The following is a 144,179-nucleotide window of genomic DNA, read 5'->3' on the forward strand; positions in this document are numbered from 1 at the left end:
GAAAGACTATCGGCAGGCTGAGATAATTCTACTCAGAAGGGCCCAACAACGTAGCTTCCCTGAAGAACTCCGTCTCCTTAAAGTACGGAAACCAGTCCAACGCAGCAGCCATCTTTATAACCTCTCGCCAGAACTCGATGCAACGGGAGAGCTCATCAGAGTCGGTGGTCGTCTCCGCCGATCCGAAGATTTGGATTACACCAGCCTGCACCCAGTGGCGCTAGACCCCTCCCACCCGGTGACCCGCCTGCTCATACAGGACTTTGACAGTCGCCTGAAACATCCTGGACCAGAGCGCGTCTTTGCAGAGATCCGGCGGTCATACTGGATCCTGCGAGGCCAGGAGGCAGTGCGCCGGTTCCAGAGAACTTGTACTGAATGCCGTCGCTGGAAAGCGGGGCCTGCAGTGCCTAAAATGTCTGACCTACCTGTAGCCCGTTTACGCCTCTTTAAACCTGCCTTCCACTCTGCCGGCGTGGATTGCTTCGGGCTATTTGAGATCAAGGTGGGAAGGCGCCTAGAAAAGAGGTGGGGGATTATATTCAAATGTCTCACAATCAGAGCTGTTCATCTGGATGTCCTCACCTCTATCGACGCTGACTCCTTCCTTATGGCTTTGCGGAGGTTTATCGCCCGTAGAGGGACCCCTGCCGAGCTCTACTCAGACCAAGGGACTAACTTCAAAGCAGGTGATAAGGAACTACAGGAGGCGTTCGCAACGATGTCTGCCGACCTTCAGACGCTCCTGGGCCCCCACAAGATCCACTTCCACTTCAATCCTCCGGCAGCCCCTCACTTCTGGGCTCGCTTCGTCAGACTCTACTTACCGGGGTTGCAGCTCAGACAGAAGTGGCAGTCCTCCTCAGCCGATGTCACGGAGGGCTCTGTGGCAATGATCGTGGACCCTCAGCTACCTAGGGCCATGTGGCCTACTGGGCGAATCGTTAAGGTCCACCCCAGCCCTGATGGTCGCATCCGGTCTGCAGATGTGAAGGTCAAGGACAGAACCTACACCCGACCTGTTGCCCGGCTGGTGATTCTGCCAGCCCTTCCAGATGGTGATGGCAGTCGTCCTCCTTAGACAACCGCGATATAGCCTTTTCTTGGGTGCAAATGTTCTATGCACATTTGGGGGCGGCTGTAGAAAAGACTATGGACATTTACCTTTCTGTTAATCTGTTATGTTATAGTTCCCCCTTTATTCTGCTGAGGCGCGTTTATTCTGAAACGGTTGTCGCGCGGTGATGACGTCATCGGCGCGACCGCTCGGCGCTACGGGAGCGAGTGGCATATTTTTCGCCTGCCATCTCACCACCAGAGAACGGTTGATGAGCCACTTGTGTTGGTCCGTGCCTGTGTGCATAAATGAGCAATGTAAGTTGATCTTCTAGCACTTTAAGTCATGTTAGGTTTGTACTAGAACTGTTCGTTCATAAATAACGGATCATTTAGTTGATGTGGAGTTGTAACTTCTGTTGTGCATAGCATGTAGCATTACTTATCGGGGCTCATGTTAGCTGATTAGCTCGTGTGCAGCGTGATTTGTATGTGTATTGTGTAATTTCAGTTTATTTGCATCACTGAATGGATTTGTATTCATTTCCTCTGCTGTAGGACCACACACTCACGCCTGTACAACCAATACAACCCAGTTATATATCATCATCTGGTCTCGTCACTGTCTTACTTCCTGCATGCACTCCGCTCCATCATCTTGGCCTCAAGTAGTGTTCTGGCCGACACTCCCGATTGTGTGTGGTGGTAAAATACGGACAGCCCTTACAGTCCTTCAGCCTATATTATCTACCCACCGCTATCTCACCCACAATACTATTGGGACCAATTGCAACAGTCAGTTGTACATAAATCTGGGATGCTAAATATTTACCTTACTATACTGAATCAAAACTTTTAAAGGAATACGCTAACCTGAAGCTAAAAACACTACCGTCAGACTAAGAAAACGGCTGGATGAACTTAAGAAAGGTAAAACTCAGCTGTTTAACTCTAGGGGAGGTGGAAAATGAGTAAGTTAGCCCAAAAGGTGGCATATTCCTTTAAGCCTATCAATTTTATTTTGTTCAATTAATTGAACGGTGAATTTTTTTTTTATTTTGTTCAACAGGAAGAAATTGTCCCGGGTTCAGGTGTTTACGTATCGCGAAATGTGTGGCACTCTGCTTACCAGGCATCTAGTGGGACTTCAACGGCAAGGATTTTGCTGCTTGGGGTGTTTGACATTGAAACACTTGTCAAAAGTAATTTGAGAGGTTAGTATTGTCTGTACAGTAGTGTTGAGTGTGGTTAAAAATCCTTATTCCATGCTCACATTCTCAATTTCTTTAAATATTCACATCCTGATTGTAGTCAATTTACATTTATATTTATGCATTTAGCAGATGTTTTTATTCAAAGCAACTTAGATTTGTCAACTATCAATTACTTCAGAGTCAGTCTCCCCTAGAGCAACCGGGATTTGAATCCATAATTTCAAGGCTATAAGAATGCTAGTCAGGTTCCTTAACCACTACGTTACCATTCCAGGAATCACAATGTGCCTTAATGCCCTCATGGAACTGACCAACCCTGGGTAAATTATCATTTTGCTATTTGACATCATCTGCCACAGGTTAAAGTGTTGTGAGCCTAGACTCAGTCAAATCAGCTACTGGGCTGACAAGTATACGATTAATTTTCAGCATAGCAGGATGACAGCCATTTTCCAACGCTGAGAAAAGTCAACTTTAAAAGTGGTTACCTATGACACTCAGCCTTCATTTACATTTACATACCTGCCAACCTGTATGCATTTTGCTTAGCAGCCACGCATTTTGACATTGAAATACGCTGATACGTATTGTCATTTAAAAGTACGCAAATCTAGTGAGTTTGCCTAATTTGAAATTAACCAGACATTGTAGACAGGTTCCAGTGCTGCTGCAGATTGCAAATCATAGTGCAGTATTCAATCATAGTATTCGAGCAATCATAGTGCAGTATTCAGTCTCCTTCGCCCTCGGGTACAAAAACAAATATGAAGCATCAAGTGAGAATCATAGATGCACAGAGGCAGCAGCAGCGCTGACCTCTCGAGTCCCTGACCCCTCCCCCACTCTGCTAGTCTTCCTCGCGTTAGGTTATGATCTGCCTTGCAAAGGTAGTCTTGGAGGGAAATTGGAAATTGAGATTCTAAATTAGATTTAATTCGTTTTAATGTTAGCCTTATGTTAATGTTGCAGTGTATTTGCAAGCTAGCTCATGTTTAGTCTTTTGGCAAATTTATTGTCTATGTGTTGCGTAAAACATTGCTTTTCATAACACACATAGTCTAATAAATGCATGAAGAGCACACCCGGAGAAAGTGTTTTTCAGCTGACACAAGTTAACGAAAGCAGGCTAAAACTAAATGTTTTTCCAGAAACCTGATTAGAGAAAAACTGCTCATGTTGCTGATGTAGTTACTGCGGCCAAATGCGCGTCACAAAACGGCCCAAAACCATGGCTATATCATGACTTCCCATGTACTTTGTAGCAGTAGCAGTGCTGATATTGACATTTGACATAAAACGCTAACATGTAATGTGACGTTGAAATTTCAGAGCAAAGTGTATAACTGTAAATTAAGAGGTGGCAACAAATGTCAATAGGTTACTTGCTATAGGATAACATGAAGTTCTCATGTTGTCATAGAGGAGATATTGTTCTCATTGATAAAGTCTGACAAGTTGAGAGGTTAGGACAATTATAATATTATAATAATGTTATTTAAAAAAAGTAAAAGTAGAAAAAAATAAAGGAAAAAAAACATAGGCAGCTCTTTTCAGACTGTAGACAAGACAGTTATGATCAAAGAACAGAATTGTCAGGCTAGGATTTTTATGTTTTTATATGATCCACTGTGAATGGTTTTGTTTATCTTTTCGTGAACAACTTTCTGATATTCAAAAATATTCTTCAAGGTTGGCAGGTATGCATTTTATGCATTTAGCAGACACCTTTATCCAAAGCAACTTACATTTGTCAGCTATCAATTAGTTCAGGGCCAGTCTTCTAGAGCAACTTAGGGTTAAGTGCCTTGCTTAAGGGCACAACAGTGGTGACCGAGATTGGAACTCCCAATTTCCAGGCTATCTGCGGACAAATGTACAATCATTCATGGGGCTGCAGGTAGTGCATCCCAGAATTTTCAATGTGTATGTTCAAATTTGGCTTTCAAAAAAATAAGTTCCATTGAGAGGTGTTTGGCACTATGACCCTATCTGGCCTGCAAATTAAATCGGTGCAAAACTGGCCACCATGCCCACACACTGATTGCAGTGTGAGTGTGGCCTTACTTGCGAACTCAAACACTTTCTCACTCAATTTTTCTGACTCATACTAGAAGAAATTGCAATAAAGATTTTTTTTAATCTAGGTGACAAGTTCATCCACCAGTGTTTTGTCTGCTTTATACCTGATGCTTTTTTCTTTAAAATCTACCTTCTCAGATGCAGTGATGTCAAAGCATTCTGTTTCTGCGGGACAGCCTTGAATGGCAAAATGGCGGAGCTGAGACTGGCCATGTCTAAAAAAAATGTTAATTAGTTTAATTATGGGGGGGGGGGAATGTAATACAAATAAAATAAAAGACTTGAAATTGTGTTTTCTGTGCAAGCCGTAAAAAAAACATAGTTGTGCCAACTAATGTAAGTGAAAGTACATGGTGTCATCATATTAGAAGCATATTTGTTTCCCTAATATAAGTTAAAGTCAGGGTTCTTGCAGGTTTCAGTAAGTAAAATTTGAGACCTTTTAAGACCATTATGAGTAAAATTTAAGACCAACACGATGCATTACTAGAAACATTCGAATGATACCAGAAATTCTCATATTTTATGTCACTCATATCCTTAGCCCAACATCCACATATCATATGTGTTTACAAAGTGTGTTTTAATAAGTTCACATGTGTTTAAAGCATGTGGGAGTGGTATTTTAAGGCTTAAACTATAAAAAAGTTTATGTATATGGTCTTTCTATATCGTGGATTTTCATCTATCGCTGATGGGTCTGGAACGTAACTTCCGCGATTGGCGGGGTATCCAGACCCATCAGCCATAGGTGAAAATCCGCGATATAGAAAGACCATATACATAAATGTTTTTATAGTTTAAGCCTTAAAATATATAGTGATCCCCCACCTATCGCGGAAGTTATGTTCCAGACCCATCAACGATAACGAAAACAACTGGAAACAGCTGATAAACACGGGGAATCCACACGGGGTTAACGAGGGGGCATGGTACACAGGAGGAGCGGACAAGCGGACGAGCGGGGCAGGACATACTGCACTTTTAATCAGATATTTTAGATTTTCTAACCAATTTTTATTCAAATAAGTTTTTTTTCATCTCTATTTTGCTTTTTTGTCTTGGTTTAACTTTTTATAAAGCACATTAAAGAGCCCCTGTGTATGATAATAAAAAACTTGCCTTGCCTTATCTTAAACACATGTGAACTTATTAAAACGCACTTTGTAAACAAATATGTGGATGTTGGGCTAAGGATATAAGTGACATAAAATATGAGAATTTCTGGTATCATTCGAATGTTTATAGTAATGCATCGTGTTGGTCTTAAATTTTACTCATAATGGTCTTAAAAAATTCTTAAATTTAACTTACTGAAACCTGCAAGAACCCTGTATTTAGCAGTCCAACATTTGTGCACTTAAGCACAGCTTAGAATATACACTATATTGCCAAAAGTATTGGGACACCTGCCTTTACACACACAATTAACTTTAATGACATTGCATTCTTAAGGAGACAGAGAAACATTCTCCTCAAGACCACATGAACAACTAAAAACTATATGCTGGAAACTAAGACATTCACAAGGTAACTCCATGAAAAGCTCTGTAAAAGTAGAAATGTGTTTATATAAGATAACGTGAGCGAACTGGCTAGTAGTTGCCTTTTAATTGAAAAAAATCAATCCAGTTGTCGTGTCCTCATGGCATTTGGAGGAGGGGAGGTTGTTATTTCGGGGGTTTTTCTTGTTGTGGGTGGTGTGTGTTTTTGTTTTACCCAGGCAGTGTTGTGGACAGCTATGCAGGACCTTGCAGCATGCCGCTGGTCATGATTGGTTGGGGCATGGTGATGGACAGGGGAAGGGGAGGGCCTTGGAGTATTTAAGATGGCCGCCAGTGTTTGGTAGGGAGGTGTCGACGGGAAAACTGGTGACATAGACTCTGTTTTTATGCACCATTGGTTGGCCGTTTTGCTCTGGATGGTGAGTACGCTGGACTGAAAGGCGAGTGGACCTGGCGCCAGGTTTCCAAGTCACAAAGAGCGGATATTGTCACTCCAGAGCGGCGGCCATTTGGTGCTTGTTTGTACGTGTGCGTTGGGATGCCACTGCCTCGCAGAGGAGCGAGGGACACGGTTGCCAGGAGGAAACGCAGCGCGGACAAGGAGGACTAGATCCGGATGCTCTGGGCTCACTCATCAGTTTGGACAGTGGTGAAAGAGGCTCAGGTGGTGGCTGGCTGGAAGGACGACGCTGGAGAAGAAGAGAGATGGTTGGAATGTTCAGCACCCCCCAAGTCAGCTCAAAGGGAAGTGGCTAAGCTTGATTCAGTGTGTGTATAGCTTGTCAGGCTGAGTTGCAGGGCTGGGGGAAATCGGAGTTGCCTTCTGCTCTCTCACAGCATTGAGGCCTAGGAGGATGAGCTGGAGGATGTGGAGCAGAGCAGAGCAACGGAGCTAACGACGTCGCGAGGGCATCCCTGAAAGCTGAGGCAACGTCATTGAGTCGGACGACACCACAGTGTAATCTGGGTCTGGATATATTGAGTGACTGAGGGGAGGCCCTGGGAGTTGCCAGGACCAGGTGGACACTGCCTTGGGTGAACATTGATGAGTGTATTGGGTTTATTTTGATTTATTATTTTTTGGGGGCCACGCTGGGTAGCCGTGGCCCGGTACTAATTTTCCTTTTTATTTAAGAATACCTAGTCTGTGGGTCCCAGTCTCATCTGATTACTCCCCCTTAATGGGAAATACCCGTCCACTAGCTCCTTGAGGTCACCTAGTGTGTAGTAGGTTTGCGGTACCGAGTGGGGTGTCTACTGGTTGTTGTAGAGGACTTGCGGTGGTGAAGTGTACTTGTGTGCTGGTTGACGTGAAGACACGTGTGCTTGCTTTTTTTATGCCTGGTGGGTGGGAAGTTGTCTCTGTGGGGGGGAGTGTTGGTGAGAGTTCAGGAATGAGCAGTAATTCCCCAAATAAAGTTGTGTATTTATTTAGTAAAATTGTGATGGGTCTCTTCTGTGTCGTGGCAACCGAGATCCTAAAGGATGTGGTATAAGTGGGTAAGGAAAATCTGTTGGCAAAAATAATAAAAGGTGGAGTTGCGGAGGGGTCTTTCACCCTAGGCCACCACACCGCATATTTTTGGCGTAGTCGGCAGGACCTCTCTTGTCACGGCATGGATGAGGAGCAAGGTAATGGGGGACCGACACCAAGGGGACTAACACCAGGCATGTATCCGTGGTTTTTTGGAGGAGCCTGGATTAGACACTTTGATGGGTCCGCAAGGGCAGAGTTTGGGGAGTGGAGGCGGACCATCGAGGTGGGTATTGGGGCCCAATCGCTTACACCCATACAGGAAGTAGATTTTGTGTTAAGTGCTTTAGCAGGGGAAGCTAAGAGGGAGGTGGAACTGTTAAAAGCTGAGCAAAAAGACACTGCCAGCAAACTCTTTGAATTTCTAGAGGGCCTCTATGGGGAGGATACCGGGCTGGCCAAGTTGAGGGCTGACTTCTTCACGTGCCATCAACAGCCGGGGGAAGGGGTGGGGTGGTTCATCCTCCGCCTCCGTGAATGTCATGTCATTCTAGATGGCGAAAGAAGGAGCCAGCCGGGGAAGAGGATGACGACGCCACCCTAAAGAGTCAACTGGTGGCGGGCCTCCTGGCTGGCCCAGCGAAGAAGGAGTTGCAGCGGCTGGTTCGACGAGCCAGCCGGCTGACCTTTGCTGAGGCCTGTAAGGAGGTTAAAGAAGTGGAGAAGGAAGACGGGGATCGTGAGCTGAATAGGCCAGTAGAGGCCCGAAGAGCATATGCACCAGCAACAGCTCCTGGGCCCCCTGCTGAACGACCTGTTGAACCCCCGATGGACGTGGAGGCGCTGCGACAGGCCCTGCAGGAAGAACTGAGGCAAGAGATGCGGGAGCAGATGCAAGGCCTCAAGGATGACCTGGTGGCAGCACGAGCAAGATGGAAGCCAGCGCAGGAGAGAGGCCACAGTATCTCTATCCTTGTCCCGCCAACGAGGCCGCACCTCTGTTGGACCTGGAGGCCCCAGGTGGGACGAGCAGGGGAGACCGATCTGCTTACGCTGTGGTGAGCCTGGGCACATGGCGAGGAGGTGCCCTGAAGAAGGTAAGGTGACAGCAAGCAGCCGGAGAGTGCAGCCGGAATTGCAGCCAGGAACTGCCACCACGGCCACCCTGAGAGAGGCCCTGGTTGGAGAGAGCCCCGTCCTTGAGGTAATGGCGGCGGGTAGGCCGGTCCCGTGTATTCTGGATACTGGGTCACAGGTCACTCTGTTTAGTCGAAGCTTGTTTGCTCAGTGTGTGAGGGGCACTGAAGTGAAGGGGGCAGCAGAAGTGCCTTGGTTGACCCTCCGGGCTGTGAATGGCCTGTCACTTCCATACGTGGGCTATGCAGTACTGGACTTCATGGTCGCTGGGGTAGAGGTCCCCCAGCGAGGAGTGGTGGTTCTGGAGGACCAGCACTTGCTGGCCCCGTATGGAATCTTAGGAATGAATGTAATCAGGCACTGTTGGGAGGTACTTCAGGCCCATGGGGGGGCCAAATTAAGCCTGTTAACCCTCCCAGAACAGCTGCAGGCATTAGCTGCAGGAGCTGAGGGTTTGCAGAACGAGGAAGAACAGCAACTGCAAACATTATTGGAACGGTGGCAACGAGTGTTTGCCCGGGACGAAGACAATCATGGGCGTACAGATGCCGTGTACCATGGGATCCCGACGGGGGAGGCAGCCCCAATTCGTGAGCGGTATCGGCCTGTACGACTAAGTCTCTACCCGGAGTTGAGGGAGCTACTGAAGTCCATGCTGGAGGGGGGGATCATCACGGAGAGTGCTAGTCCCTGGGCTGCTCCTGTAGTACTTGTGAAAAAGAAGGATGGTTCATGGCGTTTCTGTGTGGACTACAGGAAACTTAATGCCATCACTCATAAAGACGCATATCCACTCCCACGGATCGAGGAATCATTGACAAGCTTGAAGGGGGCAGCCTGGTATTCCACACTGGACTTAGCCAGCGGTTATTGGCAGGTGGAGGTGCATCCTGAGGATAGGGAAAAGACTGCCTTTACTACACCCGTGGGCCTCTTTCAGTTTGAAAGGATGCCATTTGGCCTCTGTAATGCCCCAGCTACGTTCCAGCGGTTGATGCAGCGGTGTCTGGGTGAGCAAGTCTATGATTACTTGTTAATCTATTTGGACGATGTAATTGTGTACTCTTCAGATTTCAGGAGCCATGTCCAGCATCTGGAGAGGGTGTTTAGGTGGCTAGAGACCCATGGGTTAAAGCTTCAACCTGAGAAGTGTCGGCTCTTCCAGAGGAGGGTGTGTTACCTGGGCCATATTGTCAGCCAGGAAGGGGTAACCACAGACCCTGAGAAGACAGAGGCTGTCTGTGGGTGGCCTCGGCCAGGAACGGTTCAGGAGGTGAGGTCATTCCTTGGGTTCGTGGGATATTATAGACGGTTCGTCCCGGAGTTTGCCAAGAAGGCAGCAGCGCTTCACGGACTGCTGAGAGGGACAGGGACAACCTCTCGGCAGAAGGTGGACTGGACGGATGAGTGTGAGCAGGCCTTCCAGGAACTGAAGCAGGCCCTTCTGGAGGCTCCGGTGCTTGCCTATGCTGATTATACCCTACCGTTCCGCCACTACACTGATGCCAGCTTCCAGGGGCTGGGGGCTGTGTTAACCCACGTGCAAGGTGGCCGGGAGAGGGTGATCGCATATGCAAGCCGAAGCCTTCATAACGCAGAGAGAAATGATCAAAATTACAGTGCCTTTAAGCTGGAGTTGTTAGTCCTAAAATGGGCTGTAGTAGACAAGTTTAAGGACTATCTGTGGGGATCGACCTTTGAGGTGGTTACTGATCATAGGCCACTCCTGCAGTTGAAGACAGCTAAGCTAGGGGCTGTGGAGCAGAGGTGGGCCGGCCAATTAGCATCTTTCAACTTCAGCTTGAGGCACAAGCCGGGGAAGGAGCACCAGAACGCAGATGCTCTATCACGCCGGTCCGAAGGGATGATGGTGGCTCAAGTGCGGCAAGGAGAGGACTGGGCGGAGCGGCAGGAGCAGGATCCAACACTAGCCCAGGTACGCAGCTGGGTGTCATCAGGGGTACAGCCAACGGCGGAAGCTAGGAGAGCCTTGGATGGGGCAGGCCGGTGGTTGATGGAGGAATGGCCCCTGTTGAAGATCGATCAGGGGGTGTTGCTTCGTCGAGCTCCATCGGGAGATGAAGATAGTGGAGCCATCGTAGTTCCCAAGGGAGAGCGCAGACAGGTATGGCAGGAGTACCATCAGGCCCTGGGTCACGCCCGAGGGAGGAGGATGGTTCTAGCATTAAGGGAACTGCGGCGAGATGTGGAGTGCTGGCAGCGAGGATGTGGGGAGTGCCTGATCGGGAGCCGGGGAGCAGGTGAGTCCCCACTGCTCGGGGCAGTGATGACCAGCTACCCGTGGGAAATGTTGGCTGTAGATTACCTGTCCCTGGGCCGTCCTGGGGACCCTTATCCCTATGTGTTGGTCGCAATAGACCTGTTCTCCAGGTTTGCGTTCGCAGTACCCACTAGGGATCAGACGGCAGTGACAGCAGCCCGGGTGATTTGGAAAGAGGTAATCCAGCGGTATGGCTGCCCCGAGCGGTTTCTGTCCGACCAGGGGCCAGCATTCAAATCCGAATTGGTCCAGAAGCTGTGTGAGAGCTACGGGTGCCGGAAAGTAAGGACGACGCCTTATCGGCCACAGGGGAATGGTGCCTGTGAGCGTTGGAACCAAACACTCTTGCGACTCCTGAATACCCTACCTGTCAGTGAGCATGGGCGATGGAGGGCCCACCTGCCAGAGTTGGTGCAGGCATATAACTGCACCCCTCACAGCAGCACTGGTCTGTCCCCCTTTTGGGTCCTTTTTGGTCGGCAACCGCGACTGCCAGTGGACCAGCGATGGGGGGGTGGAAGATCAGACAGCAGGTGGTGTAGGGTCGGAGTGGGTCCGACGACATCGGCAGCGGTTGTGGGCTGCCTGTGGGGAGGTGGAGAAGCAAACAGAACGGCGCCGGAAGGGGGATCGGCGGTACCAGGATCCGCGGAAGGCTGGGTGGATATTGGCACCAGGTGAGCGAGTCTTAGTGCGAAATTTCCGCCAATGTGCCGGAGGCAAGGTCAGTCCATTTTGGCAGGCCCTCCCATGGATCGTAGTGACAGCGAGGCCCGAAGACCCCTGTGTTCCAGGTACGGCCAGAAGGACAGGAAGGGCCACTCCGGACACTGCATCGAAGACATCTGCGACCTTGCCCCCCAGGATGGATAGTGGGGAGGCCGGAGGCGGAGGGTTGACGCAGTGGGGCTGCGGTTGGCCCTCAGCCAGAAACAGCTCGGCCCCGGGGTTGGCCGGGGCATTGGGGTGATGGCCCAATTGAGCGTGTGGGGGAGGCCGGCGAGGCACCGGTGGCAGTGGTGGAAGAGCTGCCCCCACAAGTAGAAGAACCACTCCAGGGGGAAGAGGAAGACCCCCCCAATAGAGGTGATACCCCCACGGAGATCACAGCGAGCCAATCTCGGGGTAAGGCCAGCCTGGTATAGGGAATAGGCACTCGGGACGAGCACCGATTTAGTGGGGAAGGGTGTCGTGTCCTCATGGCATTTGGAGGAGGGGAGGTTGTTGTTTCGGGGGTTTTTCTTGTTGTGGGTGGTGTGTGTTTTTGTTTTACCCAGGCAGTGTTGTGGACAGCTATGCAGGACCTTGCAGCATGCCGCTGGTCATGATTGGTTGGGGCATGGTGATGGACAGGGGAAGGGGAGGGCCTTGGAGTATTTAAAATGGCCGCCAGTGTTTGGTAGGGAGGTGTCGACGGGAAAACTGGTGACAGACTCTGTTTTTATGCACCATTGGTTGGCCGTTTTGCTCTGGATGGTGAGTACGCTGGACTGAAAGGCGAGTGGACCTGGCGCCAGGTTTCCAAGTCACAAAGAGCGGATATTGTCACTCCAGAGCGGCGACCATTTGGTGCTTGTTTGTACGTGTGCGTTGGGATGCCACTGCCTCGCAGAGGAGCGAGGGACACGGTTGCCAGGAGGAAACGCAGCGCGGACAAGGAGGACTAGATCCGGATGCTCTGGGCTCACTCATCAGTTTGGACAGTGGTGAAAGAGGCTCAGGTGGTGGCTGGCTGGAAGGACGACGCTGGAGAGGAAGAGAGATGGTTGGAATGTTCAGCACCCCCCAAGTCAGCTCAAAGGGAAGTGGCTAAGCTTGATTGAGTGTGTGTATAGCTTGTCAGGCTGAGTTGCAGGGCTGGGGAAATCGGAGTTGCCTTCTGCTCTCTCACAGCATTGAGGCCTAGGAGGATGAGCTGGAGGATGTGGAGCAGAGCAGAGCAACGGAGCTAACGACGTCGCGAGGGCATCCCTGAAAGCTGAGGCAACGTCATTGAGTCGGACGACACCACAGTGTAATCTGGGTCTGGATATATTGAGTGACTGAGGGGAGGCCCTGGGAGTTGCCAGGACCAGGTGGACACTGCCTTGGGTGAACATTGATGAGTGTATTGGGTTTATTTTGATTTATTATTTTTTGGGGGCCACGCTGGGTAGCCGTGGCCCGGTACTAATTTTCCTTTTTATTTAAGAATACCTAGTCTGTGGGTCCCAGTCTCATCTGATTACTCCCCCTTAAGGAGAAATACCCGTCCACTAGCTCCTTGAGGTTACCGAGTGGGGTGTCTACTGGTTGTTGTAGAGGACTTGCGGTGGTGAAGTGTACTTGTGTGCTGATTGACGTGAAGACACGTGTGCTTGCTTTTTTTATGCCTGGTGGGTGGGAAGTTGTCTCTGTGGGGGGGAGTGTTGGTGAGAGTTCAGGAATGAGCTGTAATTCCCCAAATAAAGTTGTGTATTTATTTAGTAAAATTGTGATGGGTCTCTTCTGTGTCGTGGCAACCGAGGTCCTAAAGGGTGTGGTATAAGTGGGTAAGGAAAATCTGTTGGCAAAAATAATAAAAGGTGGAGTTGCGGAGGGGTCTTTCACCCTAGGCCACCACACCGTCATCAGAGAAAAAAAGTTACTAACGCACTACATCAAAACATTTACATTGCAAAAATGTATGGCATGAAATAAATTTGTGACTATATCATTCAGTAATACAAATAATAAAACAACATACCGCTCACATTGGCCTCAAGAACGAAGCTAGCGCTTGATTCCCCTGCACTTCCTGTTGTGGCTGAGCGTGCACCTGAAGTCAGTGGCTGAAAGTGCACGTTCTGCAGCCAGACCCTTCTCAAACCCTTCTTGTTTGCCTAGCTGCAGTGATCACGCAATGGGATTGGTAGTTTTATTACCACGCAGACACTGGTGCTATGGAAGCCCGTTTCCGCCAGGTAGTAAAAAAAATATAAGCCACGGAATCTCGCAATTGCGACTTAGTAAGTCACAATTCCGACTTTACATCTCGCAATTGCGACTTTATATCTCGTAATTACGACTTAGTAAGTCAGAATTCTGACTTAAAGTCAGAGTACTCAAATCGTCATTGTGACTTCAATTGTCTCAATTGCTGCTTATTTTAAACAGTGGCCGTCATAATTATACACAATTTGCACAATGAATAGGATTGTAGAGGAGTACTTTCATCGTGGTTATACAAACTATGAAATATTACTGTCACTGGAGGAATCACACAATATAAAAATGAGTCTTCGGAGCCTGGAAAGAATGCTGCGTAAGAATCAGCTCTGGCGAAGACGAAACATGACAGACGAGGCAGAGGTTGCCTCATTTATACATGAACAGCTGCAGACTTTGGGTCGACATCATGGCTATCGCTGGATGCACCAGAAATGCTGGACGTCTGGGATAATAACGGACAGGGAAACCGTCCGTCAGTTACTGCGCCTTATGGATGGGCAAGGAGTAGATCTGCGTCCACAAAACCATCTGAGATGCCGGCAGTACTGTAGCCGCAGTCCAAACTATGTGTGGCATATTGATGGGTACGACAAGTTAAAACCTTACGGGATATGCATCAACGGATGCATTGACGGTTTCTCTAGAAAAATGATTTGGTTAGAAGCATACAAAACAAACAATGACCCACGAATAATTGCAGGTTATTTTATTGACGCTGTATATAATAATAACGGTGTTCCACAAAGAATACGACTAGATCATGGTACAGAAAACACTCATGTTGCTGTAATGCAAAGGTTTCTACACAATGCTCACGTGGATGATACGGAATATGTCACTTTTGGGCCGAGCACAGGAAATCAGAGAATTGAACGCTGGTGGGCTACACTAAGAGCACAGTGTGTTCAGTTTTGGATGGACCATTTTGAGCAGCTCAAAGAAGATGGACATTTTTTTGACACTTTCATTGACAAATCACTTATTCAGTTTTGCTTCCAGAACACCATACAGGTAAATAACCTACTACTTGTCGTTACAAATTTTGATAGGAACAATAAAATAAAATTATCACCTTTTGGCACCTTTGGTTTTATTTATTAATCAGTTTTTTAAATGATAAAGTGAATGTGCAAAAAATTTTTTAACAGCAATTTGTTTATGTTATGCAGGAAGAGCTCAGTGAAGTACTGGCTGCTTGGAATAACCACAGAATAAGGCCAACCCACAATCCTCGCTCTCCCAGTGGACGACCTTCAGTGATGCATGCTGTCCCCTGGCTGTATGACGCACAGAACTACTTGCAGGCAGTTGACCAAATCACGATTGATATCTGTTGAGAAGACTGCTGTGTAAAGGACTACCCCTGTGATGAAGATGTCTTTAATATCTGTGTTGAACTGATGGCTGAGCACAACCTTTCAATGCCAGTTGATGTGTATAAAATCACTGGCTTTTATCTAAGGCTGCGTGAAATGGTCCTCAGGGGCCTTGAGCAGGAATAGTGAAATAGAAGCCTCTGCACTCTTTGTCAATTAAACTGCTTATAAATGTGACATATGTGTATAATTATACTCATGAAATGCAAGATTAGATCTATCCATTTCTTACTCAAGTGTGAAGTAGGGTGAAGCAAGAAAATAATGAGTGTCAGAACAATCAAACAATTTTAATGAACTATAGACGATGATCACAAATCAAACAAACACAGCTTTGGTTACACAATTACATTATCTAACATTATGCAAAATTGTTGATATTAACATCTCTCGTTTACATATATATTTCACCAACTGCAATGAAAACACTGTACAAATAATAAACATACTAAACTCAAGGAAGTTGCCCTCTCTGAACTGGACATCATCTGTAATCTCGACATTTTACTAGAGTTTCTTAAAACATCCATACATTTCCAAATTACTCATACAAGTAAATCAAACATCCGTGAAATTTAGGGTCTGCAAAATTCAAAACTGTAGCTCCAACAACCTCTAACGAAGTTAATGAATTCTAATTTAAAACTGCTGACTTTAACTCAGGTGTTAAGAAAAATCAGGTGGTTCGTCCTCATGAACACTCAAGTGCAAATAAAATCTGGTCTGATATTGTAACGAAATAATACAAAACCCAAAACTTGTACCTTTATTAACTATTAGACAGCAGCAGTTTATTGTACAAAATCCTTGATAACCTAAGAGATGCACATAAAAAAAGGCAGAAAATGTAAATGAAATTGCGGTACCATACTCAAAATACAGTATAAAACAAATTTTTGTAAGAACATAAGAAATTTACAAACAAGAGGAGGTCATTCGGCCCATCAAGCTCGTTTGGGGAGAACTTAGCTAATAGCTCAGAGTTGTTAAAATCTTATCTAGCTCTGATTTAAAGGAACCCATGGTTTTAGCTTCCACTACAATAGCAGGAAGACTATTCCATACTCTGACTACACGCTGTGTAAAGAAGTGCTTCCTCAAATTTGTTTTAAAATGTTCTCCCGCTAATTTCCACTTATGGCCACGAGTTCTAGTATTTAGACTAATATTGAAATAGTCATTTGGCTGAACAGCATCCAGACCCGTTAGAATCTTATAGACCTGAATCATATCCCCCCTTAGTCTCCTTTGCTCAAGGCTGAACAGATTCAGTTCCGCTAACCTCTCCTCGTAAGACATTCCTCTAAGACCAGGAATCATTCTCGTAGCTCTTCGTTGCACCTTTTCTAAGGCAGCAATGTCCTTCTTGAGGTATGGTGACCAAACCTGCACACAGTATTCTAGGTGGGGTCTTACCAAGGAATTATATAAGTGTAACATCATCTCCCTTGACTTAAACTCCACACATCTAGAGATATAACCCAACATTCTGTTCGCCTTTTTTATTGCTTCCCCACATTGGCGAGAGTGGGACATGGAAGCATCAACATACATACCGAGATCTTTCTCGTAATCAGCTACCTTTATTTCAGTGGAACCCATAAAATATCTGTACTGTATATTTCTGCTCCCTGCATGGATTACCTTACATTTATCTGTGTTAAATTTCATCTGCCAAGTATCAGCCCATTCGCTAATTAAATCCAGATCCCGTTGAAGCCTCTCTGCTGCTAGATTAGTACCTGCTACCCCGCCCACCTTAGTGTCGTCTGCAAATTTAACCAGTTTACTGTATGTATTTGTGTCAATATCATTAATGTAAATTAGGAACAATAGTGGTCCTAAAATTGAACCCTGCGGTACCCCACTATAAACGGAGGCCCACTGTGACATAGTGCCTCTAATACTCGCTGCTTCCTATCAGTACCAGAATGTCAAAAATAAAAGTGCAACTCTGAACATTCTGCACAAAATGAAAATGTTGTATACCTTAAATATTGTAAGATAACAGCCTTAGATGGATTTTAAAAGCATACTGAATAAGAATATCGTAGTGAGCTTGAATGTATATTCTGGTGAAAGATGTACATAAAGCATATTTGGTAGTCTCAACTAAACTATGTCCATTACCCATACATTACTTTCTAAGACTTTGTTCATTTCGCACCTGAAGTCCAGATAGTTATCATAATGAACAGACACTCTCAAATAGCAGCCACATGTATGTGCCATTGGTCTCCTCTCAAACCCTTGCATATCTGTGAAGTCAACAGTTACAACCTTACCAAGAAAAAGATCTGATCCTGTGCAGAATCTGAGAAATAGACACTGTTCTTCCCATCACACTCTCGCAAATATGTTGAAATAAACTTTGAAATCTCCTTTTCCTGTGCATTCATTGTGGAAGGAAACTTCAGTGACCGTACAATTTTCCTTGTTGTTGGCTGCAGGTTTTCATACATGATTTCTATTTCCTCAAGGGTTTTGCTGAGGGGACCAAGCACTGTTCAATAACATAAGCAGGTTCTTGGATAAGGGTTTTGTGTGCCAATTCTTGTAAAATTTGTTCAAAGTTGTGTGAATTTGGCACTCTTCTGCAGCTGTAGTTGTCCAGGATTTCAAATAATTCATCTTGGTCAGAACTGTTGAAGTCTGTGCGACAAGATTCCAAAGTATTACGGTCCAATTCTGAGACATATTTTAGAAAATTGTCAACCAGATTGCTCTTCACATATCCAAGAGCTGCCTGTTCCAGTATTACTGGAGCAAGCTTGATGGGCAAGTATTTTTCTTTCTGCCAGCCAAAAGAAATAATTCTACCTATACTATGCCACTTTTTCTTGCCATAATCATGTCGGAGAAATGGCACCTTATAATTGCTGCCTGTTGTACATTGTTCATAGAATTCATGCCAGAATTCTGAGAGGCAATCCCTGAGAGCGCCTCCTTCATCATGTCCCATCTCATACTGGCCATTTGGTAGAAGAAGCTTTACTTTGATTTCTGACTCAATGCATAGCAGGCTTTCATCAGTGAAATGTTCAATAAGCTCAGATAGTATCTGGCTGCGATGGACAACAAGGATTCTGCCTGGATCTCTGTGTTCTTGTACTACAGGCAAGGTGTCCTCTAGATTTTGTTCTTCTATCCCAGAGAGTTCTCCATTGAATATTGTAACAATATTGCTATCCTCCATATTTTCACCAGCAACTATGGCAGAAATTTGCTGATTTAAATTGGAATCACCTGTGACACTTGTAGGATATAGGATTGCCCCATCATCACTTAAACTAAAATTATCCCTAGTGCTTCCAACGTAAATTATGTCTAATGTATCTAATTCCAGAGGTGGGTCAAAGTGTGGGCCTGTAGAGGGAATGTCTTGTGTATTTTCTTGTGAAGGACCTACAGGGTTTGTTCTGGATTCATTTCACCATTTAGACATGGTGCAGTTATTGTTATGTGTTTAGCAATGTTAATTACAGTAGTTTGCTGCCACCTGTTGACCAGTTCTGATATTGCCAACCTGTGTACCAGCTTAATACACTGAGAATAAGTCCAGCCCCCTGAGTTCATAGGGCACAGGAAACTCCTCCATTTTTAAGTTCAGTATTAGCAAGGCTCAAAAAGATAGCAGACCTTTCTCTTTAGGCCCTCTCTACAAAATAGCCTGTAAGTAGGATTGTTTGTTGCTTGTGTACAGCTTGCATTGTGTATGTTATTTAGTCCTGACGTATCGTTGTTTGGATTGTATTACAGTTTTACCATTTGCATCACGCTCATAAATCTGCGACAAGGATAAAGCGTTCAAGTTTATTAATTTCGTAGAGGATTGAATATTTCTTCGCTGACTTCCTTAAGATCTATTGGTTAAACTATCTGTGGAGCTTCTATACACGGGGTACATAGTTGTGGAAACAGAATAGTAAAAAGGCTATTGCAGAAGACACTGCATTCCAAACATGATAATGAGATCAGGAAAGAAGTATCCATCCATGGATGCACCCCCCAGGACACAGCATAGCAGTGAGAGTGCTAGCGTCCAGCAAGATGATGCGCAGTCGCAGTCGACCAAATCATCTAGATCTAGCAAGTTCTCAGCCAGCTCCTTGGCGCTCAAAGCGTGCGCAAAAGCAGACGCAGCACGTGTTCATCTAGCTTTTGCTGAGAAAGAAGCTAGTATGAAGAAAGAAATGGCTGAGAGAAAAGCGGAATTGCACCTTCTCCAGTGTCAGAGAGCAGCTGCAGCAGCAGAGGCGGAAGCGGCCGCTTACTTTGAAGCGAATCCATTAGAGAGCGATAGAACTTGTGAAGGTCCAGAGGTCCCAGAGAGACCTCTCTCTTCGGCAGAACGCACAAGCAAGTTCGTACACAGCCTGTGTAACATGCCAACCAGCAGGGATATCGATTAAAACTGAGCCATCGGCAACGGTCAAACCTGCACCAGCAGCAATGGTCAAAACTGAGCCAGCGGCAGCTGTGAGTACTCCTAGACACTTCTACAGTACCAGCAATGTCAAACCAGCTACAGAGCATCTGGCAGAAGCCCCCAAAGACAGGAATCCAAGATTCTCATTACCTCAGCATAGAGATTGTGCACCTGAACAACAATGCATTCAAGATATCACTAAATATCTGCTCCGCTAGGAAACAGTTAACTCAAGCTTTATAAAGTTCGATGACTGCCCTGAAAATTATTGGGCTTGGAAGTCCTCCTTCCAGAATGCAACCAAAGATCTGAATCTGTCAGCCTCAGAGATGCTAGACCTGATGATAAAATAATTAGGTGACGAATCAGCGGAACATGCAAAAAGTATGCGCAGAGTGCACTTGTTTAACCCCTTAGCAGGGCTCCACATGGCTTGGCAAAGACTAGAGAAACAATATGGTGCACCAGAAGTAATTGAGAAAGCATTAAGGAATAGGCTAGACGTCTTCCCCAAGCTGAGCAACAGAGACACTAAAAGACTACAAGATTTAGGAGATCTTCTTCTGGAAATAGAGTGTGCTAAAGAAGAGGGATACCTGTCAGGACTTTCATACTTGGACAACGCTATAGGCATCAATCCTATAGTAGAGAAATTACCACCACCCTTAATGACAAAGTGGGCATCAGTTGAAACCAAATATAAAGAAGAAACAGGAGTAGGTTTCCCCCCTTTCTTTGTGTTTTCTAGGTTCGTACAGCAGCAAGCACAGAATGATCCCAGCTTTGCTTTCAGCTACGGCAACAATCAGCCAACAAGACCTGAAAAGCCATCCAAGCATTATGGTAAGACCTCTGTGCACACACACAAGACATCTGTCCCTACAGAGACCTCACACTCTCAACACAGCAGGCAAGCGAGTGCTATAGAGAGTCCCGATAGACAGTGCCCAATACACCATAAGCCTCATCCCCTGAAAAAGTGTAAGGGATTCAGAAACAAACCTATTGGTGAGAGAATGTACTTCCTCAGACAGAATGGCATCTGTTTTAAGTGCTGTGAATCCAACAAACACATGGCTAGAGACTGTAAGATACTTATTGAGTGCTCAGAATGTGGCAGTGAGAGGCACATTGCAGCCTTACATCCTGACTCACCTTCACCACCAGCAGAGTCTGTAGAAGCTGCTACAGATCACAGCAGGGAGCACAGTGAGAGGACATCTTCTCCAGTGACAGCCAAGTGCACTGAAATCTGTGGCCACGATAAAAGTTCACGGTCATGTTCCAAGATATGTTTAGTGACTGTGTTTCCCAAAGGACAAAGAGAAAGGGCAGTGAGAATGTATGCTGCCATTGATGAACAAAGTAACAGATCTCTTGCAACCCTGGAGTTCTTAAATACCTTCACCATTAAAACTACCGCAGCCCCATACACTTTAAAGACTTGTGCAGGAGTTACAGAGATGGCAGGCAGAAGAGCCTCAAACTTCATTGTTGAATCCTTTGACAAAAAGAGACAACTTCCTCTACCTACATTAATAGAGTGTGATAAGATACCCATGACAAGGATGAAATTCCTTCCCCTGAAGTAGCTCATTATCATCCTCACCTACGCCCAATTGCAAATTGCATACCAGCCATCGACCCTGAGGCTTCTATACTGTTACTTCTGGGAAGAGACATTTTACAAGTGCACAAGGTGCATGAAACAATCAATGGACCCTTTAATGCCCCTTTCGCACAAAGACTGGAACTGGGATGGGTAATAGTAGGAGAAGTTTGCCTAGGATCTACACACCGGACTAACAGTGTCAGTGTCTTAAGAACATCTGTGTTACCAAATGGGCGCACAACCTCTCTGGAGCCATGCCAGAACAGGTTCATTGTCAAAGAAAGATTAGATAATCTAATGCATTTCCGTGACCCTTCTTCTTCATATAGCCAAGAAGACATCAGCTCCAGCCCAGAGACAGACACTCTGGGGGTTACAGTATTCCAAAGGTCAAAAGATGATGACAAGCAAGCCCTATCCATCGAGGATCAAGCCTTTCTCCAGATTATGGACAAAGACACTTATCAGGATGACAGTCACAGCTGGGTTGCCCCCTTGCCCTTTCGTACACCCAGATGTTTATTGCCTTCCAACAGAGAACAAGCCATGAATCGCCTCATCTCACTTCGCAGATCTCTGCAGAATAAACCAAAAATGAGGAAAGATTTCACAGAGTTCATTCAAAAGATGCTGGACAATGAACACGCTGAAATCGCAGGACCACTGGAACGAGGTAAAGAACACTGGTATCTGCCAATGTTTGGTGTCTACCACCCACACAAACCTGATCAAATAAGAGTAGTGTTTGATTCCAGCGCAGAGGGTGGAGGTGTCTCTTTAAATAATGTGCTATTGAGTGGCCCTGACTTGAACAATACATTGTTGGGTGTCCTCATGCGGTTCAGAAAGGAACCCATCGCATTTACAGCAGATGTGCAACAAATGTTTTATTGTTTCTTAATGAGAGAAGACCACAGAGACTACCTACGGTTCCTTTGGTACAAGGACCATGATGTAGACGGAGAAGTCATAGAGTACAGAATGAGAGTACATGTTTTTGGTAACAGCCCTTCGCCTGCTGTTGCTATATACTGCATGCGCAAGGCAGCCCTGACAAGTGCAGAACAATTTGGTCAAGATGCCAAACACTTTGTTTTGAGACATTTCTATGTGGATGATGGACTTGCATCTGCCAGCACTCCAAAGAAAGCAATTGACATTCTTAACAGAACACGACAGATGCTGGCAGAGTCTAATCTGAGACTTCATAAAATTGCGTCAAACAGCACAGAAGTCATGAATGCATTTCCTGCAGTTGACAGAGCTAAAGACCATAAGGACCTTTGCCTGGGTACAGACCCCCTGCCTCTTCAGAAAAGCTTGGGTCTGAACTGGGACTTAGAAAGAGACAGTTTTGTTTTTCAGGTATCTTCTGAAGAAAAACCTTTCACCAAAAGAGGGATCTTATCTACAGTGAACAGCCTTTACGATCCTCTTGGGTTCGCATCACCTATAACCATAAAAGGTAATGTTTTGTTACACGAACTGTCATCTAAGAAATGTGATTGGGATGAGCCAATTGCATGAGTGGGCTCAATGGAAAGAATCCTTGCAAGCTTTAGAACACTTAGAGATACCTAGGTGTTATGTGTCTGTTTCCCTATCAGCAATATACAAAAGAGAACTGTACATCTTTTCAGATGCATCCAATACAGCAATAGGTGCTGTAGCTTATTTGAAAACCACGGATGTATCCAATGAATGCTCTGTTGGGTTTGTCATGGGGAAGTCTAAGTTGAGCCCCAAACCAGCGCACACAATCCCACGTCTGGAGCTATGTGCTGCTGTGCTAGCTGTGGAACTGTATGAGCTCATCAGAGATGAGTTACATATCAACTTGGATGCTGTGAGATTCCTTACAGACAGCAAAACTGTGCTGGGTTACATCTGAAATACTGCCAGAAGATTTTACCTTTATGTTGCCAACAGGGTAAATAAAATCAGACGAGTAACACACCCTGATCAGTGGTTCTATGTGTCCACAGAACAGAATCCGGCAGATTATGCCACTAGACCCACACAGACAATTAATCTCCAGAACTCTATATGGTTCTCAGGCCCATCCTTCCTCTACCAAACAGACAAGGAGGATACAAGTGACACAACTGAACATCACCCTCTCATAGAGCCTGAAGCTGATCTTGAAATTAAACCAGCTATTGCCAGCTTCAGCACCAAAGCTTCTGACACCTTCATCCATCCACATGTCTTTGAGAGATTCTCTAGTTGGGTGTCACTATTTAAGACTATTGCCAGACTTATCCATGTTTCTAGAAGTTTTCAGAAAGAATCGAGCAATTCCCAATGTAGAGGCTGGAGAAGTTTTCTAGAGAAAGTCGACTCAGAGGAAATTTCACAGTCGATAGTTACAATCATCTCTTCTGTCCAGCATGAATATTTTAAACAGGAGTACACATGTTTAAAAGAGCATAAAGCACTTCCAAGACAAAGCCGGCTCAAGAAATTTAGTGTTGTTATAGATACAGATGGACTGTTGAGAGTGGGTGGCAGATTGTCACATGCTGCATTGTCTGACAAGGAGAAGCGGCCTATCATTATACCTCACGACCATCACATTGCCACATTGATTGTGAGACACTATCACAACAAAGTAGCACACCAAGGGCGTTACATAACTGAGGGTGCAATCAGAGCAGAGGGTTTCTGGATCCTCGGTGGCAAGCGTCTGATATCTGCAGTTATCCACAAGTGTGTTATCTGCCGCAAATTAAGAGGAAGGTTAGAAAGTCAAAAGATGGCAGACTTGCCTGAAGACAGTCATTCCTGAACCCCCATTCACTAGTGTGGGCATCGATGTATTTGGTCCATGGTCAGTGATGACCTGCCGCACTAGAGGAGGCAGTGCTGACAATAAACGCTGGGCAGTACTTTTCACATGTTTGTCTACTCGAGCTGTGCATATAGAACTGATTGAAACTATGTCAGCTTCCAGCTTCATTAATTCTTTAAGAAGGTTTTTTGCTATTCGTGGTCCAGCAAAGTTACTTCGCTCTGACAGAGGGACAAACTTTGTAGGAGCCTGTAAAGAACTAGACTTCAACATTGCTGATTCTGGAGTTCAAGATTATCTCCAAAGCAAAGGTTGTACCTGGATCTTCAACCCCCCACATTCATCACACATGGGAGGTGTCTGGGAAAGGCTGATAGGGGTAGCCAGATGTATTTTGGATGCAATGTTACTCCAGGATAAGCCTACTCGTCTGACCCATGAGATTTTGAGCACCTTCATGGCTGAAGTCACAGCCATTATGAATGCCAGACCTCTGGTACCTGTTTCTACGGACCCTGATAATCCTATGGTCCTTACTCCAGCAATGCTCTTGACCCAGAAAGTGAACTCTTTATCAGCCCCTACTGGCAATTTTGAAACTGCAGGACTGCATGTGAAACAATGGAAACAAGTTCAAAATCTGGCTGATACTTTCTGGAAGAGGTGGAAACAAGAGTACTTGTCAACTCTACAAAGCCGCAGAAAGTGGACCCAAAATCGTCCGAACGTTCAAACAGGAGATGTTGTGTTATTAAAGGACAGTCAAGAAAGCAGGAATGATTGGCCTGTGGGACTTGTCGTCAATGCACTGCCAAGCAGAGATAAGAACATAAGAACATAAGAAATTTACAAACGAGAGGAGGCCATTCGGCCCATCAAGCTCGTTTGGGGAGAACTTAGCTAATAGCTCAGAGTTGTTAAAATCTTATCTAGCTCTGATTTAAAGGAACCCATGGTTTTAGCTTCCACTACAATAGCAGGAAGACTATTCCATACTCTGACTACACGCTGTGTAAAGAAGTGCTTCCTCAAATTTGTTTTAAAATGTTCTCCCGCTAATTTCCACTTATGGCCACGAGTTCTAGTATTTAGACTAATATTGAAATAGTCATTTGGCTGAACAGCATCCAGACCCGTTAGAATCTTATAGACCTGAATCATATCCCCCCTTAGCCTCCTTTGCTCAAGGCTGAACAGATTCAGTTCCGCTAACCTCTCCTCGTAAGACATTCCTCTAAGACCAGGAATCATTCTCGTAGCTCTTCGTTGCACCTTTTCTAAGGCAGCAATGTCCTTCTTGAGGTATGGTGACCAAACCTGCACACAGTATTCTAGGTGGGGTCTTACCAAGGAATTATATAAGTGTAACATCACCTCCCTTGACTTAAACTCCACACATCTAGAGATATAACCCAACATTCTGTTCGCCTTTTTTATTGCTTCCCCACATTGGCGAGAGTGGGACATGGAAGCATCAACATACATACCGAGATCTTTCTCGTGATCAGCTACCTTTATTTCAGTGGAACCCATAAAATATCTGTACTGTATATTTCTGCTCCCTGCATGGATTACCTTACATTTATCTGTGTTAAATTTCATCTGCCAAGTATCAGCCCATTCGCTAATTAAATCCAGATCCCGTTGGAGCCTCTCTGCTGCTAGATTAGTATCTGCTACCCCGCCCACCTTAGTGTCGTCTGCAAATTTAACCAGTTTACTGTATGTATTCGTGTCAATATCATTAATGTAAATTAGGAACAATAGTGGTCCTAAAATTGAACCCTGCGGTACCCCACTATAAACGGAGGCCCACTGTGACATAGTGCCTCTAATAACTACTCGCTGCTTCCTATCAGTTAGCCAGTTTTTGATCCAAGCTGCCACAGTTCCTAAAATTCCTGCAGCTTTAAGCTTTAACAAGAGCCGTTTGTGGGGGACAACATCAAAGGCTTTCTGGAAATCTAAGTAAATCACATCATAGGCCTTTTTGTGATCAATTTCACTTGTAGCTTCCTCAAAGAACTCAAGCAGATTCGTTAAGCAGGATCTACCTCTCCTAAATCCATGTTGGCTATCCTTTATAATGTTATTTGTATCTAGGTAATCTACCATTTTCACTTGAATTATAGCTTCCATTATTTTTCCAGTAATGCTAGTTAAACTGATTGGCCTATAGTTTGCCGGATTACTTCTATCCCCTTTTTTGAATATGGGTGTTATATTAGCATGCTTCCAATCTGATGGTACCACACCCGCAGATAACGATTTCTGGAATATTAAAGTCAAAGGTTGGCTAATAATATCCCTCATCTCTTTCAAGACTAAAGGTAAGATGCCATCAGGCCCCTGTGATTTATTTATTTTGAGTTTAGCTAGGCTTAGTATCACATCAACCTCAGTTATACATATATTGGTCATAGACGATGCTGTATTCGTATTAATTGGTGGTAAGTTACTTGTGTTCTCTATTGTGAACACCCTTGAAAAATAATCATTAAACTCATTTACCATATCAATTTCGTTATCAATTATAAGGCCCTTACTATCCTGTAAATTAGTGATTTCAGCTTTTAGTGCTCTCTTGGAGTTAAAATATTGGAAGAAACCTTTACTGTCATGCTTAGCCTCCAATGCAATTTTTCTTTCTACATCCCTCTTTGATAGCCTAATGTCATTTTTTAACTCTGCCTGTAGACTTAGATACTCCTGCTTGATTTTGAAATCATTAGTTATTTTCCAGTTGTGGAACAGAGCCCTTTTCCTCCTGACTTTATTCTTAATTTCCTTAGTAAACCACCTTGGTTGTCGTTTCCTAGATTTAGTTTTGCTGGAAACAGGTATGAAGTCCTCTTGCACTTGCAACAATGTGCTTTTGAAAAATTCCCATGCCTCTTCTACTGTTTTGCTATTTAACTCTGTCCAGTTTACAGTTTCTAATTTCCGTCTCATACCATTAAAGTTAGCCTTCCTAACATTGTATACTTTTAATTTAGACTTTGCTCTTTGGACACTAAAATTAACCTCGAATTTAACCATGTTATGATCACTACCGTACAATGGGTCTAAAACCTCTAATTTTCCAATCCTATCCTGGTTATTACAAAAAACAAGATCAAGAAGGGCTTCTCCCCTGGTAGGAGTATTAACAAACTGAGTAAAAAAACAATCCTGTACTAATTCCACCATCTCAAGTTCATTTACAGAAGAGCCAGAGACTGTGTCCCACTGTATCCCAGGTAAATTAAAATCACCCATAACCACCACATCATTTTTATTACTCATAATCCTGATATCATCATATAATATTCTGCTTTCCTCTACAGCCACATTAGGTGCCCTATAACAAACCCCGACAATTAGGCCATTTGAATCTTTAGCATCAAGTTTGATCCATACAGCTTCTGAATTTTTATTTTTATCAGTGAGATCCCTTGCCTGCAAGTTTTCTTTTACGTATACTGCAACACCACCTCCCTTCTTGCCTATCCGGTCTCTACGGAACAACGTATAACCATCCATATTATATTCATCACCATCATTGTCACTCATCCATGTTTCAGTTATTCCTATAATGTCGTAATTGTCTGAAGAAATTAAAGCCTCTAAGTCGTTAATTTTGTTTCTAATACTCCTAGCATTCAAATACAGACCACTAATGGTAGGCCTTTTACAGTGTCTACTTTTAATTTTTATTTGGGCTTTCCGTCTCTCCCCACATAAATTCTTAACTGACCTCCCTGCCCCCCCAGTCCCTAGTTTAAACATTCCTCAACTATTCTGCACATACGCCTCCCCAATACACTGGTTCCCCTATGGTTCAGATGCAACCCGTCCGGCTTGAACAGGTCCCACCTGTTCCAGAAGGTCTTCCAGTGCCCCATAAACCTGAACCCCTCTTTCCTACACCACCATTTTAGCCACGCATTTAATCCCCTTATCTCAGCTAATTTTGCCTGACTTGCACGTGGCACGGGAAGTATTCCAGAGAATACCACCGTGGATGTTCTGCTTCTGAGCTTATCCGCGACTTCTATAAATTTATCTTGCAGAACAGCCCTTCTGCCCTTTCCTATGTCATTGGTGCCAACATGCACCACGACCACTGGATCCACCCCGGCTGGGGCCAAAAGCCTGTCCACTCGATCTGGAAGGTCCCCTACCTGGGCACCAGGCAGGCAAGACACCGTACGGGACCCTCTATCACGGGTGCACACATAACTATCTACACCTCTTATAATTGAATCCCCAACTACCACAACCTCCCTCCTACTAGGGTTAGGTGGCTCCTTGGTGCCCAAGGGCCCACCTGCCTCCCCAGTCTCTTCCGGCTCTAAAGCTGGAAGCACCTGAAAGCGGTTAGAAACCGTTACTTCAGGTGATGCCGCCTCTGTGAACTGTGTACGTCCTTTTCTACCTCTACGACCTACGTTCACCCAGCTCTCTCGACCTACCTGTTCATCATTCTCCCCCCTCCCCGCTTGTGACGTACACATAGTCTCCCTAGAAGGCGTATTAACTCTCTCCTTTAACTCATTGCTATGCTGGATGAGAGCCAGCCGCTCCTCTAGGTCACGAACCTGGACCATGAGTGAGTCAACTAACCCACATCGCTCGCAGACGAAGTCCGACTGGACGCAAGCATCCAGAAGGGCAAACATCTTGCAAACACAACACTGAGCTGGCCCCATAATTACCTAACTCACTATGTTCCCGTCCTTTACTCCCAGCCCAGTATATTAAGAGAATATATAAACTTTTAGTTGATCTAATTAACGTATAGTTAAAACAAAGTGCCGAGTACACTAAAACACTAAATTAACACTTGCGTTAAATCGGTACTTTATTATAAATTATCCGGCAGCGTCAGCGATAACAACCTTTAAATTTAACTTTTAAAATAACCAAATTTACAATTACTTACCCGAGATTAACTTCCTGCTGAACCACGTTTAGCTTAAACTAAAGCGAAGTTGCTCTAGGGAGGCCAAAAAACCACAAAAACCCTCTCAAAGCAGGCTACTGCCGGAGCGGGAAAAAAAGTGGAAAATGTCCTCCCGGCCCCGACCGGCGACCGAGCAAAGCTCCGGAGCAACTGACCTTTTAGAGTTAATGTTACCGATGTTCGATAATATTACCCGCGGGTGTTTGATGCGAAGGACGCAAACAGAAACGCCACTCGCGCCCGCGGCTGTCGGTAACACTCACAAGGACAGACAAGTACACACGTAAAAATAAGAGTAAAAAATAAAAACAACAACAACCACCCACGTAACCGTGCTGGCACACAAACGCTCAATATACTTTACAGATAATTCAAATCAAATCAACCGCTTCAACAGGCACACAACACAACCCGTCCGGCTTGAACAGTACAGCAATCCCAGCAGCCTCTACAGCTGGCAATACAGCAGCAGGATGGCAGAGTCAGAAAAGTTGAAGTGAAAGTGGCCAATCAAGGGACAACCAAGACTTACTTGAGACCAGTTTCTGACATTGTTGTTCTTGTTTCTGAAAATGACTGAATTGTTTATGTTCTGCATAGCAGTGATTTTATATGGTAATGTGTCACACATTAAGCAGGGAGTGTTCTGGATTCATTTCACCATTTAGACATGGTGCAGTTATTGTTATGTGTTTAGCAATGTTAATTACAGTAGTTTGCTGCCACCTGTTGACCAGTTCTGATATTGTCAACCTGTGTACCAGCTTAATACACTGAGAATAAGTCCAGCCCCCTGAGTTCATAGGGCACAGGAAACTCCTCCATTTTTAAGTTCAGTATTTGCAAGGCTCACGAAGATAGCAGACCTTTCTCTTTAGGCCCTGTCTACAAAATAGCCTGTAAGTAGGATTGTTTGTTGCTTGTGTACAGCTTGCATTGTGTATGTTATTTAGTCCTGACGTATCGTTGTTTGGATTGTATTACAGTTTTACCATTTGCATCGCGCACATAAATCTGCGACAAGGATAAAGCGTTCAAGTTTATTCATTTCGTAGAGGATTGAATATTTCTTCGCTGACTTCCTTAAGATTTATTGGTTAAACTATCTGTGGAGCTTCTATACACGGGGTACATAGTTGTGGAAACAGAATAGGGTTTGATTCCTGCTGTATCTCCACACTACCATCACTTTTCTTTTTGGTTGTCAAATAGAACCTCATAATGGTTAACTTTGAGGATTCATAGAGATCTCCTACTGTACTGTCCTCATCTAATGAAATTTCATGGAAATTTGTCATATCCACCTCAAACTCACTAAGCTTTCCATGTGCATTATGTCCACTTGGGAAAAACAGATGTGTTGCCTCTGCTATGAGGTCTTTCTTTTTCCAGTCCTTGGAAACACTTAGCCTTCGTGTTCCACCCCCTTTTTTTGTTCTCACCTGCACAAAACCTCCCTTCTCCTCATTATACGGCATCCAACCCAACTCCACTTTCCTTACTTTCTTCTGTATTTTTGACTCTTGTTGAACAAGAGTGGTATCTTCTGGATGCTTATGCTTTTGTCTTTTATTAAATTTTGACTTCAGCCGTTCAAAAAGCTTTGATTTCTTACAGTTGTGATCCTTTTCCTGTCTTCTACAATATCCCATCACTGCCAATCTGTCTCCATAAGAAGGCAAATAATTCTTCATCTGTTCATCTGTCATTAACATCAGGACACTGGCATCAATCTAAAAATGAAAAGTGTATTATTCATTTTCGGTTTGAAAATATTATACCTAAAGCATTGTTCTGCACTGGTTAAAGACAAAAAATCTGTTGAGGATTGGTGAGTGTAACAGTTGTGAAATGAAATGAAAGTATCAATGATATTTTGAAATATCAGTTTACAATTTGACAATTTGAAAAATTTTCCCTGCATTGTTGTCTGACATTTTATGAAAAAATAATGAATTGCACTTAATTGCCAGTCAAAATAGCTATTACTAAACAAAACAGCAGCCATCCCACCTTAGGGATGTTCAGGGAGGCAGATGAGAGGCATCCGGGAGGGTGGGGGTGCTGGTCAGTGCTTTGCTGGAAGTGCAGTACCGTGTGTGTGCGTGTATGTGTATGTGTACACACATACTGTACACACACATACACACACATTTTACAGAATATTGCTGACTGAGGTGGGAGCAGATGGGCAGGCAAAATTTATGGTGGTGAAATTTGAGGCAAGGCTGCAGCGGTAAAACTTATTGCCGGCTACTTTTACCACTGCTGATTAGCAGAACAGATTTCTGGAACATTGTCCATCATTTGCGGGTGTCAGGGAGCTGCTGTCCATTTTCAGGAGACTCCCGGAACCTCCTGGAGAGGTGGGGTGTCTGACTGTTCACAGTACCGTATGTTCTGTTAATATTTAAAGCAGGGTAATTTGAGCTATTGCACATATAGTTATAATAAACAAACACATTCATTCTGATAACTACCTTTTCTTCCTTCAGTCTTTCTATGGTGGCCTCTGGAATGTCTCTCTCCCTGAGGAAATCAATGAGGTCTTCCATTCTGCAACAGTGGTCTAGGATAGGACAGTGGTCTTGTACATATTAGTAAGCACTTACTGTAGGTTATTATTGTCCAGTCTCCATAAGCATGTATAAAAGTATAGAAGTAGTGCAGGATATACAACGATGGCCAACAGTGTCAAGAAATTTGTAGATTATGAGATGCACATAGATCTCAGCCCACTGACTTGAATTTGACAAATCTGGAGTAAAAAGAAGTCTTCTCAGTGTCCCAGAGAACGTCCTTAGGACGTCCGCAACACGTCCCCTTTTTCAGGACGTCCTAAGGACGACCATGTTAGTATGAAAAATGAAGAAATCCTTCAAAATCATGTTGTTATGACACCTTCCAAGAATAGCATTTTAAATGCATAATTTTACCTTAAGTATTTCTTTTTTATTAGTGTTCCAATCAGGATGCCCAGAACTCATCCTTTGAGGACAAATTCCGAACCAAAAGAGAACGTCTTTCTGTTTGCTGGGCATGTGCATTCAATGAGAATTAATTCCAATAAAAAATTTAAAAAACATTGGTGGGTGAATTCACTATAACTATAATTTAGTGTTGTCTATATAATTATTCACAAAGTCTTATATGATGGTATTTTTTAGAAGGAGATGAAAATGCATAAGTACTGGAATACACCTTGTGGTGCAACCTGGACACATCTTCAGTGATGTAACCGGGGTCACGGGGTGTTTCGGGTCTTACAATAAAAGTATTATATTATTATAAATACTGAAGCAAAGGGAGCTCCGCTCCGGCTCAATTTAAACTCTGTATAGCACCCCGCTCAATAAATCACAGTCTAGAAAACCCAATTAACTTGAATGCAAAGGCTTCATACACAAATATTACAAATAACAAAGCTTGTAGATGTGATACAGTCTGAATTCTGTAGAAATCAGCATTTGTCTCAACCCAGAGATGGTGGGTAGAGGCCATTTTAAAATGAATGTAATTATCCTAATTACAATTTTTCAAATTTCTCAAAAAGATGCAAAAACCCAAATAAAACCATACTTTGTACAGATAAAAATAATCTATGAACTGGAACTTTGATTAACCATTCACGAATTCTTCTTTATGACATCGGCTAAAAAGACCGGATGAAGGGCTTCTAAATTTTTCAGTTGTGTCCATTATCAAGATTTGTGCAGCATGTAGTCTAATAATGTTTAGCAAACATAAACATGCTTATGTTCACAGTATCTGGTAGACACGGAATCACAGAATTGTAAGTATCCACACAATTAAATGAAAAGTGTTTGTGGTTTAGTCGCATACAATTTGGATATAACATTAATAACCATATAGAATATCCGAGGTATAAAGTGGAAAGTAAAAAAGTCATTAATTTCAAGACGGTGTTCATCACATACAGTATTTTGGAGAGTATGTACATATTACTCGATTGATTAATTGTTTTGAAGAAAATGTACATTTTCATCATGAATAGGTGACACATTGGATGGCACAGAATCGTCCTGGCACCGCCCTTATTCACATAAGTACAATGTGTATGCTGAAATAGCTGAAGCTGCCTAGCATGAACGGACGACACTTCCAGGAAAGTACAGACCTACTGTTAGTTTTTTCTGATTAATTACAGGCAAATATGCAAATACATTGTATATCCAGCTCTTTCACATACATTTTTACTAGCACAATGTGAATTTCATGAATATACCGTATCAGCAGAGAGTTGCACTATACCTGTATGTAACTGTACCATGTACGGTGGGTGTCTTTTGCCGTAAGTGAATTATTGAGCTTTCAAATATACTGTGGTGCACGAGATGTACAGCCGCAGTAATAAGATTGTACGTCACAGACCTGACATGAGAAGTCAGAAGTCTTAACTTTTAAAGTCGCAATTGCGAGATATAAAGTCGCAATTGCGAGATATAAAGTCGGAATTGTGACTTACTAAGTCGCAATTGCGAGATATAAAGTCGGAATCGTGACTTACTAAGTCGCAATTGCGAGATATAAAGTCGGAATTCTGACTTACTAAGTCGCAATTGCGAGATATAAAGTCGGAATTCTGACTTACTAAGTCGCAATTGCGAGATATAAAGTCGGAATTGTGACTTACTAAGTCGCAATTGCGAGATATAAAGTCGGAATCGTGACTTACTAAGTCGCAATTGCGAGATATAAAGTCGGAATTCTGACTTACTAAGTCGCAATTGCGACATATAAAGTCGGAATTGTGACTTACTAAGTCGCAACTGCGAGATTCCGTGGCTTATATTTTTTTTACTACCTGGCGGAAATGGGCTTCCATAGGTGCAGACCAGAAAACACAACCAACGGATTAGTTTTACAGCGTTTTACTATTTTATTTTCTACGGACAACGCTTTTCGGGAATGAATGGAGGTAAGAATTTTAAGACTTGGGTAAATAAAATTTAAGACCTAGGATGAAAATTTGGGCATTTTTGAGATATTTTAAGGCCTTAAATTTAACTTTCTAAATTTTTTACTTTTTAAGACCCCGCGGGAACCCTGTAAAGTACATGATGTCATCATATTAGAAACATATTTGTTTCCCTAGTATAAGTTAAAGTACATGGGGGCTGTTCCACGAAGCGAGCTTATAAAATCGAGGATTATTTGTAATAGCCTCGCTTGAGTTAGCCTAACAGTTCACTTCAGGCTCATTGAGTTCCACGAACAAAATTCAGGTGTATTTAATCTCCGCTAATTCAAGCCAAGCTTGACAAGCGAGGCTCGTGCGCATCCGCGCGATATAAAAGGCAGCCTTGTTAATCGATGCTGGATAAGTAAGAATGGAAACTAAGGAAAGAGCTGCGTTTCCCCCCCAAGCGGAGCAAGAATTATTACTGCAAGCCTATGAGGACTACAAAGACTATATTTTTAAAGAATTAATTTAAAGCCCACATTGCATTGTATAATTTTGCCACCATAAAGAGAGCTGTGGCTGCTGCAACCGGTGGGGGCCCACCTCCAGCAGCCTGTACCCCAGCTGAGGTGATGGCCCTTGCACAGAACTGTACACGGCATATTATTGTGGGGATTGAGGGAGGAACATCCTCAGATGTTGTTCCTTCCAGTCATGTGCAATCATGTTAAAGGTTCCGTATTTTTCGGACCATAAGACGCACCTAGTTTTAGAGGAGGGAAATGAAGAAAAAAAAGATTCTGAACCAAATAGTGTCCTAAAATATTTTGTCAACCATCCTTACCTGGCCACATCCCTCCCACCTTTTATGGCGCTGATGGGGATGTATCTGTCTCGCGTTTCACCGCTGCGTTGTTCAGCAAATTTCCATGCGAATGGGATTTGAATACGCACTAATGCCGCTATTTAGAATGTGAATAGCGATCTTCGGGTGACAGCGGTACTACACGCCCCGATTCAGGTAAAACAAAGTAAGGTGACATGGTTTGATTTTTTGATTTAACCTAATTTTGAAAAGACAGATTACGGATTTAGCCAGCGTTTTTTCATGATTCTACATTAAGGTTTCAGCGAGATATAAACTGAAATAGAAAAGAAAAGTACGCTACGTCGCCGACAATGCACTCGACCCCAGAAGGGTAAAGCATGTGAGCAGAGCAATATTCGGACCATAAGACGCAGTGACTTTTTCTCCCCACTTTTGTATGAGGAAACAATTTCTGTTTGCTCAGAAATGCTAGCCGTATGAACTTGAAACTATTTTGCAGCGAATAACATTTGTCTCTTCCTTATAAACCCATCCAGTATTTGCTGTGTACAGGTAATGATTTATGTGTTGTAAATGACTAGATGTTAAAAGATTCAGCACCATTAATTCCAAAGAAAGCTTCCTTAATGCCAAGAATGCCTCTTGGAAAGGTAATTATATTTAAAAATTTAATGCAACCTAAACCTTCCTGATTTCACGGCACACTGTAGCTATGCTTAAATGTTCAGCATCCCCCACACTGTACAGAAATGAACCACTGGCAAAGTAACGCAAAGTGATACGCACAGATGTGCAACCGTAAGGGCTTTAGAGCGACGTGTGTTCTTAGAAATGTAAGGTTCCAATAACTGACACAAATATGTAATACTGCGTCAACTAAATCTATAGCGCTCGTACAAATAATCGTCCGGAAAATGCAACGGATCTATCCTGGGCTGAAGTACATGTGGAACCTGTTGCCTTAAAGCTCTATGAATAACCCACGCTCCCTCATCAACTTGATTATGAATAAACGGGCACGCCATGGTTATTCATGTAAAAGCCTTCAATGCACTCCTTGTCATTTTATACTTTCTGAGTAATTGGAATCGCCTGCATGTAATCTGTAATAATTTTATATTGGAGGGTCGATGTGTGCAAAAGAGGGAGAGAACAGCAGCAGAATAATCCCAGCCCCGCAGAATGTCATGCTGTGACATCACATGGCTTGTCCAATCATATTCATCAAGCTAAGCTAAGCTTTACAGCTAACCTGCCACGGAGCAGGCTTGTCCAAGAGCATATGTTGACATAGTAACTAAGTGGAGCTTCAGGTTAGCCTCGTTCGTGGAACCGAATTTGGAAAAATTAAGCCGGGATTGTCGAAATAAGCCTGGATTTTCAGGTTAGCTCGCTTCGTGGAACAGCCCCCTGGTGTCATCATATTCAAAGCATATTTGTATCCCTAATATAAGTTAAAGTATGTACTATGGAAATAAGTACATATATGTGTGTATACATATATGTGTCTTACATACATTTCACAATTATGTGCATATATGGGAAAATATATGGCACATGAAAACGGGTGAGGGTAAAATGCGGACTGTTTACAAACAATGGATTTTATGTTTATAAACAGACGTGTCGCAAAAGATGCAAGCCGCGTAGACAGATCACGTGGCATAGAAAGAAACCCATACGACGTTACCTAATCACGGGTTGCGTTCGAGGTGTGTCTGACGTGACGTGAAGCGCGATCTGCCATCGGCTGCAGAGGTGGAGTATACGCTGGACGTAAACAAAGAAGTTTTGAGGAGCTCAGCAAGTTGCAGCAACTGCGCGGTCAGCCAGTGCAATTTTGTCATCCATTCTACAGAGTACAATACGATTGTCCGAAATCCTTATTGTTGTTAATGTTTTTTTTTTTTATTTATTGAACATTTTTCAAACCAATAAATCCCGACATACAAAACAGCACGCATAATTACAAAGGTTGTAATTGTAACAGGTCAAGTTGCATGACAAGAACCCACCCAACTCCCTGAACACGAGGCCAGACATAGATACATAGACACACACATACACGTATCATTAGCAACGAACAGATAAAGAACTTAGGAATATAAAGAAAGAAATTAAAAAATAAATTATTAATAATAATAATAATAATAATAAGAAGAATAATACATACTAATAGTAATAATAATAATAATAACAATAATAACAAAATAAATAAGACAGGGCAGCAACACTTGTCAATCATTCTCCAAATCAACAGAGTCAGCATATTGCAAAAAAGAATCCCAGGTGTCATGAAATGACTTAACTGATCCATTTATTGAAAACCTCAGCTTCTCTAACTTCAAGTTATACAGCAGCTCTCGAATCCAGCGAGAGGGTGAAGGGGGCTGGGGAAGTTTCCAATTGAGCAGAATCAGCCTGCGGGCTAATAAAGTAGTAAAAGCTAGAGCTCGAGTAAATGATTTTGGCAAACCTACGGAAGGGGGAATACCAAAAATTTTGGTTTCTTTTAATGGCAAAAAGAGACGTTGAAGACGTTGACCAAATGGATTTGTACAAAACTGAAATGCAACCCTTTGCAACAGGGTCCACAGAGAGAAGAGTGTCTAGCAAGGTTTCTGGAGGACGGTTCGGAAAATGAGGAAACTGTTTCTTAACAAAGTCCCTAATTTGAAAAAAACAGAAGAGATGATGATTGGGGAGGTTATATGCAGTGGAAAGCTGTTCAAACGAAGAAAATATATTGTCTGTATACAAATCGCTAATCAATTTTATACCATTGTTATGCCAAACCCGAAACACTGGATCACTTCTAGATGGTTCAAAAGCACAATTTCGATAAACAGAGGTTAAAACCTAAGAGCCCTAATTGTTTCCTAAACTGGTTCCAAATTTTTAAGGAGGTCAAGACCACAGGACAGCCTGTCAAACGTGAAAGTGGAAAAGAAAGTTGTGAACACAGAGCAGAGCGTAACGCGAAAGGAGAATTTTCTTTTTCCAAATTAACCCACCCAGGCAATGATTCATTATCACACATCCAAAACAAAAGCTTCTGCACATTGGCTGCCCAATAATAATACCTAAATATTGGCAGAGCAAATCCCCCCTTATCCTTAGGCGATTGTAGAACAGATTTTCTGATTCTGGCTGGTTTGCCGGCCCATAAAAAGTTTAAGATAAGTTTATCCAGTGTAATAAAAAATGATTTGTTAAGAAAAACGGGAAGATGTTGAAACAAATAAAGGAACCTCGGGAGAATCCCCATCTTAACCAAACTTATCCGACCTACAAGCGAAAGTGGCAAAACTGCCCAGCGGGCAAAGTCGGCCTCAGTTTTGTCAATCAACGGCGTGAGGTTAGTGCGAAATAAATCAGACAGGTTTGTAGAAATTTGGATACCCAAATAACGAAAGCCACTCTTTGACCATTTGAATGGTACTATAGAGGTGGAGAGTACTCGAGCAAGGTCATTGATAGGTAATAACTCACTCTTTTGATAGTTTAGTTTATAGCCGGACACGCCACCATATTTGTTTAAAATATCAAAAATTACAGGGAAGGACCTGACGGGGTCTGAAACATAAAGGAGGAGATCATCTGCATACAAGGAAACCTTGTGAACAGTATCAAGGCGCGTTATGCCTTTAAAATTTACTTCCGAACGAACCGCTGTCTAGATTTTAGTAACAATGTTCTGATCTGCAAGGTGGAAGCTAGATCAAACTCCGTTTGAAGAGAAACGCGCTTTTTATAAAGACTCGGATCAGGATTGGTGGCATATTGTTGATCAGTATTCTTAATATCCCGAAGAAGACTGTTAATGTGGGAAATTTCGGCCCTTCTCTGATTAGAAATAAAGGAGATAAGTTGACCTCGGATATATGATTTAGATGCCTCCCAAAGAGTGCATCTGCTTGTCTCAGGCATGTCATTCAGTTCAAAAAATAAAGAAATTTGAGACTGTAGAAATTCTTTATAGAACATTTTCCGCCAAAAGAACAGAATTAAACCTCCAAACCCTCAATGGACTCGGCTGACTAGGTAAGTTTAAATCAAGAGAGACCGGAGCATGGTCTGATATTGCGATACTATGGTAGTCTACTGTCGCGACTTTCGAAAGTAATCTAACATCTAAAAGAAAAAAATCAATACAGGAATACGTGCGGTGAACATGCGAAAAAAAGGAATACGCTCTGGCATTGAGAAATTTATACCTCCAAGGGTCAGTTAGGCCATAATTTTGAGAGAGTGTAAGCAAAGTCTTTGCGGATCGATTAGATGGAACACTTCTATTGGATGAGCGATCCAGCACCGGGTCTTGGACAAAATTGAAATCACCTCCCATAATAACGTAATGATTTTGAATATCTGGAAAAGATTCAAAAAGTTTAGTAACAAAAGAACTATCGTCCCAATTAGGACCATAAACACAGACAAGTAAAAAGGGTGTGTTCTGAATTGTCCCAGAAACCATTGCATATCTGCCATTAGAATCTAAAATAGACTTGTCAAGTATGAAAGGAATACCTTTTCGAATTATTATAGCCGCTCCCCTCGCTTTACTATTGAACGTAGAGTGAAACACTTCCCCAACCCAATATTTTTTAAGACGCACGATTTCACGGTTAAGCAAATGTGTCTCCTGAACAAAACAAACATCGCCTCTGAGCCGATTCAAATGGGCCATCACTCGTCCCAATTTTGTGGTGCTCCCCATCCCCTTAACATTCCAAGATATAAATCTCAGAGAATTATGTGTAGAAGCCATACCTTAAGTGATGAGGGTCTATCAGTGCAAAATTGTAGGGACAACTGGGATTCTGGAGAAGCATGAGAAACATAACTGGCATCTGCATACAATGAATGGAAGAAAGAGAGGTAAAAAAAACGGAGAGAAAAAGAAAAAGAAAGAAGAAAAAAAAAAAAAACACACACACAAAACACAAAAACTGGCCTAAAAACAACCCACATCCCCGAGAAAAGGAAAAAAATTCGTGTCCATTGCACAGAGGTGCTAACGCTAACCATAGGACTTCCATTACGAATGGAAAATCTCAACTCCCGAGATAAAGGCACTAAAAGAAAAAAGAAAATTTACAGTCCTTCAACCATTTGAGGTATGAAAGCACTGGCTTATATACTTAAGGTGAAATTTAGTCAACAGTCACCCGTTTTGTGGATTCCACGAGGCGGCAAAGTCGGTAGCTTCTTTCACAGAAGGGAGAAACTTCCTTGTACCTCCGTCCAGCACGATGAATAGCTTAGCAGGGTACCGCAAGGAAGGCTTAAGGCCCATCTCGTATAGCCTTTTCATAACGCCACAATACGGGATGCGTTGGTCCAAGACCCCCGGACTATAGTCTTCAACAATGTGGATAGGGATATCCTTGTATTTAAGCTTTCCCCACAGCTTGCGAGCCTCGCGCACTACCAGTTCACGAGTTTGAAAGCTGTGGAAACAAATGATGACAGGCCTAGGTCTGTCCGACGGACCAGGCTTAGCAGCTAGCGAGCGGTGAGCCGTGTCCAGGTTTGGAGACGAAGAAAAAATATCGTTACCCAGCACATCCAAGAGCAGCTGGGAGAAAAAAGCAGTTGGTTTCGGGCCCTCGATATTTTCGGGGAGACCTATTATCCGGATATTGTTTCTGCGGCTGCGGCTTTCGAGCTCGGTCACCTTGGCTTTTAGCTTAGCGTTGTCAGCAGTTAAAGTAGTTAGCGTAGCTTGGATATCCATCATTTCAGTGTTAGTAGCATTCGCGGTGTGCTCCAGATTGGAGATGCGCTGTTTATGGTCATCAACATTCGTTTGAACAGTATCCAACTTAGCTTCATACCTCGCGTAAGTGTCTCTTATCTCTGCTAAAAGTTCAGTTTTGTGCTTGGCAAGCTTCGTTGTTAGCAACTCCGTGATGGTGCTGGTGAGGTTAGCGCTCGCCGGATCTTCCCGTTGCTCTGGCTCCTCTTTCTTCCCCTTTCTCGACATCGTTTTGACTAGGAAGGATAAAGTGCAGTGGAGCAACCAACGTGGAACAAAAAAGTAATGGTCAAGTAGGTGAAGGACTGAGTAGAAGTTATAAAAGTTAGGGAGCGCGCAAAAACGTGTCTACCCCGTAGAGCGCATCACCGGAAGTCCTTGTTAATGTTTAACAATCATTTTATTGTTGTTTTTTTTTTTTTAAATTTGAAAATGTTCTATATTTCATTTGTTGAGCATTCTCTAGTCCTGGATAATTTGCATTTGGACGTCCAGCTACCATGAACGTCACAGTTTGTGGGTGCCTGTTCTTGATGAATAAAATAAATCGTAATAAATAAATAAATAAAAATGTTTCACCAAAAAAGTGTATTCTTACGTATTTTTGTAGATCTCATATCGAAACACTATCGAACTATATCTTTGTATTGTCTGGTTTCATTTTCTCATACAAGTAAGGCTACTGTACACCTTACAAACACTCATGTGAAATATCTACACTATTATAGAAACGTCACATTGGTTGGCACTGTACAAGCCATTATATCAGAATTAATACAAGAAAGAAAAAGAAAATTGCAAAGCATCTGCTCCTCCTTGGATTGCCACCTTATCGTGGTGGAGGGGTTTGCGTACCTCAGTGACCCTGGGGGCTATGTTGTTGGGGGCAAAAGCCCTTGGTAGGGTCTCCCAAGGCAAAAAGGTCCCAGGGGAGGGGCCAGACAAAGAGCAATCCAAAAGAACCCTATGAAAATGGAATCAAACAAAGTCCTGTTTCCCTCGCCCAGACTAGGGTCACCGGGGCCCCACCCTGGAGCCAGGCCTGGGGGAGGGGCCCGTTGGCGAGCGCCTGGTGGCCGGGCTTTGGCCCGTGGGGCCCGACCGGGCACAGCCCGAAAGAGGCACGCGGGACTGTCTCCAAGTGGGCCCACCACCCGCAGGGGGAATGTCAGGGGTTCGGTGCTTTGTGGATCGGGTGGCGGCCAAGGAAGGCCCTGGTGGTCCAATCCCCGGCTGACAAAACTGGCTTTCGGGACATGGAATGTCACCTCTCTGGTGGGGAAGGAGCCTGAGCTTGTGCGTGAGGTTGAGAGGTATCGACTAGATATAGTCGGGCTCACCTCAACACATAGCTTGGGTTCTGAAACCAATCTCCTGGAGCGGGGCTGGACGCTCTTTTATTCTGGAGTTGCGGTGGGTTGGGGCTATTGGTGGCCCCACAGCTCGGTGCATTAACAACGGAGTTTACCCCGGTGAATGAGAGAGCTGTTTCCCTGCGCCTTGGTCTCTGACTGTCATCTGCGCTTATGCGCCGAATGTCAGTTCAGAGTACCCGGCCTTCTTGGATTCCCTTAGCGGTATGCTATTTGGCGTGCCGCGGGGGGGATTCCATCGTTTTGCTGGGGGACTTCAACGCTCACGTGGGCAATGACAGCGTGACCTGGAAGGGGGTGATTAGGAGGAACGGCCTCCCTGATCTGAATCCGAGTGGTGTTCTGTTATTGGACTTCTGTGCAATGCATGCTTTGTCCATAACGAACACCATGTTCGAGCATAACGGTGTCCATAAGTGGACATGGTACGAACATGCCCGGAGCTACAGGTCGATGATCGATTTCATAATTGTATCATCTGATCTGTGGCCTTCTGTCTTGGACACTCGAGTAAAGAGAGGGGCAGAGCTGTCAACTGATCACCACCTGGTGATGAGTTGAGTTGGCTCAGGTGGCTGCAGGGTGGTCGGTGCCAGTCGTGGCGGTAACCCCCGTACCCGATGGTGGACACCAGAGGTGAGGGGGGCTGTGAAGCTCAAGAAGGAGGCTTAGCGGGAATTATTAGCCCGGGGGTCTCCGGAGGCAGCTGACGGGTACCGGCGGGCCAGGCGGAATGCAGCTCGGGCAGTCGCAGAAGCAAAAACCCGGGCGTGGGAGGAGTTCGGTGAGGCCATGGAAAGTGACTTTCGGTCTGCCTCAAAAAGGTTCTGGCAAACCATCCGGAGTATCAGGAGGGGGAAGCAGCTCCTGGTACCTACTATTTATAGTGGGGGGGTGGGGTGCTGTTGACCTCACCTGGGGACATCACCCGGAGGTGGAAGGAATATTTTGAGGATCTCCTCAACATCTACGCACACTGCCTTTGAGACATCTGAGGGCACAGAGCACGAGGGTGCTGGGGGGGGGGGGGGGGGGCCGGGGCCGGGGCCGGGGCTTGCACATCACTGGGGCTGAGGTGGCCAGGGTGGTTAACCCCTGGGAGTCTGAAGGTGTTTTGGAGCCCTGAAGAGATTCTGACATGTCCTGACATTTGTGTATTTTTCAGTTACTTATAAACATATAAATGTCTAAAGTCTGATAACATTGTATTCAGCAGAAACTGGGCTACAATAATATATGAGCAGCATGTATGTACAAGTCTTTATATTGGAGAAAAAAACAGTTATGCGTGATTATTGAAAACAACAAAAAAATAAGTCACTGAAATTAGACCACAAAACACATTCATGACATTTATGTACAAGACTTTTGTGACTGGGATCTTGTAGTGTAGAGGTTTTACTTCAAAATTATGTGACAATCATCTCACTCACTCATTTACAGAAAACAATACATTCATTTAAATTTTCTAAGACACTTTTTGTTTAGAAAGGCCATATGCGAGGAGGTGGGAATGATCATGAATAATGCTGTACTTCACACCAGAGAAGACAAAGGCCTGCATAATGAGCTGTATAATTACCCCTTTCAGTCAGGTATGGGACAGAGGAAAGTGCTACAAGAAAATAATTTGAGGACAGAAACATATTTATTTGTTTGTGGTTTATTTAGCATGCGTGTCCCGATGTGAGGTGCTGGTGAAGGCAAGGGTGATGCAGACACATTCCTAAAAACAAATAAATAAAAAAAAATTTGCATCTCAAACATTTACACCCGAAATGTTTGTGCTAAATAACATTACCGATAGCAGTGTTATAGGCTAACCAAAACGGAGCCAAATATATATTAGCAACCATAATCTAAAACTATCCAAAACGAGGTGAAATACATTAGAACATTTACAAACATCTGTAAACTCCATAAGGCATTAGCTTAGCCGCCAGGAAATAACATGTTTCCTAAATAAGGCAGCATGTTAGCAGAGTTATCTACATGCTACACTAAACTGTGTAAATGGCATTGAAAGCCAATGTTTCACATAAGCTGACAAAAGCTAGCTGAAGTGAGGAAAATATTTACTAATATTAGTTTAATATTATCAGAATAAGAGTTATATAAGATTTAATAACTTACCCATTGTCATAGCAGCTTGCTGTGTGTGTGTTTTTAAGCCGGGGGGCGTGGCCTTGTACGTAGAGTGCCCGGACTGTTTTCCGTGTGAATAGCGTGCGGGTGTGCCCTGCCTCGGGTCATTAGCAGATAATGAAGTGCGACAGAAATTCTGTGCCTCTCCTTGGTTTCACATGGATTACATAAATTGAAAATATTTATTTTTCATTTAAATTGCTTTATTTAAAAGTAGACACTTTAAGCTTTCTATAGATATATTTCTCATGTCTGTCTGTGCAGTATTCGCGGAGTTTCAGTTAATTTTAGTGACGTGTTTCAAAAAGATTTTCATGGAGACTGAGATGGCTGAAAGCGCACCCCTGTTTATTTTCTTTATTTTACAAAAGCACAATGTTTCGTGGATATTGTGAGTATACATGAATAAAAGTAGACCATTTACAGATTAAAATGATGTACTATACTTACGTGTATGATCAAACATGACGACGCATTTTAAGTTCTTTTCACGGTTACCAGAAAAAAATGCAAGTGTCCCCGCCGGCGGGTCCGCCGACTCCCAAGGGTTAAAGAGCTCCGTGGTGGCCGGGCCCCGGGGGTGGACGAGATCCGCCCGGAGTACCTGAAGGCTCTGGATGTTGTGGGGCTGTCGTGGCTGACACGCCTTCTCAACAGTGCGTGGAGGTCAGGGACAGTGCCGCTGGATTGGTCCCTTTATTTAAGAGGGGGGACCGGAGGGTGTGTTCCCACTACAGGGGGATCATACTTCTCAGCCCTCCCGGGAAAGTCTATTCCGGGGTACTGGAGAGGAAGGTGAGATCGATAGTCGAATCTCGGATTCAGGAGGAACAATGCGGTTTTCGTCCTGGCCGTGGAACACTGGACCAGCTTTATACCCTTGCAAGGGTACTGGAGGGGGCCTGGGAGTTTGCCTATGCAGTCTACATGTGTTTTGTGGATTTGGAAAAGGCTTACGACCGGGTTCCCCGAGGTGCTCTGTGGGGGGTGCTTCGGGAGTATGGGGTCCAGGGTTCGCTGTTGTGGGCGATTCGGTCCCTGTATGAACGGAGCAGAAGCTTGGTCCGCATTGCCGGTAATAAGTCGGACGTGTTCCTAGTGCGGGTTGGGCTCCGCCAGGGCTGCCCTTTGTCATCGGTCCTGTTTATAATATTTATGGACAGGATTTCTAGGCATAGCCAGGGTGTTGAGGGTGTCCAGTTTGGTGGCCTCAGGATTGCCTCACTGCTTTTTGCAGACGATGTCGTCCTGTTGGCTTCATCTGCTGGGGATCTCCAGCATGCACTAGGGCGGTTCGCAGCCGAGTGCGAAGCGGCAGGGATGTGGATTAGCACCTCCAAATCCGAGACCATGGTTCTCAGCCGGAAACGGGTGGTTTGCCCTCTTCGGGTCGGGGAAGATGTACTGCCTCAAGTGGAGGAGTTTAAGTATCTCGGGGTCTTGTTCACGAGTGAGGGTAGGCGAGATCGGGAGCTGGATAGACGAATCGGAGAGGCGTCTACAGTTTTGCAGGCGCTTAACCCCCTGGGGCCTGAGGCCTTTTTTCCACTTTCGAGGTAGTCTGACATGCCTTGACATTTTAAAATATTTCACCTATCTAAAAAACATTTATCCCAAAGTGATACATTTGCTTTTATTCAGCACAAACTCAGCACCAATAATCTGAGACCTCTTAGAATGTTATTATTCTATTTTTTGTTAAAATCAACTTTAAACATATACTTTTCAAAAACATATTTTCAGACATGCTGAGAAATTGTAAAAAATCACATTATAGACATTTCTAGGTAAGACTTTTGAGCTCTGAAGCTTATAGACACAGGGGTTGGCTACACATAGGTGAAAGTGACATTCAGAAATTTTATATGGTTTGATTACTAAAGTGTTAGAACTTTGGAGTGACACTCTTTTTCTCAAAGTCAGTGGTCTTCACAATGAATATTGATGAGATAGGTGTCCTCACACCTGTAGTAGTTTGCATACTGTCAATGGCCCATCAGTCTGGAATGTCACTGCACCCCACACCCATCACTTTGGAAAGGCAGTTTGAAACGCAAGAAAAGTAGCAACAATAAAATCCCTTTCACAGTTTATTGATAGATGGAATGAAAAATGAAAAACTGTGACTATATAAATATAGAAAGCGATAAATATGATGCAGTGACTATTATTGACGCTCCGGGGACGAGGGCATCATCGACCGCATATCTTTCTTGTGTATTTCAGTTTATATCTCGCTGAAATCATTATGTAGAATCATGAAAAAAACACTGACTAAATCCGTTATCTGTCTTCTTTTCAAAACTTCCATTGTCAGAAGTATTAAAGTTTTTAAAATTAGGTTAAATAGGCAAAAAAGCAAATCGTGTCATCTTTCTTTGTTTTACTTGCGTCGGGAGCGTGTAGGACCGCTCTCAGCAGAAGATCGCTATTCACGTTCTAAATACGCTGCGTTTGAATCGGCGACCACGTGATTGCAGGCACACAGGCTTAGCCCACTGAGCTATGAACACAGGTATGAGCTTCGCTGCTGAAAGTGGCAACACTGGCGCAAAGCTTCAGCGGCAGAGACGTATCCATGTGCTATATTGTAGCCGATCAGTGTAAACACTACCCAGACATGTGCTCTTGTTTATTTCGGTCACAATGGGCGTATTCACATATTTCTTTACCCAATACTAACTGTCGGATTATCATGTTGTTATCATGCGAATAGCGCGATTTGCAAGTGGGTGGGCGATCAGAGCCGCTTCGAGACGCAGACGCTTAAGTCAGTCACTCTTGTTCTTTCAATTCGTATCACGAAGCTGTAAAAATATATTTAGTTTCTACCTATATATATTTGAAAAGTAGACCGTCCAAGGTTTCTGAGAGTATTTTTAAAATGTGTATATGACAAAAACTCGCGGAGTTATTTAAACGGTTTTGCGAAATTTCTGTCAGATCCCGCCGGCGGGATCGCCGGCCCCAAGGGGTTAACCGGTCCGTCGTGGCTAAGAAAGAACTGAGCCAAAAAGCAAAGCTCTCGATCTATTGGTCCATCTTCGTCCCTACCCTCACCTATGGTCATGAGCTATGGGTAATGACCGAAAGAATGAGATCGCGAATACAGGCGGCCGAAATGAGGTTTCTCCGCAGGGTGTCTGGGCTCTCCCTTAGGGATACGGTGAGAAGTTCAGATATCCGGGAGGGCCTCAGAGTAGAACCGTTGCTTCTTCACGTCGAAAGGAGCCAGTTGAGGTGGTTTGGACATCTGGTGCGGATGCCTCCTGGGCGGCTACACGGAGAGGTTTTCCGTGCATGTCCTATAGGGAGGAGCCCCCGGGGCAGACCCAGGACTCGCTGGAGGGATTATATCTCTCGGCTAGCCTGGGAACGCCTCGGTGTCCTCCCCGAGGAGCTGGTAGAGGTAGCTGGGGAGAGGGAGGTCTGGGTGTCTCTCCTGAAGCTGCTACCCCTGCAACCCGAACCCCGGATAAGCGGCAGGTAATGGATGGATGAATGGATGGCAAAGCATCTGTTACATTTAAACATGGAAGTAGTATGTAGAAATAAGTCCCCCAGGCTTGGCATGTAGTAGTGAAAAAGGCTAAATTTGTATTTTACGAAAACATTTAAAAGTGTTTGGGGCAGGATTTGTAATTATCCATTTTTCCCTATACACTGTAACAATAGGGAAGCTGCCCTACATAATCTAAAACTAAAAGTCCACGGAAGTGGCATGTAGAAATGAGGCCCCAGAACATGTGATATATTGCTAGAAAGGGAAGAATTCGTGCTTCATGAAAATGCATCAATGTGTCTGGGGCAAGATCTTAAAATACCCATTATACACTATAAGCTGTAACCATATCAAAACTGCGCTATATCATCTAAAACTAAAAGTCCATGTTAGTGACATGTAGAAGTGAGGCCGCAGCACATGTGATATATTGCCAGGAAGGTCGGAATTTGTACTTTACGAAAACTCAAGATTGAAGATTCGAAATTCAAAAGGTTTATTCATCACGTACACAATTGTACACATACAACATGTAGTGGAATGTAACCCTGGTCACTCCGAGCAGCTGTGCATGATAAGAGAGTAACAAAATATAGAAAAAATAAGAAAAATAATAAGATAACAAATATATGAAATGTTCAGCTGTACATAATCTATACACAAGTGATAGGTAAGAGGTATTTTGCTTCAATATATTCAATATATTTAACTATAATTTGCTAACACTGAACAGTTACCAGACTCTGAAAGATGCTGGGTATGATTTGTGACTGTTGATATTTACTATTTAACTCTTAGGGACCGCCAACTCTAGTGTTAAAATCAACTGATTGTATTTCAGTAGTATCATATTTTTTGAATAGCATTCTTTGCAGTGTGAGAGAAAAATCCAAATGTAATCCCCAAATGTAATACGAAAGTAGTGAATGTTATGTATATGTTGTCAGGGTCAGCCCCTGCTGTGGTCCTACCGTATCCCCTCCCCTGTTTGGCCAGCAGGCGTTGCTGGTCATCCCATCCTTCATGTTAGTCTTTGTTCTCCTCTGTGACCTATATGGTCATGTGGCTCTATGTGTTGAGCGTGTAGTTGTCTGTGTACCCTTCTGTCCTGTGTTTGAATCCTGCCTCCCCTGTTTTTGTATTTTGGCTCTCTAGTGTTTCATTTGAGTTTCTTTAGTTCTTGTGTCTGATATTGTAGTTGGTTTTGGATTTGTTCCTTGTGCCCCTGCTTGTGTCTTTCCCTGTTTAAATTCTCTAGTGTTGGTTTCTGTTTCCCTGTTTCCTTGGTTAGTTCTTAGTTTCCCTGTTTTGTTCCTTTAAGTTTATTAGTTTCACCTGTGCCCTGTTTTCCTGGTCTGTTAATTAGTCTCACCTGTCCTGTGTTAGTCTTATTACCCAGTTTTGGTTTCTGTATTTAAGTCCCTGCTTCTGTTCTGTGGCCTGTACTATGAAGGGGGTTTAACCAAATCAGACTTAACCCCGAGGTAATTTGCGAACGCGAGGTTGACAAAATCATGTTGACTCCATCGGGGCTAATCAGTACTACGACGCCAGTTAAGAAGTTGATTTGTTAAATCGGTGTTAACTGCATCGGAGTTTGTGCGCGTTCACATATATGGAGCACGTTCGGCAACGCAATTAAGGCACCGTTTAACGCATAGCGCGATCTCCATATGTTTCACGGAGGAAGACTGCATGCTAATTATGCAGGGTTATGAGGAGTTTAAATCAACACTATAAAGAAAGTCCAATACCACTGCAGCCAACAAAAGCAGGCAGGCTTATTAGCAATTAACGTATTGACGACGGAGAAAATGCATACGTACATTTTCACGGTCATAAAACGTAGTCTAAAATATCTCACGACCGAGTATTACACAATGAAGTGTTTTCTGAAAAGAATTGAAATACTGTTAATAATTACAGAGGCTAACAGATGCGACACAATTCAGAAGTTACATATTATATGCTGCTAAGTAATGTACGTAATGCTCCCTGAAGTTCCATTACTATATGTTACTCATAATGCAAACCTAATGTTAACAATAACTGATCCGATTTCAAATGCAATTGTAGTGGAAAGCGTACGTGGCAAGTCAAGATGAAATATAAAAACATCATGTCAAGTGGTAGGGCTATGTATTTATATTTCTACTCATTATGATAAGATAAGATTTGTTGTGTGTAGCCTCCACTAAATAGCGTGTTTCTATGTTTTACAGCTAATAATAAAATGGTGTCTGTTCATATGACACTTAATAGAATTAAGGTGAGCCTCTGTTTAACAAACAATTAAATGATTTACAACAGCACAAACCAGAAGCATATGTGTAGTGAGAAAACGACTAGGAACCTGTCACCGCGGTTAAGTTAGCCTCATATTCCATATTCAGTTTTCTGGCTTTAATATCTTTATGGAAGTAAGGTGGGCGTATTTAACGACAGAATTGTGATGTCGATTACGCAGACATCGATGCACACTGATTATTTTTCCGCTTCAAAACATTTTGTGATTTGTGCCAAATCATGTTAATAGCTAATAAAATAGGTCCTCTAAGCTGTAATGACATATGGTGGTTTAGTATTTTGGGCTCATGGCCACTGTTGCACACCCCGTTGTTTCCCAGATTGCTTTACATGCGAATTTTAATTAATTTTTGAATGTTCGAATGTATCCGTATACTATGCAGTCGACAATACATGAATGGGTTAATAACTTTAAAACTAGACAAGACAGGCACATCTAGTGAAGTGTGCTTTGATCAGTGGACAACAAGGAACAATGCACACCCCTTCGGTTTTCAGAATGACTTTCTCTGGAACAGTTATTAATTAATACATTGTATGCATATTATATGCCATTGCTCCATTTCATACATATTAACAGAGAGAGCCCCTCAAGATTTGCGCGCCAATGCTGTGCGGATCATCCAGGTACGCCGGCATTGTCTTCAGAGAAATTGTAATGGGAGGGGCGGTGCTCATAGGGCTGGCTTACGCGGAAACCTCGACTTAACCAAGAACAAAAACTGCTCGGAGCAGTTTTGAGACTTAGCGTAAATTGCCATAGCAACATGTCTCGACTAAAACATACCCACCTTTCGTAGTACGGGTTAATCGCGAAGTTACACCACATGTCATCAAGTTACTCGCAAAGTTACCCCGATAAGCCAGTTACCCTGCTTCGTAGTACAGGCCACTGTTCTCTAGTGGTTCGTTGTCTATGATGTGTCCCGGTGTGTTGTTGCTTGTCTAAGTTAGAGCTGTCGTATGTTTACCTGCCCAGTTTGGTTTAATTGTATTTGTAGTGTTAGTTTATTCCTTTTGGTTTTGTTGTGTTTTCTGTTTCATTTAATAAACCCCTTTCTGTTCCTTGAGCCACAAGTGGGTCGTCCGCCCTTTTTCGTGCACCATGCCTCGTTCCCGTGCCCGAGTCACCCGGATCCCTGACATATGTATAATCTCCTAGCAATAGAGGAATGCACTAGGCCAGTGGGAACCGTGTGATCAAGGTCGGATGATAGCATCAGGCCCTAGTCAAGAAATAGGGAGCACTGAAATACCGGAACAAACCATATATGGAAACACACAGTAGAACCCAAGGTAACTAAACAAAGGATAAAAAGAACTGTGAGAAGAGGCTCGGAGGAGAACTCAAAAGATCTCCTCAGGCTTGTGCTGTAAGATACCACAATAAACTGAAAGCTGAGAAGACTTTACGCTGTTTTGAGTCCTACATCGCGAAATTTCCACAACAGATTTGGGGGCTTGTCCGGGATCAGATGAACGGAGGCCGTTGACGCCACGACGGATACGAGTCCAAAAGGACAACGAGGGACCCGTTTGGAGTCCAGAACAACCAATTGTGTCTGACCCATCGTGATTCCTGAAGTGGACGGTTCCCCCGTCACTCCGACCGGACTCAGGTAGGACCAAAAGGTGTTTGGACAGCTATATGTGTGGATTGTGATATCTTACTACAAAGGAAATAGACTGACCGGAAGGGTCATTAAATAAGGTGTTAAAACTGCAGACCTGAGGGTTGCGACCCCAGGGGATGTCTAGCTCGACCAGGAAGGAGTCGAGGGTAATAAGTCGACCGGGGCGCAGGGCACAATTCGACCAAGGAGGGTCGAAGGAATAGATCGATGACTCGTGTTACAGTAATATAGGAGAAGCATCTTCCTGTTCACTATGTGATGTCTATAGTCTGGGTGAAACAACGTTTGGCGTGTCGCACTTTTAAGGATTGGAGAAAGCAGAGAAAAAAAGGAAAAAAAAATTTCCATTGCAGAGGCACAGAACTAAAGTTGAAACAAGAATAACAGGTGCATGTGTGTGGTATACGTGAATATTTGTGTGTAAGACATGAACTTGCAATGAAGTAAAAGCTTATAGCAGGTTTGTGTGTGAAAGGCTGGCTTGCAACGAAGTAAAGGCTTAAAGCGCACTAACAATTCAGCTGAAGCGTGCTGTGTGACGGGTGAACAGAGATGGGAAATAAGGCAAGTAAAAGTGAATGGGGACCGGATCCAGCTTATGATCCGGAGGGAGAAACAGCATTTGAGAGAGAGAGATGAAGTATGCGAGAAAAAAATGCAGGGGAAAACATGTAGAGAGGTGGTTGAAGGAAGAAGAGGAAAGGATTATGGCAAGTTGTGTACTGATTGGAATGTAAAGACAAATGGAGAGTGGCCACGGGATGGTTCCACCTGTGTCGGTACCATAGCCTTTCAGTGCTATGCGCTGTGAGGCATAGGCACAGAGCTCAGCCCCTGGTCACAGGACTTCAAATGATGATAGTAAATGTCTGTCTGCCCCTTTGAAAGGCCCTTTAGCTATGTTTTCCACACTTTGGGAGTCAGACTAGTCAACTTGTACAACATAACCCACACAACGGACTGAATGATTGTATGGCAGACACAACTGCTAACATGTAAAGAGAAGTAAAGACTTCATGTGTATTACAATGTCCTTATCAAAAAGTACAATTATAACTAGTAAAATAAAGGAGGAGAAAGAATCACTCATTTGTATGAGACAAAGTTAACTGGAAGGCTGTGTGAAGAATGCTTGGCAAAGTTAGGGACTATGATGAATATATGTCTGCTAATGATTTGGATTCATGCTTTTATTCACCTACAGTATCTCTTGAGGAGGCATGCCAATGGTGTGGACACTTTCAAGACACAGATCGGGATGGTGACTGGGTAAGAACTATCAATGCACTTATAGATGCATAGAAAAATACAGCGATTTGTTGTTGTATTGTATGTTGTCAATCTTACTATAGATACTTTGCAATGGATGCGAGAGATGGCAGCACCGTGTCTGTGTAGGCATGAAAAAGGAGCAATTTAAAAATATAGCACATGTGATGTGACATTGCACAGCCTGTGAAGAGGAGTCTTTGTCATAAAGCAGCAGCGTACTTCAGGGTCTGAAACCAAAATGTGAGTGTTGTCACATTTGACACATGTGAGTGGCTTGGCACATGACTGTGTATATGACTAATGGTCACACTTTGTGCACAATAATGCAGTTTAAATGGATTTCTCCCAGTGGACACCGTCAATATATTACCTTCCACTGTGTTCACTGTCTTGGAGGAAGACGCAGAGTCCTATTTCCCCTCAGAAAGTATTTAATCGACGGATGTTCCGAAGCTATCATCGCTGTGGACAAGCTGTATGTTAATGGGCAGTTGTATCAGGACCGGGATACCACCCCCTGGCTCTACTAATCCAAAATCAGGTGATCGCTATCCAAATTGACTTTGCATTTTTGATAATTTGCTATCAGACATGTTTTCATGGAAAAACATTATCTCCTTGTCTCAACAGCATAGTGTGAGGTAAAATGTGTCATAAATATATTATTGGTATTTGCACTATTACTGTCACGGTTCGCGGGTGAGCGAGTAGGGAAGCAGGCGAATGGAGCCGGACTGACGGGCAAACGGGGTTTATTAAAGGAAGACGGACGAGGAAACAGGACCAACGCATGACACTACAATGACAAGTCTGGGGAAGACTGACTCAGACGAGGACTAAATACACAAGACAAGCTAGACTTAATAGGACACAGGCGATCACATTTAGGGCTGAACACGAGGTAACGAGGTGGGCGTGGCACACATCGGGAGCGGACGGAGCGGGGCGTGACAATTACTATACTTTTGTCCTTTTTTACATTTGTCCTCATTTCTTTCTCTTTCTTTTCTCTCTCACCACAACAGCTAGCCGCCCATATGGTATTTAATGCAACAGTTTGCATAACTGCACCCCACACAGCATACACGCAGAAACAGCTTAGTGTCAGACCATTCACACAGACGCACAGACTGACGCAGACTCTTACACAAATAGACACAGATATACAGGATGTACATAACACACGCACATACATGCACACATACAGGCATTCATGTGCAACCATGCACGTACATACATATACGCACACACACACACACTTTAGCAAGCCCCTCGCATTCGGTTAAATTACTTCAAAGATGAGCACTAGGGGTGGAGCCGAACCCGAATACGGTATTCGGAAAGGCACAAATAATGTGTTTTTTACGAATACTTATTTCGAACAAATACTTAAAAAAATATTTGTATTCGGGAACAAGAAAAACTTTATATCAAAAAGCTGCGTTTCCTCTTGAGACCGCAGTGCATGCCCGGAAGAGTGAGTGAGTGAGTTCAGGAGTCGGGGGGGGAGTAAAAGAGGTGACTGACACAGGCTACTCCACACAGTAACAGAGAAGGCTCGGCTCAGCGAAAAAAGACTTAACTGTATCACTATTTTTGTTGAATAGATTTTTGTACCTTAACTGGGTTCCGGAGGCAGTTTATAACTTTCGGGAAGCAGAGTTTGATCGGGAGATTATTCCATTACGCTGCATTATTGACGTCTGCAATCAGGTGCTCTCATGTTCGCTCTGTTTACGTAGCTCTGTTAGCTCGGTAATTTAGACAATAGGCTGTTGACAGAGTAACGTTAACGTTTGGTTAAAAAGGTTAAAACAATGCTTGTGTAGTTGTGTCGAATTGTATGCACTTGTAGGAGTTATATGGTACGTTTAAGTTATTCTGTCTACTGCATATCCATAATTATTATAATGGATATAATTAAAGAATACTTACACTATAGCGTAAATTAGAAGTGCAACGCAAAAAAACTGGATTTTTACGCCTATTTTGAATTTTACTCGAATACGAATACAAATACAAATACTTTTCCCCCCTCAACAAATACAAATACAGATACAAATACCGGCTGCTTTGCACACCCCTAATGAGCACATTACAATTTGTCACTTGGAATGTGTGTGGCATGGGTTCCAGGGGAAAGAGAAATAAACTCTTTAATAGGCTGAAAGAACTATATGCAGACATTGTCCTCATACAGGAGACTCATTTATCAAAACCGACAGCTGACGTAATCACCTCACCACAGTTCCCTCATGTATATTCAGGCAGCTACAACTCTAAACAAAGGGGGAGTCGCCATACTCATAAATAGGAAAATACATTGTACTACCAATCATTCCATTAAATTTCCAGTTATTTTCTTGTGTGCACATGTTATTTTAAAAAATCACTCTATGGGACTTCAGGGGCTCTAATTATAGATTCAAAAGGCAGATTTATTATAGTTAATTTTTCTATTCAAAAAATATGAACATACTGTATGCCTCGCAAGTGTGTGTGGCGCTAAGGTTGACGACCCTTCCGCCTTTCACATACTTTTTACTTCACTCTCTGATCACTCGGACACCACACTTATAATAGGAGGGGACTTCAGTGTGGTGTTCAACCCTGAATTTGACACGCTTAGTACTGCAGGGAGTTATAGGAATTGGCACTATACAGGACAAAGGATGTTCAACATGGGTCTCACAAATTCTAACATCTGCTCTAACTGCACAAGTAGCACACCCCATGAGTATATGCATGCCATGTGGGAATGCATGCCTGTTCGGAGGTTTTGGCAGAGGGTATGCGAAGACTTATCAACATGTTTAGGGAATAATATTTCAGCTTCCCCGAAACTATGCATGTTAGGTGACTTAAGTGATATTGATCAGGAGAGGGATTTAGCACATATGGTTCTCAATGGCCTGTGCATTGCCAGAAAAACCTATATTTCTGAAGTGGAAATCAAAAAATAACTTGAGTATTATTCAGTACAGGAGTCTCTTGTTGGACCACATTAGGGTGGAGACAATGTCTGTCTCCTCCAAGAATCAATTGGATAATTTTAACTCTCTCTGGTCCCCAGTAATTGACTTCATCACTCAGTGAGGGAGGTCGGTCATAGCTTTGCTGTCCTCATTGCCCCTTGGGCAGCGGGGGGGCTTGGGGGGGCTGTGGGCCACTGGTGGGCTGCCTGGTGGCTGTGGGTGGGGCTCCTGGTGGCCCTTGGCGGGGGGTGGCGGCCCTGGCCGGACAGCAGGGGCCTTGCAGGTGCGGGCTGGGGTACGGGATCCACGCATGGGGGCCTGGGGGCAGCTCGCTCCTGGGCGGGGGCATCGTTTGCGTTTGGGGGACTACGTCTCGCCAAGGGTACGCCCCTCCGGGGAGGGTGGGTCAGCACCAGCTTGGCCCCCAGGGCTCCGGGGGTGGGGGGGTGTTGGGGAGGTTGGGTAGCCTCTCTTGGTGGGATTGGCTTGGGTACTGGTGGGGTACCTTGGTGTCAGGCCAGTGTGTCTGATGAGAGTGGATGTTTGTATGTGTGTGTGGCGTGTCGGCGGGACTCTGCTTGGATGGGGCATATGTATATTAGGGGTGTGGTGATGGCCTCGGCCCGCTTTTTTGCACACATGACTGTGTCCCCATGCAGACCAACAACAAGGTCATCAAGTTCACAGATCGACGGTGATCGGACTCTTCTCGAGCAAGGAGAGTGAGCTGGAATACAGGGACGAGGTGGAGCGGCTGTCAGAGTGGTGCAGAGTCGACAACCTGCTCCTCAACACCACAAAAACAAAGGAGCTGGTCATTGATTTCAGGAAAAATAAAATAGACATCCAGCCACTCATCATCGCCAGGGCATTTCTGGACAGGGTATGGAATATTATGTAGCACTATATAACACAGAATATAAGTATTATGATATTATTAATAAGCATGCCAAATACCCATGATGTAATCATTACAATGTAATCATTATAATGTAATCAACACAATGTAATCAACTGAGTATGTATTTGCACCTCATATTAGCAACAAGAGTTTTTGTTAGCTACTTTATCTTAGTCCAGATCTATGAATATCCACCTTTATTAGTGTTATACCTTATCACTGTCGATGGACAAATGTATTATCAACCCTCTAGTTAGACAATGTGCAACAGGCTGAAGCTGCCAAGGTTTGCAACTGAAGGAAGGGATACTCCTGAGTTCACGGCTGAGTATTTTTAAAAAAACAAGTAGAGATGGTCGCGCCACCATTATGTTCTTTTTTTTTAAAAAAAAAGAAATGATGGAGAAACTTATCACCCAGGGGTGTGGATTAAGGGAGAAAACAATGATTGTGAATGGTTGAAGAGATGATGATGTTCAAGTGACGAGATATTGTTACATGATAAGAACTGGTATAAAAATTGGTGTAAAACAATATTGGACACACTTCTACTTGTCCAGCCTTGGTTGTATTAACTTCATTATTGCAATAAAGACTGCATTTCGATTTACACGAGTGGTTCCAGACTTCTGATTTGGCTGGGGAGGAAAACACCACAACAGTTTTAGATTATCCTGCCCCGGGCACCTTCATGCATTTTTGTACAGTACAAATTGCGAGCTTCCTGGCAGTGTATCACATGTCCCGGGGCAGAATTTCTACATGCCACTTCCGTGGACTTTTAGTTTTAGATTATGGATGGCAGCTTCCCCATTGTTACAGTGTACTGGGCGAAATGCACATTTAGAAATCCTGCCCCGGGCACTTTCATGCATTTTCGTATAGCATAAATTGCGAGCTCCCTGGCAGTATATCAGATGTCCCGGGGCAGGATTTCTACGTGCCACTTCCATGTTCCAATGTAACAGATGCTTTGCAATATCCTTTTTATTTTATTTAATTTGTGTATTAATTCTGATAAAATGGCTAGCAGAGTGGCAACCACATTTCTACAATAGTGTAGATATTTCACAGGAGTGCTTGCAAGGTGTACGGTATAGCTTTACTTATATGAGAAAATTTAATCAGATAACACTTGTAGTTTATATGGTTTGCATGAGATATTGATTGTTTGCAGACATAAAATGTATGTTATGCAATGTCATGTGCTGTTAAGGATCACCAAAGTGTATTTGTTGGTTTAATACACTTATGCTTTATTTTCAAATGAGGGGGAAGTGATGTAATTTGCCGTAATGCATTTTCCCTTTTGTTCCCACCCCTCATGATGTAAGAGGAAATGCTTTTCAGTCAGTAAAGAACACGTTCTTCAGACGAACTTACTCGCGTGGTCATTATAAGTAGTTTCTACTATCGCCAACATTTTGGTGCCGAAACCCGGGACAAGGATCGAGTTGTGGGAGGTTTGAGGCTTGGACTTAAATTTAAACCTGAGGTTGGAGACTACCGAATTTACAGAAATGGCTGAAGCATTGGAGCGAATTAGGCGAAAGCGTGGTGTGATTCGTGCGGCGATAACACGACTACTGACGTAGATTGAGGAGGAGGTTAGTAAAGACCAGCCAGACTGTGATAAGCTAAGAGAGGCACTGTCGGTACTGTCGGTGAAAGAAGAGAGTTTGATTGATTTAGACATAGGCATTGAAGATGAGATTACTTTAAATCAGAGCTAGATAAGATTTTAACAACTCTGAGCTATTAGTTAAGTTCTCCCCAAGCGAGCTCGATGGGCCGAATGGCCTCCTCTCGTTTGTATAGTTCTTATGTTCTTATGAGACTCTCACGCAGGAATTAGAGGCGAAGATTGAAGGCGCGCTGGAGTATCGAGAACGCATTATTGTCTGGAAGACTCGTGCAAGCAGACATATTCAGAAAGGTCGGGAAGCTGAAAGTGTGCGGGTGAGCAATGCAAGCGTGATTTCGAACATGTCGCTGAATAAGCAGACTATTAAGCTGCCCAAGTTAGAGATAACGAAATTTGATGGAGAAATCAGTCAGTGGTAGGAATTCTGGAGTCAATATGACACAGCCATTCATAGTAATGAAACATTGTGTAAAAGAGAGAAATTTTCCTACCTTTAGTTCTATTTAACTGGTGCTGCAGCAAAGGCTGTAACTGGACTTAACATGACTGATGACAACTATGATTCAGCAATAAAGTTATTGCGTGAGCGGTTTGGAAGAAAGGACATTGTTGTCACTGCTCATATGTCAAAATTATTACACTTGACTCCTGTGAAAAGATCGGCAGATGATAAAGGCAACTTTATGATGAGTGTGAAATACAGATTCGCAGTTTAGAATCTTTAGGCGTGTCCAGTGACACATATGGCTGTCTGCTATGCTCAGTAATGTTACAGCTCATCCCAGATGACCTTGCCTTAGCTTACACCCGTAAGTCAGACAATGATGGTGAATGGAACGTGCTCGAACTTATTCGATTCCTGCAAAAGGAAGTTCAAAGCAGGGAGAGAGCACTCCAACTGACAAGGTCAGGCAATACACAAAAGGACAATGCACAATCTAATAAAACGCTCACCAGGCCAGCGTCCTTCAGTGAACGTAAAACCAAAATTTGGAGCACGCTATCAGCAGCTGCATTGCACACGAGCAGTAATGCTCCTCTGACCTGTGTTTATTGTGACAGTCCTGACCTCAAGCCAGAACATTGCCCAGACAGTTCTTTAACTGCCTGCAAAGAGAAATTGAGGAAACTTGGAAGATGTTTTGTGTGTTTAGGTCCAAAACACATAGCAAAGTTCTGCAGGGTTAAAGGCGTTTCATGTGCCCTGTGTAAATGCAGACATCATCAGTCTATTTGTGATCAAATCCAGCTGTAGCCGGACACTAGCAGCAGTGGTACAGATGCTGTGGTATCTTCTGTGTCCAGTATTGTAAAGTTGAAATCTGGTGGTCACAACACTATACTGCTTCAGACGGTCAAGGCATGGACAGAAGGCCCAGCAGGGACAAGAGTCATTCGCTGCCTGCTTGATGGGGGCAGTCAGAGAAGTTTTATTCATGAGAGCATATATAGTGAAGGCTCTTAAACTACCGGTGGTGAGGCAAGAGACATTACATCTCCATACCTTTGGGTTGGCCGCTGCAGTGACAACAAAACGCAATGTTGTAAGGGTGTTGCTCGAAAGTGTGTGGCATACATGACAAGGGATTCAAATTGAAGCAGTTGAAACCCCTCAAGTGTGTTATAAGGGTACCTGGGAACCACATTCAAGAACAATGCAAGAGAAAGGGTCTGCGCCTTGCCGATTTCCCCGTAGAAGGCAATAATGATCCTGAGTTGTCATCACTGATAGGGGCCGATTTTTACTGGCAAGTGGTGTCTGGTAAGGTCGAGAGAATCACAGACTCTCTTGTTGCCATTGAAAGCAGCTTTGGATGGACGGTGCAGGGGCCAGTTTCCTCATCCAGTGTGGCTGAGGCAGCTTGTATGCACATCAGCTTAGATGAGGATATGCAGATCTCAAAACAGCTGCATGCTTTCTGGGAGATAGAATCATTAGGGATTGTTGACAAGAAAACCCCAAGCCCAGATGATACAGTGGCACTCCAGAGTTTTGAAAGGTCAATAAAAGTAGAGAATGGACGTTATATGGTTGGGTTACCATGGCGACCTGACAAGCCAGATCTCACAGACAATTTCAGTATTGCTAAGAAAAGATTTGAGGGTTTAAAGAGAAGGTTCAAAACTGATCCAGGGCTGTTTGCAAGATATAATGATGTCATACAGGACTACCTGCCTCAAGCATGTGTGAGGACGTCCCAGAGAATAGTTTGGAAAAGGAACAGTAGGCGGAGGCGGTGAAATATTATCTACCACACCACGCTGTCCTTCGTGAGGATAAGGTAACAACCAAACTAAGAGTTGTATTTGATGCATCATCACATGTGGAGGGTTGTCCATCCCTTAATGACTGTCTGCTAACTGGGCCGAATCTAAATCCTAACCTGTTAGATGTGTTAATCAAATTCAGAGTGCACCAAATAGCTTTCACAGCAGACATTACTAAGGCCTTTCTTCAGATATCCTTAGCAGATAAGGACAGGGATGCTGTTAGGTTCCTGTGGGTACACGGACATCCAGCCAAGGCTGATGAAGAGCAGCTGCGCATTATGAGGATGAGTAGAGTAGTGTTTGGAGTTTTCTCAAGTCCGTTTCTATTAGCTGCAACGATACAAAATCACATTCGCCAGTACGAAGCAGAGCAACCGAAGACTGTGGAGGTGCTGAGAAACGCTCTCTGTGTCGATGACCTTATAGGAAGCTCCTGTCAGTTAAACGAGGCTCAATTCATCACATGAACCTTTGCAAATAGACAACAAATTCACAGAGAATCACCTATGGTGGAATGGACCTACTTTCCATTCGTCTGTTGAAGAGACACAAGAGATTGAGGAGAGCTGTGTTTCCGATGAGGCCAACATGGAGCTTAGAGCAAAATATCAGGTTACAGTATGTCTTACCAACACTGAGGAAATTGAACCGCTGGTGGACCTAAACAAGTATAGTAGGCTGAAAACTGTACTGAGAGTAACAGCGTGAGTGAAGCGCTTTATAGCCAATGCTCGCTCCAGTCAAAGGGTAACAGGGGAGCTCATTACAGAAGAGCTTACTTCAGCAGAATTATACTGGATAAAGGTGACACAAGAACATAGTTTCCATCAAGAAATTTGTCAGCTGAGATCAGGACAAGACATAAAGGGAGACTCAAAAATTAAGGATTTGAAACCGTTTCTAGATGAGAACGGCCTCGTCAGTGGAGGAGGAAGGTTACAGCAGTCTGAGTTACTTAGAGATACTTTAGTACAAGTGAGGGATAGGTATTGGATTTTGAAGGGCAGACAGCTGGTTAAGCGTATTATAGGACACTGCTACATCTGTAGAAGACTAAACGTAAAACCAGCTCAACAAGTTACGGCTCCATTGCCAAGAGACAGAATTACTGAGTCACCTCCCTTCGAAGTAACAGGACCCTTGCACGTCAAGTCTAGTGGTCACGCAAGGAAGGCATACATTGCAGTTTTCACTTGTGCTGTCACTAGGGCAGTGCATTTGGATCTTGTCTCAGATCAGACCACGGAGAACTTTCTGTTAGCCTTAAAAAGATGGGGACTTTGTAAGGTTATTTACTCGGACAATGCAAGGACATTCAAGAGAGCAGACTTGGATGTAAAAGAACTATGGAAATCATGTAGTTTATATGGTTTACGTGAGATATTGATTGTTTGCAGAAATAAGATGTATGTACTATGTTATGCAATGTCATGTGCTGTTAAGGATCACCAAAGTGTATTTGTTGGTTTAATACATTTATGCTTTATTTTCAAATGAGGGGGAAGTGATGTAATTTGCCATAGTGCATTTTCCCTTTTGTTCCCACCCCTCATGATGTAAGAAGAAATGCTTTTCAGTCAGTAAAGAACACGTTCTTCAGACGAACTTACTCGCGTGGTCATTATAAGTAGTTTCTACTATCGCAACAAACACAAAAACAGTTCAATAGTGCTTGGATACGAGATCTACAGAAATACAGAATTACAATAAAATACTGACATGTTTGGTGAAAGACACATATTTTTTTATTGATTTATTTTATTCGTCAGGAACAGGCATCCATAAACAGTGACGTTGGTAGCTGGACATTGAAGGGTTAAACATATAAGAATACAACTAATAATTTTATAACTGCATGGCCTCTAACCCAATGAAGAGAATAGACAGGGGAACTGAGACTGGGATGAGGTGATCTTGCCCGTAAATGGGAGAAAGCAGGAACTTACAGCAAGAGAACAGGTCAAGATGACCCTGTTCTAGACAGCAAGAGAACAGGAACCCATCATATTGCTGACACTCATATTTTACCCTTGTTTGGGAACATGCACACATACTAACTAGAGCAAAGTTAAAGTATGATGTAGTCACGTAGATGGAAAAGTACAGACGAGGGGGGCCACACCCCAAAAGGCCTATAAAGACCTAGAGCCGACCCCTAGAGTTCGAGCATCTTCTTGTACATGCTGAATGTATGTCGGATGTTTGCTCCCAGCTTGCATGCAAACTGTTAGAAATAAACTGGTGACTTGCAACCACTCCTCGACTGTGCAGTGTATCTCTTCTCATCAACGGACCCGGCGGAGTTCTGACTCCAACAATTTGGGGGCTCGTCCGGGATGAGCAGGAGATCTGCAAGATTCGGCTAAGTCTCGACGGAACCCACTTGGACACAGAGAACTGCGAGGCGCCGACTAGAAGAGGTAAGCAGAGCCTGTTATATCAAAATCTGCATATTGGTAATCTTAAATTGAGCAGTTTGAAGTGTCCAGTGGCCCGTCTGTAAATTAGCACAGAGAGGGGGTTGCCAGGTACCAGGTACATGTGGGGATGATGTACTGTGTCTTGTGTGGTTTATGCCTTGTGTATAAGGAGTGAGTATGGTAAGTCTGTGAGTGTAGAAAAACCGGAGTTTAAAAATAAATAAAAAATATAAGAGATTTAAAAAATAGAAAAAAAGTAATAAGAAGAGATATAAAAAATAAAAAAAAATAATAAGAGATAGCAAAAAAAAAAAAAAAAAAGAAGAAGGGAATAGAGGGCAAGGGACCCTGTCCGGCCGAAAAGTTGGTAAATAAAAGAGGTAAGGAAAAGACGGCCCGGACCAATTTTAAGGAATAGAGGGTGGAGGACCCCGCATAGTCTTGGGTGTGGCGACCTCCCTATTGGTTGACGAGCTGGTAGGCGAGCTGGGTATTGGGACCCGGGGAATTCAAGACCCCCAAAAGTAAGGTGGGGAGAGGAACTAAGGTCCCTCTCCAAAAGGGCTGGAAGTCCCGAGGCGAGGTGTCTCAAAAATGCTAGGAGGTGTATGAATGTGAGGATTTGACTGGGATTAAGAGTATGAGGTATGCCCTACTCCGGGGAATATGAATGAAGAATTATTGTTTGTAAGGCTGTTTTATGTATTGGTGGTGTTTAATAGTAGGACATTCCACTACACTGAAAAGGTGTAGGAAGTGTGGTTGGGTGAACCCACACCCAGAAGCAAAACTGCTGCTAGAAGAAAACACTAAAAGAAAAAATAATAAAAAATAGGAAAAAAAAAAAGAGAAACTTTAAAAAACTGAGTAATAGACGGTAATTCACACTTCTCAGAATAATAGTAAAATAATACTAACAAGCCAGGTCCACTAAAAAATGGATCACGAGTTTGATCGAGAATTAGATGACGGAGGATGGTCACCTCCTAAAACTACAGTGTGGAAGCCCCTGGTAAGGCAAATTCGGGTGGTGAAGGAAGCAGTGGCCGGGGCAAGCAGGGAGAAAAATAAGGAGAAAGAGGTCACGGAGGCATGGCAGCGCATGTGTGAGGCGATTCGGAGTGCTGGATGCCAAGCGGAGGACAGGTGCTCATTAGGAGTACTATTGTGGAAAAAGGAGAGAGAGCAGGCTAGTCTCAGGGACGAAGCGACGTGTAAAAGAGCGACCGCTAGTCTGCTGACAAAGGGGAAGTTAAGGAGAGAGGTAGAGATGTATGAGAGCGAAAGGAGAGAGTGGTCGAGGTTGGCGCTATTATGGCAGGGGACAGATCACCTCCATAGGGAGGAAACAGAGGAGTGTAAGTCACCCTCTCCTGCAGAAGGCACACAGACGGGCAGTGAGGATCCTCCTCCGGCATATACAGGCCGGAGATTGTTTCCAACAGCGCCCCCAGCCCACATGTGCCCAATGATTAATGTTACAGGGGGAACCCTCCATATTCGCACACAGGGGACGCGGGAGGTCTCAGCAGGTGCGCGGTCGGAGAAAATGGAGGAGGAACCAGACGGGGGCTCAGACGTCGAGGCTGAGTCCTCCTCTCAAGGGACAGGAGACAGGTTAGATTTACAGCACTGTGCACGGGCACCAGACCAGCCAGCGTTCCGTAACAGAATAGCGCGGGAGCAAGTAGAGGAGTTCGGGGAGAATGGCATATTTCATCCCGCCACCCCAGGAAGAAGGCTAAAGTTAAGTGGTAGGAAGCAAAGGCAAGTAGAGGTGGTGGGACAGTTAGTGGGGACTTGTGAGGAGACGGAGGAGGACGCACGGTTTGAGGACTGTGAGGAAGAGCCTTTAGGGGAAAACCAGACAGACGCACTTGGTGCACAATACATAGGGGGAGCGCAAGGGTCGTCCGGAAATGGATACGGCTTGCGCTCCAAAGGGACAAAGCTAGTCGCACCTCTATTGCGAGGAACAGGCGGCAGAGAAAGATATAAACCTTTCTCAATAGGGGATGTGCAGGCTCTGGCAGACAAGCTGCCTCCCCCGGCAGAGGGGGGAGGACAGTGGCTGGATAAGTTGGATCAGCTCACTCAGGGTCTGACGTTGGCCCTGGGGGATTTCCGGGCAGTGGCAGCCCGATGTATGACTAAGCATGCGTTACAGGATTTAGAGGACAGAGCAAGGGTTGCGACAGTGGCAAATAGTGTGATTCTGACAGCAGTGATAATGGACCTGGGTGACGCCATGCGGGAGATGTTCCCCGCCCCAAGCGGAGCAGTGATCCCAAAGTTTACATGGGATCCGAAGCTCCACCCCAGAGAATATTTGGATAAATGTAAAGAGGATTGGACCCGGTACACCGGGTGCCATCCAGGGCAGGATGGGGCGCAGCGGGAATGGTTCAGGCGGGCAGTAATGGAGGGAGTCCCAGCGGGAGTAAAGGGGGCTATATTAAACAACCCAGATCTCCAAGGAGCAGAATCTCAGATGTGGGACAGGCATGTCGTCCATCATTTGCAGAGGGCAAAAGAGGAAACACAGAAAGAGGAAGGCGACCTTAAGGAACTGCAGTCGCAGCTGCTGAAGCTGCAGGTGGGTGAAGCCAGAAAAAAGGCGATCCAAGACAAAAAGGCAGGGCAGGGGAGGCAGATGGTGGCGGGGGTTTCCCCAGAGGGACCACCGTCTCAACCACCGGGTCCCTGGAATGGGACACCCACCTACCAACCGGGAGGGTGGGGCCAACAGTGGGGAAGGGCCCGAGGCGGTTGGGGTCGGGGATACAGGGGCCGGGGCTGGAGAAGGGGCGGCCCGCAAGGGGGACCGCCGTCGGGTGTCTGTTACAGGTGTGGAGCAGAAGGCCACTGGGCAAGGGATTGTCCAGCACCCGCTCCTGGCAGTGCACGTGGCAGGGGAGGACCTCCTACAGGCCAGGTGCAGGCACCCAACCCACAGGTGATGGCACCACACCCACAGGCGGTTCCCCCAGCAGGGCTCTACCCGGTGATGGAGGGGGGGGAGTGGGACTGGTTTCCCCCTCCCCAGTGACGGTGCTCACGAGCGGCCCGGGAGGCAGGGGAGGCAGACCCCATGCTCTCCCTCCTGGTCATGGATAAGGTACTGCCGTTCTTGGTGGACACGGGAGCCACGTATTCCACTCTTAACGTGGTCCCAGAGAAACATCATTTGTCTGCCTCAACAGTGACCGTGGTGGGCTTCTCGGGAGAAGAACAGAGACTGCCAATAACGAAACCTGTGAAAGTTGCGGTGGGGAAACAGACCTTCCTCCACCCTTTTGTTGTGTCTTCTTCAGTTCCAGTGAATCTCCTGGGCAGGGACATGCTGGTGAAGTTGGGCGCCTCGATTTTGTGCAGTGCGGATGGACTGGTGGTTACCCTGCCGGAAGGCACTCGTCTGCGTTGTGACGCCCGGAACACGGGGGCGGGACAGTGGTTGGTCCAGCCCATCCAGAATCAGGCCCTGGCAGACATCTATTGGGGCCTACTGGAGCCCGGCCTGACTGGCATCCTGGCGGCCTACTCAGCGTGGCGGCCCTGGATCTCGCTCCTAGAGCCCTATGTGCCCCCCCCTGACCCACCTCATGTGACCCTTTTCTATGATAGGGAAAATACTGAATGGTATGAGGAACTGTTTACTGAGGGCCTGGAAGGCCGCCAATGGCAAGTTGCCTCTAGGAATATATACGTGGGTCCCGAAGGAGTAGCCTCAGCCACGGTGCTTACCCCAGAACAAGTGACCTGGTACATGATGGGACAGGAGGCTGTCCCACATGTCTCTCTAGCCCTCCATCCTAAACATCAGGCCAAAGATTTGGGCCCGATGGTTAAACGGGCCAAAGAGACCAAGGACTGGGTACAGACCCAGATCCCACAGATCTCCTTTTCACCCTCCTGCAGTACTTATTGCATACAGGTCGCAGCACAGGACACAGCCCTCTTGCAGCATGAGCAGATAGCTAGAGATCATGGGCGTGAAAAGATGGATCACCCGAAGGCAGTAGCCCTCTTGGCATCGTTACCAGATGCACTGTGGTCCACCAGCTCCACAGATGTGGGACTAATAGCTTGTACACCAGTGCAGTTTCAACTTCAGCCAGGGGAAGGTCCCCTCTGGCTCAGACAGTATCCCCATAAGCAGGCAGCAGAGGACGGGATAGCCGAGACAATAGACGGCCTTTTACAGGCTGGGGTGTTGGAGCCTTCCACGTCTCCGTGGAACACCCCTATTCTCCCGGTGGAAAAGGCCGGGACAGGGAAGTATCGAATGGCCCATGACCTGCGTGTCATAAACAACCTCCTGCTGACCCCCACGGTTCCGGTTCCAAACCCATATGTTGCCCTGACTAATTTGACCCCACAACAGAAGTGGTTCACTTGTATTGACTTGGCAAATGCTTTTTTCTGTCTCCCTCTAGCAGAGGAGTGCAGAGACATATTCTCCTTCACGTACAAGGGTTGTCAGCTAAGGTACACACGCCTGCCTCAAGGGTTCGCACTTTCTCCAGGCATTTTTAATCAGGCCTTAAAGCAGGCTTTGCAGGGATGTTCTCTCCCGGAGGGTGTCACCCTCGTCCAATACGTTGACGATCTCCTGATTGCTGCCCCAACATCGGAGGCGGCCTTAGAAGCCACCCAGTCCGTGCTGCTCAGACTGTCGGAGAAAGGGTTCAAGGTCAGTAAAGACAAATTGCAGATTGCGCGGACAGTTGTGTCCTTTTTAGGTCGCGTGTTGTCCAGCGCAGGGACAGGTCTCTCCCCGGCTCATCGTTCAGCTATCCTGCATCATCCAAAACCCACTACGGTAAAAGACATGTTGTCCTTTTTAGGTCTCACAGGCTACAGTCGCACGTACATTCCAGATTACACGGGGCTCACACAGCCCTTGAGGGCTTTGGTCCGGGAGCACGGCCTGCGTCGCCTCAGTGCAGCCCTCAATTGGGACCAGGCGTCGGAGGCGGCTTTTATCATCTTAAAGCAGAAATTAGCCCAGGCCGCAGACCTAGCCCTCCCAGATTACTCTCTCCCGTTCCACTTGGATGTTTCTGAAGCAGGTGACGTTGTTAACGCCATCCTGTTTCAGAAAAAAGGGGGAGAGCGGAGAGTGTTGATGTACGTGAGCGTAAAACTTGATACTACAGAAAAAAGACATCCGGCATGCACAAGACATGCAGCGGGAGTGGCTAAAATTATTCAGAAAACTGCACACATAGTGATGGGACACGTGTTGCATCTCCTGACCTCACACAGCGTGGTGGCCTATGTAAACTCACACACCTTTACCATGACGTCGCTCAGGCAGCAGAGACTTTGCAAAATACTAGAGGCACCCAATTTGAATTTTTCCCACGAAGGGATTAACATGGCCGATCGGATGAGCATGGGAGAACCACATATGTGTGAGTCCAGAGTTCAGAAAGAGGAGAAGGTTAGATTAGATCTAGAAGCCGAAAAAATAGAGGGAACAGAGGATTGGTTCACAGATGGTTGTTGTTTCAGGACGGACACAGGAGGTTTGCAGGCAGGATACGCAGTGGTTGCTAGACAAGAACAGGACTATGTGACCTTGATTGCAGAAAAGCTGGAAGGAGCCCAGTCGGCTCAAAGGGCCGAAGTGATAGCTGTAATTGAAGCGCTAAAACTAGCGGAAGGAAAAGAAGTCACCATATATTCAGATTCAGCCTACGCTGTAGGCGCAGTGCATGTGGAACTCAGCCAATGGCTCAGAGCAGGATTTTTGACTGCGGGAAACAAGCCAATAAAGCATGAAGCAGAGATGAAACAGCTGGCAGAAGCCCTAATGCTCCCCAAAAAAGTGGCCGTAGTAAAATGCAGGGGCCACGAAGGGTCAGGAACCATGGTAGCAAAGGGAAATCAGGTAGCAGACGAGGAAGCAAAAAGAGCAGCAGGATACCATGTGACCAAACAGATGGTCACGGTGGAAGAGGAACTTAGGCTGAGTGATAGGCTAACCCTGGAAAAGGTCCAGCAAGAACAGGACAAAGCCTCTCCAGAGGAGAAGACTATGTGGATGAGAAAAGGGGGATGCAAGGAGGGGGGCCTGTGGCAGAATAAGGAAGGAAAACCAGCCCTGCCTCCCGGTATTCGCCAGGCAGTTCTAGCAGAGGCTCACGGGGTTGGACATGCAGGGGTGAAACAGATGTTAGAAAACTTGACTATGTGGTGGCATCCGTTTATGAAAGACATGGTGCAGGGACACGTTCGAGATTGTGCGACCTGTACCGTTCATAACTCGCGACCCACAGTCAAGCCGGAAAAAGGACAGTTCCCAACATGTACAAGGTCAGGGGAGGAAATCATCATAGATTACACAGACATGATTATTCCAGTGAAGGGGTTCAGATATGTGTTGATGTGTGTGGATGCTTTTTCGGGGTGGCCGGAAGCATGGCCCACGAAAAAGGAGGATGGCGCGTCTGTAATAAAGTTTCTGATCAATCATTACATACCGAGACACGGGTTTCCTAATAGGATCCGGTCCGATAATGGGACTCACTTTAAGAACGAAGACCTCCAGAAAGTGGAAAAAGCGTTGGGGTTAAGACATGCGTTCGGGACTGTCTATCATCCGCAGTCCCAGGGAAAGGTGGAGCGAATGAACCAAACAATAAAACAAAAATTGGCAAAAATCTGTGCACAGACTAAAATGAATTGGGTTGATGCTTTACCGGTGGCACTGATGTCAGTACGGTGTTCTATAAATAGGGGGACTGGGTTCACTCCCTTTGAGCTCCAGACAGGCAGGCAGTTTCCAGGACCCCAGAGAGGGTTATCCTGGACCCCCGACAAAAAGGGGGAGCGAAATTCGAGGTCGTATTATGATGGTTTGCAAGTTCTCGTTGCAGATTTCTCCAAACAGATCCAGGAAACGAGACCTGGGAACCAGCCATCTGAGCCACACACGGCAGAGTGGGTCCTCCTAAAAGTCATCAAACGGAAGTGGTCAGAGCCCCGGTGGACCGGCCCCTTCCGAGTTACCGAGAGGACGTCTCACGCAGTTCGTCTAAAAGGCAAAGGTGACACGTGGTTCCATTGGAGCCAGTGTGCAGCTGCAGAGGAGCCAGGCAGGACCACCGCAGAGATACAGAGGGACCTCGGAGAAGACACACAGAGCGTCAGTTCGGCTGAACCAGACGCCACTCAGGTCTCAACAGAAGGGCAGAATAATCCCTTGACCTGAGCAGATCAGCAGGGCAGTCTACCCCTGACTGATTGAAGAAATCAACACATCATCCGTCGCAGATCATCAGGACCAAGATGCAGAGATTCAAGATAAAAAGGGGGCTTGTGGGGGAAACCAATGTATTGTGTGTAATGCTTAAATTGCTGATGATTATATTGCTTTCCATTGTCCAGACGGGAGAAGCCGCTTCGTTCGAGTGCGTGGGGTCAGGGGGAGAGGCCCCTCTGAAGCTTCAGTACCAGAGAGGCACCCCCACCACTTTCGTGTTCGACTTATGTGACGTGATAAATTGCCAGGAGCAGAATGCGTCGTACCGGAGTTATGCGGTGTGGCTTTGTTGGGATTATTATTATCATAATGGGTGCACCACTGGTCGACATTGGGTGAGGCATATGTATGTGGGGTGCGGTGCCTGGGACATGGTGGCGAAGTACACTGGGGATTGGGTGCCGTTTGGTCCAGTATATAACAGGAACTGGTGGGGTAACATCACCTTCTCCAGGGTAGCCCCTGGGGGAGGATCGGGCTTGAATCCACTGGCACTGTCTGTGGGGGAGCATCATCGTCCCCCGACGGCAGGGGATCAGCTGACCGTTCTGGTGGGTGTTGACCAATTCGGACAGGACCCCTGGGGCATACTGTGCATCCAGTTTGTCGACCCTCCCAGAGAAGCTAGCCAGACGCAGGGAGGGCCTGGCATACACTGGAATGACACACTGTCCCCGCAGGTGAATGGGTCAAGGGTGCTCCAAATAGATTATACCAGGCTGAATCCCTTAGACATCTTGGGATTGACCACAGGGTACAGGGATGGCAACCTTTGGTTGTCCTGGATTGCCCAGACGGCGAAGGAACAGCAGATGGAGGGCTGTGTGGCCTGCGCTTCGGCCAGACCCCAGCTCTATACAGAACCGGCCCCATTACATGTCGCAGACACTTGGGGCTATGGTTGTATGATAGCGTTGACCCGAGAAACCACCCCTGTAAACTGTACCACTTTGGCATCCCTCTTCCCACCTATTGATCCTAGGACCAAAGCAGGCCCATTTGTTCCCCGAATAGGAGAATATCTCTGTTTCAACTTCACGGGAACGGGCCCGTATATTGGGGACGTTCCTAGTGAGTGGTGCCACGGGACCGTACTTAATGGTTCCTGTGACACCCTGATTGGACATGTGGCCCGGTCGGGTCTCTATTGGTATTGTGGCCGGAGGAAGTTATATGTTAGGATGCCTTTTAGCGGCCAGGGAACGTGCGCCATGGTAAGGTTAGGGGCGCCTTTAGTTCTGATAGGGGAACGTTCAGGGATATTGGCAAGCACGGCCGCACCACTACTTACTGCAGTACAAAAAACGACCACATTCATTAGACACAGACGTGGGATCCCTACCTTTGACCCCACGGTAGACTCCCCAACCTATATTGACGCAATAGGAATACCGAGGGGAGTGCCAGATGAGTTTAAATTGGCCGACCAGGTAGCCGCGGGATTTGAGAACATTCCCATTGTCGCGGCTTTGTTTCCCATCACACCTAATAAAAATGTGGATCGGATTAATTATGTCCACTACAACGTTTTGCGCCTTTCCAACTTAACTAGAGATGCAGTGTCGGGTCTGGCAGAACAATTAGGCCCGACTTCCCTCATGGCGGTGCAGAATAGGATGGCACTCGATATGTTGTTAGCTGAAAAGGGGGGAGTGTGTGCTATGTTTGGGGAAGTATGTTGCACTTTCATCCCCAATAACACCGCACCAGACGGGTCAGTTACCAGGGCACTTGAGGGCCTTCGGACCCTCTCCAAAACGATGCATGATCACTCCGGGATTAATAACATCCTGGACGATTGGCTGACCTCCGTGTTCGGACAATGGAAAGGCTTGATAACTTCACTACTATTATCCATGGCTACGTTTACTGCTATTTTAGTGACTTGTGGATGCTGTTGTATTCCCTGTGCACGCGCACTGTCAGTTCGTCTTATTACCACGGTGATAGAGAAGCGGGATAACGCTTATGCGCAGATGCTACCTCTTCTGCCCGCCAGAAAAGAGGAGGCTCCTCCTCGGGAGGACGACATGTATCGCCCGCAGATGTCTTTCCTGCGTATAATAAAGGAGGGAGATGATGGCCCTCCGCAGGAAACCCGCCTGTAAGGTGATCTCCTTGCAGAGATCAAAAGGGGGAAGCAAAATTTCATACTATGATTGCCTATAATCAGGTTAATTTCTTTATTACTGTTTTTAATCACCTGCTACATATTAATCACCATAATCACGTATTATTGATTACATATTAATCACCATGATTACATATACTACTTATAATCAGAGTGATCTCCTAGCGGAGATCAAAAGGGGGAAATTGAAGGGTTAAACATATAAGAATACAACTAATAATTTTATAACTGCATGGCCTCTAACCCAATGAAGAGAATAGACAGGGGAACTGAGACTGGGATGAGGTGATCTTGCCCGTAAATGGGAGAAAGCAGGAACTTACAGCAAGAGAACAGGTCAAGATGACCCTGTTCTAGACAGCAAGAGAACAGGAACCCATCATATTGCTGACACTCATATTTTACCCTTGTTTGGGAACATGCACACATACTAACTAGAGCAAAGTTAAAGTATGATGTAGTCACGTAGATGGAAAAGTACAGACGAGGGGGGCCACACCCCAAAAGGCCTATAAAGACCTAGAGCCGACCCCTAGAGTTCGAGCATCTTCTTGTACATGCTGAATGTATGTCGGATGTTTGCTCCCAGCTTGCATGCAAACTGTTAGAAATAAACTGGTGACTTGCAACCACTCCTCGACTGTGCAGTGTATCTCTTCTCATCAACGGACCCGGCGGAGTTCTGACTCCAACAACATCCACATCTGTCTAATTCTGACGGGACAACAGAGAAGGGAAAAATGCAGATTATCCTCGACCAGAGAACGCCCAACAGATAATGTATAGAACATTTTCACATGTTTAACAAATCAACAATGAAATTTATCTTAACATTAAGAAAAATACGATTTCGGACAACTGTATTGTATTGACTGTGCAGTTGCACCGCATTGCTGAGCTCCTCGAAGGCCCTTTTGTTTAAGTTTGGCAGAATCCGCAATTTACCCTAACCCGTATAGAAAGTTGAATTTTGGACCGTATTTTAAACCACTGAAATTGCTGCAACGTATTTTGAAAAAGCAAAAATAACAGGACTTAATATTGTAAAGCAAAAATAAGAGGACAGAATATTACCACTTGAATAATAAGGATGCGAGTAAAACACATCGAACATTTTCAACTGAATTTGTTTTGTTTTTTTTTATTTTGAGGTCAAAATAAATTCACTGAATTCATGTGGCTGAATTATAAATATGCACTTTAAAAGCTGTATGTTTTGGAACTGAATTTTGGAAGCCGAATATTTTTATATTGGATATATAAGCAATGAAATTACAATTGAAATGTTTTCAGTTTAAATATTCAATGTTTAAATGTATACACATATTAAATTACATGCAGTCCCCAAAAATTCAAAGCATCATTAATGTAATGCGGTTTTATTCGATAAGTGTAATATTCAATGTATTTTTTTATCAATGACATTTGTCATTAATTTACTTCCATATTATTTTATTACTGTTGTGGGATTAACATTAATTCCACAAGATAAATCTTTTGGAAAATTAATAAGCACAAAAACATATGACATAAGCATGACTGTATTATGGGTTTTACGGCTTTTTTGGGGGGTCACTGACTCCGCTGCTGTGAGGATTAGTGACTGCCTCATTGTTGTTTTGATGGGATAGCAGTATGCTAATGCTATTGCCCATTAACAAAAACAAAAGGTATGATACGCTGAAGTATGTCACTGCTGGTGTTTAAAAGGAGGTCGCCGGTTCTATTGATGATAGGACCTTTCTGAAACTCGGACCATGAAATAGGAAGGCAATTCACTTGTAGCTCAGTAGCGGAATCAGTATTTTTTCCGCACAATTGTAGGGGAACCGTCCACTGGCCCAATGGCAGAATCCAATTGGACAGCCGAAGGCTTGAAATGCGTGTGGATCCTTCCGAGCGCTTCTGTAAAGTTACTTACCCGTTCTAGGTAAAGACCGAATTATATCTGACTCCAATTTAATTAAAGATCTTTATGGCAATTTTAGTCATGACATTTCTGTTATTTAGATTACTTCTGGGCTGTGCCTTCTATTGCTGAACTCCCACTAATCCCGGATGATGGGGAACATCAGTTTCGCCTCAGCCGATAAGGCGATCCGTGGATCTGCTATGTAGGTTTAGTTGGGAAATCACTACAATGTAATACAGTGCTAGCCTAGATACCCGTCAGGACCCGGCGGCCCAGAACGCCCCAGAAGCTCAGCTGACACTTGTCGAATCTGAGCTAGTGAGGGCCACAGATGTTAAGTCAATGTCTGCCGTAACTCAGCGTGTGCGCGCCTCAGAGGCTGGGCCGGACTTTGCTGTAACCCAGTGTGTGCACGCCTCAGTGGCTGGGCCGGATGTTACCGTAACCCAGCGTGTGCGTACCTGACTGAGCCAGACTTTGTGCCGTAACTCAGCATGTGCGTGCCTCAGAGGCTGGGCCGGACTTTGCCGTAACCCAGCGTATGTGCGCCTCAGAGGCTGAGCCGGTCTTTTACCGTAACCCAGCATGTGCGCACCTCAGAGGCTGAGCCGGTATTCACCGTAACTTGGGCAGCCGCATCGGGTCTCGGAGAAACGGAGTCGAGTCAGAGGCTGCAAGAGAGTGTTAGAATAACCCCAGTCTCTGAGGAACATGCAGAGGCTTAGCAAAGTCAGACAGCCAAGAAGTAATCAAAACACAGTTTATTCACAATTAATATACTGTATATCACATCAATTTAATCAAATATAACATAATAGTAATTCTAACATGTGGCCACAATTCCTAAACTATATAATCCAATTAAAAGTATACAACAATTCCATACCTCAGCTGAGTGGACACATAGTAACTGCAGAAAATATCTGATTACAGATGTAGATTCATGCAGCACTATGTGGGAGCTCTGATTACAGAGTGACTCCCCGTGCTACTCTGGAGCTCTTCCTTAAGTATTCCAAACCAAGTGACAGACTGTATAAAAGGTTGTGATTGATTATTTTAGGGCCTGCTCTGATCTTGTGTGTGTGTCTTGGAGAACTGTTGATCTTATCAATTCTCAGACCCTCAGCCAATCAAATTGCTTTAGGAGGAATGTGACAATTCCTTTGTTCTACCAGGTGATAAGATCCTCCACTTGGGTGGGTTTAGTCTTATTTTCTATATTTCTCTTATGTGAAAACATGCCGCTTTAAGGTTGAGAGTATTGTGCCCGTCGTACTGTGACCATTCAAACAAGACCAAACATGGGTGTATGAGTCCCTAATGTTAGTCTGGGGTAATACCTCCTGTATTGGTGTGAGTTAGCGAGTGTAGGATGCATCTGTGTCTTGACGCAGCCACGCCTTGTCGCTGGAATTTGGCTGTGGGGTTCTGGCCGCCCAGTGGGGGTGAGGTGTCCCTTTTGATGTGGTGATCAGGTGATTTGGGTCCAGTCTTGTCGGAGCCGGTGGACCTTTGCTTCAGGACACTGGGTGGAGCATTACAGGCTTGCTAGAGCTTATGCTGCATTCCATTTAATTCCAGAGTCGGATCTGTTCCATTTGCCACAGAAGTAGCAATACCATGGACCCATATGGAAAAAGCAAGATTTTTTGCTTAGCCGGACAACTTGTCGGATTTAAGGTACCTCAGTTTAAATGGCCTTTACCTTTGTTTACTTACAATTAGCGCGAACTACCTTAAATCCGACAAATAATCCAACTAATCATGAAATCCAATTCTAGACCGGTTAATTGGTAGCCATTGTTAGCAATATCACTTGATAACACATTACGCGCGGTGCTTCACGTATAAAACTCCGTAGCAACACGTCCACAGATAAGTTGGACGGTATAGTGTGTGCGACCGATTTAATGAGCCAGAAATGAGAAGTAGTGCTTAAACAGGATAAAACAACAACTTTCCCTTCTGTTGATAAAGGGCGCAGCCATCCTTTGCAGAGCCGTGAGCCTCTCCGTGATGTTATCAAATCTGCGGTCCATAGTCACGATGATGTTATTATCTGCGGTCATTAGACACAGTGATGTTATCCAGTTTGTGATCTATAGCCATAGTCTGGGCGCCAACAGCTCTGCCAAGTCCGTCAATCATCCCGGCCAACCTATTTGGGCTTTGAGCGGCTGTCATCGTTTTCTTCAATTTCCGATAAGTCAGGGCAATGCCTAATCCAATCAGCATCAGACCTGTAATCATGGTTCCGAATAGGTAAATGTCTTCGATGTCCTCCACGGAAAGAGCTGCCAGACATACGACCCTCCACTTCTCCCATCCGTCCATCGTGTAGCCAGCTGCGTATGTTCCTGCAGGACAGTCAGGTTCCCCTGAACCTGGGCTTCTCGTCGAGAAGATGGTGTCAATTGCGTTGAGAGACCAGTTGATCAAATCCATAATTTCCTTAGTTTTGAAGAGCAGGGCTGAGAGAGTCTCTCAAGTATAGACAGTAAGACAGTAGACTAGACGAAACGAGAGGAGCAAAGCAGGGAAGATAAGGGGAGGGAGAGGGAGAGAAGTGCGTCCGCCTCCGCTGAGAGCAAAGTTAGATTTGCTGTAGTAGCAGCGCTTGTTGGTGATAATGCTATTTTATTAAAAATACTGTATCAGGTAATACACTGCACTTTATATCATTTTGTTAACCATTGCTCACCAAAAAGTTACCTAACAGTTGTACAAATGTTACAACCTAAAAGTATTCACGAACAAATTAACGAATACAGAGCAATAATAAAAATAAACAATGGACCGGATTCAAAGTTTTTATTGTCATGTACAGACTACAATGCAATTCTTACTTGAATGCCTTCTTCAGAGACTGCACGATTAACTAAATAAAGCAGTGCAACATTACAGTAACTAACAATAAATAAACCACTAACTTACGTGTACTATTAGAGCATTTATGTCATTTATTTAAACTTTATTTTACCAGGTAAATTAACTGAAAACCAGTTCTCACTGCTTTACGTGATATTTGGTAGAAATAGCAGATTACGCATCGGAACTGCCTGGGATACAAACGTCATGCGGGTGACTAAACTCTTCAGCCAATAAGAGCAAAGGTGTGTCGTCACGGAGGCGGTTCCAGTTTGTGCAGCCGGGTGAGAGGTCGCAATGCATCTAACCGTAATGCATTGCGTCAGGATCAGAATGCGTTGCTTTAAGCAAGCGCTGTAAGCAAGTCGACTGGGGAAACAAACTGAAACGCGGATTTATGGTGCGTTAGATTATTTCTCTCCAAGTCGGAACTCGGATGAAAACGTCATGAAAAACGTCACTTCCCGTCGGAAACACGCCCCTTTTATGACGTTGAAGTCGGACCAGATTTTGTTGCCCGAGTTGCCCCTGTGACGTAATTTCAACATGGTGACTTGGTTTGTTTGTAGTTTGCTTACCGATCGAAAAAATAATGTCGCTATGAATGTACTAAAATATTTTATAAAGCTTTTAATGTGGTTTGACTGGTTCGTGTTTCTTGTTTGTCTCTCGGAAAAATCTCCATTCCTCCATTTTCTCCATTTGGAAAACTCCAAATCTGCTAAAATATAAAGCAACAACACACAGCAACGTGTTCATGGAGGCAGCCATGTTTGTTCCGAGATGTGGGTAGCTCGAACGGGAGATTGTCGGACGTGATGTCACTCAACTCGGAATTTCCGAGTTCCGAGAGAAAAACGAACGCACCATTAATACAGAGGACTAATGACAACAACCAGAAACAGCTGATCACATGGGGATCCCACACGAGGTTAAGGAGGGGGCGTGGCACCCGGAAGGAGCGGACGATCGGAGCAGGATAGGGGAAATGTTGGGATAAGATCTTTATCGTTTTGGAAGCCATTAAGAAAAAAATGCTCTTCTTGTTTTATCCTGTTCATTTTGTGTTTAAATGCTAAAAAAATAAAAAACATATTTAGGTGTAATTTTGGGGGGCCGGAAACCAATTAATTGTTTTTCCATTATTTCTTATGGGAAAAATTCGATCAGAACTCGAACTTTTTAGGATTCGATCCGGAGTCCGGAACGGATTAAGTTCGAGAACCGAGGTACCACTGTATGTGTTAGGACTTCTCTTTATTATTACTGTACTTGAGAAGTGGGGCATTTCTGTCACAGGCAGTTTTAATGAAACAGTCAAAGTCTTCTCTTTGGGCTTCAAGACAGTTGCAGAGTGATAATTCAGTGATAATTTAGATTGTAAGCAGCATTATAATTTCAGTGCGCATGTTCCTTCATCATCAGGACCAAGGATGCATAGGACCAGAAGGATGCAGAGTTTGACTGGAATGTTCATGGGATAGATTTTGTGTTTTGTTTTAGATCTCCCAAGTAGGTGCCATTTTAGAGAGAGAGGGGTGCTTGAACATCCTGCACCCCCACTAGTCAGTAGTGGTTGTGGTGGTAGTAGGGAGAAATTATTATTTAAATTGGTGACACCTGCGTAGGCGTGCCCAGTACATAGTGAGCTACCCACACCTTCCTCCCTGGCTCTAGATCATTCCCACACATCTTTACCCACACTCCACCATTTCCTCTTGTCCTGCCATCTCCTCTTACATTGCCAACATTGAAGCCATTTAACAAATTCTTCTATTTATTTATTTAAAACCCAAATTCCTGTTAGCCTCCCATTCTATGTTGCAGTGTCACCAGCTGGGCTCACCTTTAACCAAACTTGCCTATTTAATTTGAGTAGTTTTTGGTATTCATTGATTTTTATTTGTCTTATGTTGAATGCATGAAACACCTGCGTATAAAATATAAGAGATGTGTAGTGGAGCTAGGGGACAGCCCAATATAAAACTATAGCTGATTTGTAGTGGTGGAGGAAGTACTGAAGCTTAGTACTTAAGTAAAAGTACAAATATCCTGCAAAATATGTACTCAAGTAAAAGTAGAAGTGCTACATCAACAATCTTACTTAAGTGAAAGTACTAAGTACTTACATTTAAATTTACTTTAAAGTATTTTTTTAAGTAAAAGTACTCACAGAATGGCTTGTCTCAACATCTGGGGTGTGCCATTTTGTAAAAGAATAGTAGATATACTGACTTACGCCTCTACCGATGTCATTGCTCGTAATTATTACAAGCAACTATACAGTATATGTGTATTGGAAGGTTTGGTGTGCTTATTGTGTGTGCACTCTGCAATACTGTGTGTACCATAATTTAGAATTATGTGGATGACAAGTTATCTACTAGGTTTTACCCACTAATATACCATTAAGAATAAACCAATCAGGGCATGATATATCTTTAAATCATTTATGTATTTGCAAAACTATTCAACACATCTGTTAAGAGCAGTAAAAGAGAAACACAACAGTAACCAAACACTAGTGGAGGTGTGGCGCCAGGTTGAATGTCTCGTCTTCTTGTACTCAAGCCAGTCTACCAGCTCCTGCTGCTAATTGACGCACGCTCTGCCATCATTGGAGCTAATAAAGCCACAAATGGCAAACAACGCCAGAACGCAATAGGCTAACTATTTTTTCATGCAAGATTTTGAGGAAATTGTGTTTATAAAATGTAACGACTAACGGCATAAATTGTAGAAATGTAGTGGAGTAGAAAGTACAGATAATTGCCGCAAAATGTAATGGAGTAAAATAAAAAGCATGCATTATTATTTTTACTTAAGTAAAGTACAGATACGTAAAAATGTACTTAAGTACAGTAACGAAGTACAAATACTTTGTTACATTCCACCACTGCTGATTTGTTAAGTCACATAATATACTGCTTTTTGTATTCAATTGATCCAAGCACTGTGAGATCAGTGATCCTGAAAGTTAAACTGCTCCAGAGCAATTTTGCTCTGTAGCATGAGTTATGGTAGTGATGTATCCCGTTAGGAAAAGAACCAGCGTTGTGATATCGAAAAGTTACCACTATTAAACTCTTTCCTTCCACAAATATAACTGTTTAATTTGTCGCTCCACCAATTCGTATTCCAAACTGATATTAACATATATGTAGTAAATGTAAAGGCAGTTAAAAATACACACTAATGTTTAATATTTAAATATTTACCGTTTGGGCTATCTGCCCAAAAGAGACCACAGCAGCGCGGGGTTTGTTTGGAATTATTGAAGGCTATATGAACCACGTGATTGCGTGGCGGCGAGATCAATCAGTGTCGCATCTCTCTCAACGGCTCTCATTCTTGCTAGCTTCACGGTGCTCTTCGGAGCATAGTAGTTTCAGATTCACGTCCATAACATCCGTAGTAGCGTAATAGTGTAGAAGAGTGCAAGTGCAGTCATATTCTCGGGGCGTCGCAGTTGTTTTTCCTAGGTCCTTTTGACTTTCTTCATTCCTTACTTTCACCTCATGTCGACGTTTTCCACCGAGGTCAATGATAAGTGGTAAGGAAAAGAACATAGGACCTACCATTCGGCCGTGGGATACGCGCGGGCGGAGCGCATGCACGGTCCTATCCTCGTGACGGTACCGTTACTGTAATAGTTTTAAACCAGTGAAGTTACTCTCCACATATCTTGTCACGCGTTAAAATTTTACTAAACGTAAAATATAGCTTGTTGGGGTTAGTGTGAGCAAGTGTAAAGCTGCACGAAGAGTACATGTTAAATTTTCCCACGTGAGAACCTTTACTGTACATTTTTCTTAATGTATATTATCATACCAACGTCACGTACGTTTATTTCTCTTGATGAATGAACATGCCAGACGGTTTATTGTTCAGATATGATATCGCGTAATGAAGAAGGAATAAGCATTTAACGCCAGATTAAAGTCAATTAATCACGTCTCGTTAGGTAGCGGCTGAAATGGAGGAGCAAGATTCTTCAGACGCCGATGCTCTTTTATTACAGTTAGGTGAGTTGCATCCTGTTTATTCTTTTGTGAAACTGCAATATGTATGCTTGTGATAATCACTGAAGTTGTTTAAGATGCATTATCAAACATGTCGAAAAGTTTTCACTATTATATTTATGAAACACAAACCGTCTTTAATTACTGGGTTTCCCGAATTTAAGTTTTTCAGCAAGCGAATGTTTTCAGGTGTGCACAAGTTTTAGAGTTTTTTTTTGTGTTGAACAATTGCAGCATCAACAGCGATAAACTCGAAGGAAAAGGGACGGAGTCAGAGAACTCTTCTTTTTTTATTAGATCAGCACACAACAAAAAAGTCTCTCTCAGAGTAACGAAAAAAAAAACACCGAGGTGAAATCAGTTTTAGGTTGGATATTCGACGGATATTCAGATCCACACTCTCCAGACTTAGCGGCGGGGCATCACTCACACTAGCCGGTATAAGGCGGTCGAAAGACGGCCAGATCAATTTACAGCCTCTGTGGCGCTAGCGCGCCGCTGACTTAGGGACCGTCAACGAATTACTGTCAGAATAATAAAATACTGATTGCTTGCAATAACATCAATGCAATGGGACCCAGTAACTCCAAAATGAGTGCATATATATTCTGCAACTACCTGACATGCACAGGACACAGTGAACTTTACTCGTTTTTAACACTTTATTTCATTTTAAAGTATCATTCTAAAAGGGAAAAGTGGATAAATAGATTTCTTTCAATAGCTTCTAGGCCGTAGGAGCCTGCGACCCAAAAGCTAGTACCAATTGTAGTACTACCTTAGGCCTATGGGACACAGCAACTTTAATTCAAGTTTAACCCTTTGTGTACTTGAAATGATTTTTTTTTCTCTAAAATTAGGCCTTTTCTGTCAATAGCTTCTAGGCCGTTGGAGCCTGTGACCCAAAACCTAGTAACAATTGTAGTACTACCTAAGGCCTATAGGACACAGCAACTCTCATTCAAGTTTAACCCTTTGTGTACTTGATATGATATTTTTTTCTCAAAAATTAGGCCTTTTCTGTCAATAGCTTCTAGCCCGTAGGAGCCTGTGATGCAAAACCTAGTACCAATTGTAGTACTTCATGAGTCCTATGGGACACAGCAACTTTTGTATCACTTCAAGCGCTCTATATGTATTTTTAGTGTGAAATTGTCACCCCAATCATGTTCAATTTTAATAAAACCCAGTATATAGCACCTCTAAGAAATTTTCAGAAATTTACTGTCACATCCCATACCTACCCTAGTCAGACGACTAAGTGACTGCATCTGTCCCACTGCCTTTAATGCCTGGATTGCCCCCACATTGTATGTCAGGTATTTTTGTTTTCATGCGACCTACTGAGCTTTTATTCTGTGTTCTCAGCATCTCCTGTGCCTTACCTTCCTTTATAGATCCCGTCCTTCCAAATCCCCGCTTCCCTCAGACCTAGGTCATCAACACATTCTCATACCCAGTGCATGAAAAACCGACACATGGTCAGAGCCCTTTAGTGTCGTTAAATGAAGCACAAGGTCTCCTTCAGTGTCTAATTCAGATGCATGTGGTGTTTGGACGTTTGACTTGCAATGCATCATTAGACAAATATTTGGGGTCGGGACTTCATTCTTATATATTTGTACTTCTATACACATCAGAATGATAAGGAGCGTCTCCAACAACTCACCTGGATCTGAAGTAGGCAATTTGTGGGTGCTACAGTCCTGATTTCAATTTTTTTTCCCAGGACTAGTTGTGAGCAAAAAATTCAAACACCTTGTGTTTCACACTAAAAATACATATAGAGCGCTTGAAGTGATACAAAAGTTGCTGTGTCCCATAGGACTCATGAAGTACTACAATTGGTACTAGGCTTTGCGTCACAGGCTCCTACGGGCTAGAAGCTATTGACAGAAAAGGCCTAATTTTTGAAAAAAAAATATCATATCAAGTACACAAAGGGTTAAACTTGAATGAGAGTTGCTGTGTCCTATAGGCCTTAGGTAGTACTACAATTCTTACTAGGTTTTGGGTCGCAGGCTCCTACGGCCTAGAAGCTATTGAAAGAAATCTATTTACCCACTTTTCCCTTTTAGAATGATACTTTAAAATGCAATAAAGTGTTAAAAACGAGTAAAGTTCACTGTGTCCTGTGCATGTCAGGTAGTTGCAGAATATGCACTCATTTTGGAGCTACTGGGTCCCATTGCATTGGTGTTATTGCAAGCAATCAGTATTTTATTATTCTGACAGTAATTCGTTGACGGTCCCTAAGTCAGCGGCGCGCTAGCGCCACAGAGGCTGTAAATTGATCTGGCCGTCTTTCGACCGCCTTATGCCGGCTAGCGTGAGTGATGCCCCGCCGCTAAGTCTGGAGAGTGTGGATCTGAATATCCGTCGAATATCCAACCTAAAACTGATTTCACCTCGGTAAAAAACACTCTCTTGAATAGTTGCACCAGCGACCCTTAGTGGCGACAAATACAGTACTACATAGTTATAACAGCATAAGACAGCAAACATATATTGCAACTTTAGTATACAAGTTTTGCTTCTTAACATTTTGCTTTAAATTTACACCTATTGTGACATCGAGCACAATGTTCTTAGTTGGAGTGCACAGCACAATTATATCTCAGTTAAATCCAGTTCAAATGAAAATGTCTGTTGAAAGATTACTAACATGCCCATATACCACGTATAATACAGAAAAATATGAAGTGCTTGTATATACGATAGAGTTGTGTATTTGGTTTGATTAACTTTCTGTTTTCAGTTCTGCAGTTACAGAAACTCTGTCTGAAAAAGAATGAGATGCAACAGCAAATTCACAGTTAGTCATTAATTATATTACATCTTTCCTGTGTTTATATGGTTTATTGATCCTGAATTTATGAAACACCACTTTTATTTATTGATTTATTTTTCTACTGAAGTTTACCAGGAAAAAAATGCTGAAAAGAGGGAACAAATGGACAGAACCAAACAAAGTACTGAGAAGCTTGAGAAGGAATTGTGTCATGGGCAGAAATTAGTGATGCATTACAAAGACAGCATTAAAAGGTCAGAGATATGAATTGAAACAAATATTCAACTAACAGGTTGTGAATGGCAATATGGTGTCACTGTTATACAAGGTTATGTCTGATCCATCAGCATCCCTGTCTTGTCATCAAAATATACCTGATGTGACTTTTTATATATATAATCCTTAGCCTGAGGGGAACTAACAGCCTACTGCTCCAGTTTAGATGTGCTCTTCAGGAGGAACTACAAAACAGAGAGGAGAACTACACCCAAGACATGTGAGTGTAGCACACTGGTGACATCTCAGACAGAAGTCTATAAAACAACATTTTATTGAACCTTAACCAGATTACTTGAAATAATTGTTCTCCATTCAAGGAGGATGTATGACACAAGAACCGAAACCTACACAAAGGTGTTTGAGCAACACAAGACTCAGTACTGCCAGAGTCTGCCTGCACTGAAACTCCTGAAAATGCAAGAAGAAAAAGAACAGATTGAACTCAGAAAACCAGCTCTGGAGGAAAAGATTGCATCAAAAGAAAGAGAACTGCAAACCCTACATGGTGTGCTTCACGTGATTCACATGCCATATTTCTTACCAGTGAAGTGAGATTCATACCAAAGTACCAAAAATGTTTTGTTCTGTTGTTTCTTCAGGCTGTATCCCCTTCTCACCCCTAAGTAATACTGCATCAGAAAAGTATCCTTTTAAAAATAAATTGCTGTCTACCTTCTTATGGCCATCTATATTTCATCACAAAAACTTTACCTACATTTATGTTATTTTATGCATAACAACATATGTAACTACTTTTAACAGCTGATCAATGTCAACACTCGTATATTAATTTAACCTTTATTGTCCCTCATGGGGAAATTCTTTTTACACCTCCATCAACTTGCTCTTTGTAGAACAAGCTGTCTGTGAAGGGCAGCCACCTTTTGGGGCGCCCTTCGATCAGGCACACAGTAGTTTGCACAGAACAGTATTAGTGGAACTTAAGTTTTTAGTATATAGTAGTAATCAAGCACACAGGGTGTGCAGAGTGTAGGTTATGCACGATAGCTGGGAATATAAGGTTTGGAAGTTCCTTGTGGACGAGATATGTTCCGAACAGCCGTTTGTAACTTGAAATGTTCGTAAGTTGTTATTCAACATCATTTTAAGGGTATACGCAAGTACAAAGAACTACGATGCTGGGAGTATGCACGCTCTGCTGCTGGTGCGGCAGGAGTAGCGGCCAGAAGTTGTACTAGGCGGAATTGCTGTGCAGAAAAAAAAATGATGGAAGACAGGAAACGGGAGCCCAATGAACACAATTTGGACTTATAGTTCTCTTCGTTTGTATGTCTGAAAGTTCGTAAGTAGAGGAGTGTCTGTATAGTGTATGTATATAATGTATGTACAGAATAGGCAGCATTGTCACATTATGATATACTCGCTTGACCCACCACCCCAGTGGCAATGAGGAGCAGACTTCCCCTCAGAAGTCTGCAGAGCAAGCTGAAAAAACTCTGGAAAAGAATCAGCGGGAGGTAAGCAATTCAGCCATTCTAAGTTTCTTTGGTTGTTTTTGTGCATTTTGGGCATTGTATTGTTCACAATTATTTTAAATGTCATCCCATTCCTTGACAAAAAGACTTGTTAACAGGAACCTGTTTTCGGCAGGGGTCAGGAAATTGTTTTGTTTTAAAAGGAATTGAGATTGTAGGTAAGACTGGCAGGAGCAGTGAAGAAGATGATGTGAGGAAGATACGAAAGAATTACAAAGAGGAATTTACAGGGAATGAGGTTGTCGCCCCTCCATCTACCATGAGCCCAAACAGTAACCTCATGGAAACTGGTAGTAAGACAATGGTGCCATACATGGTGAAATTGACAATATTGGCATTATGGAACACGGTACTTCTGGTGACTGTAAAGAAATTAGGAGTATTTTTCGTACATTGCTTAAATCATCCGAGATCAGATGCCTCATCTTGGATGAGTTAATGCTGGTGAAACTCATCCGGGATAAGTTGGTTTTTCAAATGCAGCTGTGTAGTAGATCCTATCATCTGAGATGATTGCGCACGCCCGCGCTGCTTGAAAAGCCCATATATATAGAGTCCAGAAAACTTGATCGGCAAATCTCTCGCCTTTTATTAGAGGGGTATGATGAATTCAAAGATTTAATATGTACTAAAGGAAACACATCAAAAGCGGCCCAAACCAGAAAAGACGGTTGGAAAAAAGTGTCTGACAAATTAAATGTGTAAATAATTTTTAATTATTATATTTCAACCAAGGAGACCTCAATAGATAGTTGACACGAGTGTTTATTTGGTTAAACCATTTAAATGAGTATGAGAAGAGTGATTTGGTGAAGCCCGTCTGTTGGTCGTCGGTTCCATCGACTCTGAAGCCGACAGATCTGGCTGGGTGACCAGGCAGGAGGCAAAGGAGCCAACCCTGAACCAGGACGGGGAGGGGAGGAGGTGGGCGAACCGAATAGCTGTAACGACAAAGAAGTGGGTTAGACTTACTCTTTATATAAAACCTGGATCGATGTGATTGGACACACTTGCATTCATTAGGTCTCCTTGTTTGAACTTTCGTATTCACTTTCATTTATCACTTGAATGTAGTATTACGTTTCCAATGTTTCATTATTATTTTATTGTCATAATTACAGATCAAATACAAGCACAGGACATGGGAACAAGTTAAAGTGAAGTACAAAAATATACTTCAAACTGGTGAACATGACACAATTCATTCATATATATGTGTGTGTGTGTGTGTGTGTGTTTTAAATTTATGTATACGAAATGTAGGAAATCTTTAATATTTATAAAACATCCCTTTTGAAGCTAATAAGAAGGCAGACAAAACCTTTGAAAATTCTGGGTAATGAGAATATTAGTGTGATTTTTAAATTCTTTATAGAACTGATTTTATTGCGTATACATTACCTGCAATGGCATAAAACACCTCTTTAATTGTCTGCACTCGCAGGTGTCCGCGAAAAACAATTGCGAATTGCCTGGCAAATTGTACTCTTTGATATATTTTCCGCATCGCCTACAGTATACAAAAAAAGTGCCGCTTGCGAAATATTTCAAGGCAATGCACATTGTCTGTGTGGCTTTGAGAGCCCAACTTCGCGTAGTTGGACATCTACTATATACGGAGCTAATAAATCTTTAAGATACAATATTCAGTCTCAGGTGAAGCGGTATCTTTCGAAAAGAATTTCCTCCGGGAGCAATAAAGGATCTTGCCGATCGCACAATACCCTCTCTATATTAAATTCTCTTCATATAATTTGCGCACCGATATCAATTGGTCGCTCATTCATGAATGGCGAGGCCATGACATCAGATTTCCATGTACGGGCACTGATTAAGTGTGTGAGCTAATCCTTGTTTACATAGAACAAACCTGCTTCGAGCAGGTTTGAGGATTTGGATGTGCTGCTATGACAACACATCCAGCAAGAGTTTCGAAAAACCAACAGATCCAGGATCATGCCAAATCATCAACAATTACATCCGGCTAAACGAGTAATCCACGTACAAAAAATACCCCCACTGCCTTGTCATATATCTTAAGTTTATTTACAAAAAGATTTATATTGAAAAAAAGAATATATAGTCTATGTCAGGGATTACAGCTCGCTGTCTAATTAGCTAAGTGTCTAATTAGATCACTTTTGCCTGTATTCTTTATTAGACTTTACTTTTTTTCAGCAGGAGGGCTGCAGGGCTGTGAAGAAGTACAGATAGAGGATGTCAAGGTACAGTGATGGTAGTATAGTGATATTTTATTTATCCCCATGAGGAAACTTTATTTTCAACAACAACAGTAATTTTTATGTATGTAGTACCTTTCATAAACTCAAGGACGCTTCACACACAGGGTACCCGGGGTGCCAAAAGTTGTGAAAGCATTGAAATCTATACTATCAATGTAAGTTTCATGCCCCGATTGTCCGCTCCTCTCGTGTGCCACGCCCCCTCGTTAACCGCTAGTGGATTCCCCCTGTTTACCAGCTGTTCCTGATCGTTGTCAATTAGTCCATTGTATTTAGTCCGCGTTTCCGTTTTTTTCCCCAGTCCGGTCATTGTAATGTTATTCCGTGTTTGCATGCTTCTTTTGTCACTGTTCCTATTAAACCCCGTTTCTGCCCCGACTTTTTGCTTCCTGCACTTTTTCAACGCTCCGTGCGTCGTCCCAGCGTGACAGTAAGGCCTTAAAAGTATAGAATATATATATATATTTTTTTTTTTTTACAAAGTACTGAATTTTGTTTACAAAGGTCTTAATTTTTTCTGGTCCTTTTGTAGGATTAAATAAATACTGTGACGTCATAAGTAACTGCGTGCTATCACCTTCCTGTCGCATTGAGACAAAATCTTTTAAAAATTTGGACTGTAAATTAGGATTTTGTTATCTTGTTCATTTTACTTCCTCTCCTGATCCCTGGAGGATGAGCCCCCCCTTTGAATCTGGTTTCTCCTAAAGCTTCTTCCTTCTAGGGAGCTTTTCCTTGCCACTGTTGCTTCTGGCTTGCTCACTGGGAGCTTTGGTCAGGGATAATATAAAGCGCTTTGAGACAATGAAATGTTGTGAAAATGTGCTATAGAATTTTTTTTAACAGAATTGAATTGAAAATCTGCAATAGAGTGGTTTACATGGCAACAGCCATCCTCTTGATTGTCACTACTTGAGCTGTACTGTGCCTGATTTGTACCACTTCGTTTCACATTTTCACAACCCAACCTGATGTAAGTTATCAGCATAATTGCTTTGATCATTCAAACTGTGGTAGTTGGAAATACTTGCATTGCAACTGTGCTTTAGGGAAACATACCCCTGATCTTGTAAATATTTCTTTTCACAGTATCTGATTCATTTTAAGGATTCCTTGTAAACGATCTCCACTAACCCAGAATTGGATATTTAGTCAGATACTCTGATTTTGGATTCTTTGTGTTCTCTGCTTGAAAAACAGTTCTGGGAAACATTTACCAAAAGCATATTTGCTATAGCTAGAACCTTGCAACTGAATGGTTCCAACTATATAAGTGGTTAATGGGCGCTTTTGGGAAACGTACCCCTGCATAGCACCTGCACTTGTCTGATCTTGTATTCACGTTCACTTGGTGCCAAAAGGATAGAACAATGACATCAGTGTGTGAATGTCACTGTTGGAGGGGTACTGTTTTGGAAGTAACAACAAAGATGTTTTGTTCAATGTGATGAACGTAAGACTTTTAATTTACTGCAAATGCTTACATAATTTTTAGCTTGGTGAATCAGTTTAAATAATGTTCTGCTGCAGACTACATCCATGTTTGTGGCACAACATCAACATTCCATACAAGCCTCACATCGTCATTAGGTAGGCGCACGAGGACTAGCACTGTCTAACCTCATGTTAGCTGCTTTTTAAACAGTAGAGCAAGAAAAGAACAAAAGATTTTAGTAAACTTTTATTTGACAAATATACAGACAATCAAGTAATATATAAATCTTTCACGTGAATCAGTTTAAAAAGTGATGCTCCTGTCCACCTGCATTTTCTTCACCTATGTCAAAACAAGCACATGAAAGACAGGATTGGTAAATTTCACTTAAGTCACTGACTTTTCAAGCAAGATGTGAGTCTTATTGGCATTGCTGTAACAAAGCACATTGGTCTTAAAAGTTATACAGACATCAGCACTTATCAGTATTGCAGAAATGCTGTGTTTGATTGCATCCTTATTTCTGCTTAGTTCACGACTCAAAGCCCTAGTTACAACACAGGTCCAACACACAAAACACAACTGAGCATTTAATGATATGCTATTTTGTTTGATGGATCCTTGGAAGGCTTTCTACATGTACCAAATGTAATAAAAGTCTGTAGTAATATTACAAGTAAACAACAATAACAATTTACCCGATTCCTCCAAAGCGGTTGTGGAGTGCAGTGCTCCAGTCACCTGGTTAGCAGGTCTGTTTCCAAACACGGTCATGATTTTGAAAATGAGTCCATATTTGTTTTTAGGGCAGCGAGCACCATTTTTATTCAACTTTCTTTTTGACTTCCTGTATTCTTTTTTCAATTTTTAAATCTTGTTCAAGACTTATTTCATTGTTTTGATAACCCCTGCCTTCTCCAGCTCACTCTGCATTGCTTCATAAAGTTTTGCTTTCTGCTGTAATGACTCTAACCCAACTTATGTTCTTATGGATCTGTTAATCAGATGGGAGAGAGGCTCAGTAATAATGGATATCAGATTTTAGGAGGAGGGTGGAAGCAGGATCTAATTGACAGATGAATTTGAGCTTTAATCTCAGCAACGAATAGGGTAGTAGTAGGAGTGAAGGAAGATAGCAAGTGTACAGAGTGATCCACTAAAATTTCAGGACAAAAAGAAACTGAAAGAAAGAAATTTGATTAGAACTGTTTTTAGAATAGAGAAATGTAGAAAAGAATCACATAGTTCTGCAGAATCACTGTAAAAGATGGCTGAGTAAGTTTGTTAATAACAGAAAAGCGATCTGGGGGGGTGGGGAACATACTCTGGGCCGTCCACTGGGCAAGTCCAGGGCATCTGCGGCCGGACCTCAAAGACGAGCAGGTGTGACTGGGAGTGTGTGTCTGAGTGTGTGTATGAGTGCATGCATGGATCTGTGTGTCTGCATGTTGTCCTGGTACAGGGAGCACGTGGATGATGGGGCGGTGTGGGGGCGGCAGTGAGGGGACTTGGGAGAGGGAGGATGCGGGGGCTGGGGAGGGAGGGTTGGGATCTGGGCTTGGGGGAGGGGGGTCGGGGTAGCCAGGGGCGGGTGTGCTTGGTGGCTCTTGGGGCGTTCCCCTGGTCCCCCGGGTGGGGGTTCTTGGGGGGGGGCGGGTCTCCCCGGGGCTGGCGGGGCCCCCGCGTGGTGTGCGGGTGGTCCGGACTCCGGGCTCTGTCCATGCCTGCGTGGCCGGCCCCCGGGGCGCTGCCGCCTGTGGCCATGGGGTCCCTGGCTCGTGCTCGCCAGTGGGGGGCGCCCGGTGCCTCCACCCCTGCCTTCCTTGGGTGGGCGCGCAGCCATCCGGTGGCGGGGGGCCCGGGTACCTGGCCGCTGTGGGGCGGCTGGGTCCATGCCCCGTCAGGGCTCTCCCGGCCGTCTGGGGGCCCCGGGGCGGTGTTGTTGTGGCCTCGCTCACTCACTGGGAATCATTCCATGTTAACCTGCACACACGTATGCGTACACACACACACATACACGTACATATGCACACACATACACACTTTCATATTAACACACATACACTTAGAATGCACACACACATAGACATACACACACACACACACACTTCCCCTACTTTATCCCTCTTTCTCCTTGTCTGGGTGTGTGTGTGTGTGTGTGAGAGTATGTGTGAAAGTTGGTGTGTGGCTTGAACTCCCTCCTCTCAAATGCAGATACGGGTACGACGATATTTAGACAGTGTTCCTGGTGGTCTGCTTATGGATATATATTTATTTTCTTTCGTTGGTATTAACGTATTTAATTCCAGAAGCAGATACTGGCACAAGCATATTCCCATGTCATAATGGTACCACTGGTTTCTTTGTGTGTATACTGTTTGTGTGTGTCCCGGGATCTTATCTTTCAGATACAGCAGCTGGTGTGATGATACGGTGTAAAGCAGCAAGATGCAGAAGCTGTCCTTTTATTACTCTTTCCTTTTTGTTCTACTGTTTATGTATTATTTCTCTTTCCCTGTCTCTCTCTCTCTCTGACCCCCCTCCTTATTTTATTTTTATTATGTATTTATTTATTTTTCTACTTCCTCTGTCTCTCACCCCTTTCTCTCCTTTCTCACTTTCTCTCTATCTCTTTCCCACTAACCCCCCGTCAGCTCCAGCTTTGTGGCGCAATGACATAAAAATGATTAATAAAGAGTATACCTCAAGTAACAAGAGGAGCTTAAATCCAAAGCTCCACTTGGCAAAATAAAAGTGTTGGCACAATAAGGCACCCAGACTAACATCCTGCTTGCTAAACTGCCGGACACGACAAGGGGGGGGGGGGGAAATAAAAAATAACAGAAAAGCGCGATCTAGGTCTATACTAATATTAAAGGATAGGTAAAATGCATGTGCAGCATTCGAGGCAGTTTTCTATTCCTGGAAATGGTCAGTGTAGGCTTGTGTTTGCACAGCTAGACTAGTTTTTTTGTAAAGTATCTACAGACACCAACTTGCAGCTTTCAATCCTGTCTTGCTGTTCATGCGGCACACATATAGGTGAAAGCAAGTTTTGGTGTTACAGTACAGGGTTAGCATGTGTCTGGAGTTCAGCTCAAGGGCCTAATGGCAGCATGAGTCTGTCACCCTAAAATTTCTCAGACTCCTGCTATATTAACTGATTTTGATAACACCCTTTAACTTCTAAAGCTGGGCCAAACTCCATTAAGCGCAAGAGACAACATTTTAACAAAAGCAAAGATGTGTTGGCAATGGTGTGATATATAGAGATGTAATACTGTTCATGATGTTTGACTGTTGAATGACATGCAGTGACCTCTCAGATGGTCTTTGGTATCTCAATGCAGACAGGAGCAGGTGAAATGGGTAAGCAGGTTGCAAGGGAACAGGCAGCACACACTGCTGAAGAGGGTGAGCAAAGGGACAGTTACCTACGGACACCCAGAATGAAGGCTGTGTCAAGCACTCCAACCTTCTCACTCAGGTTTGCTTTACTAAACAAGCTAACATTATAACCTTAAGAAGAAAAAATGTGCTATGTGCAGGCTAGATTGCTGGCATGTTATTCAACAAACAGTGAACATTGTGGAATAATATATATTAAACATGGTCAAGGTCTGCAGCACTTTCATATGGTCAAATGCAGTATATATATGCAAGGTATATTCATACACAAGAATATCTATGGTTCTGTTTCCTTGTTACATAGTGGAAATCCAAGTCAATCTCCTCACGGCGAAGCTTCAGTGTCCCCTGGTTTCATGTTTGCTGCACATTCTGTCCCTGACACACCTTCATTCTCTGGCTTTGATTGCACATTTCATGTAGAGTCTACTGAAGAGGTGAGGCAGGTTAAATATTTATACAGAAACTGAATTGTGTGAAATGGTGTCGTCGCAATTAATATTTACCTTCTTGTAGGACATCCCCTTTTATTTTTCAAGCTCCTGTTTCACTGATAAGGTGGGTGATGACAATACTGTTTAGTGGCTTACTTGCCATACTATTTGTCTATCCTTCCTGATTTTTGCTTTCTTCCATAGAAACTTTCAGCTTGCAAATCCACAGGTGATTTATGTCTTTAGTATCATTTTACGTGCATAATTTGATTCATTGTGCAAGTTTTTAATACCAGTGATATTTGATATTCCAGGCTTCCTGTTTGAGCAGGTGGGCAGTCGATCAGAGGATGAGCATGACTTCCCCTTCTCCTCTGGGAGTCCCAGTCAGGGAGCTGCTAGCCCAGCTCTGGGTAGGATGGAAGACAATATCCCTTTTTCTTTTACCTTTGGAAAGTTTCAGTGAATCACACATTTCATAAAAATATTTCAGGGTACTTTATGGTCACATGTACATGTCATAAGACCTGTTTGGTAACAGTGGTTTTTGTGCTGAGAATGTTGTGAACTTATAAAGCTATTGATAAAGCTGTTATATACTACTGCAATTCATTTGTTTTTTACTTAAAAAAGATTTCAAAATGAGCTGCCTTAAAATCTTATATTGATAGATTTACTTGCCAGGTAGAAAAGGTATGGTTCTATTGTAGTTACATTTTCAGCACATTTAAACGATTCAAAGGAGAAAAGCCAAATATAAATATTTCTAATAAATATAAATTGTGGAAATCTTGATGATTTTCTGTAGATTGATCTTTTGCAACAGTCCATGTGGCATTCTATAAAAATATCAGCTCAGATGTGTCTTGGAATATGAAAGTTTTATGTGTATGTTCTACTTCACTCAAGAAAGTCACAAATGTGCGCATGATATTTCAAATGTAGTTTGGAAAATAAAAATGTAAACAATCAATAATGGGTCTATTGTATTACCGCAGGTAAGGTGTTTGTGCCTTTTGATGCTGTCACTATTAGCTTTGGGATTCAGCAAGCAATATTACATTCATGTTCCATAATTACAGTGACAGAGCCGCAGTTCTTTTAAGAAATATCCCTTTTCTAACATGTTTACTTCATGAATTCCTTAACTTAAAATTTTGTCATGCCTTTAGTATATACAAATCTCAGTTGCCAAGCTTTTAACTAGGACACTGGGACATTATCATATTACTCCTATCCTAGCCTCTCTTCACTGGATAACTATTAATATAGGATTGATTTCAAAATTTAGCTGATGTTGTTCAAAGCCCTGCATGGATTGGCTCTATTTTACTTTCTTTGTTTCTACTCATCATCGCACTTTCTTAGATCATCTGACCAGTTGCAACTAGTCAGAATACTAGTCAGAATTAGTCTAAATACTAGAACTCGTGGCCATAAGTGGAAATTAGCGGGAGAACATTTTAAAACGAATTTGAGGAAGCACTTCTTTACACAGCGTGTAGTTAGAGTATGGAATAGTCTTCCTGCTAGTGTAGTGGAAGCTAAAACCATGGGTTCCTTTAAATCAGAGCTAGATAAGATTTTAAAAACTCTGAGCTATTAGTTAAGTTCTCCCCAAACGAGCTTGATGGGCCGAATGGCCTCCTCTCGTTTGTAAATTTCTTATGTTCTTAACTAGTTTCCTAGTCTAGACTTAAAATTAAGGGGGAATCACACCTTTGCAGTAACTGTCCCATGGCTATGGAACAAGCTATGGTTGCATGGTAGGTCTGCCACCTCTCTTAGCCTCTTTAAGGTAAAAACATACTTGTTTTCTGTGGCTTTTTGATAAGAAGTCTTATATTGTTGTTTTTTTGTGGGTTTTCTTTTCTTTTTCTCCTGTAAAAAAGTTGGTGTGACATTTGTGTCTGGAAATATGCTCTATAAATAAAGTTTAAGTTGGGTGAAATATTTCTTGTGTTTAGAGAAGGATATTTGATCACTTTGCTTAAAATACCAAAGATACACTTAACTTCAAAATTATTGGCACCCTTCATGAAAAGTAGTTAATACATAACATGAATCAAACATGTGATGAGCAATATTGTAGGCTTCATGTGTGTAAGCCTTATAGTTTAACCCATTGAAAGCCTTTTTTGTAACAATTTTCAGTGACAAAAATATTGGCACCCTAATAATTAATATTGTAATATGCCTAAGATACCCAAAATGATGTAATCAACATTGCCATATCTTCAAGGATTCACTGGTAAATGCTGCCACCACGTATTTCTAATTTCTCAGGGGAGGTCCAGATACATGAGACAGTACTAGAGAAAGTGTTCTTTAATAATAAATATAGCTGAGGGCTACAGCCTTCTTTGGAGGGCAATACCAAAACAAAAGGAAGATAATACCACACACAAATATCACAGCAGTCAGTGCCATAACCAATAACCATACAATTCACACAGCAGACTTATCCAAGGAATAAACCTACATGCTTTGTGTTAAAAAGTCATCCCCACTACTCTTGTTCCCCGCCCTCTACACACTGCCACAGCTCTTAGTTGAGACTTCATCAGCTTGCATTCTCACTCACATTCATACAAAAGTCTAACTTTAAAATGACAGTTACTTCCCTGGAGTGAGGCAGTACCAGCCTCCCCATCCACCTCCAGAGAATGAAGAAGATTAGTCCTGTTGTGCCCCACCAACCTCAAACACGGCATTGGATCCAAACTTTCTCCACTGCCAGCCTTAACAAAACAAAACACTATCTACCCTACACATTTACCACCATCCTCTTGCCTCACTCTCTTCATCCATGGCTAACCTACTATCAGCAACAGGCACACCATGTTCCCTGCATCCAATCAGCAACAAGCAAGAAAGGAAAATAAGGTCTTTGTTTGGGCAAACACAATCCTGTCTCATTAGATTAGACCCAACACACACACACACACCCCTACGGCTGTCTTTTAAAAGTATCCTTTTGGGGCTGCGATCCTAAATGCCCGAATGCCCATGGTGGATCCTTTTAAAACAAAAACCCCACCCCTTTTCAGGTGCAGCTTATCAATTTCAGTTCCTAGGGAGCAATTACTCACTACAATATTTAGTGAAGCATGAATAATAAGTCTCTTTCCATAATGTTTAATTAGGCTGGAGAACACTTGTAGAGGGATTCTTCATGCAGAATATTTCTAATTTTTGGGTCAGCATTTGTAGGCGTTCCCTTCAGTTCATGAAACAGGTTTTCAATTGGGTTCCAATATGTAGTCTGAGATGGTCATTGCAGAACTTAGATTTTGTGTTATCTTGTTGAAAGGTCCATCCATTATGGAGTTTCAACATTCTGACAAATGCAGCCAGGTTTTGGGTAACAATTTCCTGCTATATTATGAAATTCGTTCTGCCATTAATCTTCACAAGAACAGCAAAGCAGCCCCAAAGGATCAACGATGTGCCATCATATTTCACATGGAGCAACAGGTACTTTTCATTGTATGTCATTATGCCAAACATGACAGTGTGCATGACAAGTTCAGTTTTAAACACATAATTGTAGTTGCTGCAAGCTTTTTGGTTTTACCCATATTGCTGGATGACAAAAGCATTTTACATGCACGTAGTGTCATATTTTTACCTCAGGGAAACAGGAAACGGTCACAGACACCAAAGGAGAAATAATAGAAACGAAATAAAAAAAAATTAATGCACTCAAGGCAAATCTGGTATTTGGCCAGCATCTTCAGCATCTGTTACAGCTTCATCCGCCATTGCTCTTTGGGCATCCTGTGCCTGAAAAAAATATATGAAAGCAGATGACATGGAACAAAAACAGCATCTTGTAACGCAGTGATTTCAAACTTTTTACACCAGCTCAGAAAAAATTGGAACCCGAAAAGGAAACAAGAAGGGGAAGTGTAACGCTTGTGTCACCGGAAAGCAGGGAACATAAGCTACTGGACCAATTCTAGGTTCGGAAGGAGTGGTTCGAATAGCTAACAATAGATAGGCAGACCAGAGACAAAACCTTGGGGTTATAGCCGGTAATTTTACTGAAATTACAAAAACAATAAACACACAATTATACATACACATACAACAGTAGCAAAATCAGTCTGACTCGACTTCCCTTTTTTCCCTTCTTTTAGATCCAGGATAGGTTTTGGTAATAATTATCCTAATTTTAGTTAGTTTTGTCAACTAGATGTTTCTCTTTTTTTAAAAAAAAAGACCGGTCTGTTTAATTGCTCTTGGGTTAATAGTTAAATTTACTAAACTATTTACTCCCTTTAGTTTTTAAATAACTCTTGATTTGAAAGAGACTGCAACTTTCACCATAGCACCTTTAAATCAGCGTTCTTTTAGAAAACAGATGTACTACTCAACGAACCATATGAGTAACATGACAAAAGAAATCAACAGTAAACAGTATGTCACAAAGGATATCCTTATTCTTTAGTTCAACGTTCAGTTCAGTCCTCATTCATTTAATTAATGAGGCAATTATATAGTCCTACTACAATAACAGTGAGATAGTCCTCCGGTAAAAGAAGAAAAGAAACTTCAAACCGTGTCCCTTCGAGCTGGTTCTGATGTTGTCTCAGTCTCATAAGGCGCGAAATTCTTGGAAAAAGCTCGCCATCCGATGTCCTCGTGCACGCACGTCTCCTCGCACATGCACACAAACTGAAGAAACTTCTGTCGCTATCCAATCGATGCCCGGGAAACTGCTCCGGGCGGAAAAAAAAAACCTAAACTTCCAAGCCAAAACTTCTCCGGTTAAGGTCACTACCACTTCTAAAATTTGCAATACCATTTTGATCAGAAAAGGTCCGAAATTCACTTTGAAAGGCAAAAAAAAAAATCACTTCAGCTTCGCATCTCCGCTGCCTCTTTTGCCCGTTACCGCTAGCCTACAGTATCTCTCTCTCTCTCCTATGCACCACACCACTGCGCACGTGCGAAGAGGGGGGAGGGGCACGCCGCAGGAAGGTTATACCAAAATCATATGGTGCGTTCCATTTGCCCTGGGAACTCGGATTCCGAGTTGGATTCCGAGTTTCAAAGCCGGAAGTGACGACATGCGCGCTCCCGTTTCTCGGAGATCCGAGAATGATCTCGGATAACGCAGAGGATCCCGAGTTCAGAATCGAAGATGGCTGCGCCCTTTATCAACAGAAGGGAAAGTTGTAGTTTTATCCTGTTTAAGCACTACTTCTCATTTCTGGCTCATTAAATCGGTCGCACACACTATACCGTCCAACTTATCTGTGGACGTGTTGCTACGGAGTTTTATACGTGAAGCACCGCGCGTAATGTGTTATCAAGTGATATTGCTAACAATGGCTACCAATTAACCGGTCTAGAATTGGATTTCATGATTAGTCGGATTATTTGGCGGATTTAAGGTAGTTCGGGCTAATTGTAAGTGAACGAAAATAAAGGCCATTTAAACTGAGGTACCTTAAATCCGACAAGTTGTCCGGCTAAGCAAAAAATCTTGCTTTTTCATATGGGTCGATGGTATTGCTACTTCTTTGGCAAATGGAACGTATCCAACTCGGTTTTTCCAAGTTTTTACCGGATGTGACGTAATCTCGGATTCCGAAAATCGGAATCCGAGGCAAATGGAATGCACGAATAGTTCTGTTTCACTCAAGAAAGGCTGCCAGACGGCTAGCCCAGAGGGCTGGAATATAATCCGCGCATGCGCGAGTTCTGAGGTAGACCTATAACAAAACATTACTTACATGTGAGTGTGCACGTCACTGGATATAACTGTGAGCGCGGCACACGATCGTCCTCTTTTAATCCCTCACGCGATCTGATAAGGTAAGACTTGATCTCTGCTAGCGAGGTGCCTATTGACAGTCTGCTGTCTGAGAGCCGGTGACTGTTGTTACTCCTCTCCAGGCTATAGTTTCTACTTTGATCGCACTACCTTATAAGTTAGCTATCGCCGCTTAGTAAGGTAAAGTTTATTCTCCCGTAACGGAGAATATTTTGCTCGGCTATTCGGTGCATACATGTCTCCCCGAACGGAGATCTAACGGTACTTTTATGCGTAAGTTGATTTATGTTTTTTATCGTTTTTGCATAGAAGGGAGAAAAGAGAAACCAGAAGCATTTTCTGGCTACGTCTCTTGAAATTGCTGCTGGCACCATATCTGGTGCCATTATGTGGCTTGCTGGTACCGCTGTGGAGCTAATTCTCCTGTAGAGTGGACTGCCGCGATTCTCACTCTGTCGAGTGAGTCATTCGCCTGGCTTGTTAGCCTATTTGACACAGAAGAGAACCTAGAGAAATCTCTCTGGCTGCATCTCTTGTCGCTCTTGTTGCTAGCACCACACCTGGTGCCATTTGGTGGTGTGCTGGTGCAGTCTCTGGTACCATTGCATTGTAGCTCTGTTGGTACCATATCTGGTACCATTCTAGCGGTGCTACTGGCTTAATATCTGGAATCATTCTGCATTCAGATATATATATGTTTACATTATATAAAGAAATTGTTGTTGGCCATTAGGCTATCATGCCTGGATTTCACAACTGCTCTAACTGCAAAAGCAGAATGCCAGTGGAAGATGGTCATACTCTTTGTGTGACATGTCTGGGCCCGGAGCACGCGATTGCTTCGAAGGCAGACCCTTCCAGCTGCCCAAACTGTCTTCCTTTCTCTGCACGTACTCTATTGAGTAGGGTAAATAAAGTTAGGGGGGACAAGGTGTCTACATCTTCCCGGGAGTCGTCCGAGATGAGTTCGCAGCCGCCGTCTCAGCCCGCTTCTCGGGAGTTGCGTGCCCACGAAGTGACGGACACTGATCCGCCAACTTCAGGCAAGAAACACAGAAAGAGGAAACATGACGCCTATGACGCTCTCGCCAATACAATGGCCTCTCTGGTGAAAGAGGTTTCATCTTTGGCATCTAGCCAGCAGTGGATGATGCAGCAACTCACTGAGCGACACACAGTCCCATCAGGGTACTCTGGTGAAGCATTTTCATCTCGGCAGCTGATTTCCCAGGCTGCTGATGATGACGCGGAGCTGCTATCAGTGATGGCATCTGGTAACCTGGATGGTGAATATATGGCCGACTTAGCAACATCTCCTCACCCTTCTGATCTGAGCTCAGGTCATGGCTCTTCCCTGCGGTCTGCTCCACCTGAGACATCTGGTGCTCTATCTGGGGACGAATTCCTTGCCCTGATGTGTAGGGCCACTAAACGTCTCCATGTAGATATGCCTACGGCAGCTGAAACCCAGCCTTCTCGGTTCGATAGGAAGAGAGAGGCAATGAATAAGCCATGTTCTCTCCCTGTTCTCCCAGACTTTGCTAGGGAAATGACATCTGTATGGGAGCACCCGGAGGTAGCTAACCCGCCTATGAGACAGTGGGCGCAGTTTGCCAACATCCAGGGAGCGGATGAGATAGGTTTTGGTGCTTATCCGGCCATGGATGACTCTATTGCTGCTCTCGTTCTCCCTCCCACAGCTCTTGTGGGGAAGGATCCTTCATGCCCGAATAAACAGTGTCGCGCCACTGATAAATGGTTAAAGAAAACGTTCTACAATACAGCCTTCGGAGCACGCCTCATGAACACAACATCCGTGCTCACGCTGTATCAAATGGAGCTCATTGATGACCTCTCTGCTGCTCCCGCTCAGGAAGTGGTAGAGGAGCTGAGAAAGGTATCTGAGATCCTGGTGCACCTCGCCAGGGGTGCGGCGCACTCCAGTGGAAGGTCTATTGCATCACTGTGGATGGCACGGAGACACCTGTGGCTGGCTCAGTCAAAGCTTCCTGAGCCGGACAGGAACACGCTCATGAGGCTGCCTCTTACCCCTGGTTCCACCTTTGGTCCTGGAGCGGTTGACATGCTTCGCCGGGCCAAAGAATCTAGGGAATCCAAGAGGGAATGGGAACAGTTGATGCCAAGGCCTCCGCCACTAAAACGCCAACGGCCAGGCTGGGGCTATGCACATAACCCCACAATGCCCTCTTCAAGAGGCCGTCCCAATATGCCGGTGAATGTGCAGAGACAACCTGTGCATGCCTCTGCTACGGTAAGCCGCCGCCCTGGGACTCTTGCTAGGCCTCGACAGCGTGGCAGCCACAGACCTCGCGCTGCTCATCCGACTGCTCCGCAGCCCTCTTCCTGACGTTCGAGGGGCTCATCCTCATGCCTTCTCCCACACTCAGATACTGGTGTGGGAAACGTGTTCTCCCAGCCCTTGGGTACTTTCAACAATAAAGTTTGGTTACCGGCTGCAGTTCAGGCGCCGTCCGCCCATGTTCAAGGGCACTTTGGTTTCTCAGCAGCCAGACCCAAAGCGGCAGCTGGCCCTCCGAGAGGAGATAAACACTCTGTTAATGAAAGGGGCAATAAGGGAGGTAAATCGCAGCGAACGGCTGAGTGGCTTTTATTCGAGCTATTTTCTGGTTCCGAAACGAGATGGTGGGTTTCGCCCAATACTGGACCTGAGGCCACTGAACCGTTACCTACGGCAACTGCGTTTCAAGATGTTATCACTGACGCAGATCCTTCAGTCAATCCAGGTAGGGGATTGGTTCACAAGCATAGACCTCAGAGATGCCTACTTTCACATCTCAGTCCACCCCGATCATCAACAATTTCTCCGGTTTGCGCTAAAGGACAGAGCCTTCGAGTTCAATGTTCTTCCCTTTGGCCTGTCTCTATCGCCACGCACTTTTACAAAGTGTATGGACGCAGCCTTGAGCCCGCTGCGCCAGCAGGGCATCAAGGTGCTCAATTATTTGGACGACTGGCTGATATGTTCGCCGTCGAGACAGCAAGCGGTGCTGGACACAGCGGTGGTGGTAGACCACTTACAGCAGTTGGGCCTGTCTCTCAATTTAGAGAAGGGCCAGCTGACTCCATCGCAACAAATCACCTTCCTTGGAGTAAAGCTGGACTCGGCTGCCATGTTAGCAGGTCTCTCAGACCAAAGAGTTGTCAGTCTACGGCATTACCTCTCACAGTTCCTGGGACAGAGCAGTGTTCGGGCCTACCAGTGTCAAAGGCTTTTGGGCCTAATGGCTGCTGCTTCCCAGGTGGTGCGCCTTGGCCTTCTACACATGAGGCCAGTGCAGAAATGGTATCTGTCCAGGATGCTCCACCCTGTGTGGGACAGGAACAAATATGTCGCTCTAACACCTGTGTGCTTAAGAGCTCTCCGATGGTGGAACATGTCCCGGAATCTGTACACGGGTGTGCGGTTAGGCAGAATCTACCGCCGCGAAGTTCTGACCACAGACGCTTCCCTGTCAGGTTGGGGGGCGGTCTGGAATGGTGTGGGGGCCCGGGGAGTCTGGCATCCACCATGGGACACAGCCCATATCGATGTCCTCGAGCTGAGAACAATATATCTCGCTCTCCGTCATTTCTTACCAGTGCTTCAGAACAAGCATGTGCTAATTCGGACGGACAATATGTCAGCGATAGCTTACATAAATCGCCAGGGAGGTCTGAGGTCTCAGGCCTTGCACAGCATAGCCCGGGAACTCCTCCTTTGGGCAGACACCCGTCTTTGCTCGGTCAGAGCAGTCCACTTGCCAGGCGCTCTGAATTCCGCAGCAGATCTGTTGTCAAGAGGCAAGCCACACCCAAGCGAATGGAGACTGCACCCAGCCACAGTGTGTCTGATTTGGGCTCATTTTGGGAAGGCACACGTCGATCTTTTCGCCTCAAGGGAGTCCACACACTGCCCGCTTTGGTTCTCCTTAAGCCAAGACGACGCACCTCTAGGGGTGGACGCTCTGGCACACGATTGGCCCAAGGGTCTTCTGTATGCCTTCCCCCCCCTTTCCCTGATTCCAGCGGTGCTGGAGAAGACAAGGAAGGAGAACCTGGATGTTCTGTTGGTGGCTCCACACCGCCCTCAGGCGACTTGGTTTGCGGAAGTTCAGATTCTCCTTTCAGGCAAACCGTGGCAAATCCCACTGAGGGAGGATCTGTTGTCTCAAGCAGGGGGGGAGCTGTGGCACCCAACACCATCCATTCTCAATCTGTGGGTTTGGCCGTTGAGAGGGACACTCTCCTCGCTCAAGGGTTATCCATCGCAGTAGTACAGACTTTGCAGTGCGCTAGGGCCCCGTCAACAAGGGCACTATATTCTTACAGATGGGAAGTTTTCAGGTCTTGGTGTGAACAGCGGCATGAGTGCCCCCGGTCCTGCCCCCTGAGTTCAGTTCTGGAGTTTTTGCAGGAACAGTTTGACCAGGGCAAGTCCCCTTCGACTTTGAAGGTCTTTCTCGCAGCGATATCAGCTTGCCATGGGAGGGTAGATGGAAAGGCACTCGGTGCTAACCCCTTGTCTATTCAGTTCATAAAAGGGGTTCAACGGCTTCGCCCCAGGAGGCTTCCCTCTGTGCCTGCATGGCAACTTCATGTTGTCCTTGATGCGCTGCTGAAGCCTCCATTTGAGCCCATTGCGGACATTGACCTCAAGTGGCTTTCTCAGAAGGTGGCTTTCTTGCTGGCCATCACCTCGGCCAAGCGCGTTGGGGAGCTTCATGCACTGTCTGTGCATGCTGATTGCTTCCATGTGAACCCGGATGGAGCTGGCGTTGTGCTACGTCCTAACCCGGCTTTCATGCCCAAGGTTCTTTCAGTGCGAAACCTGAATCAGGTGGTTGTTTTATACCCTTTTCACCCTCCTCCCTTTGCGTCAGAGGAGGATCGAACACTTCATACTCTGTGTCCTGTGTGGGCTCTCCTCTGTTATGTTGATCGGACAAAAGGTTTCCGTTTGACAGATCAGCTCTTTGTCTGCCATGGTGCTGGCCAGAGGGGTAAGGCCCTTTCTAAGCAGAGGCTGTCACGCTGGGTAGTTAATACTATAAAGCAGGCTTACCAGCTTTCTGGTCTCCCATCTCCAGTGGCCACGGTTGCACACTCTACCCGTGGCATTGCTGCTTCTTGGGTTCTCCTTAAGGGGGTCCCCTTGCAGGATATTTGCCAGGCAGCCTGTTGGTCCTCGCCTTTGACCTTTGCACGGTTTTACGACCTGAATGTGGTGTCTCCCTTGTCCTTCGGGAATGCTGTCTTGAGTTCCTGAGTTCAATCCTACGAAGTTTCCTCTGACTTCATGCAGTTAGCCAATTCAGTCTTGTTGGCATAATGTTTGTATTTCAATGAAAGTCTTGAAGGCACTTTGTGTATTGTGTCATTTGTACATCTGCTGCAATGATTGTCCTCCGCGACGTTGGGGTATACATATATTCCAGCCCTCTGGGCTAGCCGTCTGGCAGCCTTTCTTGAGTGAAACAGAACGTTGGGTTACGGATGTAACCTTGGTTCTGTGAAGGAAAGAAAGGCTGCCAGACTTTGTCGTCGCTCTGGACTTCGCGTTCAGGATTTTATGAGGACGATCGTGTGCCGCGCTCACAGTTATATCCAGTGACGTGCACACTCACATGTAAGTAATGTTTTGTTATAGGTCTACCTCAGAACTCGCGCATGCGCGGATTATATTCCAGCCCTCTGGGCTAGCCGTCTGGCAGCCTTTCTTTCCTTCACAGAACCAAGGTTACATCCGTAACCCAACGTTTTTATATGTAAACGTTTAACGAGTAAATTATTCTATATCACGAATCTTGTTTTGTATCTTAGTTAATTATTTAATTAGTTAATTATTTATTTATCTATGTATAATATTTGTAACCTGGGTTACAGAAGGGTGGGGGGAGGTAATAAAGAAGTTGTTATACCCTTGCTGTGTATCACCATTGTGATGAGAGGTCCACATCTAATATAGTATGAGAACCACTGTTGAAAAGGACATTAGCCTATTAAAGTTATTACATTATTCATTTAGACCCAAATGAGAGAACTGGATTCTTCAAATGACAGTAATCCTTGTTTTTAATGAGCCCAATGACAAGGATGTCATTGGGCTCATTAAAAACTAGAAATCAGGAGCTTTAATTTGATGTTTAACGTGCCCGGGGGTCCTGTTCCCAGGGCATAGGACAGGCCTGAATCTACTAGATGGAGATGAAGGGGCAGTATAGCTGGAACCAGCTAAATTTACCTAATGTTTTCTCATTTTTCTCCAAAACTTCTGGAGCAAATAGGATGTCATTGGGCTCATTAAAAACTAGACCTCATGAGCTTGAATTTGATGTATAATTTGCCTGGGGGTCCTGTTCCCAGGGCTTAGGACAGGCCTGAATCTACTAGATGGAGATGAAGGGGCAGTATAGGTGGAACCAGCAAAATTGACCTAATGTTTTCTCATTTTTCTCCAAAACTACTTTAGCAATAAGGATCTGCTTGGGCTCATTAAAAACTAGAACTCATGAGCTTTAATTTGATGTATAATGTGCCCGGGGGTCCTGTTCCCAGGGCATAGGACAGGCCTGAATCTACTAGATGGAGATGAAGGGGCAGTATAGGTGGAACCAGCAAAATTGACCTAATGTTTTCTCATTTTTCTCCAAAACTACTTTAGCAATAAGGATCTGCTTGGGCTCATTAAAAACTAGAACTCATGAGCTTTAATTTGATGTATAATGTGCCCGGGGGTCCTGTTCCCAGGGCATAGGACAGGCCTGAATCTACTAGATGGAGATGAAGGGGCAGTATAGCTGGAACCAGCAAAATTGACCTAATGTTTTCTCATTTTTCTGCAAAACTAATGGAGCAATCAGGGTATGCTTGGGCTCATTAAAAACTGATGTGTAGCCTGATCTCCAAGGTCAGGACAGGCCTGCAACTTATACATTTTTCAGACATGTCTCCAAAATGGGAGAGTGGCCCTTACAAAGTTTAGGTGCCTGCATCTATGCCGATGATTTTCTTAGATTTTGTAAGTAGCCTGGTTGGTCACATCATTATATTTATTACATTTACTTACAGTTAAGTCATGGAAAAGTTACCTAAGAATACATTCATGAATTTCAGTTGAACAAGGCCACATTCCAGTCATTACCGCCATTGATCATTCTTGCTAAACAATTTTGCATACTCATTGTCCTGCTGATGGCTCCCAGACTGGCAACACTAATTAATCGGGTCAAACTCATATACATAACGTTGGGTTACGGTTGTAACCTTGGTTCTGTGAAGGAAAGAAAGGCTGCCAGACGGCTAGCCCAGAGGGCTGGAATATAATCCGTGCATGCGCGAGTTCTGAGGTAGACCTATAACAAAACATTACTTACATGTGAGTGTGCACGTCACTGGATATAACTGTGAGCGTGGCACACGATCGTCCTCATAAAATCCTGAACGCGAAGACCAGAGCGACGACAAAGTCTGGCAGCCTTTCTTTCCTTCACAGAACCAAGGTTACAACCGTAACCCAATGTTCTGTTTCACTCAAGAAAGGCTGCCAGACGGCTAGCCCAGAGGGCTGGAATATATGTATACCCCAACGTCGCGGAGGACAATCATTTCAGCAGATGTACAAACGACACAATACACAAAGTGCCTTTAAGACCTTCATTGAAATACAAACATTATGCCAACAAGACTGAATTGGCTAACTGTATGAAGTCAGATGAAACTTCGTAGGATTGAACTCAGGAACTCAAGACAGCATTCCCGAAGGACAAAGGAGATACCACATTCAGGTTGTAAAACCGTGCAAAGGTCAAAGGTGAGGACCAACAGGCTGCCTGGCAAATATCCTGCAAGGGGACCCCTTTAAGGAGAGCCCAAGAAGTAGCAACGCCCTGGGTAGAGCGTGCAACCGTGGCCACTGGAGATGGGAGACCAGAAAGCTGGTAAGCCTGCTCTATAGTGTCAACTACCCAGTGTGACAGCCTCTGTTTAGAAAGGGCCTTACCCCTCTGCCCAGCACCATGGCAGACAAAGAGCTGATCTGTCAAACGAAAACTTTTTGTTCGATCAACATAACAGAGGAGAGCCCGCACAGGACACAGAGTATGAAGTGTCCGATCCTCCTCTGACTCAAAGGGAGGAGGGTGAAAAGGGTCCAAAACAATCACCTGATTCAGGTTCTGCACCGAAAGAACCTTAGGCATGAAAGCCGGGTTAGGACGTAGCACAACGCCAGCCTCTTCTGGGTTCACACGGAAGCAATCAGCATGCACAGACAGTGCATGAAGCTCCCCAACGTGCTTGGCCGAGGTGATGGCCAGCAAGAAAGCCACCTTCTGAGAAAGCCACTTGAGGTCAATGTTCGCAATGGGCTCAAATGGAGGCTTCAGCAGTGCATCAAGGACAACATTAAGTTGCCATGCAGGCACAGAGGTAAGCCTCCTGGGGCGAAGCCGTTGAACCCCTTTTATGAACTGAATAGACAAGGGGTTAGCACCAAGTGCCTTCCCATCCACTCTCTCATGGCAAGCTGATATCGCTGCAAGAAAGACCTTCAAAGTTGAAGGGGACTTGCCCTGGTCCAACCGTTCCTGTAAAAACTCCAGAACTGAACTCAGGGGGCAGGACCGGGGGCACTCATGCCGCTGTTCACACCAAGTCTTGAAAACTTCCCATCTGTAAGAATATAGTGCCCTTGTTGACGGGGCCCTAGCGCACTGCAAAGTCTTTACTACTGCAATGGATAACCCTTGAGCGAGGAGAGTGTCCCTCTCAACGGCCAAACCCACAGATTGAGAACGGATGGTGTCGGGTGCCACAGCTCCCCCCCTGCTTGAGACAATAGATCCTCCCTCAGCGGGATTTGCCACGGCTTGCCTGAAAGGAGGATCTGAACTTCCGCAAACCAAGTCGCCTGAGGGCGGTGTGGAGCCACCAACAGAACATTCAGGTTCTCCCTCCTTGTCTTCTCCAGCACCGCTGGAATCAGGGAAAGGGGGGGGAAGGCATACAGAAGACCCTTGGGCCATTCGTGTGCCAGAGCGTCCACCCCTAGGGGTGCGTCGTCTTGGCTTAAGGAGAACCAAAGCGGGCAGTGTGTGGACTCCCTTGAGGCGAAAAGATCGATGTGTGCCTTCCCAAAACGAGCCCAAATCAGACACACTGTGGCTGGGTGCAGTCGTCCAAATAATTGAGCACCCTGATGCCCTTCTGGCGCAGCGGGCTCAAGGCTGCGTCCATGCACTTTGTAAAAGTGCGTGGCGATAGAGACAGGCCAAAGGGAAGAACATTGAACTCGAAGGCTCTGTCCTTTAGCGCAAACCGGAGAAATTGTCAATGATCGGGGTGGACTGAGATGTGAAAGTAGGCATCTCTGAGGTCTATGCTTGTGAACCAATCCCCCGCCTGGATAGACTGAAGGATCTGCGTCAGTGATAACATCTTGAAACGCAGTGGTCTTAAGTAAAGGTTCAGTGGCCTCAGGTCCAGAATTGGGTGAAACCCACCATCCCGTTTTGGAACCAGAAAATAGCTCGAATAAAAGCCACTCAGCCGTTCGCTGTGATTTACCTCCCTTATTGCCCCTTTCATTAACAGAGTGTTTATCTCCTCTTGGAGGGCCAGCTGCCGCTTTGGGTCTGGCTGTTGAGAAACCAAAGTGCCCTTGAACAAGGGCGGACGGTGCCTGAACTGCAGCCGGTAACCAAACTTTATTGTTGAAAGTACCCAAGGACCAGGAGAACAAGTTTCCCACACCAGTATCTGAGTGTGGGAGAAGGCATGAGGATGAGCCCCTCGAATGTCAGGAAGAGGGCTGCGGAGCAGTCGGATGAGCAGCGCGAGGTCTGTGGCTGCCACGCTGTCGAGGCCTAGCAAGAGTCCCAGGGCGGCGGCTTACCGTAGCAGAGGCATGCACAGGTTGTCTCTGCACATTCACCGGCATATTGGGACGGCCTCTTGAAGAGGGCAATGTGGGGTTATGTGTATAGCCCCAGCCTGGTTGTTGGCGTTTTGGTGGCGGAGGTCTTGGCATCAACTGTTCCCATTCCCTCTTGGATTCCCTAGATTCCTTGGCCCGGCGAAGCATGTCAACCGCTCCAGGGCCAAAGGTGAAACCAGGGGTAAGAGGCAGCTTCATGAGCGTGTTCCTGTCCGGCTCAGGAAGCTTTGACTGAGCCAGCCACAGGTGTCTTCGTGCCATCCACAGTGATGCAATGGACCTTCCACTGGAGTGCGCCGCACCCCTGGCGAGGTGCACCAGGATCTCAGATACCTTTCTTAGCTCCTCTACCACTTCCTGAGCGGGAGCAGCAGAGAGGTCATCAATGAGCTCCATTTGATACAGCGTGAGCACGGATGTTGTGTTCATGAGGCGTGCTCCGAAGGCTGTATTGTAGAACGTTGTCTTTAACCATTTATCAGTGGCGCGACACTGTTTATTTGGGCATGAAGGATCCTTACCCACAAGAGCTGTGGGAGGGAGAACGAGAGCAGCAATAGAGTCATCCATCGCCGGATAAGCACCAAAACCTATCTCATCTGCTCCCTGGATGTTGGCAAACTGCGCCCACTGTCTCATAGGTGGGTTAGCTACCTCCGGGTGCTCCCATACAGATGTCATTTCCCTAGCAAAGTCTGGGAGAACAGGGAGAGAACATGGCTTATTCATTGCCTCTCCCTTCCTATCGAACCGAGAAGGCTGGGTTTCAGTTGCCGTAGGCATATCTACATGGAGATGTTTAGTGGCCCTACACATCAGGGCAAAGAATTCGTCCCCAGAGAGAGCACCAGATATCTCAGGTGGAGCCAGACCGCAGGGAAGAGCCATGACCTGAGCTCAGATCAGAAGGGTGAGGAGATGTTGCTAAGTCGCCCATATATTCACCATCCAGGTTACCAGATGCCATCACTGATAGCAGCTCCGCGTCATCATCAGCAGCCTGGGAAACCAGCTGCCGAGATGAAGATGCTTCACCAGAGTGCCCTGATGGGACTGTGTGTCGCTCAGTGAGTTGCTGTATCATCCACTGCTGGCTAGATGCCAAAGATGAAACCTCTTTCACCAGAGAGGCCATTGTATTGGCGAGAGTGTCATAGGCCTCATGTTTCCTCTTTCTGTGTTTTTTGCCTGAAGTTGGCGGATCAGTGCCCGTCACTTCGTGGGCACGCGACTCCTGAGAAGCGGGCTGAGACGGCGGCTGTGAACTCATCTCGGACGACTCCCGGGAAGATGTAGACACCTTGTCCCCCCTAACTTTATTTACCCTACTCAATAGAGTACGTGCAGAGAAAGGAAGACAGTTTGGGCAGCTGGAAGGGTCTGCCTTCGAAGCAATCGCATGCTCCGGGCCCAGACATGTCACACAAAGAGTATGACCATCTTCCACTGGCATTCTGCTTTTGCAGTTAGAGCAGTTGTGAAATCCAGGCATGATAGCCTAACGGCAAACAACAATTCTTCATATAATGTATATATATATATATATATATATATATATATATCTGAATGCAGAATGATTCCAGATATTAAGCCAGTAGAATGGTACCAGATATGGTACCAACAGAGCTACAATGCAATGGTACCAGAGACTGTACCGGCACGCCACACAATGGCACCAGGTGTGGTGCTAGCAACAAGAGTGACAAGAGATGCAGCCAGAGAGATTTCTCTAGGTTCTCTTCTTTGTCAAATGGGCTAACAAGCCAGGCGAATGACTCACTCGACAGAGTGAGAATCGCGGCAGTCCACTCTACGGGAGAATTAGCTCCACAGCGGTACCAGCAAGCCACATAATGGCACCAGACATGGTGCCAGCAGCAATTTCAAGAGACACAGCCAGAAAACGCTTCTGGGTTCTCTTTTCTCCCTTCTATGCAAAAACGTCCAAAAACATAAATCAACTTACGCAGAAACGTACCGTTAGATCTCCGTTCGGGGAGACATGTATGCACCGAATAGCCGAGCAAAATATCCTCCGTTACGGGAGAATAAACTTTACCTTACTAAGCGGCGATAGCTAACTTATAAGGTAGTGCGATCAAAGTAGCGAACTATAGCCTGGAGAGGAGTAACAACAGTTACCGGCTCTCAGACAGTAGACTGTCAATAGGCACCTCGCTAGCAGAGATCAAGTCTTACCTTATCAGATCGCGTGAGGGATTAAAAGAGGACGATCGTGTGCCACGCTCACAGTTATATCCAGTGACGTGCACACTCACATGTAAGTAATGTTTTGTTATAGGTCTACCTCAGAACTCGCGCATGCGCGGATTATATTCCAGCCCTCTGGGCTAGCCGTCTGGCAGCCTTTCTTGAGTGAAACAGAACAGCAACTGTAGAGATATTTTGACTACGTGTGAGACAACCCCTTACAAAGTTGAGGTCCCTGCATCTATGCAGATGATTTTCTTATAATTCGTAAGTAGCCTGGTTGGCACATCATTATTTTTTTATACATTTTTTTTCATATTTTGATACTGTACATTGCTCAAACAAAAGAGATAAATAAGATAAAATAGAAATAAAGATCTTTAATAGTGTGTAACAGTGGCCTGTTCTGTGGCCTGAAAAGGGGAGTACAGCTGAAAGTCTTGTATTTCATAAGAGGTTGCGGTCAATCAGGCCCTTATTGAGTTTGTGTCCCTGCATCTATGCGGATGATTTTCTTAGAATTCGTAAGAGTCCTGGTCGGTCACATGATTATATATTTTATTCTCCAAAAATAATGTAGGTGTTCAGTTTTATTTATCTCGGTAACTCTTATTTTTCCTGAGAGTTTCCTGCCAATCAGGCCTGTTTATTAAGGCTATATCCACTTATTGAATTGACATTTGCCTTAGACCTGTTTCATCCTGCTGTGGATTTTTTCTAATATCTAAGTACACTATGAAATGGAACCATGATTCCTTGAGGAGGAAAATATTCTGATTATGCCAAATGAATGAGAAGGGCATATGTGATCTATGGGGCGCCGTTTGTAAAGTTACGAAACATTTTTTTACTTGCCACTTTTTCAACATTTAGTGCAATTTTCTGACATTTAGCTAGAAGTCAATGGTGTTGTGGATCATCATATTTTTTGCTGTGTAGATTATTTGCACAATTGCTCATCATATGTAAATATAAATGGTATGTCTATATATAAATATTAAATGTAAATGTCAAATATAAATGTTAAATGTAAACGTAAATATAAAAGTTAAATGTAAATATTAAAGTTAAATGTAAATATAAATGTTAAATATAAATATTAAATGTTAACTTATATCTAAATGTTAAATGTAAAAGTTAAATGTAAATATAAATCTAAATGTTAAATGTAAAAGTTAAATGTAAATATAAATCTAAATGTTAAATGTAAATGTAAATGTTAAATGTAAATGTTAAATGTAGACTCTAAATGTTGAGAACATATGCAAATTCGCCACGGCTATCTGCATAGAAATGGGCGGTAACGACGAAATTAGCCCGCTATAAGTGGTTGCAGGTTAGGGGCGATTTGAGGACAATATGGCGAATTCGGCTCACTTAGATGCTATAGAACGCTGCATTACATGGCGTTGCTTCACAGCCGGGAGCAACATCATCTGCACTTTCCACTGTAACATCGATAAATTATGAATGTTTAATGGGCCGAGAAGGGGATCAGTAGTATCGTATAAATTGGCCTTAAATATTTCCCCCCATGCTTTAGCTGATGGCGGCAGTTCGTAAGATGCTGTTGCTGAATATTTTGTTCGGAAATGGCAAGAAATCGCTTGCAAAACGGCAGGTCCAATCGCGAGGACCGTAATCCGTTGAGATTATCGTCACTGCTACGCGTCGCTCGTTCGCATGTCGGTAAATACTGACGCGCGAACGTGCGATATGTTTCATGTGATGTGTTTAGTGATGTTCATCTGGCAAACAGAAAACGGAAGTAAGCAGCAAGGAAATATACTGTTTTTTGTTCTACCCGTTCAGTTAATAACCCAACAAGCTATAACGGGGCTGGTTTGGCACATTCTGCTGAGCTGCTCAGTGATTTTTAGCTCTTGCTAGCTGAGTTCTGGTTATATGCTGAAGACCTTGCAAGTGTTGCCTGTGATGATACACTGTGGGTTCATACAGACCATAAGAAATGTGTGAAAGACGTGTTACCCCATCTGGCCTGCTGTATGTGTAACCATGACCCCCTTCCTCTCTGAGCTGGACAAGAATTCAAATTCGTTTGTGAGGGTCAGATTTCTTTTAAGTATGATCCCTCATTTAGTGTGTCCAGCTGCATACCTGTCTGGACACCATATGTAATGAAGAAGCACCCCCCACCCTGGAAAAGTCATTCGAGGGGGGGGGACACACACCTTACAGTTTCACTTTCCTTAAAAGTGAAAACATCACATGAAACATATCGCGCGTCAGTATTTACCGACATGCGAACGGTCGACGCGTAGCAGTGACGATATTCTCAATGGATTACGGTCCTCGCGATTGGACCTGCCGTTTTGCAAGCGAACCACTTAGCGGGCTAATTTAGTCGTTACCGCCCATTTCTATGCAGATGGGCGTGGCGAATTTGCATACGTTCTCAACATTTAGAGTCTACATTTAACATTTACATTTAACATTTAGATTTATATTTACATTTAACTTTTACATTTAACATTTAGATTTATATTTACATTTAACTTTTACATTTAACATTTAGATATAAGTTAACATTTAACATTTATATTTAACATTTATATTTACATTTAACTTTAATATTTACATTTAACTTTTATATTTACGTTTACATTTAACATTTATATTTGACATTTACATTTAATATTTATATATAGACATACCATTTATATTTACATATGATGAACAATTGTGCAAATAATCTGCACAGCAAAAAATATGATGATCCACAACACCATTGACTTCTAGCTAAATGTCAGAAAATTGCACTAAATGTTGAAAAAGTGGCAAGTACAAAAATGTTTCGTAACTTTACAAACGGCGCCCCATAGTGATCTGCCTTTCCCAGTCTGCTGGGGACTGTTTCTGTGGCCCGCAGAGGTGTAAAACAGCCATCAATGAAACAAAAGCCCTGGCAGGAGCAGGCTGACTCTGTAATGTTCTTAATATTTTGATACATTGGTCTAAGTCAAGTCCAGCCTGGGACATGTGTTTAGGCTCCTGCGCTTTAATTTTATGTATAAATGTCCCGTGTGGCTTATTCTGGGGGACCAAAGGGGCCCGCGAATCTGCGTAGCTCCTTAGCCTTCCTAGTCCAATGCATATTAACCTGAGGCAATTAAATGCATGTGTGGCCTGTTCTCCAGGGTCAGGACAGGCTTGCAATTTATACATTTTTCAGACATGTCTCCAAAATGGGAGAGTGGCCCTTACAAAGTTGAGGTCCCTGCATCTATGCAGATGATTTTCTTATAATTCGTAAGTAGCCTGGTTGGACACATCATTATTTTTTTATACATTTTTTTTCATATTTTGATACATTGCTCAAACAAAAGAGATAAATAAGATAAAATAGAAATAAAGATCTTTAATAGTGTGTAACAGTGGTCAGTCTTCTTCAGTACAGCTGAAAGTATTTTAATTCATGACCACAAGTAAGCCTAAATTGTGTGTGGCCCCATGTCTCTAGGAATATTATTGCACGTTTATTACCGCCACAGGCCGCAAACCGTTGGAAAGGCAAAGTGATTCAAAGGATTCAAAGATATTACAAGGCATTAAACAATATCCAAAGATAATAGAAATATGTAATTTTATTTCAGATCTATTTAACATAAAAACTGAAAAATAAAATAGAAGACATGAGGCAAACTGGGGTGCGGGGTTTCACAGCCAGGAGAGCTCTAATCCCTCTCCCCTGAACGATTTTCTCTGCACCCTATAATTAAATGAAAGTTCCTCCCCAACATTTATTTTCTTCAGCACCAAAAATAATATGACGTCTTGTCCCCCGACGGCTGTGCTTTATAATCTTGGCCGGAGGTTGGCTTTCTTCCGGGAATGATTAATCAGCCGGCCAAAAGTCTCAGATGTTGATGTTAACCGCTTTAGTAAGTGACCTGTGGGTCGCACTTAAAATACTGTAATACTTGGGGCAAAGACAAGGTGTTAAACTTTATACATTGTCCAAAAAAAAACAATTATACCTGGATGTTACTAGAAAAGTCTCGCTTTATTTCACATTTAAACAGTTATTTCACATAAAAACTGCATACAAGAAAATAGTACAGTGGGGGCAGCGGGCGGTGAGGTGAGCGGTGAGTTCTCCAGCCTTACGGCATTACTGGTTGTAAAATAAATAAATAAATATATATATATATATATATATATATATATGGCCTGTTCCTTGTCCCTTTTTCCTGCTTATTAGTTACATTCAGTTTAATTCCAGTGACCATCTCCATTGTTCAGTGCTCACTGCCTTTGATAAATTACATTAGGTCACTGATAAATGTTAATTATGATATACACTCACCTAAAGGATTATTAGGAACACCTGTTCAATTTCTCATTAATGCAATTATCTAATCAACCAATCACATGGCAGTTGCTTCAATGCATTTAGGGGTGTGGTCCTGGTCAAGACAATCTCCTGAACTCCAAACTGAATGTGAGAATGGGAAAGAAAGGTGATTTAAGCAATTTTGAGCGTGGCATGGTTGTTGGTGCCAGACGGGCCGGACTGAGTATTTCACAATCTGCTCAGTTACTGGGATTTTCACGCACAACCATTTCTAGGGTTTACAAAGAATAGTGTGCAAAGGGAAAAACATCCAGTATGCGGCAGTCCTGTGGGCGAAAATGCCTTGTTGATGCTAGAGGTCAGAGGAGAATGGGCCGACTGATTCAAGCTGATGGAAGAGCAACTTTGACTGAAATAACCACTCGTTACAACCGAGGTATGCAGCAAAGCATTTGTGAAGCCACAACACGCACAACCTTGAGGCGGATGGGCTACAACAGCAGAAGACCCCACCGGGTACCACTCATCTCCACTACAAATAGGAAAAAGAGGCTACAATTTGCACAAGCTCACCAAAATTGGACAGTTGAAGACTGGAAAAATATTGCCTGGTCTGATGAGTCTCGATTTCTGTTGAGACATTCAAATGGTAGAGTCAGAATTTGGCGTAAACAGAATGAGAACATGGATCCATCATGCCTTGTTACCACTGTGCAGGCTGGTGGTGGTGGTGTAATGGTGTGGGGGATGTTTTCTTGGCACACTTTAGGCCCCTTAGTGCCAATTGGGCATCGTTTAAATGCCACGGCCTACCTGAGCATTGTTTCTGACCATGTCCATCCCTTTATGACCACCATGTACCCATCCTCTGATGGCTACTTCCAGCAGGATAATGCACCATGTCACAAAGCTCGAATCATTTCAAATTGGTTTCTTAAACATGACAATGAGTTCACTGTACTAAAATGGCCCCCACAGTCACCAGAGTATCTAAATCTACAGGCTGAATTAAAAAATGACATTAGACAAGCTAAAAGGAATGTCGAAAGGAAGATCGCATTGGAGGCTAAGGATGACGTTAAAAGTTTCTTCCAGTATTTTAACTCTAAAAGAGCTCTAAAAGCTGAAATTACTAATATGCAGGATAGTAAGGGTCTTATAATTGAAAATGACATTGACATAATAAATGAGTTCAATGATAGTTTTGCACGGGTATTCACTGTTGAGGACACTAGTAACTTACCAGTTCTTATTACTAATCCAACATCGTCTATAACTAATATATATATAACTGAAGCTGATGTTTTGCAAAGCCTAGCTAAGCTCAAAATAAATAAATCACAGGGCCCTGATGGCATCTTACCTATAGTGTTAAAAAAGATGAGGGATATTATTTGCTGACCCTTAACTTTACTGTTTAAAAAATCCTTATCTGAAGGTGTGGTACCTTCTGATTGGAAGCATGCCAACATAACGCCCATTTTTAAAAAAGGGGATAGAAGTAATTTGTCAAACTATAGGCCAATCAGTCTAACTTGTATGACTGGTAAAGTTATGGAGGCTATAATCAGAGAAAATGGTAGATTACCTGGACTCAAATAACATTTTGAGGGATAGCCAGCATGGATTTAGGAGAGGTAGATCCTGTTTAACAAATCTGTTGGAGTTTTTTGAGGAAGCTACTCAGGAAGTTGATGATAAGAAGGCCTATGATGTCATCTACTTAGATTTCCAAAAGGCTTTTGATGTTGTTCCCCACAAGAGGCTCTCACTTAAACTCAAAGCGACAGGTATTTTAGGAACTGTAGCGACCTGGATTGATAACTGGTTAACGGATAGGAAGCAGCGAGTAGTTATAAGAGGCTCAATGTCACAGTGGGCCTGCGTTCATAGTGGGGTACCGCAGGGTTCAATTTTAGGACCACTTTTGTTCCTAATTTACATAAATGATATAGACACCAATATATACAGTAAACTGGTGAAATTTGCAGATGACACCAAGATGGGTGGTGTAGCAGATACTGAACTAGCGGCTCAGCAGCTACAGCGGGATCTTAATTTAATTAGTGACTGGGCTGACACCTGGCAGATGAAATTTAACATAGACAAATGTAAGGTACTCCATGTAGGGAGCAGAAATATAAAGTACAGGTATTTTATGGGACCTACTGAAATAAAGGTAGCTGATTATGAGAAAGACCTTGGTGTGTATGTTGATGCTTCCATGTCTCATTCCCGCCAGTGCGGGGAGGCAATAAAAAAGGCCAATAGGATGTTGGGGTATATCTCCAGGTGTGTGGAGTTTAAGTCAAGGGAGGTAATGCTAAGATTATACAATTCCTTGGTGAGACCTCACCTAGAATATTGTGTGCAGGTTTGGTCACCATATCTTAAAAAGGACATAGCGGCCTTAGACAAGGTGCAGCGTAGGGCCACAAGAATGATTCCTGGTCTTAGAGGAATGTCATACGAGGAAAGGTTATTTGAGCTAAATCTGTTCAGCCTCAAGCAAAGGAGACTGAGGGGGACATAATCCAGGTCTATATGATTCTAACAGGTTTGGATGCTGTTCAACCGAATAGTTACTTCAGCATTAGTTCAAATACAAGAACTCGTGGACATAGGTGGAAATTAGCGGGAGAACATTTCAAACTGGATTTAAGGAAGCACTTCTTTACACAGTGTGTAGTCAGAGTATGGAATAGTCTTCCTGATAACGTAGTGCAAGCCGAATCCTTGGGTTCATTTAAATCAGAGCTAGATAAGATTTTAACAACTCTGAGCTATTAGTTAAGTTCTCCCCAAGCGAGCTCGATGGGCCGAATGGCCTCCTCTCGTTTGTATAGTTCTTATGTTCTTATGTATGTTCTTATCTCAGCCAATAGAGCATCTTTGGGATGTGGTGGAACGGGAGCTTCGTGCCCTGGATGTGCATCCCACAAATCTCCATCAACTGCAAGATGCTATCCTATCAATATGGGCCAACATTTCTAAAGAATGCTTTCAGCACCTTGTTGAATCAATGCCACGTAGAATTAAGGCAGTTCTGAAGGCGAAAGGCGGTCAAACACCGTATTAGTATGGTGTTCCTAATAATCCTTTAGGTGAGTGTATATAATTAGTATTAAACTTGTCCTAACTTATATTAAACTGTAAAGTTATATTAAATTTATATTACACCATTTATATATATATATATATATACACTCACCTAAAGGATTATTAGGAACACCATACTAATATGGTTGTAATTATTTTACAGTCTTGCAACACAAAAATGTTTTAAAGTTCGCAAAGGTACAAAATAAATTGTATGAATAATATTTTGAAATAGTTCCATAATTTTTTTTTAAAAAGTCATGAATTCATACCAAAACAAAAAAAAACAGACCAAAACTGGTCCAAACCAAAAAAATATTCTTTGTGATTTCCTTTTTTTCTTTAAGAGCAATTTTCAAATCCCTTGACTTGTAGGAAGAAACAGGCCTCTCTCTCACATTAGGAGACATTCCCTAGCATTGTTGACTTTATTTTTTAAATTCCTTTAAACTTTTTACATGTCAGTACAAAAAGTTTAAACCAATGCCAGGCATTTTCTGTTTCTGTGGCCCACAGAGTCATATGCTTTGATCTGCCCAAGATGTGACGTCTGGCTATCACAGAGTGCTGGGGGATGGGTAGCTGTCTCACAGAGGTGTGAAACTGACATCAATCAAACAATAGCCCTGACAGTAACAGGAGGACAGGCACAGCCTGTAATGATCCTAATATTTTGTTGCATTGCTCTAAAACCACTGTGGTTATAATCAGTATTTTAATTCATGACCCAGAGTAAGCCTAAATTGTGTGTGGCCCCATGTCTTTTTGAATATTTTTGTACGTTTCCTACCGCCACGGGCTGCAAACCGGCAAAGTGATTCAAAGGATTCAAAGATATTACAAGGCATTAAACAATATCCAAAAACGAGTATACTGGCTTTTTAATAGAAAACTGTAATTTTACTGCACATCTATTTAACATAAAACAGATAAACATAAAAAGATAATCACACAGAGCGGACTAATTCTCTACCGTACAGATGTAAGGCAATCCACCTTCCTTTTAAAAAGCACTTTTATCCATTTGCTTGCATGTTTATTTGAGTGTGCAGGAAGAAGAGTGGGATGGGTAAGCCACTGCTGTAAACATCGATTATACACTCCTTTCCCCTTCCCCGCAATGTCCATCACCAGCAAATTTAATCAAATATTTTCTCATGTTTCTCCAAAACTAATTGTGCAATCAGGATGTACTAGGGCCAATTATTTAGAAATTAAGAGCTTTAAATTTGATGGATGAATAATTTGCCTGAGTGTCCTACGGATCAGGATGGGCTTGAAGATCTTTAATCTGTAATCTTTTATCTGTAATCTGTACTTTGAAAATGTGTGAATCGACCCTGCTATCTATACTACAAAGCTGCACTCAACATTTCTGATATAGTAACTGAGAAAATAAGCTAGCAGGGACAAATTTAAACGACATGACTGTTTCTGTGCCACAGTTTGGGAGCCAAAAGGATAAATAACATTTAAAATAAATATATAGGTCACTGATAAATGTATGATATTATATATTAACATCCATGGTGAATCTTGCAAGCAGTGAAATGTAATTCCTGATGTCATTTAATATACGTTTTTAAATGTAATTTTAAATGTGATTTTGATACATTCAGGATAGTGGTGTGGTGGAGACACATGTGCGTCTTGCGCCGGTCCAAGAATTTCACCTCTAGCGGCGCAATACGAATGCCCCCGGCTGTCCCTCTTAATCATGGCCCCGGATCAGGAAACCCACGAAATAGAACCGGAGTCCTATTCCATTATTCCTAGCTGCAGCATTCAGGCGACCGGGCCTGCTTTGAACACTCTGATTTTCTCAAAGTAAACGCTTCGGACCCTGCGGCCCATATGGAAAAGTTTTGTTAAAAACATCTGTGATTCTTATATGTTCCAACAGAATACCGTAAGGGACTTATATGTTGCAAAAACCACATATACAAAATGCATAATATTTGTGTATTAACAATCATATATGTTATATATGTCCAGCATTTGACTAAAGCCTTATAGATTTTCAAGATGTAAAAATATAGGGAAAGAATGCTAATTTAATATGAATGCCAGCCACATCTTTTGAGAGGTGTATAAAACATAGTGCAGTTTACCCAGTTTCCCTCTTTGAACTGTTGCCGTCTGGTCGACAGTGCAGAACGCGGCCAGGCGCAGCAACAGTTTCTTCTCTCAGGCAGTCCATCTCAGACAATAATTGTGGAACACACAACACTTTTTGTTGCCACGCCCACCTCGTTCCCGGATTGTCAACACCTGTGCCTTGTTTCGTTTGATCTTTCCTGTGTATTTAGTCCGCGTCTGAGTACGTCTCGTCAGATCCGTCATTGTATTGTCATGTCTGCTGTTCGATGTCTGCCCGTATCCCGTAATAAACCCCGTTTTGTGCGTATTACCGGCTCTGCTCGCCTGCTTCCCGGTGTTCTGGGAATCCATCCTACCCGACAAACCATCCTACCCGTCGTTTCTGCGCATGCGTGCGTATGCGCACATCAGGAAATGCCATTTTCTGAGATCCGCCCATAATTCCATGCTACTCCGTTTTTATATTTGGAAAATAGGTAAGTTTTAGTACATTACTGACGTGGATACTTGATTCATTTTAAGCCATTGTGAATGTTTGTTCATTTCAACCTGGTGTTCATTTTGTTGGCCTTTAATATTGGTCCTAATTGGACACATTTGATGTTATCGAGAAAGTTAGCAACTTTGCAGTTGTTTCTTGCTGAGTGAGAAGACTATTGTATTCTAATTAATTAATATGTGTATGATATATTAAGCCTATTTAGGTCATGTGGTTATTTAATACATTGAATTATGTACATTGTTTGCTGCACATATTGAAGCTCAAAAGAAAATGTCTATTTACATTCGTAGATATGGAGGAGAAATGGGAAGAGATTTCCCTGTTAATTTCTGCTGGGTCCTACCCTATAGAATATGACAAGGTACAGAGGCAAAACCTCAGAAGATATGCCTCAAAATTCAGCCTGAAGGGTGAGTAATTTATTGTTAATACTAACAACTCATATATTTGGTTAAATACATTTGTACATTTTTTTTTCTGTAGATGGAGAACTCTTTTTTGTCGAAGAGTAGTGAAAACCAAGGATGATGCCAGGAGGATCTTTCAGGAGTTTCATTCATGTCCAATTGGAGGACACACTGGCATACACAAAACACTATCTGCCATGTGTTCCAGATTTTACTGGTTTGGCATGACAGTTGACATTAAAAATTGGGTATGTATTACCTGTTTGTATTGTAGTTAAATAGTGTTTAAAATGAGTGAATTGTTTTTTATAGCAGTTAAAAGACGAACTGTACACTAGCAAATTCTAAATAAATTATGTGTAAATAATTAGTTACATTAATAACCTGCAGAGAATATTGCATTAAGTAATTTTATTAAATCATGTTGAACATTTATGTGATCTCCATAAATATTTTACCTTAAAGATTCAGGAATGTGACCAGTGTCAAAAAGTTGGGAAACCACTGACTGCTGTGCAACCGTTGCAGTGCATTGAGGTAAATCATTTTAGCTTAATAATAGAAATGTTAATGCATACATTATACAAATTATCCTTTTGTCCTTGATAGGTGTCTGATGTGTGGGAACTAATTGGAATTGATCTTACTGGACCTCTTCCAAAAACTTCCAACGGCTTCCAGTACATTCTCACTGCAACCGACTACTTTTCTAAATGGGTCGAGGCTTTTCCATTAAAAAGTAAATCTGCATCTGAGGTAGCCCAGCACTTATGTGCCATTATATATAGACATGGCTGCCCCAAAAGGATTTTGTCGGACCAAGGCAGAGAGTTTGTGAATGAAGTAAGTGTTAAATTATATTTTAGTTACCTTTTTTACTTGACCTCCCTGGGGTCAATGTTTTTGTGTGCTTGAATGTGTATAAGAACCTTGTTTTTGTCTCTTGAAGCTCAACTCTGGTCTTTGCAAGCTGTTGAAAATTGAGAGAAGTGTCACAGCAGCATACTTCCCACAGACAAATGGCCTCGATGAAAAGACCAACGACAACATAAAAAGGTATGCCTAATATTTGTATGTAACTGTTTTAATAAAATTTATATTATTAAAACTTAATTGTTACTTAACTTTAATTAAGTCATTTCAATACTTGAAATTAAAGTTTCATTACTGTGTTTACATATTTCTTTGCCTGCATTTAGAGCCCTCCGAAAATTGGTAAATGACCAGCAGAATAACTGGGATTTGTATCTAGATGCCACACTGTTTTCACTGAGGTCAAAAATACACACCACAACAAAACACACACCGTTTTTTTTGATGTATGGAAGAGAAGCAATATTTCCATCGGAAGTTCCAGTTGAAGTACTGGTGAGTGTTTGAGTGCTTTCTATGTCAGAACTAGGAATATAAACAAATGAAATTGTATTTTTCTTAAATGGTTTGAGAATCAGATTTAATCTTTCTGCTTTTAATTGCTAATTCCTATAAAATTTTAGATTTCCAACATCAATTTGCCACAGGAAACAAGTTACAGTGACTATGTACAGTCTAAAAGTGACACGCAAAGTGTAGTTAAAAAAACTGCACAAGAAAACATTGCAAAGTCCCAAGACAAGCAAAAGGGTGCATATGCCAAGCGGGTCCTGAAAAAGTACAAAAATGTTGTGTACAATGTGGGAGATGAAGTTCTTCTTCTGAACATGAGGAAACGTGGAAGAAAAGGAGGAAGACTTGAACCTGATTTTTCAGGTCCCTACACAATTGAAGACATCTGTGGCAAATGTGTTAGACTGAAAAATGCTGAGGGAATTACTTTAAACACTCATTACAGTATTGACCACATTAAGCCATATAGAAGAAGCCACCAGGTCAGCTCAACTCCAACTCAGCCTGTAAAGAGTAGCCCAACTTTTAATATACCTCCTTGCAGTCCTACAGTCGACCCTCAGGATCATCAATTGCTGCAAGTTAACAGACCCTCTGTTATACAGTGGGCACCCAAAACAGCTGAGGTAAAATCAACACAAGCACCAGAGCAGCTTGTACCAGTGACCCCCCAGAAACTAAGCACGCAAGAAAAAGGTGGCATAGCTAAAAGTCTCATTCTGACCGGTTGGTCATTTGTTGCCAGTTTGGCTAGTTGAGTGAATGGAATGTTTTATTTACTTCTATCTTGCTACTTGACCTGTTGGTCAAATTTTGGCTTTCTGATTTACAGAAAGCCACTCCCCTCTGGCATGTTTATTGTGTTGGCCCGTTGGCCCTCTGGCATGTTTATTGTGTTGGCCCGTTGGCCCTTGTCTGCTTGTGGCCCGTTGGCCCTCGACCCAGATTTTCAACAGGAAACTCTTATTACTAAACAAACCTATCATATGTTTTTTTTTTAGTGAAGTGGCTTTGGGCTGCAAAAGACACTGGGCGTGTGGAGGCAGTCGTAGGACCATACAAATTGTATGACTCTTCATTTCGCACGCTGGAGGACAGTGGGTGGCTTTCTGATGAGGTAAGCGTTAGGTAAGTTATCATTTATGATGCTGGTGGTGGTGTGTATAGTGTATAAATAATCTTTTTAATTTTTTTTTTTATCAATACAGGTCGTTGACGCATACCTGCACTGCCTCATTAGGAAACAAAAGGCAAGTAAGAATTATGTATGCCCAGATATTTCCGAAAAAATTTTTTGATTGTTTTCTAACTTTTTTAAATGCTTGCATTTTTCAGAAACCTGTGCATCAGTTATCTTGCGTTGTTGCAACCTCACTGTTTTCTGGGCAGTTTAAAAGTGTCAGCAAGGTAACTTGGATGTTGTATAGGTAGTACATTACATAAATGAATCCAAACCTTTATAAACTTGCTTAAAAAAATTCCACAGATGATGTTTCCAGCTGAGGACATTTGGTTGTGCCCACTGAACTTCGGTGCACACTGGATCCTTGTGGTACGTGTTCACACTTCATGTGATTATTTTTCAAGCGGCATACTTTTGTTTTGAAAATGTTTATAATTGATAATGTTTACTTAAGTGAGTTTAATAAAAAAAATAAAATACAACTTTTATTTTAGGTTGTCACAATGTCCTCCAAATCTGTACTGCTGTTAGACCCCCTCGGAAATGAAGGTGTATATGAAAGGAAAATTATGCGTAACTGGAGGTATTCATCATACTATAATAACGTTTTTTCTAGAACAAAATGCTGGCTGGATTAAAAACTGCTTTTCTTTATTAGGAATTTTCTGAGGATGAAAGGGATGGAAGACTCCCGAGTGGAGTGGAAAATGCAGACTCTGCAACACAACAAGCAGCAAGACTCCAGCAGTTGTGGAGTTTTAGTGTTGAAGGTACTTATTAAGCAATTGTATTTAATTATGGCTAACTAGAATTAAGATAATAACTTACGATGAATAAATTACAGTTTGCAGAACACTACCTTCTGAGTGGAGAGGTCACTAAGGTGCTGTGTAGTCCAGAAGCCATTGGTCTGCAGCGTACAGAAATAGCTTGCGAACTGCTAGAACATCAAGGTATGCTCAGCCATGTCCTTTTGTATTACAAGTAGTTGCAATTTAAAAAACTGTTTGGTTAAACACCAATGTGTTTCTAGGTAATGCTGAGGACTATTGTGTGGTTTGTTCCATGCTGGAAGTTGATGCTGATTCCAGTCTGATTGAAATGGTAAAACAAAATGAACACCACAAATGCATAATGGTCATTATTTTCTAATCATATTTATAATGTTAGTTAACACACTCACATATACTATAACCCCCCTGCCCCTTCTCCCTCTTCAGGTGCAGTGTGACTATTGTCGCAGATGGGCACATTTCGGATGTGCTCAATATAATAGAAGCCAGTTGAACTACATGTGTGTCAAATGTACATAAATTATTAAGAATACTGTTTCTTTTCCCCATCTTTCTCCTTGTGTGCTGTTGTATGTGTAAATATTATATATATCTGTAAATATGTATTATATGTATCTGTAAATATGTTCAGTAAATATGCTGTAAATCAGTCTAATGGATGAAGTTCATTGTCAAAGTTGGTACATTAAGGTGTTCCAATCACTTCCATGGCAACAGATGTAAAACTTCAAGCACCTTGGCATGCAGACTGCTTCTACAAACAAGTGGCAAACCGTCCTACCTATATGGATATGAGCTTGAAGCATACTCTGACAGGAAAAATTAAGTGGCAAACCGTCCTACCTATATGAAAATGAGCTTGAAGCATACTCTGACAGGTAAAATTAAGTGGCAAACCGTCCTACCTATATGAATATGAGCTGGAAGCATACTCTGACAGGTAAAATTAAGTGGCAAACCGTCCTACCTATATGAAAATGAGCTTGAAGCATACTCTGACAGGTAAAATTAAGTGGCAAACCGTCCTACCTATTTAAATTGATGCTTGACAGCAGAAATGTGCATAAACTACATCCGGTAGGACGGTTTGCCAAAGTAGGATGGTTTGTCAGACGTAACCGTTAAATTATCCTACCGGTAGGATGGTTTGCCAAAGTAGGACGGTTTGTCAGAACACCGGCTCGCCTGCTCTATGTGACACATACATACTTCATTTATATTTTTTAGATTTCAAATTTGCACATAATATACAAAAATGTCTATTGTAATATTGACTGAAATCATGTAGAGTTATAAAAATATTATTGCTGTAATATAAGCAATTAGGTGGAAACATACACTGTAAAAAAAAAGTTATTTTACAGAATTTTTTTTACAGTAGTTTCTCTTTTTTAAAAGCTGTCTGCAAAACTCCGTAAAATTGCAGAAATTATCCCTGAATTAATAAACCAACCTTTATTTTACGCATAACGCAAGTAATGAAAAATTACACGTATTTCACATTTTTAAAAGGAAAAATACTGTTTAATTTATACCTGTATGTTTCCCATTTTCTCAAATTAAGTACAAATTTATGTAAAATCACAACATTTAATTGTAATTTAAAAAGCAATTCATAATTTAAAGATTTATGACCATACTAGAAATTGAGCATTTCTCTTTGTAATTTTGAGGTAAATCCTTTTAGTTTTACATTACTTTGACATTTAACTTCTAAGTCCAATGTTTTTTTAAATTACTTTTAAAAAGATTATCCAGAATGGAATTGCACAGGTGAGGCAGCAGCAGCTCCTCACGTTTATGTAGATCATCAGCTCCGTGTCTTCCAAAAGCATGAATTAGTAAATATAGAGGACTGATATACTCAGCATCCATGCATGTTAGTCCACCCCCCCACAATCTAAAAAAATGAGACCACATCATCACTTTTTTTTCTTTTAATAACTTTTGCATATTGTGGGTGTGTCTATGTAAAATGTATAGGTTGCTATTCTTTATATGCACTAAAGAGAGCTATTACATAATATTGGCATAAAAAACCTTAGTTGAAACCGGCAAAAAAAATGAGTTAGCGCTCACTTAAAATGTTAAAGTATGAACGTGAGTTTATTATATTTTTCTGGATGAACTGAACTTTTAATTAGTTAACATGAAGTGTGAACTTGCACTGATTATTGCTTAAAACACTATCAGGCTATGATGGCTATCATAGATCTGGGTCAATGCTTCAAAATCTAAGCCAACCGTCTGCGCGCATGCGCACAGCAGCCCAACCGCTTCTAGCTCAGTGCACAGCCCGCAGCCTTGGCGCACTTTTCAAATAGCGCCACTGAACTTCATTTTGAACAGCCGCTCCTCTTAAGCATTTGACGGCGAGTAACGTACGCTGCACAACCTGGACCAACAGCATTTCCATGGTAAGAACTTCAGTGCCTTTTAATGAAAACTGAAAACGTGAATTCAGTACAAATTTCTCTAACACTATATGTTGTGTATAGTTAAATGCACGAACTGTACTAAAATGTTCACATTTTGTAAATGCACGAAAGTATTCACATGATTCTGTTACCTCACACAGCAGAGAAGACGTAGGGACTCTTATTATTTTTTGGCTACAGATGATGCACAAAGAGTGAAAGACTTCTAAAAACAAGGCTATAGGTTTCATCATGTCAGAGTTCCCTTTAAGACTGTGTACACAGCCAGCTATTTTAAAAATATATATATATTTTTTAAATAACTCTGGCCTCATAGATGTGCATATAGTTACACTCTGGAGCCCTGTCTGGTTGCTTAACCATTTAAATCCTATGGAAGCAGCAAGGGTGTGCTTCCATGTCTTATCCATTTTGGCTTTGTGTTTATTTTTTTTTAATAAATAATGAATGGTGGAATCTACATTTTTGTGCACTTGTGGTTAGATATATTTTAGAACCAGGTAAGCACCAGATGATTTTTATCATGTCCTGACATGTATTAGGTGAGACCAGAGATGGAGATTTCAGGTCCAAAGTGTACAAATCCAGACCAAGATTTCATTTCCACCACCCAGTTGAGTATAAAAAGTCTCAGTCACAGAGTACTCAACCTCTGAGTGAGACCCATCTCTTCACCTCAAAATAGAAACACTTTCTACTGTTTTTTTTTTAACCATTGAATCCTAGTTAACCTATTCTTTTGAATGTTAAATTTTAATGTTCTTGTCTTCTCTCTCCCACCCCACCCCTCCTTGATGCACCAAGGATCCAGTGGACTGCTGCCAGTTTAGAAGAGGATAACTCTTTATGGGGTACAATGTACTGTCACCTTTCACGATTTCACTGTATGTTTGGTCAGGAGGGCTTGCAACATTATTGAAAAAAAAATTGTGCAAGCTACACCTCTGCAACATTGTCCCGGACTTGTATTGCATTTTGGTGGTCCAACTGACAGGGAGGTAAGAAGCAAACTTTAAACTTTTAAACTTTGAATAATGTTGCGGGAGGCATTTGCAGTGGACCCTCCCAACCACTCCCACAGTTGATCACCATGTTTAAAAACTATAGGTCTATACCATACTGTAGGCCTAATTCTACAAAACTGAATCTTTGCATTGTATTTAGTGCCATAGGCATACTTGTATTGCACTGTTATAATTCTCTATGGTTTTATCGGTTTCGTCTTCTAAAATAAGTGTTTAGTCTTAAGCTTAAAGGAAAACACCAGCTTTTTGATTTGCTCATTTGCAGTCAACCCCAGAGTTACATAAGAGGGTGCACATGCTTCTCTTTATTGAAGGTGCTTGATAATATATTTGTAAAAAAAAAACCTGTAAAATAAATGTATTTCTCTGCTGAACTTCCGGTGTGGTCATTTTATTGAAGGTGATTTGTTGCAAGAATTTAGGAGATATCTGTAAAATAGCAATATTTAACTGTTGAACTTTTGACACTGCCCTTTTAATTAAGGTATTTGATCACAATAATATTAAGAAAAAGCATAAAATAACAGTATTTCTCTTCTGAACTTATAGAACTGCCCTTTAAATCAAGGTATTTGATCATAATAATATTAAGAAAAGCTGTAAAATAACAGTATTTATCTGCTGAACTTTTGGAATTGCCCTTTTAAGTAAGGTATTTGATCACAATAATATTAAGAAAAATAATAAAATAACAGTATTTATTTGTTGAATTTTTGGAATTGCCCTTTTAATTAAGGTATTTGATCATAATAATATTAAGAAAAACTGTAAAATAACTGTTTTATGTAAAAGAATAACGGACATTTTTTGTAAATTTAATGTTTTTGCAGTTCATTTGAAATAAAACATTTTACTGTAATTTTACAGTTTTTGTTTGGCAGCCGCTGCTGCCAGTCATTTTACCGTTTTTTACGAGATTTTTTTTTACAGTGTATAAAGCTTGAAGAGCAGGCACACAGTTTCCCTATTAAAACAATATGAAATACCTCTAAACAAATTACACAGAATGTAAATAAATCCTATATGACTTCAATTAGACTAGCATATGATTTAATATAAGAACTTTAAATGATTTGTATATGAAAATTAGTAAGTTTCTGTATTCTTTTAGTAATACCATATACCTTTACATATTGTTTTCATGTAAAATTCATATAATATTTTATGCAGTTTTCATATATGACCCAAAAATTCCATTACATGTTTAATGTGTGCTTTTTAATATGAAAGTGGCCATAACCGGTCTGATTTTGTATAGGACATATATTGGACTTGTATGAAACACAGAAGGCAATTCTGGCTGAATTAAGTAAGAAAAATATATGGTTGCTGTATATGAATCATACAGTTTTTTTTCATATGGGGGGACACTCAGTTAAGAGCATCGAGGGGGCGCCGACCGGCAGGGGCCGGGACAGGCGGTAGCTCGCCTCGCGGCGGACCACCAGCCCGATCCCGAGATCCAACTACGAGCTTTTTAACTGCAGCAACTTTAATATACGCTATTGGAGCTGGAATTACCGCGGCTGCTGGCACCAGACTTGCCCTCAAATGGATCCCGCGCCTGCTGCCTTCCTTGGATGTGGTAGCCGTCTCTCAGGCTCCCTCTCCGGAATCGAACCCAGATTCCCCGTTACCCGTGGTCACCATGGTAGGCACTTATAGTACCATCGAAAGTTGATAGGGCAGACATTCCAATGAGCGACCATTTAATTTATCAAAATCACAACAAAAACACACTAATTAATTAAAAACATATACAAAACAGTTATATCCATAAAAAAGTCCATGTCAGTAGTGGGTAATTTGTATGTGTGTGTATATATATATATATATATATATATATATATATATATATATATATATATATCGATCTCGGTTTGTATGATTTATATACATTTATATTTTCCCTTAGCTGCATTTTTATCTTTTGTGTACTGTTTGGCCATGTCCAGAGTGGGTCATTTGTATATATATATAAAAACAGGGACAACATTGCCACTGATGATCTGACTGACAATATCTGTAATTATATAAGTTCTCAATCTCTAGATTAATATGGAAGATCATAATTTAACACCATGATCGAAACAGTCCTGTATGGTTATCAGGGGTAGAATTACTTTGTTCGGGGGGTACAGCAATGTTTGCCTTTTATCCCCTCAAATATAGGAGGGCACTAAGGCATTTTCCCGTAGGTTCGGAGGGCACCAAGGCAATCAAGAATTACTGGCCAGGGCACTGAGGCAAAAAGGTATATAGCCGGACGCATTAAATATTTAGCATTCTGACATTTTCAAGGGCAATAAATGCATTAGCACCCTGTGAAATAGTGTTAGACTAGCTATTGAAAAAAAGATGCTGTTGCCTTCATTCACCTACTCAGTAATGACAAAATGTTTTATGAAAAAAAACAGAACCAGCTATTGTCAGTGATAAAAACTTTAATTTAATGAACATTATTTTTACTGAGACATTGACACTAACATGACTAACAGAACTTCAAAATAATGCATGAGTGACCATATTCAAGCCAACTAACTAACACTCGCCAACTGTCCCGAGCCACTCGCTAACTGTCCCACCCAGTGCCGCGAGCCACTACGAACTGTCCCGCCCAGTGCCGCGACCCACTACGAACTGTCCCGCAACACTTCCGCGAGCCGCTACGAACTGTCCCGTAACAGCAGCTGCAGGACAGTACAGTTTATGCTCTAACTCCTTCTCCGTTTTCACTTCAATTCAATGCACATCTGGTATCAATTATTTCAATATTCTATGAATTATTACAGTCTATTATAAATTATTACAACGTCAAGTAATGACAGATAATTTCCATAACAATAGATGCGGTATGATTGGGAAAGACATGCATAACCAGCGAAATTAGTAATTACCTAAAAAATTTGGTTATTTTCAGGGTCTTAGAAGCAGCGGCCGTCATTTCAGCCTGCTTTCTTTTTTTCACCCGATCTTTGGTAGGCATTTTAATTGGAACTTTGTGGCCTTATAACAGGTCCTTAACATGTATTTGTCGATGTAAATCGATGATTGTTCACGTGCCAAAAATACCACCAATACAGCCTCACTTTCAAAAGAACTTCTAAACCTTCTCACCCTCCCTATTCTATGAACATGTTGCTATTAGTTTCGGAGGGAGGTAAGCATCGGCTAGAATAGCCGCGCTGAATAATTTAACCATGGAGGCGTGGCTAACGTAAAATTATGGGATGCGCTTATCAACCCAGATTAGGGATGCGCACGGGAAAGGTTTTTGGTTCCCGTCCCGTCCCATTCCGTTGGAGGGTTTTCCGTTCCTGTCCAATTTACCGCCAAATTTTCAAAACCCATTCCCGTCCCGTCCCGTCACGTGGGATGTCATTCCTGTACCGTCCCATTCCGTCAAATTTAAAAAAATCTTCTACCGTTCCCGTGTTTTTCATGTATTTCCGTTACCGCTTGTTTTCCGCGACCAGAGTGGCAGATATTTGCAGAATCTCATAATAGAAAAATACGCAGGGCTTTATTTAATGTGCGGTTAGACACTTTGTTAAAGACAATTAAGTTACCTGTGACAAAGCACTCCAGTGAGTGTCATGCCCCGATCGTCCGCTCCTTTCTTGTGCCACGCCCCCTCGTTAACCATGTGTGGATTCCCCGTGTTTACCAGCTGTTCCTGATTGTTGTCGAACTTGTCATTAGTCTATTGTATTTAGTCCGCGTTTCCGTTTGTTTCCCCAGTCTGGTCATTGCATTGTCATTCTGCTTTACCGCTCGTGTGTGTTCCTTTTGCTCATTAAACCCCGCATTTCCCCGATCCTACGTCTCCTCGCCTCTGCTTCCCCGGTCAGCGTTGTGACAGTGAGCTTCCATACTGCAATGTGAACATTTGCCATGTTCCTAAAAAATCTGTTTATTGCACAGTGTCTGACCACACAGACCTATTGCCAGATGATCAAACAGGACATATCAACTGGACATATTTTGCAATATTACAGATTGATGTCATATACACAGAAACTGATTTTATCGATTACTCTAGAACATACAATATAGTTAATACCAATTTTTTTCACTGTAAAAATGATTCCCGTGGTTGTTCATATTCTCATTCTTACATTTTACAATTTCTCAGCATGTCTGAAAATAGGTTTTTGAAAAGCATATGTTTAAAGTTGATTTTAATAAAAAATCTCAGATTATTGATGCTGAGTTTGCGCGATATATGCATTATAAATGTGCCGACAGACAAAGCATTTTTATAAGTAATGAAGGAAAAATGGAACTTGCAACTTAGAATGTGTAACGACCATATGAAGTCCAAGCACACAAAAGACTACTGATTACTATGTCCATCTCTTATGAGATGGCACAATGCGCTTTGCATGTAAACACTGAGTTATGCGGAGTTATAAATTACTCCGGACGTGTGTGCAGTTATGTATTGGATTATTCATGATGTACATGTGAAACAGGATGGGCAGTTATGAGCACACAAAAGTGCTAAATCGTATATATATGCATATGGAATATATAAAGCATGTATACGATTACTTACAACACACCGCTAGATAAACTCTTTAGTGGAGACCTGAGCTGAAGAAGTGACTTCAGGTTGGGGGGTGACTTTGACTGAGTGACTGTGATTCATTTGCAAAACAAAAGGTGTTAATGGTGCTGGAGAGGGGGCGGGCAGCTTGTGTGGGGAGTAAGGGGGGGCCTCTCGTGAGGAGAGCCTCATTTTTCCATGAATTCTAGTGTTAGCTGTCGAATGCGCTGTGCTGCTTTCACTTTTGCGTAATCGTCATCGTAGTCCAAAGCGTCCCGTCCCGTTACCGTTCCCGCCGAGACCCATTCCCGCCCCGTTCCCGTACCGTCTGGGCCTCCCACCGTCCCGTCCCGTTTCCGTGAAAAATCTAAATTTCCACTCCCGTTCCCGTCCGTTCCCGCGGTATTCCCGCCCATCCCTAACCCAGATATCATGGACATGGCGACAGAGAAGTAAAAAACGGAAGAACTTCTTGATTTCATAAGTTTATTTACTTTATTATGATCTAAACATACACAATAGGGCACAAAGGCAACTGAGGAAGAGGGCACTGCAAGTATCTGCCGGCAAGAACTTGTAAATATTCATGGCAGCACGGCAAATTGCTAAGGCACGGCGGCTTTTGCCGTCGATGCCGTCGATAAATTCGATCCCTGCATTCCCGTGCCTCAGAAACCGGGGGGCGACCATCCGGCCATGTGCTGACTGAAGCTGTGCTGCAGTCACAAAAAGAAATTGTGAATGCTGTAAGATGTTGCCAATGAATTAAAACATCTAAATGATACGCTGTGTGATACTGAAGTTGTAACACTGTTCCATTTGGCGGAAAATTTGGTGGCTCGGGGTGAGGTTCATCATGCCTAAGCTCTTCAGATACCGGCAAGCTACAATTTTGTACCAGATTATGCAACACGCTACATGCATGTACAATGCAACACACTTTTTGCGGACTGCATGTATAGCAGCACCCCAGCAGTCTTGTCCAGGCAGCGCCAACATCCTATAAAGCTGCCCTACAGTGCGCTCTACTACCGCCCGAGCCCGAGAATGGGGGGCATCATTATAACGCAACTCTTGTTCATTCTAGCTGTGGGTTTGCGAGCGGCGTGAGAAGCCACGACTTCAGTGGGTACCCACTGTCCCCTAAGTTGTCAAATGGTTAAATCAAACAAAGCTTACAGTACTGGGTGAAATTATAAAATGGGAAAAATCTTCTTACCGAGCAGCCAGCCACCACGTTCCACCCTATTTTCAAGTTTGTTTCCAACACTACTGTTTCTGAAAATTAACGAATCATGGATTGATCCAGGCCATCTAGTCATAACATTAATGCAGGGGCGTCAGAAGCATTTTGAATGGGGGACACACTGGCATAAAATTATTATGAAATGTGAGGGGGACACGTCCCTCTCAGATTTAATGGCAGCGACGCCCATGCATTAATATTAATATGTTCGAATCGCACATATTTTGTACATTAATATAGTGAAAGTGCTTTCTGTTTACATAAGCATAAGCAAATTCGTTCTCTGAAGGTGCCTTTATAGCAATGTGTGCGCAGTCGATGGCTCCGATTACATTGCGAAAACCGGACATCGCTGCAAATTGCGCTTTAATCTTTGCCTGTTAAACCACAGTGTAAGTAAAAAAAATTATATATCTGGGTGACAAGCGGATAATGCCATTCCATATAGCTGGCATGGTGCAACTCAGTGTTGACTGAGAAATATCCGATCGGTCCGCAAGTTCTTGCTGAAAAGCACCTGTGGCTAAGAACCCGAGAGTGGACAGAACTTGTAAAGGAACAGGTATAGTGCAATTCCTCATCGTCTGCCTTTGTAATGCTGGCCCCAGTTCAGCACACAGCTCCAAAAGGATTGCTCTTTGAGATCTGAATCGACTTAGAAGCCAGTCATCATCATGGGCCAAGAAATCACTATGATCCCTGAATACGCACTCTTTTCTAATTCTTCCATAAGCTATGTCTTACAATAACGCAAGAGCTGCCATGGTACAGTCGAACCTCGGTACAATGTACCCCGTTTATAACGTTGACACCAATACAACGTTCAAATTTCAATGTCCCGAATTCGCGTAATGCATTATTCCATTTGCCGGTAACGTACACCTTTACAGCGTAAACTTCGATATAACGTATGATTTTCAGAGGAAAATAGGCAAACTGACCTTCATTACAACGTGCAGCCTCATCTTCCGAGCGCGCGCACAATTCAGAATCGGCTGTTGCCGGCCATCTACATCGCTTAGCAACGCCTAACTGTATGAACCTATCCTCACGAAGCATTCCACGCCGGCCGGACTCCTTGCATGCAGCCCCCGTTTTTTCATGGTATTGCATGGTGTCATGGTATAGAAATTTATTTCAGCCAATTGAATCATACAGGTGCATGATTTCGGTTTGACATTAGGTTACAGTAAGGCGATTTGAATGATAAGCCGGCAGTGGATTTTGCGTTATGTCGGCTGTTTATGAGTAACTGATATTAACATAGTTTAAAGAATATAGTTCCTATTTAGAATAGGAACTATATTCTTCAAACTACACAAGCTGTATGTCATAGTGTCAACTTGAGGGGTGTTTTATAAAAGTTTTTTTATATACATTTTGTGCTCTATCATTCATTTTGAGGGACTTGGTTACAACGTACTATGGTTATAACGTCCAAATTCTTAATGTCCCCCGAGGTACGTTGTAACAAAGTTCGACTGTAGTTGTAATAGTTCGGTCATTTTCTGCACTGTTTTATTGTTACAAATTGATTAAAAATCAGGTGCCGTACATTTGTAAACAATATACAATTAATGTCGGTGTATTGGATAAAGTCAGCGTCATGATTGTGAGTTTAAAAAGGGAAACCATATGCAGTAGCAATGACTTGCCACTAAGTGCCATCCGTTTACAAAACCGAGCAAAAACGTGCGTACGCCATGTCTGGAGCTGCCGTGAGAATGTGCATAGCGGTACGCCAAGTTTCATTTTTATACATCTCGACGTGAGCGTGGAAACGGACGTACGCATCATTTTCGTGCGTACACACCGTTTATACATGAGGCCCCAGGGCCGGTAAGGGCAATTCCATCGTGACAGACGTTACATTTAGACGGACATTGAGGCCTACTAACCACTCTCCCAGCTAAAGTTGTACCCCAAGGAACCTAACCCTATGTGTGGTTATAGTTGAGGCCTGAACCTGTTTGGTGGGGGAATAAAAGTCATCTTGTGACTTCTGTGATTTTCAAAAGAACCAAAATTACTGGCGTGACGGATGTTACGCAAAAAAGACATGGAAAAAATCAACTAATATTTATTATCAGAATTCTCTGAATTCAGTACAGGTACAAATTGATGTTTACCCTAGGATTATAGAGTGACTTATCCTTCTTATATACAAGCAATGATATTGTTTCTAATCAGAGTCCCTTAGGAGGTACTACCAAATTTGTTCCAAATTGTGTGTGATGGACGTTACGTGACGGACGTTACCTCTGTCCACTGTGTCCTGTGATGTGATAAATGGTTACTTTTTTGTGTTTTAAACTGGGAAATCAAAATTTGCCCTTAATTTTATCTTAAAATTGACCTGTACAAACAAATAATTTCGAAATTGTTCTGAAAACCTTCAAGTTGTTCAAATTCAAACTGCAAATGCTTCTAAACCTTTAAAACATTTTAAACTCAAATTACCATTTTTACAAACACATCAGATTCTATGTCTTTGAACACTTTAAATCTGCAAATAATGAAATATGCCAAAACTTGGGCAACTACTCAAACCATAAAATTAGTGAAACAGTGTTGAGACATCCACTTGGTGAGTTTAGTTCAGTTCATGTGGGTCAATCAATCAAAGTCGAGGAACTGAGCACCCCTATAATCTCTTTTATTTCTAACCCTAACCCCAAATCTTATTTCTATTTGTATTCATATTGTTAAAATATCAGAAATAATTAGATAGATACCTTTAGTTTCAATGATGTTGCTGGAAATTGAAATTGAAAACAAAATTGAAAATGGCAGCTTCGTTTCATGTCCTAAAGTGCCAGGTGCATTGTGGGAGTTTATTTGCCTTGCTGCAGCTGCCACCTTTGGGGAATTAGTGGAACTACTTATTGTCTTAAGAAAGATGAAAGAATACACAAATATGATAAAAAAGACTGAACATTCCTACCACTTTCTTGGGACGTGACGGACGTTACATGACCCTTTTTGCTGTGATGGACGTTACATGTGACGGACGTTACAGTTTTTCATCCCCTACTTGCCAGACATGGGGACAAACTTGGCACATCATTGACTTTGCCTTGTCTAGAACTTAGAGAATTGAAAAGCTTATGTCCCTATTCCTTCCAATTTTCCTTCAATGAAATTAATTCACAATTTCTGTGACAGACGTTACATTGACAGAGAAGTAAAAATCAGCCCAGCCTGCCAGTTACCAGCTTCAACATTAGGACTGAAGCTCCTTTCTGCCACAAATTGATGCTCTAGACATAACAAATCGACTTAAATGACTTGTGTTAGCTAATTAATTACTGCTTATTTCAGGGGTTCAACTCACCTGTTTTGGTGCTGATTTCTGTGAGAAATTCATATCATCTTTTGGGATTGAAAATTCACCCACAAAATTAGTGTTTCTATCCTGAACTCAAATTGTTTCTTGAAATTAGGGATATAGTGGATAAAATTAGTGCCTTTTCTGGATACAAAACAGAGGTCTATTTTTTGCTGATTATGTCCCTCTTTTCATGGAATTGCCTGTATGCATAAAACTTCTCAGATAGAGACCGTGCACTTTCCATCAAAGAAAGGACGTCCTGCAGACGTACGACAATAATGAATTGATAAAAAGGTACATGCGCGATCATGAGGGCATTCTTTTTGTATCCAGTTCTTAATTAGGTTGGTAACAATCTCTGACGTCACCTAAAAATGCACTTACAGTTGAACTGAAGGTGATAATGATGCTACGTTTTTGACAACTGGAAAAATATAATAATAATAATAATCATCATCATCATCTATTATAGCGACGGTCATAAGAGCAATATAAGTAATGATACAAACCTGTAGCTTGCATGCTTGCTTTATAAACTGTGATTTCCTTTCGCGAGGTCCATAATACCACCTTTTTTCACATTCCTCTGCTGAACGCCTTGAGGTGACGCAGCATTTGACGCAACTGTGCCAAAAGAACCATTTTGTTTGTCGTCCAGTTTGGTTTTCTTTTAGAATCCAATGTCTTGCTATGAGTTTTGCGTTTGACCCATAATTTATACAACATGTGCATCTATTAGTGGAAATTGATTGGTGATGTGCTAGGTAGATTTTCGTACAACCAATTAAAGGTATGATCTCAGAAAGGTATGTTGTTTAAAGCTCTACATTAACGGTTTAATGTCACTAATATATTCACCGTGCAGCTCCTCTATTGGTTGAACTCAGTATTTGGGGTGGGATGTTATTTGTAGTCCTCATTTCACGACACTTAAACTTGTCTGACTTATGTTAGTATGGTGTTAGTTAGAAATAAATGCATGCCTTTTTATACTTCAGTCTCTGTTCATTGAGTGCTCACAATAGTCACTGCCTCTATACAAACTGGCTACTAAGCTCTGAAACCTCAAGATCGCCTGAAATATCGTGAGACACTCTCTCTCAATGGCCGTTAGAAGAGCTTCGCTGCCAATCGTTTACATTACCTGGTGATGTAGCTCGGTGAAAGAGCATTCTAACCCAGGTTACTAAGCAATACTGATAATTAGTGGATCTCATTTAAGTCTCACATTAACAGACTCACGGGAATTCTGCAATTGAGTTTGGAAGAACCAACCATTTGGCATAAAAATTAGTTAATAATCGTCATTAAATAATACTTAACTAAAATTTAATCAATTTCCCTACATAATGGTGGAGACATTAAAACTTGAGCTAATTTTTCCTACACTGATGTCAGTCCTTTCAATAAGTATATCATGAGACTCAGGCTAAGGCACTCCTTGGGTGTCTTGTCTGTTGTCTCAGTGTATGCTCTGACCGCGGTGAGTGATGTCTCGTTTAGGGAGACATTTTACTTGCAACTTTGCTCGGTGGTTGAAGGGTGCCCAGGAGGTGACACTCCTCTGGTCATGGGTGACTTCAATGCAACCACTGGCACTGACAAGGCTGGCTATGAGGATTGTGTCGGTCCCCATGGTTCAGGAGCAGGTGTTACCAACATGGTGCCTGCAGGCACCAGGATGCCCCCGAAGGCCACATGACTCGCCCGCAGACCTGTTCTAAAAATAGCACAACTCACCAGTGAGTAGCGTCTAAAATTTTATTTCATCCTGTTGCTATTCTTCTTAATATATAATGTTTAGATAAGTTTAGATAAACTCTGTTCTATTCTAGTTCAAAGGTCAGTATTGTGCGCATGACAAAACTTCGAGAGTAAGCTAGCTGGCACAGCGAAGACAGTGAGCTGAATACGGTTTCTTATACCAAAAACATGGAAGGAAAAAAGAAAGCAAATTTATAATTTTCACAGTGAATGGGACGAAGAGTTCTTTTTTACTACTGTGAAAGACACCTGCATGTGTCTCATTTGCAGGGTGACTATGGCGATGGCAAAGTGGCACAATGTGAAGAGACACTTCACTATGTGTCACAAAAGCTACCATGCTAACTACCCACCAGGTAGCGTGCTACGGGCAGCAAAAGTCCGCGAGATAAAGACAGCTTTGGGCAAGCAGCCATATTTTTTCACAAGACCAGCAAAAAACTCTCAAAAACCAACCAAAGGCTCATTTAGAGCTACACATTTTCTGATAAAGAAGAAGAAGCCATTTTCAGATGGGGACATTTTCAAAGAAGTGATGATGATAATTGCTAATACTATACTTAAACACAAGAAAAATGGAACCGATCTAATCTCCTCTCTCTCCGATGTCCAACTGGGGGCATCTACGATGGCTAGATGGGTGTCGGCTATGTTCGGTAACTTAGCCAATCAACTGGACCAGGATCTGGCTAAGTGCAGTTGGTTTAGCATCCAGTGTGACGAGTTCATGGACAGTGGCAGTACAGCGCAGCTGTTGGTCTTTATCCGGATGGTGTTTGATGATTTCTCCACAAAAGAACTCCTGATACTACTACCACTAAAGTTAACTACGAGGGGAGTTGACATTTATAACGCGGTGAAGGAGTTTTTTGTGCAGAAAAATATACCATTGGAAAAGCTGGTAGCGGTGACTACAGATGGGGCCCCTGCTATGATCCGCCGACATACAAGTTTCATTGCTCACTGTAAAGGTGACCCAGACTTCCCAAAATTTCTGCAGTACCACAGCATCATTCACCAGCAGGCAATATGTGCAAAAGTTATTGGCTTGGAGCACGTGATGACTCCCGTTTTGAAAATCATAAACAGCATCCGCTCCAAAGCGAAACAGCACAGGATATTCAAGGTGCTATTGGAGGAGATGTCAGCTGAATATGGTGACCTGGTGCTACACACAGAGATCCGATGGCTCAGCAGAGTTTTAATTTGTTTTTTGTCACTTTTGGGTGAAATCAAAGAGTTCATGCAGTCCAAGGGTGAAGATGTCTCGCTGCTAGAGGACACAGAATGAACACTTGACCTTGCATTTTTAACGCAATAGGTTCAGCTCAGCTAACCTCTCCTCATAAGACATACCTCTAAGACCAGGAATCATTCTTGTAGCCCTATGTTGAATCTTTTCCAAGGCAGCAGTGTCTTTGTTAAGGTATGGTGACCAAACCTGCATGCAATATTCTAGGTGGGGTCTTATGAAGGATAATCGTAGCATCACCTCCCTTGACTTAAACTCCACACACCTAGAGATGTAACCCAACATCCTATTGGCCTTTTTAATTGTTTCCCCACACTCACGAGAGTGGGACATGGAAGCATCAACATACACACCAAGGTCTTTCTCATAATCAGCTACCTTTATTTCAGTGGAACTCATAAAATATCTGTACTTTATATTTCTGCTCCCTGCATGGATTACCTTACATTTATCTATGTTAAATTTCATCTGCCAGGTATCAGCAGAGTCGCTAATTAAATCAAAATCCCGTAACAGATATATAATTTTTATTAAAAATACTGCAGATTTGGTCATTAGGTCAAAATGTGATAAGATTTATTTAAAATTCTAAAATTTTGTTAAACATCACGTAATTGATAACTTGTTCAAACGTGGTGCAACATAGTTCATGGTTTGTCGGTGGTTAGTGAAAACAGGACATGGTGATTTCCTATGAAATATTGTACAAGTGATCATTCAAAAATTTAAACAATTGCTGAGATTAATATAAAGTGTTGAATATTGATATTATCTGTTTCCCACCTTAAGTCATTGTTGATAAAATCATAAACGTGATCAGTGTCTTTACATAGATGTGTATCATTAATCATTAATAATAATATATAACTAAAGGTAAACTGAGCAAATTTGTTATGTAAGAAGAATGTATCAAACTGGTAGCCCTTCGTATGGCTCAGAACCCGTGAAGTAACTCTGTTTCAAAAAGGCCGGTGACCCCTGGTCTGGAGAATGGGGTGAGAGTGGCTCCATGATCCTTGACTTTGCGAAAGGTCAGGGGCTGTGGGTCACCCTGAACCGCATCGTTGGACTTGGTACTCCAATACTGGTGGTGTGAAGAAGGAGATCAATCACATCCTCGTGGGTAGATGCTGGAGGCTCCTGCAGAACTGCAGGGTCTAAAGAAATGCCCAGTATGTGAATTCTGACCACAGACTTCTTGTTGCTACTTGGAAGATTCAGTTTAGATCCAGCAGGCTACCGCCTACTAGGAGAATGTGGCTGGACTTAGCCAGACTCCAAGATCATGCCATTTCTGATGGGTTTGCATGCAGTTTGTGTGAGGAACCTGCAGACTTGGGTGCGACTGGTGACTCTTATGTGATGTGGGAGACCTTCCGTGATAATACCCTGAAGGTTGCCAAGGGCTGTGCTGGTGTTGCGAGTGTTCCCAGAAGGAGGCGTTTGTTAGACGAATCTGTGAGCAGGTGACACACCATCTGTGGTCTAAGAACATAAGAACATGAGAACTATACAAACGAGAGGAGGCCATTCGGCCCATCTAGCTCGCTTGGGGAGAACTTAACTAATAGCTCAGAGTTGTTAAAATCTTATCTAGCTCTGATTTAAAGGAACCCTCAGCTTGCACTACGTTATCAGGAAGACTATTCCATACTCTGACTACACGCTGTGTAAAGAAGTGCTTCCTTAAATCCAGTTTGAAATGTTCTCCCGCTAATTTCCACCTATGGCCACGAGTTCTTGTATTTGAACTAATGCTGAAGTAACTATTCGGTTGAACAGCATCCAAACCTGTTAGAATCTTATAGACCTGGATCATGTCCCCCCTCAGTCTCCTTTGCTTGAGGCTGAACAGATTTAGCTCAAATAACCTTTCCTCGTATGACATTCCTCTAAGACCAGGAATCATTCTTGTGGCCCTACGCTGCACCTTTTCTAAGGCCGCTATGTCCTTTTTAAGATATGGTGACCAAACCTGTACACAATATTCTAGGTGAGGTCTCACTAAGGAATTGTATAATCTTAGCATTACCTCCCTTGACTTAAACTCCACACACCTGGAGATATACCCCAACATCCTATTGGCCTTTTTTATTGCTTCCCCGCACTGGCGAGAATGAGACATGGAAGCATCAACATACACACCAAGGTCTTTCTCATAATCAGCTACCTTTATTTCAGTAGGTCCCATAAAATACCTTTACTTTATATTTCTGCTCCCTACATGGAGTACCTTACATTTGTCTATGTTAAATTTCATCTGTCGGGTGTCAGCCCAGTCACTAATTAAATTAAGATCCCGCTGTAGCTGCTGAGCCGCTAGTTCAGTATCTGCTACACCACCCACCTTGGTGTCATCTGCAAATTTCACCAGTTTACTGTATATATTGGTGTCTATATCATTTATGTAAATTAGGAACAAAAGTGGTCCTAAAATTGCACCCTGCGGTACCCCACTATGAACGCAGGCCCACTGTGACATTGAGCCTCTTATAACTACTCGCTGCTTCCTATCCGTTAACCAGTTATCAATCCAGGTTGCTACAGTTCCTAAAATACCTGTCGCTTTGAGTTTAAGTGAGAGCCTCTTGTGGGGAACAACATCAAAAGCCTTTTGGAAATCTAAGTAGATGACATCATAGGCCTTCTTATCATCAACTTCCTGAGTAGCTTCCTCAAAAAACTCCAACAGATTTGTTAAACAGGATCTACCTCTCCTAAATCCATGCTGGCTATCCCTCAAAATGTTATTTGAGTCCAGGTAATCTACCATTTTCTCTTTGATTATAGCCTCCATAACTTTACCAGTTATACAAGTTAGACTGATTGGCCTATAGTTTGACAAATTACTTCTATCCCCTTTTTTGAAAATGGGCATTATGTTGGCATGCTTCCAATCAGAAGGTACCACACCTTCAGATAAGGATTTTTGAAACAGTAATGTAAAGGGTCGGCAAATAATATCCCTCATCTCTTTTAACACTATAGGTAAGATGCCATCAGGGCCCTGTGATTTATTTATTTTGAGCTTAGCTAGGCTTTGCAAAACATCAGCTTCAGTTATATATATATTAGTTATAGATGATGTTGGATTAGTAATAAGAACTGGTAAGTTACTAGTGTCCTCAACAGTGAATACCCGTGCAAAACTATCATTGAACTCATTTACTATGTCAATGTCGTTTTCAATTATAAGACCCTTACTATCCTGCAGATTAGTAATTTCAGCTTTTAGAGCTCTTTTAGAGTTAAAATACTGGAAGAAACTTTTAACGTCATCCTTAGCCTCCAATGCGATCTTCCTTTCGACATTCCTTTTAGCTCGTCTAATGTCATTTTTTAATTCAGCCTGTAGATTTAGATACTCTTGCTTTACTATGTCATCATCAGTTATTTTCCATCTCTGGAACAAAGCCCCTTTCCTCCTTACTTTATACTTTATTTCCCTATTAAACCACCTAGGTTGCAATTTCCTAGATTTATTCTTGCTGGAAACAGGTATGAAGTCCTCTTGCACTTGCAATAATGTGCTTTTAAAAAATTCCCATGCCTCTTCAACAGTTTTGTTATTTAACTCCATCCAGTTCACAGTTTCTAGTTTTAATCTCATACAATTGAAGTTAGCCTTCCTAACATTATATATTTTTGATTTGGACTTTGCTCTTCGGGCACTAAACTTAACCTCAAATTTAACCATGTTATGATCGCTACTGTCAA

General features: G+C 43.1%; 4 protein-coding genes across 7 annotated transcripts; 3 read left to right on the forward strand and 1 right to left on the reverse strand.

Annotated features, from left to right (window-relative positions):
- Positions 1-29,662: 29,662 nt before the first annotated feature.
- LOC111838967 (uncharacterized) lies at positions 29,663-94,096 on the forward strand. 4 transcript variants are annotated; one of them, XM_072716621.1, is made up of 19 exons: positions 29,663-29,768; positions 51,162-51,329; positions 52,549-52,613; positions 52,697-53,157; positions 56,251-56,474; positions 80,977-81,037; positions 83,793-83,849; positions 83,953-84,079; positions 84,232-84,321; positions 84,422-84,609; positions 84,704-84,746; positions 85,507-85,582; positions 85,716-85,890; positions 87,779-87,825; positions 92,629-92,765; positions 92,991-93,123; positions 93,203-93,244; positions 93,325-93,349; positions 93,435-94,096. In XM_072716621.1, the coding sequence occupies exons 4-19, from the start codon at positions 53,094-53,096 to the stop codon at positions 93,584-93,586; spliced, it is 1,641 nt and encodes a 546-aa protein (XP_072572722.1). In that variant the 5' UTR covers positions 29,663-29,768; positions 51,162-51,329; positions 52,549-52,613; positions 52,697-53,093; the 3' UTR covers positions 93,587-94,096. The 4 variants fall into 4 exon arrangements, with proteins under 4 accessions (XP_072572722.1, XP_023658234.2, XP_023658235.2 ...); XM_023802466.2 differs by lacking the exons at positions 29,663-29,768; positions 51,162-51,329; positions 52,549-52,613; positions 52,697-53,157; positions 56,251-56,474 and adding an exon at positions 80,288-80,565 and having other exon boundaries at positions 85,716-85,893; XM_023802467.2 differs by lacking the exons at positions 29,663-29,768; positions 51,162-51,329; positions 52,549-52,613; positions 52,697-53,157; positions 56,251-56,474 and adding an exon at positions 80,619-80,798 and having other exon boundaries at positions 80,981-81,037; positions 85,716-85,893.
- A 5,770-nt stretch (positions 94,097-99,866) lies between these two features.
- Positions 99,867-103,200, forward strand: LOC140578907 (uncharacterized). Its single transcript, XM_072701130.1, has 3 exons — positions 99,867-100,191; positions 100,441-101,177; positions 101,314-103,200. Exons 1-3 carry the CDS (start codon positions 99,867-99,869, stop codon positions 103,198-103,200), a joined length of 2,949 nt encoding a protein of 982 aa, XP_072557231.1.
- On the forward strand, positions 103,200-104,221 carry LOC140579041 (uncharacterized; the record flags this gene model as incomplete). The annotated part of the gene is made up of 1 exon (XM_072701479.1): positions 103,200-104,221. A coding segment is annotated over one exon (993 nt), but the record flags the coding sequence as incomplete, so codon positions are not given.
- A 2,438-nt stretch (positions 104,222-106,659) lies between these two features.
- On the reverse strand, positions 106,660-109,289 carry LOC140579298 (uncharacterized). Its single transcript, XM_072701866.1, has 3 exons — positions 108,819-109,289; positions 108,084-108,229; positions 106,660-107,899 (listed from the first exon to the last, which is right to left on the reverse strand). Exons 1-3 carry the CDS (start codon positions 109,287-109,289, stop codon positions 106,660-106,662), a joined length of 1,857 nt encoding a protein of 618 aa, XP_072557967.1.
- Between the last annotated feature and the right edge of the window lie 34,890 nt (positions 109,290-144,179).

Source organism: Paramormyrops kingsleyae, chromosome 1, assembly GCF_048594095.1.
Source record: "Paramormyrops kingsleyae isolate MSU_618 chromosome 1, PKINGS_0.4, whole genome shotgun sequence".
NCBI lineage: Eukaryota > Metazoa > Chordata > Actinopteri > Osteoglossiformes > Mormyridae > Paramormyrops > Paramormyrops kingsleyae.

What these genes read in the sequence shown, in the direction of transcription:
- LOC140578907 (XM_072701130.1), top strand. Translation starts at nt 99,867, where the DNA reads ATGAGTTCGCAGCCGCCGTCTCAGCCCGCTTCTCGGGAGTTGCGTGCC. An exon ending in GGCATCTGGTAACCTGGATG is followed by an intron (nt 100,192 to 100,440) that starts GTGAATATATGG and finishes CTGTTCTCCCAG; the next exon opens with ACTTTGCTAGGGAAATGACA. An exon ending in CTGTGCATGCCTCTGCTACG is followed by an intron (nt 101,178 to 101,313) that starts GTAAGCCGCCGC and finishes TCCCACACTCAG; the next exon opens with ATACTGGTGTGGGAAACGTG.
- LOC111838967 (XM_072716621.1), top strand. Translation starts at nt 53,094, where the DNA reads ATGTTAATGGGCAGTTGTATCAGGACCGGGATACCACCCCCTGGCTCT. An exon ending in GATGCAACAGCAAATTCACA is followed by an intron (nt 83,850 to 83,952) that starts GTTAGTCATTAA and finishes TTTCTACTGAAG; the next exon opens with TTTACCAGGAAAAAAATGCT. An exon ending in GCTCCTGTTTCACTGATAAG is followed by an intron (nt 93,245 to 93,324) that starts GTGGGTGATGAC and finishes TTTCTTCCATAG; the next exon opens with AAACTTTCAGCTTGCAAATC.
- LOC140579298 (XM_072701866.1), bottom strand. Translation starts at nt 109,289, where the DNA reads ATGAACACAACATCCGTGCTCACGCTGTATCAAATGGAGCTCATTGAT. An exon ending in CTGTGCATGCCTCTGCTACG is followed by an intron (nt 108,230 to 108,818) that starts GTAAGCCGCCGC and finishes TTTGCGCTAAAG; the next exon opens with GACAGAGCCTTCGAGTTCAA. An exon ending in GACGACTGCACCCAGCCACA is followed by an intron (nt 107,900 to 108,083) that starts GTGTGTCTGATT and finishes CCCTGATTCCAG; the next exon opens with CGGTGCTGGAGAAGACAAGG.